We start from the raw sequence: 144,179 nt of genomic DNA, 5'->3' as shown, positions 1-144,179 counted from the left end.
CAATAATATAAGCGGTTACATTTGATTTACTGTTGGTTTTATCATAATATAGGGTGTGATCAAGCACGGATTTCAGCTGTGTGTGTGACAGGAACTCTGCATGCCCATAAAAGGCAACGGCCAGACTGTGAGAAGTATGCACCGAGAGAGAGAGAGTAAAATCTAGTCAGATGAAGTGAATTAGGATGTTTTTAGAAAAGAAATAGTAAGTGAAGGTTTTTAGAAAAGAAATAGTAAGTGAATGTTTTCAGAAAAGAAATACTAAGTAAATGTTTTAGTGTGTTAATACAGGTGGATTTCTCCCAACCTGGAAACCTGAGTACAGCGGCAAAAGCATAAACAGAATTGGGACGACAGACAGGCCAAGCTTTGGCTCAAAAGTTTACAGCTTGACCTCACTCTGTCCCCACCCGGAAAAGAAACTTAAAGGACATCTTCTCCTCCAGTTATCGGTTACCATCACTGGAAATTTGCAGGCAAGTTTTTGACTGAATTGTTATTGGCACCATGTGTCCCTTAATCTCACAAGCAAGCTCTAACTCCTGGCTGTAGACATGGAATGCTGTTATTTAAGGTGGGAAATCAAAATTTGGGAAACAAAATAAAAACACACACACAACCAGAGAAATGTATGAGAAAGGCACGTATTCGAGAAATGCCTCGTTTGAGAAAAAAGTTAAATTAACCCACCTACAGACGCACACACACGCAATGAAAAAACAGCTTACATTCATGAACACGTGACGATTTTTCAGCAAGGTTAAAGCAGCTAAATTTAACATACACCTGTTGCTGAATGATAAAGTTTGTCCACTACTAACAAATAAACTCTCTGGGTTGCAGGACAACAACTTAACTTCAAAGAGAGACACTGGTCTGACCAACCAGTGACGACACGACAAATTTAGTGGTTAAAAGATTCAAATTGTGACATGTTTCCCGCTGATTGATTAATACAAGTGATTACTGAATGAAAGAAAATTCCTTTTTGGGCTTTTAAACATGATTTTAAGAATTTTAACATGTACCTGTGTTGTCCTGTCAGCTTGGTGGGTTATGAGTTGATTATATAGTGAGAAAAAACAAAAAAAAGGGGGAGAGAAGGCTGACACAGGGCCTGGTCCCGTTGTTTCTCCCCTCTCTGAATAACACAGCCAACACAACATCATTTTCCTGTTCGTCTGTTTTTGTTTTGTTTTTGTTTTGTTTTTGTTTTTTCTCTTTATGCTTGATTACAGGCTGCTTTGCCGAGGCTGACCTGGACTCCTGCTCTCCCCTCTACCATCTTTGCTCACTCCTCTACCATCTTTGATGTGACCCTGACCAAATGCTACAGCAGCTGGACCCACAACAACAACCTGCAAATGTCAACAGTGCTGCAGGAAAACGATCTCATGCAGTGGAGACGGAGAGCGTTAAATCCAAGGCCCGTTTCACTACACGGGGGAGATTTCCAGACAGCTTCAGCTGACAGAGCTGTGACGAGACGCCCATTAAGCCCGGATGAAAAGTGAGGGCGAGCAAAAGAATGCTGACCTTAACAACTCTGCATTAAAACTGTGCAGGACAGTGACGGACCAACACGGATGATCGGGCAGCAAAAAGGGCGTGCCAGAGACAGCAGGAGTAACTGAGGTCAGGAGGCACCTCAGAATGGACAAAAGCACAAGAAGAAAAGCTGAAGGCACAGGTGTCGGGGCTCGGCCAGGAGCTGACCTCTGAGAAGAGCCGGACAGCAGAGCTGCAGAAGGCCGTGGAGCAAAGCAAGGAAAACATCAATGGACTTTAATCTGACGTGTACGGAAAAGACTCTGAGGTTTCTGCCCTCAGTAAGAGCTCAAGGCATCAGAGCAAAAACTGAGCATGGCTCAGGAGGAGCTGGCTGATAATCGAACCCATCAGTCAGGCTTAGAGTCCCAGACACAGGACTTGAAATCAGGCTGGAGCTTGCTGGAGCAGGAGGTCGCCAAACCTGACAAGAAGCTCCTACAGCAGGAGCAAGCCCTGAAGGAGCTACAGAAGCAAAAGGGTCAAGTTAAGGAGGAGCTGGACAAGGAGAAGATGCAAGACACTGGAGAAAAGGACTGCCTCAATTGGGGCCAGAACCAGTATGGACAGAACTTTGAGCAGCAGCATCAATGGATGCAAACAGACTGAAATGGAGGAGGGCAGGACCCCAGGGCACGCCTCAGGCTGTGGTTTACCCAGAACACCAGAACAGGAAAGTGATGAACACAAACACACACAAACACACACACATCTACATGCACTGACTCAGAATGAAGAGAAACACACATATGAACACATATGCACTCGTTGATTCACTGACACACACACACACACGTGCTGAGTCAATTGAGTGAGAAATGACACACACACACGCACACAAATCGAAATGCTGATTCAATTCACTGAGAAGTGATCCACACACACACACACACACACATGCACACGCTTGTGCAATGAAGAGTGATACACACACACACACGCTGCTGCAATGAAGAGTGATACACACACACACACGCTGCTGCAATGAAGAATGCTTTACTAACAAATGCTTATGCTGACACGCAAAATGCTGCACACAAACATCCAAATACAGAATCTGTTACAACAACAAGAAGCCATTGATTGTTTATTGGTTAAATGCATTTCATGTCACCCAGAGGGCGTTTGTGTAGATTTAGGGGACGGGGTCTAAGGCAGTTTGGTTATGAAAACAATGTCTGTGCGTGATGTCTGTCTATGGCTCAAGGCCTCGACTGAATTGTTTACTGTGCTTCACACAGCATGATAAGGAGCAGTGGTACAGAGTGAAAATGATGAATTAACGGTGTGAGTTTTATTTCAGAGCGCCACATTTTTTGTGAGTGAGATTTAATTGAAGGAGGAACACACTGAAAAAAAAAAAATAAAAAAAATCCAACAACTCAATTTGTTCTCATTGAGATGACACAATACAATCTAATAAGAGTGGTTAGTTGCTCAACTCACGGAATCCACAACACCGCATAAGATTTCAAACTGCAGGAAAATCACTGGAGTTATAAGAGGCAGACAGCGACATACACACCCCATGCATGCTATTGCTATTTATTGTGGATTAACCTGTGAAGGGCAAGAACAAAAGAATTCTGCATCAAATACCGGAAATCATAGCTTTCCTGTATTTCCTACATTGTTGGCATGCTGGTTAGTGCTGTTGCTCCACAGTAAGAAGGTCCTGGGTGCAGGTCCACAGTCTGGCTAGTTTGCAGTGGTTTCTCTCTGGGTATTCTGGTTTCCTGCCACAGTGAAAAGTCATGCAGCTATTAGAGCTAGGTTAATTGATGATTCTAAATTATCCATGAATGTGAGTGTGAATGGCTGTTTGTTTCTATCTGATAGACTGGTCAGCGGTCCGGGGTGTACCCTGCCCCGTAACCTATCACTTCAGGGTTATTTCCCAGCCCTGGTGCAACCAGGAGAAAGATAGGAGGATGGTAGTTGTTGTAGACCCATTCAATTTTTATGGTAACCAGGATCTAGACTTTGTTGAACCGCATGCAATATGAAGACAACATGTAGTATTTAAGTGACCAAGTAGAATCTGAATAAAGGTTATTGAATAGTGTTGAAATAAACTGACAGAGTTGTGAAGGATCAAAATATTCCAGGAGCTCAACTTACTCCATCTGAACATGTTTCAATCGTGTTTTATGAACACAAAATGCAGGTTTGCTGAATATGAAAAGGTTGTGTTGATTTAACTCAGTTGTTTAAGTTTCTGCCAAAGCAAAACATTTGTGTGCAACCAGTGTCCACTATTGAATCAAGTAAATCCAACACGTTTTTTGTCAGGGCAAAAAGGAGTTACGGTCCCTGTATTCCTACACAATATTGTCCCAGGAGGGAGAAAAACGTTCTGGTGAATTTTAGTTGATTTTTGGGTTTTGCTTAACACTAGGTTGATTTTATCAGTGAGGTTTGGATTGTTTTCTTTCTCTAAGAGAGAGAAAGATGGTTTTATGCTTGGACATGTTTGCAATGGGCCCCAGTATTTGTTATTATATGAGTATTTTATTGGTTACGTTTGTTTTTGCTTTTGTTACAGTGCACTGAAATAAGAACATCTGAGAGGTGTGATCCACCGGTGGTGATATTTTGGTATTTTGTGAGTTCCTGATTTAACAAATCAGCTCTTTAATCCAGGCCTGAGAGATTGAACTTTAAAGCGCTATAAAATATTCTTACTGAAGACAGTCGCAAAGTGTTTTTCTCCATGATTATAATGGGCTTGGGAGAAATTCACTTATATGGGACACTGATCACATGAGAAGTCCTGAGCCTAAAAGGATTGCAGCGAGTCAATCCAGTCAAAAAACAAGGAACCGTTTTCCTTTAAAATGATGACGTCATCTTGCTGGTGAGGGAGGCTCGAATAGGTTGCGCGTGAGACTCCATTATCAGCAACTTCTGGTATGAATGTGTGTGGATGTATGCATGTGGCTGGACTGTGATGGACTGACGACTAAAAGTTTTAACTGACTTGATACTGAGACAAAAACGATACCGACTTTAGGATTAGTAAATGTCCACAAACAATTCACCCAGCCTGTAAAAGAAGGGTGGATGTTTTGTCTTGCTTTGATTTGTTTTTACAAGAACAGAAGGATGACAGAGACTAAAGGGGGAGGCTGTATCTTCACATGAGCGTGAACTGCAGACTTAACCCTTTGGTGGCTAATTTTGAGTTACTGATGTTTGCATTAAGAAAATTGTGTTTTAGTAGCTGTGTTTCGAGTAATGTATCACATTATATCGGTGGGAAGGTTAAATGCTAAAGTGAAGAACAGGTTTGATTTCACTCATGACTGAACATGTTATTATTAACCATAGCAGGCCACTGTAAATAGTCAATTAACTTTTATAGAGAAAAAAAAGAAAAGAAAAATGCCAAAAACAAAACCACTCTATTTAGGTCTGTGAATAACAGGGGAATAATAGACTTGTCACACTCAAAATGGAGATATGTAATGATAAACACTGGTCCCCATCTTTTAGGTCCTTTCATTGAAATAGTCAATAATTCAGAAAAGTAGAGATATAACCGACAGGGGCATGTGCTGAGAGGTGGTGCTGCACAGGAACAAGAGCAAAATAAAGAAAATTTTTGTGTTTAGCTTTGAGAAATTCAAATTAAAAATGTACCATTACACTCAGAGGATCAATATGAAATCAAATATATGCTAATTTTGTATGTGAGTACATGAGTGGTGACTGTTCTGTCCTGAGCTTTTGTTTTTACAGCACCCACTTGACCACACCAACAGTTTCTCGCCACCAAAAGGGGGTACTTGCAAAGAATAGGGAGGAATATCATCAAAACTGGGAAAGGTAAGCCCCAAAAGGGGGTGATAACACCATAACTTTCACTTATGGTCAAATTCTCAAAATTTGATCCCCGGCTTGAAAAATTCTTCAAAACATTTAGAGACGGAGTGGACTTTTAGATAAATATGATGTGCCAAACCACATGCGGATGGAGAGTTGGAATCGATAAGATGGTGAAATAACACGCAGGAAAATATTGACCATGTTGATTATGTTTATTCAAGTGTGCAGAGATTGGCTAATCTGACAAGGAAATGTTATAAAATGAATTGTCGGAACAGTCAGCGTTAAAGTCACCTTTGACAGTCCAGAGCAAGGTTATTATCGTTAATAATTCGGTCTAAACTGCTGCAAGTGAATTGGAAACAAAATTTGAATGAATTTAGAACACTTCATACTTATAACACAAGTGATGGTAAGCCATAACTTGATTAGGTAAAGCTATTAAGATAATTATGAGCTGCCTTGACACAAAGAAAGTGAAGTCCTTCACCCTGAAAGGATGGAATGATGCTCTGCCTCTGTAGTCAAGTTCAGACATAGGCCTTAAGCAATCATGAGCCACTAATAAGCGTGACAGAATTAATAAGCTTAAATAAACCACATTGGGTGAGCGACCCTGACAAAAGAAAATCTATGAGCACGCAATAAAGTGGATTTGTTAGAGCCCGTTTAACATTTGCCTTTCAGAAAAATAAATAAATAAATAAATTGATTTGCATTAACAGACACACATTAAAAAAAATCCCATTTGACACTGATAAATCCCTGTTCAAATAGAGTACATGTAAACGAAATATCGAAAACTAGAAGTGAAAAGAAAAAAAACCATTTTCATTAACAGAAATAAAAATAAGAACAAAAAAGGAAAACTAACTAAAACTGTAATGAGCGTTCACAAAACTAACTAAAATTAACTGAAGTTATAGTAAAATGTGTTTAGTTTTCATTGAGGTGTGCGTGTCCTACAATAGTCATGGGTGAAAATGAGGTTTAGTTTCCAGATTTCTTCTTGCTGTGTTTCATTATGCCAGCAGGTGGCAGTACGTTAGTCGAGTCGTCTGTGTTGCTGCTCCGTCCACGTGCAGAATCATGTCAGGAAAAGTCGGGAGAAAGCGCCAGAGTCCAATTTGGGATTACTTTGAATATGACTGTGTTTTGGATAAAGCAAGTGTCTTGTAGTGGAAAGAGACAAATTATGAGGGACACTTCTAAGGGAAAAAATCCCACAGACCTTAAAATGCACTTGAGTAGCTCACACAAGAAGGCTAACCTAGCTTACCTTGAAAAGGTAAGGGGGAGCACACTCCCCCTCCTCAGAGAGCTCCCCCCACTCAACCCTCATCCCCAGAAAACAGAAGCTAACCCCATGCAAGGCAGAGTGATGCATCCCAAGACAACAGGACTGGGACATCTACATAACTGTGTGAGTCAATTGCCTACAAAAAGATTATCAATTCACTTGAACCAAAATTGCGAACACCTGGTGCTGCAAGAGTTAATAGTCTCAATACCCAAGGATAAGCATAAGAGCATGACTGATATGATGAAACTGGGATTTTGTTACACTTAATTATTGCAAACACAACTAAAACTATAACTGAAACTGATCAAAACTAAACTGAAACTAAGGATTTTCAAAAAAAAAAAAAAAAACTAGACTGAACTAGCAAACAATTGGTAAAAACTAATTACAACTGATATAAAATTGAAAATCTGAAGTCGAAACTAAATCATAGTCAAAACTAATGAAAATTGCAAATCTATTAGAACCCTGATCCAGACTAAGATGGCGTTGGACATCTTCAGGGCGGAAAAGGGTTGGTGTGACCAAGGTGTGGTTTGGCTTGTTGTATGTATATTTCGAGATGATATGGCTCTGGATGGACCAGTTACCAGGGCATGGAAGGAGGACTGACTTATTAAATGAGGAGAAGGAATTTTCTGGGATTGAAGATCCTCTGGGTGAGTGGTTGACTAAAAGCATGCATAAAATAAAAGCTATTTTTCATTATTGATTGGTAATAGATTGATAATTGGCCACATTTACAGCTGTATTGACTTGTTGTGGACGTAGTCTACTTCATGTTTAAGCACTCTAATTAACAGATTAAAAAAAGAGACATTAAAGGAAGAATATGCAGCGCCACCCTGTCAGACGCCAGTGACGATGGGGCTCAGTGATGAATCAGGTGAGCTGGATTCATGGCTGAATCAAAACATAGGTTCCCCTACTGTGGTCAGTGAGGGAAAAACAGGGGGACATAAAATTAAAAGAGGCATGGATAAACGTTTATTTGTGGGCAATCTTGGAAGAAAACCTCTTGGAGTCTGCAAAAGACTTGAGACTGGGGCAGAGGTTCACCTTCCAGCAGGACAACGACCCTAAACATAAAGCCAGGGCAACAATGAAATGGTTTAAAACAAAACACATCCATGTGTTAGAATGGCCCAGTCAAAGTCCAGATCTAAATCCAATCCAGAATCTGTGGCAAGATCTGAAAACTGCTGTTCACAAACGCTGTCCATCTAATCTGACTGAGCTGGAGCTGTTTTGCAGCTGTGGTGGTTCTACAAAGTATCGACTCAGGGGGCTGAATAATTACGCACACCCCACTTTGCAGTTATTTATTTGTAAAAAATGTTTGGAATCATGTATGATTTTCGTTCCACTTCTCACGTGTGCACCACTTTGTTGGTCTTTCACCTGGAATTCCAATAAAATTGATTCATGTTTGTGGCTGTAATGTGACAAAATGTGGAAAAGTTTAAGGGGGCTGAATACTTTTGCAAGCCACTGTAGATAAGAACCGGAAGGAGCATGTTTGGAGGCGTGGTCTCGCTCCTGAAATTCAGACACTTTTCTCCAAAAGCAGGCAAACACTAGCATCTGCTACCGTGGTAGACATATTTCTGGGCTTTAGGTCCACTGACGTGAGTGCATAGTGTAAACAGTTACTAAACAATTCCAGAGTCAAGGATTCTGATTTTGATACTCTATATTGTAAAATGTATTTGCTTGTCTGCCTTCACAGGCATATAAAATTCAGTGGCATCTCATTCTTAATACACAGGATTAAGTTTGATTTTGGTGAACCATTTGCAGCGATAACAGCTGCAAATCTTCTGGGAAGGCTTTAAGGGGCAGGTGTGATCATGGTATGGAAAATATACAGGTTGCTCGTTTTATGTTACAGGGAAGAGGAGTAGGCAGTGTTATTACAGGTGTTTCAGTACATAACCAAAGAACTGAAAGACTGTGGGCAGAACTCAACAGAGTTGTATCAAGACACTTTATAAATATCTTTAACTTTATGGAAGAACAGGGTATGTTGGATTCACTGAATGAGCTACATCTTTTTTGTCTGCATTATGTTTATTTGCCAAGGTTTGAAAGAGCATTAACAGAATTTGTCAATCAGTGGAACAACCATGGTCTCTCTACACAAGGAGGACAGACCCCTCTTCAGCTGTGGCATACAGGTGTCACAAACCATGGGGGAATCCAGTCGTTTACAGTGTTGGGTAAGTTACTTTAAATTAGTAACTTAGTTACATTACTAGTTACTTCTATCAAAAGTAACTCAGTTACTTCAAGTTACTCGTTACTTTCAGAGTAACTAGTTACTAGGGAAAGTAACTTTGGTTTTACTCAGAATTCTCTTGTTAATATGTTGCTTCCGTAACTGGATACCCAGCCAGACTGCCAGTCTTCTAGCTTGCTTACTTGCCACAAGTGCACTGTGCCACCTACCAATAGAAAGGAAAAAATAATGTGCACATTTCCACGAGAGAAATCCCGCGCCTGATTCTATCCTAGCCTGCTTTTTACATCCAACACAAAAACTGCAGTCGTGGTGCTTTGATTGTACTCAGAACTCGGAAATTCTGCCTTCTGAATAGGAAGATGTAGGGAACACCAGACTGCAGATGAGCTGCATACAGAGCTGGACTGGGACAAAAAATCGTCCCGGGCATTTTGACTAGAGACCGGCCCACCATTATAGGAAAAATCATAAAGCCTTTGAATGAAAATAAACACTGTTGTGACAGTGATGTACACTGTTCTGATGGTATATATGTATCAATCTATCAATTGTTTGTTGTAAGACTCAGATAATTCTTTTTTTAAAAGTGAGACATTTTAAATGAGAATAAGAAAGTATTTCCTTGTGCCCCCTTTTCCCTTTTAATGCCCTACATGGACCCCTGGCAACACTTTGCTAGACCCGCCCCTGCACAGTTACCAGCTGTCAGCTACTTAGAAAAGGATCCTGGTGTTATTTGTCTCTCAGAAACAGTTCATAACTTCCCTTCAACTCATTCATGTCACCTAAAAGGTAAACCTGTTTCTCCATCACCTGTTCAGCTCTGATGATTCAGTAAGGACATCTCCTGGTTTCATCTTCATGTTTCCCTCTCACCACATATCCAAACCGATATCATGACCAGCAGCTTTACAGCTGTGGCTCCAGCAAACATCAGCTGATACTAGAAATTAATATTAAATAAATTCTAACAACAGCTGATCAAGCTTAAAAGTGCTGCTGTTGTTTACCGCGACATCCGCTGGTTTCCTCTTTCTGGCGCAAAGTGGGTGATAAATAAACGAGAGAAAAGCCGACCAGCTGATCATTGATCAGTTTCATGATTGAAGTAGCAACAGGAGAGGGAGGGTGAGAGGATGAGAGAAGAAGAGGCATCTGTGCAGCGTAAACACAGAATAAATCCACCTTTGTGTCTTTTTCATTGTAGCTGAAGTCCGGGACAAACTGTTCCTTTTCACTTCAATACGAAACGCGTAATATTTTCTCTGAATACGAGACGAAACTCTAATAATTAACCTTATGAACAAAATAAAGTTCAACATCAGTAACATAGCACCCACCCAGCTGTATAGAAACTCCGTCATGCTAGCTAGCACGCAGTACGAAAAAGTCAGCATAACGAAAATAAACTCCACCTAAACTTGGTTTATATCTGACCCAGATGGACTGCAGGTTATAACTTCTTACCTGAAGTTCAGTTCACCTGACACTCTCGGACCAGCGGCCGCTTCGGGTCTCTCCTCTTGCCTCCCTTTTCCTTCATCCACCTGCTGGCTTCCACCACTTGCTAATGTTATTGAATCTGTGGAAGCTCCGCGATGCCACCACACGAAGTAACGAATAACGAGCCTATCTAAATCCCAGTAACGAGTAACGCGTTCCCGGTTTTGGCATAATAACTAGTTACCGTGCTCGTTACCACAATAATAACGTAGTTAGTCCCAACACTGGTTGTTTATAAATGACATTTTTCATGTTGATAACTATTATGGCATTGATGAAGAACATTACCAGAACTTGAAGATAAATGAGAGTGCAATGAACATAATTCAACAAGTGAGTCCATCAGAAAATGATGGAAATCATGGAATTGAGTGTTTTCTTCACTTTTACACCTTCTACATTGAATCAAAGATTTTGCAAAAAATAAAAAAAAATATAAAAAAAACATTTCAGAAAACATATCTGATCAAAACTAACATATTGAAACCATTTTCTTTAAAATGATAAAATGACAGCTCTGTTGTCAAACAGAAACTGACACAGGCAGAAGAATAAACAGACACAAAGACAACCAAATCAAAAACAGATGCACATACACATGAAATGAGTAAAGTGAGACAAATTTTGTATATTCAAACTCAACAATCTAAATAAACTTCTGAAGTGCTGTTAAACAATTGGTATCTACCTGTATGAATCCTGAAGAACAATCACTTCTTGTCAAATTGATGTCTTAAAACATCAATTTGACTGAGGCAGGTAAATTTGGAAATATTAAAACCTTAACAAATTAATACTCAATACTCACTTTGAATCAATAGAGAGACCAATACAAAAGAGAAACACGCAAACTCCTCCAGCATAATGTGTTCATACCCTGCCAAAGCCGTAAGTGTTACCTAATGCAAAATCAAACTTCTCCTTGAACAGCTGGTATGAAACATGCAGTGGCAGCCTAATGCAGTTAACACACGTGTTGGCAAGAGGGAAAATTGGTGTAGAAGAGAAATCGTCGTCTCCTCTATGAATGAACTCAATCGAGGGTGCTGGGGAAAAGCCAATAGGTGGCACCGCAGTTGCTCCAGTTGCAAAGGCCAATATCTTCTGTAATTTGGAAGGTCCTTCTTCTTCTGCATAAAACAGAGAAGGAAAAAGGTGTTAAAAGGTTATTTCATTTGGCCAACATAAATTGTCAGTGAGTATTAATCTAAAGCAAGAATCTTAATGACTGTTATTGCAATAACTATAGAGCATGCTTTTCATCTTTCAATAGTGTCAAAGAACTATGTAAAAATGTTACTACAACCAAGAGGGTAATGTGGTGTTATTGTTATATGAGTATGTTATTTAAAATAAAGATTTCAGAAATGCTAACCTATAAATCGTTACATCTATTTATTGTGCACTAAAGTGACAATTACCTTATCATCATCCACCTGGTCAGCAGTCAGCATATGTGGCTCATAGCAGAACAGAGGGCGAAAGCTGTCTGGATGCCTTCTCATTTTCTCGAGAACCCCAAGAGTTTTCAGATCTTCACAAAATCTGGATAAACAGCACAAAGAAATTTTATTCAATAATTCTGCAACTTCATGCTTCTAAGTTAATTGTATATTATCAATTTGGCACAATCAATTATACTAGGTTATTAACTGACCATTTTGATTAATAGGTAAGATTTTTATCACCATTTTAATTAATCTGAAAAACACAGAATACCCAAATACCTTTGAAAAGGACCTTGAACCCTGTGGATGACCTGAAACATGACAATGTCATGTACCAGCAGATCCCTGTCTCTTAGTGAATGTATAGGCCTCAGGCATCCTGCATTAGCCAAGTAATCAAGCAGAGGTTCTTTTGACTTCTCAAGGTCCTCAAGGGTTGTACTTTGAGATATCTAGCATCACAAAGGGCAGAGGAAGGGCTTGTTATGGAAGTTACTTAGTAGTCTTATAACCTATTAGAAGGAACCCAGCCACTAGTGGTCTACACAATCACAATATGCCCAAGCGTACATTGGAAGTCAAATGACTGCACATATTTTTTTAATATGTTTAGAATGTGCTTAAAAAAATAAGAAAATATACTCTTTCGTCTACCCTTATCTGCTGAGTCTTACTTTAATACAGCAGCAACATATAAAAACTTGGCATTCAGCAATGGCCAGACTGATCCGGATAAACATTCTGGAACACAAACTATTTCCAATTCACTATAAGATTTATAAAATAAACATATAGAGACCTTTTTGACTTTTTCGAAGAGTTCCAGGTCAGCTATGTCTTCCAGGGCTGGATTTGCTGAATTTCCAACCAGAAGAGAAAATACTGTTGGTGACAGAAAGTTAGGTGGTGGACCACCATGTACCAAGCTCACTGCAATGGCTCTGCCAGAGATGTAGTACCAGTCCCCTCTGAGAGCTGCAAAGCAACAGAATAAAAGGAAAAGCAAAATTGTCAGTAATGTTGCCTGTAAAAGTAAATATCAGTTAAACAGTTCCCACTATTAATCTTAGAAAAATAGGTAATTACCAGTACTGTCAAGAGCCAAGTTCTTGCAGTTTTCTTTCCCCTCAAACATGGCTGACCTGGCAATGGTGTCCATCAATAGTCTCAAGAATTCCCTCCTTGGCCCGCCTAAATCAACTCCTTCCTCATTTTTCCCCATATCATCTGAGAATTTCACACAGATCATCAAGTTGGGATCATAAGATAGCCTTTGAAAACCACGCAAGGCTCCCTCCCACACAGCAGGGTGATTTATATTAAATTTGCACTGCTGTTTTGTGCTAATTTTGCTTGATAGTTTCAGCAGTATCTCTTGAACAGGGACTTCTGCACTAAAAAAAGAAAATAAAACAGAAAATAAAATATATCAGCCACGTAGTCATGTTACAGAATTTGAGAATATGTGTCACACTGATCATAGAGATTTAAAGCTTAAAAGTTTTATATTGATTTGACAATTCTGGAAAGCTATAATCATGTCTCAAACTCAAATTCTGTATGTTTGTTACTCACATCTGATTCTCCAAGCTTGCAATTATAGCTTGATTTAAATCCTCTTCATCTGAAGAATCGCCAGAAAGCGATGCCACGAGAGTTAAATATGAAGAATAATCTTCATCATTAACACTCATGGCAGGGATGTCTTCACTTCTTGCATTGAAATCTCTGCTGTGACTGCTTGTGCTAGGTTTGTCATCACTTCTTGCCATGTAGCCTTCATCACAAATGCTGTTCCCATCACTTCCTTGCTTTGCTCGTTGCCTTTTACCAACACTCCTTCCATTACAGTTGCTCCCAGTATCATCTTCTTCATCACTGCTAGTGCCAGGGTTATCACCTTTAACATGACTTCTTAACCTTGTAGTGACTTGGCTGCTCATGTCTTGTTGGATTTTTGAACTATCAACTTCAAAACAATCATTGTCACTGTCCTTATCAGTTGCACAACTGCTTAATGCTGATTTGGAGCTGATGTGGGAAGGATCTTTGTCTTCATCTGATTCACTCTTCAACAGAGAAAGACCAAAAACATATATCAAAAGCAAGTAATTATAGCTTATCTTAAAAAGATTAAAATAAGAAATATCCATATTGACTGCTCCCAAACACTTGTTTTAAATAAATATATTCTATTTTGCTAGAAGCCCAATTGTTGACATGTTTTTTCCCAAATCATGATTACTTTTCATTCTTTTAGGAACTTACTAAAAGGGTCCTTGATGGCCTTACATAGAGGGCTTTGGTTTTAAAAACCTTTAGGATCAGCATCCTATTCAGCTTCTGACCATCTTGGAGCTTTGGAGACACCAGCTTATTGCCACAAGCCATTAGAAACTCGAGGCTACAAAAAATAAATAGGGACAACAGCAATTGCTAATTAGTTAAATATTTTAAATATTAGTTAAATATTTTATTATATACTGTTCTGTTTGTGTGTGTGTGTTTGTGTGTATGCTTTTATGACTTTTAAATTCTACTGGTATAGTCCATATGTTTTAATAATGATGAATAATATTTTAAACTTCTTTACTTTGGTATATTATCTTTAAGTACAAGTCATTACATGAATACACACAGTAACAATAAACAATAGTATTTTACCTGACATCCTCTGGAATGCGCTCACCAAAGCTTTCCTTGATGTGTTTCACGACAGTTTGGTTGTCCCAGGTCTTCTGGAATTCAAAAGCACTGAGGGTGTGCCCATGTTTGTGTAACCATAATTTTGAACCTTGTTTGCACACTACTCCCCATGATGGAGTTGGAAGAAGTATAACATCTTTGTTGAAATGGTCATGCTGCTGTGCCATAGCTCTGAAATATAAATATAACTATTAGATACCATAAACAACAGCAAGTGATAACTAATAATACTGAAATGCAGACAGCAGAACACTATCCAAACCCCTACACAGAATGCTTTCATAGACAAAATTGTTGTAGTTAGGCAAACATAAGGGTTAATTTTATATACTGTATTGTATTGTATTCTATATAATTATAGCATCTGCCTTGGTAGGGTGATAATGAGTAGCAGTCTGTTATTAAATTAAATTAATTAATTTATATTAATTAAATAAAATAAATGAAATTAAAATATTGGAAACTTTGCCATTATAGGAATATGTTACACTAAGGTATTGCAGTACATAGGAGCCAGACTTACAAGTGCTTTGTGACAGCGCGTAAAAAAAAAAAGAACGAAATAAAATACTGTTGGTCAGACTGCATAAACAGGCACTCAGTCAGAGGCTAAGCTCTCCGTTTCACTGCAGGGTCCCTTCATTCTTCACATATCCGTGTCGAGCCGAGTGAAAATCCCGAGGCTGAACGGCCTTAGTACAAGCACACACGCTTCTTAGTAGGGCGAAGCTATGAGCTAAAAAATCCAGGCAGACAGCCTGTGTCTGTCCAACCAATCAGAGAGCTCCTTACATCCCACGGTGTGGCTAATTTGAATAGCAGCAGGATTTTTAAAATGAAGTTGTTAATCCAACAGCTAATCCAACTGCTAATCCAAAAGTTAATCCCTGAGCGAACAGGAAAGGGAAATGGATTTTGAAATGCAGTTTATTAAATTGGAATTCAAAAATGTTTTTTGAAATTAAGTTTTTAAAAAGCATTTTAAAAAACAGTTTATTAAATTGGAATTCAAAAATGAATTTACAAATGGAGAATTTATTCTACAATTCATTATTTCAGCACAGAATTCTTTATTTCAATGTGCGTGGCTCTTGTGGTCCTCCATACATATCATGTGCATTTGCAACCCTTTTGAGACAAATTTTTCTCCGTAGCTTATGGACTCGAATACACTTGACTGAATGTCAGTTGTAAGTAGGTCCTGAGTATCAGCTGATGAATCTGGATATCCGCTTGGTCAGATTGTCTGGTTGTTGGTCATATTCAATGTTCCCTGTAAGCCGCGCGCGTGCGCAATTGCGCACTGCTGGCACGGTCTGTAAAATTAAAACTTTAACAATCCTGTTTTGCAGTGTTAGTCAGTAAGTGACTGGCTGCTCCCGTATGGGGTTAGAACGATGCCACCTTATCCCATAGTCCAGCCAATGATGCGATTCACATTCGTATATACGCAGCTAATCAACGTCTTTGACAGGCTATGACAGCGTCCTTATGTGCCGACACCGGTGTTTTAGCGAGCAAAGCAGCTGATGTGGAGTGAAGCCACGTTAATGACAACGTGTACAACCATTGGAGATGTGAGCAGGACAGACGGAACAACTGACGGAAACAGTGTGAACTTTATACCAGTTTCTAAATTGTGTTGATCGGCCACGTAAAACCAGAGTTATGATAAAAATATCTGCAATGTTTGGTTTTCTCCCTGAATACTATCGTTGTTTATATTTACTGCAGGAAGAAACGGTACAAACGGCGCCTTATAAGGAAAACGCTCGAAAGCACTCTCCGTCTGTGAGCAAGAACCAAAACCAAAAAAAAAAACCCTTTCCTATTGGTCGAAAAATGTACCATGTGGACCAATCAAAAAATGATATGGCAACATGGCATTTAGTTGTTTAGGAAGGGGAAAGTTTTAGGAGTGACGGCGGTGTTTTGAGATGTGAGAGGTTTGCGACGTTTAGCACAAATCTTGTGTAGTTAGTGTGTAGTTAGTGTGTAGTTTAGTCAATAGTTTTGTTGTGTGTGTCAGAACAATGAGGCAACTGCTGAATGTTACAGGTGTTACAGCAGTGATACATCTGCTGCTGTCAGGCCTGCAGGTATCAGGCTGTTGTTCTCCGTCATCTCATACTGGACAGAAATTCTTTTTTGGAGTGGCACAAATAATTTGTGTGGCATCAGATTTGATGCAGAACAGCTGATTGTTCTGTAAATAGTTTGAAATGTTTATTTAAAAAAAGGCCTTGGCTGCATTTTTAGGTAAACAGCTGCAAAAAACTTTGTTGTTTGCAAAACTCAGTTACTTTTTTGAAGAAGTAACTATATAGTTAATTGCCCAACATTGGTCTTTATATGCTGTATTTTGCAGACAGAGAGTTACAGGACTCATAGCTTTATTAAAAAAAAAAAAAGAATTGTTTTCAAAATTGGAGTTCAAGTTATTTTTACTTCCAATAGTGTTAACATGCTACACAGGTCATGAACAAGATTGTTTTTAATTTTCATTGTAAGTGGGCTAAAGCAGTTAATTAAAAGTCGTCTAACATAAATGTAAATGCTGTAATTTGATTATTTTAATAAACATGTAACTTGGATGGATTCGATGCTGGCGTGACCACAGTGCACAGGTCTGATGTCGCTCACAGTGGTCCAAGGGACCGCTCAGGGAGTTTGTGTTCGCTCAGACACATGAAACATTGGTCATATTCCTCGATGACACACTCCTCAAAGTCTCTGTTAATGAAGTCTTCGAATTCCTCAGCTCTTAATGATGATATCATTTGTTGCTAATCTGGCAGCAGGTGCATCTTGCACTGGGAATGTGATTTCACAGCATCTCACCTGGACCAGTGGTTTGGTGGTTAACACTGTTTCTTCACAGGTCCTGGATTTGAATCCAGCCCAGGGCATTTCTGTGTTGAGTCTTAATGTTGTCCCTGTGTGGTTTCTCTTTGGTTCCTGGGGTAGGTTAATTGGGGACACTAAATTGCCTGTAGGTCTGAATCTAAGTGTGAATGGTTGTCTGTCTCTGCGTGGGCCCTGCAACAGATTGGCCATCTGTCCAGGGTGTACCAGCAACACTAGTCTTTGAATTTAAAGTCATTCTTTAAGCACGTCTTATGATGCCTCTAGCACTTGTTTGTATGAGGATTTTAAAGCATTATCCTTAATTAGTTTTTATGTAAATAGTCACCATAAATGTGAAACACACATCCTAGGGATGGATCCACTGCCCTTCCAATTCGCTGGTATCCAACTGATTCAACCTCCTGAACCACAGTCATTCTTCTTACCAAAAAAAAAAACAAAACTCAATGGAGTACAACCTATGTTTTTTGAAAGACATCACTTTTTTTTCCATTTCTTTGAAATTAGTTATGAAAATCATTTCTTCACCTTCACCATGATTATAAGAAATTAATAAACCAGTAAGTAAAGCATTTTCTTTCTCAGAACTGTGTATGCCATGACTGAGCTACATAGCACAACTGTGCACTTGGTAGAAAACACAAATATGGTTTACGTGTCAGAAAGTGAGAGAAACAGGGAGGCAGGGGTGAAGCTGAGGGGCCCAGTGGAAATCTAAGTGATGAAATTGCTCACAATCAATTGTCTGCCCATCTTTTCACCTGACACCAGTCTGTATTGACTGAACCTGTGGAGCTTCTCTGTGTCAGGCATTAAAATGAGTCAGCACACATGTTTGTTTGGCAGGGATAGCTCAGTAGGTAGAGTGGTCGCCCCATGATCGGAAGGTTGAGGATTCACATCCACTGAACGGCTGCCCTGAGGTACCCCTGAGCAAGGTACGTCCCTACACACTGCTCACTGCGCCCTGCTCCCTCGCCTGCTTAGTGGCTGCCCACTGCTTCACTGAGTGAATGGGTCAAATGCAGAGAGAATAATTTCCCCACGGGGATCAGTAAAGTATTCATTATTATTATGTTTGACACCTGTGTGCTTTTAAAACATGATACATCAAGCTTTCACGGAGATGGTCATATAAAAGGCAGAGTACACTGTAGCAATTTGATTTGATTTGCAGCCTACTGATTTCCAGTACATGACAGTCATCAGCAACAGGTAACATAAGAAGGGCAGAAAAGTTTAATTTAATTTAATTTAATTTAATTTAAGCACCTGTTTAATTTACATACAGGTGCTTGGTCAGGATCCATTGGTGTTACATTTTAAGGCTCCTCCAGTCATAGTGAAAGAGTGTGACAGAAAGTAATTATAAAACTTCTATAATATCAGAAACATTCTGTCTCAGAGTGACACTGAAAAACTAGTTCATGCATTTATTACTTCCAGGCTGGACGACTGTAATTCATTATTATCAGGAAGTCCAAAAAACTCCCTGAAAAGCCTTCAGTTAATCCAAAATGCTGCAGCAATCCTGTTAAATCCAGAATTCAAAATCCTGCTCCTCACATACAAGGTCTTAAATAATCAGGCCCCATCTTATCTTAATGACCTTGTAGTACCATATCACCCTATTAGAGCACTTCGCTCTCGCTCTGCAGGCCTACTTGTTGTTCCTAGAGTATTTAAAAGTAGAATGGGAGGCAGAGCCTTCAGTTTTCAGGCCCCTCTTCTGTGGAACCAGATTCCAGTTTGGATTCAGGAGACAGACACTATCTCTACTTTCAAGATTAGGCTTCAAACTCTCCTTTTTGCTAAACCATATAGTTAGGGCTGTACCAGGTGACCCTGAATCCTCCCTTAATTGCACCCTCTTTTCTCTCCCCTGTGCTCTGAGCTGGTCGCAACACACTGCTCTTGCTCTTGACGAAGGCGGTCGCACTTTTCTCCTCTCCTCCTCCTCTCCCTTAGCTTCCCTGCTTAGCCTCTTATGTCCTCGTCTAGTCCCGTGTTTTTTATTACTTTTCCCTGGAACACTCTCTCACAGTCTGTTCTCTAAAACCTAAAAGAGGAATTATGGATTTGATCAACTGGTCCCTAAATGCAATTGACACCCCTTTCTCAACGAGAAGTTTGGGCTCGTGTGAGCCTGATTGCTGAAGATATCTACCTATTCGGAACCATGGTAACAGGGTTCTGGCTGATCGGAGCTGGCTTGGCCCTGACTTATCAAAGAATTAAGAAAGCGGAACCGGCTGTTCAAACCCCCACAAGGCTGCCCGCTGGGATTGGAACGATGGGAGAGGCGTGAGTTTCTCAAAATGGGCTCATTGAGCGCAGCACGGATAAGATCTTGGAGAGGCTATGGCTGCTGTGAATACTCAGAATAAGATCTCTGACTGCAGACTGGATACATCTCGGAAGGGCTAGCCCGGAATAACATCTCTGAGCGCAAATTGGATGACATCTCGGGGAGGCACACTGCTGTGAGTTCTCAGAATCGGCTCCTTGAGCACAAGAATGACAACATCACAGAACGCAAGTATGGCGAAGCTCGCGGCTCTCCAACGGGAGATTGAGAGACCAGTGTTGGACTGTTGAACTGCTTTGAAATTCATATGAGCTGTTCGTACTAAAGTAAAAATACCATCACTTCATGCGGAGACCCTCTCGGCGCCAGCTGTGGTCTCAAGGCTGGAGCTGAACAAAACACCCTGATAACGACTGTGTTTAGTCTGTTCCCCCCATTCCATGCAAGGCCACCTGGGTTGGCTGGAAGAATGTTTACTTAGCCTGGCAGGGCGAAGGACACTGTCTCAGCTGAACTCTGGACACGCACACGCACACACACACATACACTTACACTGATATGCACACACTCATCCCCCCTCCCTTTCCAAACGCCTTCGACGCTTATTCCCCTCCGATGCTGACGGTGGATCAAGGAGACCAGCGCACAGGCTGCAGGCCCAGATGTCCTGTCTAACTCGGCTGTCTCTCACCCTTTACACACCCCTGTTGCTTGTCATGTGTTTCTTTGGTGTATTAAGAGTGTTTTCATGTGCAGAGGTGTTTTTTTCTGTTCTCAAACTGATCTCCCTGTTGGAGCTCAGTCTGGGGGGAGTTATTTTTTTCTCCTAATCTTTCCTCATGTGGTGCATTTTCCATTGTTATACCTCTCTGACCTGTCTTCCCCATGTGATGTTTGTGTAATGTATGTATGGTCAGAGGGTAAGATGGCGCCACCATTGCGTGCAGTAGGTCGGCAGCCTTATGAAATTTCCCCTTGTGGGACTAATAAAGGTATATCAATGCAATCAATTCAAAACCTCCGTGGGCCTATTGGAGGTCTTTGCCTGTAAAAAAGGATTTCTTCCTCTCCGCTTTTTCCAGGTGTTAATATCGTTACCTGGAGTACATCATGTACCTGACACAGCCACATGTCATATTCCTGGATTCAGCAGTTTCACCCTTCCATTAAAACCTCTCATCCTGACATGTAGAGGAACCCCATCCCACTGTCCCATAATGCACCTTGGTGCCAGGTGTTCACCAGCTGGTCATTGATGCTCTGTGTGTTCTGGCACCAGCCATCTGAGCTACAGCAGCTCATCTGACTTGACTTGTATAGCACTTTTGCACTTTAGTTTACCATTTCCTTTTCATAGTGTATGAGATCATCCTCTGCTCAGCTCATTGACACAGACCACATCAACATGGTAACCAAGAAAATGACACAAAAGGCAACAGCAAATAGAAGAAGTCATTCTGAAAGGGTGTATTATGACCAATTGCATTATCTTTTCATAAGTCTCATTGATGTAGTTCAAACCTCAGTAAATTAAAGCAAAAAAAAAAAAAAGCAAAAATAAACCCCCCAAAACAGTATTCCCATAGGGACTACTGTCTTCTGAGTATAGTTTTATGATACTACCCAGAGCACGTCCCGATCAAAGTATCTGTGAAAAGTTGCCACTTTCAGTCTGATTATAAGATTATTTATGCAACCTATGCAATTATTAAATTGATTACACCCACTCACAAATATAATCCAGTATATAAAGATTACCACACACAGGCCTCTTCATTTCGGAGACTTATTCTTGGATGTCTGCCTTCGTGCCGCTGGGAGGTTCCTTGTTTCTGCTTTTAGAACCAACAGTCATGGCATTTGGTGTGTAATATCTTTTTCCACAGATGTTCCTCCAATATTGCTCACTTGTTTGTTCTGGGTGAGCAGTATTGGAGGAACACCTGCCCGTTTAATGTCCCTTTTCATGTATGTCATGACCAGGGCATGGCTAGCTGTCTCAGCTAGTCATGACCAGGGCATGGCTAGCTGTCTCAGCTAAATCCATTTCCAGTTTGAGAAGTGGTCAAAAAGTTTAAGGCAACAATATCATCAAAAGCATTGTCTTTCTTGAGTGCTTCTTTCTCCCTTGATACTGTGTCATACTTTATTTTGGGACAACATAGGCCACACTAGGAGACTTTGAGGCAATGGTGGACATCTCAGGAGGGTGAAGCACCTTCCTGCTTGTTTACATGAATATGGAATGCCCCAGACCTCTACTGAGGATGTTGTTGAGTGCTGGAAGAAGTACTTCAAGGATCTTATCAATCCCACTGACAAGATTTCTGTAGAGGAAGGTCTGATGATGAGAGGGATTGCTGCCCCATCACTTGGGGTAGGTTCACAGGGCAGTTACAAATAAAAGGAAAAAAAACCTCAATTGGCCAGGTGGAGGAGGTGGGGTGGAGGAGTTTTGTCTGAAGACTCTGGAAATTGTGGGGGTAACCTGGTTGACACACTACAGTAGCACTGTGAGGAAGTCAGGGACATTGCTTCTGGATTAGCAGACTGGGACCGTGGTTCATAAACCCTCAGGTGATATACTCCAAAAAGATCAACATAGCCTTCGAAACTCAAAAGTGAAACAAGTGGTGACATGCTTCAATCCTACAGTTTAATCAGGTGTCTGGTTTTACAGATGTCCTCATTCTTTTTATCTCAATAAATATTTTCCTGATCCAAGTAGATCACTCTGACAACTGGAAAAAGAAAAAAAATAAATGTCTGCCACCCTGCTTAGTGATTAGGGCTAAATTTGCAACATGTAATGGGGAAAAACCAGATCACAAAACTAATTTTTATAAATAAACCTCGGCAGGCTAATTACAGCTATGAGCTAATACAGAACAGGTGCAGTTTCCTCCACTTTACTCCACTTTCATACCTGATTAATTAAGACCATTTATGGAAATGAGGTTCTGTGACGCACAGTGGCATACTGCATCATTCCACTTAAAACACCATGAAGACAGTTTTTCTTCAAGTAACCAGAGAAACTGAGAATGAAAGTAACACATGGTTGTTTTGTGTGTGTTTCTACAGACTGGCTAATCAGTGTCGTCTCTTTCAGTATATTATGTTCTTACTTGACATTTACGTGGCTCCTTGTTGTAATCAGATACTTTATGTCTTACTTGCTGGCAAAATGTGACATGAAATGTGACACTTATTTAAGGTTGCCAACTTCAGTGTTTTGCAGAAGTCATGTCACATATTTCAGCTGGCAAGTCATGCCTTTGTGCACTATGTTAAGTTTAAAACAACATTTTCCAATGTGTTATTCTTGGCAATTGCTTGACTGACGGTATATGATGTGAATAGTATCACTTGATGTAGCAGACAGACAGAGTCCAACTAAAGAACCAGCTATTTGTCTCAGCAGTTGGTCCAAAAACAAAACTCAGTCGATTTCAGTCTTTAAACATGGCCTATAATGATATGATGATATAACACAGTGCAAACACTACAAGTTAGAAGACTTCATTTCAGTATCAGAACCATGCTTCATTTGTGCATCATGGTTGTGGTAGTGCTAGAAGCAAAGTGTTCATATGAGGAAATCTACACAATCGTTGATTTCATGCTCAGAGCATGAAGTGCAACACTGTCAGTTACTTTGTTTAATCTGATGTCTGCTTAAGACTGTAGCCTGAAAACAAAGAGTGGTAAAGACTGTGAAGTAGGATGCAGAAGACCGTCGTGTCTTCTGCATCCTAATTCATTTTAGGTTTGACAAGAGTAACCCTGAAAGGACAGATGTGCTTCTGGCATGCCACTATTGGGAGCTACTACCATAACCAACATCATAATCATTGTACTCTTTGTAGAACAGAAACAAAATGAAGAAACTGCTTTTTATTTTGCTGAGTGATGGCGTTCTTTGTTCATTTTTCTTTTTTTGTTTTTTAATTTTGTTGGTCCTTCTAATGTTTAATATGTTGTTCCTGTGGCATTTTCTCGGCACTCTGGCTCAATTTGTTTACATTTAGGAGAGACCATCAACAAAGGAAGGAAGAAAGTGCAAAGATACACAGTGTAAAAAGATACAATAAGCTGCCAGGAGGAACAGAGTGAAATGGCTAAACTTCATCACCAACTTCAACATTTGTGGAGAATAAATAGCACATCGATGAATTCAGTTTGTTTTTATTTGGTATTCCTCTTTTTTGTTGTGCACTTCTTGACACATTTAACCAAGTACCATCTACAGTTAGCTTCATAATATTAATTATACAGTGAGCTCCACAATACAGTGAGGGGGGTAACAAAAGTATTAACTGTTTAGGAATTGCAATCATTTATTACAGTCATTTTTTTCTTAGGCCTCCATTTTCAAAGGCTCAAATGCAGTTGTTCCCTATAAGCAAAACAAATAAGCAGATAAAAACTCTAGAGTTGATTCCAAGTGCTGAACTTAGTATCTTTACATTGGAACTATGAGAAATATGAAATATAAAAATATGCAATCTAAAACCTATCAGAGAGAGAGAGAGCAAAACCTTTAGGAAAAACCAAATGTACTTAAAAAAAAAGGAAAAAATGCACTGAATACCTCAGCAACACCAAAAAGCCTGAAAAACCACAGAAGACAACTAAAGCTTTCTTCCTTGGTTAAGAAACACCCTTCACAACATCTTAGCCAACTTAAGAACATTTGAGGAGGTGATTATATCAAAATCAACACCTTCATGAATGTAAAAACAGTGGGTCCGCAACAAGGTGCAGGTCCCAGGTTATTCTCAAGAACAGGAAAGCTACAGAAAAGACATAAAAAGTCCCGTCCAGGTTTGAAGAGAAGGAAAAAGGAAAGTATGAAGAAGGAAAGTGATAGCACAGGAGCCAAACCATACCACATCATCAAAGACTGAAGTCAGCTGGACAGAAAGACCTCATAAAGAGCACAATTATAGAAACAAACCAAGAATCAAACAAAATAAAAGAAACATTTATTTATTAAGGTTTCTTTCACTATCTCAACAACAGAGATAATGACATCATCAAAATGCATCGGCTACACATGATTATTTTTTGTCTGACATTTGTGTTTAGATCTCTAATTTATTGTATACTATATTGTTTTAGACTAGAAACAAAGACATGAAAATAACCTCATAGAAACTGAATCAATACATTCTTCAAAAATGGACTGGTACAATAAGCACCTCAATGAATGCACTTCAGTGGCATCAAACATCAGATTGTGGCACCACAACAGTTTCCATGCAGAGATTCCGTTTGACATTTGCATGTGAGCAGATTTCTCCACAAGAAGTAAATTCCCGCAAGTAAAGCAAATGCCAAGAAAATACACTTCTGTCTTTTGATTGCCAGCTTGAAGCCAAACCACCGTGCACTTTGAAATGTCAAAAGTAAATCGGGGCTCACCTGAGAAAAATCAATGACTCTGTCTCTCCGGAGCATTGGCATCATCCTGTGCGGTGTCCTGTTTATGGAGAGGCTTCAATATGGATGAAGAACACTTTGATGTGTAAATAAATGAGCCTGAAATTCTATTGAACTGCCTGAATGATTGATATGATGAAATTATGCTACTTTCTATGTAAAATTGGTCTCACCTGGCTGGCACAATGGAAAGCACTGAATTGAAACAAGCATGCACACATACACCTAAACACACACACGTGCAGTATGGGTGCTGAAGTGGGAGACGGTGGCAATTTAAACAGCTTCTGTTCCTGGGGATATTTACTAGCTTCTTGCTAAAAGATGCTGACATTCAGCTTACTGTCAGGTGCCAGCAATGTGTGTGTGTGCGCGTCTATGTGTGTCCAAGTATAATGAGTTTTTCTTAAAGTAATGGGTATGTTCACACACAATTAGCAGCTTTGTTATGTGCCTCTCTGCATCAGGCTGCATTATAAAGGTCCTGCTGTCACTTGGACTGCACTGTGCTTTACATACAGTTCCTATTTTAGCCACATGGGGGCACTTAAACACCAGAAATAAGAAGCATTGCACACACAGGGCGTAAGTCTGGCTTCACATTCACAGACTCATGGCTGTTGTGAAGGACACCATTTTTCATTAAATGTATGTGTGCGCAGTAGTGTTTGGATTGGTTTTTATAGACCACCTTTCTACTCAGCTGACCACTAGGAGCGCTTTCTGCTGCAAGGTTCATTCACCCAACCACACACACACACACTCACACAATGCTTTTATCTGTGCCTGAGCACTCTGTAACAGTCACACATATCAGGAGCAACATGGGCTTTAGCATTGTGCCCAAGCATACTACAGCGACTGCTCTAACACATGAGCTACAGCCGCACCCACAAATAATTTCCAATAAAACTGCAGTAACACAGGAGGTGCAGCTGAATGGGAAAGACTTCAAGTAAAACATCATATTGTGATTTGTGATGCACAAACTCACATATTTGTAGTCTGACAGCGTCCTGCTGGTGGATTTTCCAGGAGAACTGACTTAACCTCTGCCTGTCTGTTGTCACTCAATAGACACCAGGATGGGGCTCCATCACTCACTCATGCTGCATCAGTGTCTGAAACACATGCACACAGGTTCAGTATCCATGTCTTCAAAGGACACCAAACTGACCCCATTTAGCATTGAGATCTTACTTCTTAACTATAACCATTGTTTGCCTTACTCTAACCTTAACTTAGCCCAAACAAACACAAATCAGCTAATAATGTAGCTCTCTCCTCTCAGTACAACTGATACCTGCTGAATTCACACACACTTGCTGGCATGCATTCAGTGGTGTGTGTAACCAGCAGAGTTCACATGACCACTGGGAGTTTTACGAAAATGAACAACAGTTCCAGACACCCTTTATGCCACTGACTTCACCCGAAATGTTCGCACTCACCTCATGGAAACGCTTGCATCAAGCATGTCGCAACAAATTTTTTAAGTGATCAACAATAACAGCAGAGCTCCCCATCACTGAGTTCATGTTTGGAACTTTGGTTTCTGTTTTGTTTTTTTGGAGGTGTGGTCCTAAACGTTTGATCAGCTGTAAAACAGCCTGTTTCAGTTTAAGCGTTGTTTTCAATTAATTGCATGCTCAAAAAATGACCTTATCTTCATTTCTTCTTGTTGCATGTTGAAGCTCTACTTGGAACCTTGTTAAGATCCGACCATGCAAAGTAGGGATTTTTTCAAGTGGTCTTAAACTTTTGATGGGGACTGTATTTGTCTACATTGTTAGGCATTTGCTGAAACAATAATAATAGTATGATTAGTAGTGACATGTAAATTCCAAACACTGGCATACTTCCATTAAAGCATAATCTTTAATTTGTCAGATTAGGGCTAGGTGCATGTACACATCTACCTCTTCATATGGAATTTCTATTTAGTCACATTCCTGAATGAAAGTCTCACCACACAGGAACTGTGAGTCCAAAATTCGTTTAAGAGACTTGATTTGTAAACTAACATTTGCTAGCTTCAGAAACAATGAAATGATGCTTTTTTAGAATGTGGCTAAAGAGCCATCTGATAATGTGGCTTGATTTTACAAGTGATACACACAACATGAGCAATGGTAAGCTTTCCAGATGTGGTGCACATAAAGTTTAATGATGTCCTTCGGATCCAACATACACATGTCCAAACGGATGCTGTAAAATCAGATTTGTTTATGAAATCCCATTTCAAAAACCTACGATCCTTATTTCTTGGATAAGGAAAAAAAGCTGAGCAGAGAAAGTCATCTGTTTCCAGGATAGACAGATCTAACATCAGAGAACAGCTTCAAAGAAACTTTCAGGCAATACTTCACAAGGAATCCGGATGTATCTGTGCTCCTATATCTGTACTCCATGGTGAGACTATCCAGTGTTTGATAGTGGACTCAACCACAGCTTTGCTTTACGGACACTGCCAGATGGTAAATATGATTATAGGACACAATGCAGCATGACTATACCTCCAAAATAAGAATATGGATTGCTTCATCCTCATGTCTGCACATACCTTAAAGGTGAACAACGCTGTGTGTTGCAAACTAAAATCTAAGCTGACAAGTTCTTATTGATTTGTGTGTAAAAGGCTGCTGAGGGATAAGAGTTGTGATACTTGTGGCATAAACAAATAAAAAGCCCCTCTCAGCTAGTGGAACGCACCGAGAACTGAGATGCAGAGTAAAGATCAACGCTTTTAACCAGCCAGCAGCTGGACTAAAATCAATACCCTCTCACTGTGATGAGCAAATCCACACGACAATAACACACATTGCACTCGCACACATTTTTTGTGGGCGGATCAGTTCAGCTCCCCACCAGTCAACAGTGATCCTGAGTGTAAGAGATGCATTTGAGGTGCTAGCAGTGTGCCAGAGTCTCCACAGAGCCCCGAGCTGAGACGTGTGTGTTTGTATTTTTGTATTCACAAGCACAGAGTGATTCCATGTACTAAGGATCCACTCACAAACTAAACATCACAGAGGCTTTCTGGAACCAACTTACATTGAAGGCAGCATCTACAGTATCGGTTACATGCATATTTTCACTATATACAAGCCTCTTGACATCCTCACAGTTTGTAGGGTTTGAACATGGTATAGATTTTTGAGAGTATGATTCGCACAAACTGCTGGCCCATCAGTCCTCAACATGTTTTAGGTGTGATGAGAAAAAGGAGACAAAAGTTTAGCCACAGTGGCCCCCACACTGTGGGATTCTCTCCCACTGAGCTCTGTTGATTCAGTGATGTTTTCAAAACAGCTAAAAGCTCTGCTTAACTTGCTTTCAGGTAACCTTTTGTTTTCATGTTCTACTACTTTGTGACACTGAAAGCAAAAAACCCCAAAACTTTAATTTTTACTTTTTGTTTTAACTTTGAAGAGTATCCATAAAGATACCCACTGTGGAGTTGTTACTGGGGAGAATTATGTATTCTTTTAAATGGTGCTTGTGCATAAGGGATCTTCTGATTGTTGGGGGTTTCTCTGTATTATTGTAGGGTCTTTGCCTTACAACCTTACACCTGTTGTGTGACAGTTGTGACTTGGTGCTATATAAATAACATTGAATAGAACTGAATGCTCATCACTGATGGGGACGACAAGGAGTACAGAAAACTGACCCACGATTTGTGGACTGGTGCCAGCAGAACTACCTCCAGATCAACACTAGTAAAACCAAGGAGCTGGTGGTAGACTTCCACAGGCACAAACATCCTCCATTGCAACCACTGAACATCCAATTTACCAACATTGAGGCTGTGGACAGCTACAGGTACCTTAGTGTTCATCTGAACAATTAACTGGACTGGACTTCAGACGCCCTCTACAGGAAAGGGCAGAGCAGGCTGTACCTGCTGTGGAGACTCAGGTCTTCAGGAGTGAAGGGCCCACTCCTGAAGACCTTCTATGACTCTGTGGTGGCCTCATCTATCTTTTACGGTGTGGTCTGCTGGGGCAGCAGCATCTCTGCTGGGGACAGGAAGAGATTGCACAAGCTGATCAGAAAGGCCAGCTCTGTTCTAGGATGCCCTCTGGACCCAGTGGAGGTGGTGAGTGACAGGAGAATGGTGGCTAAGCTGTCATCCCTGTTGGACAACATCTCCCACCCCATGCAGGAGATTCTGACAGCACTGCCAGTGAGAAGCTCCTTCAGTGGCTGCGGCACCCACGGTGTGGGACGGAGAGATTTCACAGGTCTTTTCTCCCCACTGCTGTCAGACTCCACAACAAAGACTTCAACGCCGTTCCTTCGCTTGACCCCAGTTGCTCTCATCTGCTCCCCCATAACACTGCTCTTTTATTAAGGTTACATGAATATGCATAGGTGCTTTAACATACGACGTATACATACGCACAAAGAGTACCTTGCCTGTGCGTTGTGTAAGTGTGTGTGTGTGTGTGTGTGTGTGTGTGTGTGTGTGGGGGGGGGGGGGGGGGGGTGTCAGAGTGTGACCCCATAAACAACTTCCCTAACCCTGCTGGTTTGGAAGTCCAACAGTTCATCTAAACAAAAGGCACTTAGACTAAAACAGATATAGCTACGTTTATCCTACCATAAAACAATAAGAGAAGGTATGCCCTCTCCCACGCTCCCAGAATGTGGGCGTGAATGCCAGAGCACTCTGGAATGCACACAAAGTCTCTGCAGACTACTAAGGATCAAACCTCTATCAATCTACAACTAATTATAAAACTCTAAGAATATATAAGTAGATATTTCTAAGCATAAATGATAATCAACAATACAAATCCAACAATGTGCAGGTTGGATACTTGGATATATACATGACTAGAGGGCTGACTGGATTATTTGTATAAGACTACAACTGCATGAAAAAGCTCAACAGCTTCAGGTGTCCTAATTAACTCCCCACCAATGACCATTGCAACTAGTAAAAAAAAAAAGCAGAGAAGAATGAAAAACAGAGCAGACAGCACATAAGAGAATGATAAGTGAGTGTGGTTGATCCGCCACTTATGAGAAACACAGAAAATGAGATTTGCTGTTTCCCTCTGAATGCAGCTGAGGAGTGGGGCTGGATAAATGACCTTGGTGTTAATGGAAATGTGATTCTCTTCTGCTCCCTCACATTCTTACAGTCTTCTCTCTTATTTAAATTTCTCATTATCTTGATATTTTCTGAGAGCCTCATCTTGGCTTATTAAAATCCTTTGCTTCAGTGACTCATTGAGTTACTTTTCAATGTGAGAAAAATTCTTCCACATGGAGGTAAAAATGCTCTAAAACACACAGTAATTATTGCATTTCCCCAAAAAGTATTCAGTCTTTCTAATGGCACACACAGAGGTGTCCTCAGTCAGGACTGAACTGGACAGGTACATTTAAAGTGCTGTTCTGCTCGACCTGAGCACCCAAAGAGTTTCTTACTACAAGCATCGTTCATACAGACATGCACACATTTCAAAAAGCACTTATATTTAGGTATAATTCTTATAATCATAGTCTGTCAGTCATCCATCTCAACACAAATTTGTTGAATTATAAAATACTAAAATATTGTAAAATAAATAAAGCTGTAAAGTACTGGTAGCTGTTTTTGCCAGAACATCGCTGTACTTTTTACAGGTAGTGAGTAAACACATTTATAAGACATTATGGCAGCTTTTTTGTCAACTGTAATTCGGTTTAGATTCCCCTCACCAGCTTTCCACACCTGGAGCTGGTTTGGAGGCAATCAGGCGTGGGAGACTTAAGACTTACCTGGAAATCCCCTCGGCTCATCACTCTGGCTCTAGTCCACCTTCCAGACTCCTGGATAATTCACTGTCTCGTTTGGAAATCTCTCAGTGCTTCATCTGCCTGCCCTCCTGCCACCACCACTCCTCGAACCTTTGGAACTCAGGTCAGCCCTATTGTACCATTCTGCTAACCTGGATTCACATCACCTCTTCTCAGAGCTCTCTCTCCACCTGCAAGTAAGCAGTCAGTTTAGTTATATTCCATACTTCCATTCATCCATCTTCTTCCACTTACCCGGTGCCGGGCCGCGGCAGCAGCAGCCCAAGCAGAGAAGCTCAGACCTGCCTCTCCCTGGTCACCTCCTCTAGCTTGTCCAGGGGAACACCAAGGCGTTCCCAGGCCAGCCAAGAGATATAATCTCTTCAGCGTGTCTCCTCCCGGTGGGACAAGCCCGGAGCACCTCGTCCAGGAGGCGCCCAGGAGGTATCCTTGTCAGAACCCCGAACCACCTCAACTGGCTCCTTTCGATGTGGAGCAGCAGCGGCTCTACTCTGAGCCCCTTTCGAATGGCCAAACTTCTCACCCTATCTCTAAGGGAGAGGCCAGCCACCCTTCGGAGGAAGCTCATTTCTGCTGCTTGTATCCACAATCTCATTCTTTCGGTCACTACCCACAGTTTGTGACCATAGGTGAGGGGCGTAGATCAACCGGTAAATTGAGAGCTTTGCTTTTACACTCAGCTCTCTCTTCACCACGACGGACTGGTACAGCATCCGCATCACTGCAGCTGCAGCAGCAGCACCAATACTCCTGTCGATCTCCCGCTCCCTTCTCCTGTTACCTGTGAACAAGACCAAGAGAAACTTAAACTCTTCCACTTCGGGCAGGAACTCGTCCCTGACCCAGATTCTGAGGCCACCCAAGTGAAATATGGTGTTATTTTTGTGCCTCTATTCTCAGCACACGTAAAAAGAATTTGCAAGCACAAATGTTGCATTTTGAGAAGAAAATTATTTGGATTGAAGAAAAGTTTAATTTGAGTGAACAAAATTCATTTCTGCTTGCAAGAAATGAATTTCAGTGTTTGCTATTATCCATACACACACACAATAACAGTGCCTCTTGCTCAGTTGTTGGCATTTGCTCTCGCTCAGGTCTCTGCTCTGTGTGCTCACAGACATCTGTGGACCTGCTCTCAGTATGTCGCTCGCACTCACAACATCTCTGCTACGTGTGCGCTCAACTCTCTGTACACTGTTATTAGTGTGCCACAAAACCAACCAATCACAGACTTGGATGCAAATATTCTGATTCGCTGTTACAGTCTCCAATCAGCTCGTCAGCTACTACATTCCGGAAACACGGTCCAGAATGTAACTAAATCCAGTGGATTGGTTTGGATTAAAACCACCAATGGTCTTAAAAAATATATATTTTAAAATAAAATAATGAAACAGTAACTTGACCAACAGTGGTTATGACTTATGATCAAGGGCGTCGATTTGGCATGGACGGATGGGACATGTCCCCACCAATATTCAGCGATTATTGAATTGTCCTCACCAATAATTTGATCTCTTCCAGTAAAGAAAAACAAACCCGATAGAAAGAAAAAACAATCTGTCAACGTCTTATTCACCCAGCGGTGCAGAAAGAGTTAAATTACGTTTTCTACTGGAGTCCTTCCTCATGTGACAAATATGGCCAATGTGATTGGCTGAGCCTTTCAGGGAGCTCTGTTTAATTTTAGCAGTGGCAAGCCTGCGCTGCGAGGAGGAGAGGAGGACGGCAGCAAAGAGGAAGAACCTGGATATAAGAAAGTATTTTTCAAAGAAACCTGTAAGTCACTTAAAGTCAAGTTCACTCATAAAATGTGTCCGTCATAATAACGTTACAGGCTATGCTAGGACATACATGCCAACCCTCCCAATTTTTCCAGGAGAATCCCGAATTTCAGTGCCCCTCCCGAAAATCTCCTGGAGCCACCATTCTCCCCAATTTCTCCCGATTTCCCACCCTGTACCGGACAACAAAACTGAAAAACCATGTCCCAGATTGGCCCAGCCAATTCCAGTTTCCAACAATGGCTGCTACTACTGCAGCTACTTAGTTTTAATATTACTCGTATTAATCTTTCTGGGTTGCGAAATAAACTTTTAACATATTTTCAGGCGAGAATGTAGCTGTGTAAACGTCAAATAACTTAAACATGTTATTGTTTGGCCTTTTTCAGTGCATTATTTGTGTTTTATTTGTTGGTGAGTAAATCGGTTAGGCTGAGATGAAAGTTATTAGATTAAATAAAACTTTATTAATCCCTCGAGAGGATTCCTCCGGGGCTTTCACACAGCTGAATAAACTGCTGTGTGAAAACAGCAGTTTATTCGACCAATCAGACGTGTGAGATGGTCGAGAATCTACGCCAGCGTCCGGTTATATTTTAGACAGCAAGGAGCAGACGGCAGAGGTGACGTAATTCTGAAGGCTAGACTGTCCAATTTCAAAGTCGCTCATTTCCGGTCTACCCGGCTTTCGGAGGACCCGGCCCACTTAGACCGCGAAGGCCGGGTGCTCAGGTGGACGCAACCTCTGAATTTGGACACCCCCAGCCTGTTTCCGGCCGGACAATAATAACGGTGACATTTAACTTCTTTTATCCGATAAATAAACATGGTAAAATTTTTCTTGTATATGTATGTATATATATGTATATATATGTTAAGTCCTTAAAGTCATATTCTTTTATTGTCATGACTGTATTTGAAGCTATTTTTATTTTTGTATGATACCTGATTTATATGGAATATGGCTGAAGTAAACTAAAGTCTAAAATACTTAGTCATTTGTTTAATAGTAATTTAACGTTATATAATTCACATATAAAACTATGAATTTTAATTTTAAACGGTTTAAAAGCATGTAGAATAGCATATTTAGGCAAATGTATTTCTCCTTTTTTTTTTTTATCAAGAAGCAAAGAGAAAAAGGAAAAAAATAAGAAACAGGCCAGGGTTTGGTGGTTGAAAAATCCGTCCCCACCAATGCCAAAACCAAATCTACGCCCTTGCTTATGATTATGACTCACTCAGACTTATGTAAAATTTCCAATCTCTTTCTTTATTGAATAAACTCTGGCCAAGAGAGCCAGTGAGACAAAATCCACTGAATACTGTCTTTACTTATTAATATTTGAAGTGATGAAGGCCCTTAAAAAGTAACACAAAATTAGCTGCCTTCCCAGAAAAACAAAAACCTTAAAGAAGTACTTAAGGGTTTTGTAAGGGCACAAAACGCTGCTTACTCTTTCCCTCCCAGGCTTCGAGACTTCTGATTGGCCAACATTTCTACACAGTTAGGATCTGGCAGGTTCTTGATAGCGTTTGGCTTCGTTTTTTGCGTTTACATGTGGATGGAGATATTTTTCAAAACTGCACGTGTGGAAGGTTTGTTTGTTTGTTTTTTAATGAAAATGGAAAATCTCAGTTTTCAAAAATACCCATGTACATGTGGATGTAGCTTTAGAATCACTAGTAAAATGAACCCCACTTAATGCATACCTTTGGACTGTGGGAGGAAGAAAAACAATGCAAAAGATTCACTAAACACCATTGGCCAGGTGCTGGAGTTGAATGCACCACCATGCTGCTATGGTCTTATCTAAATAGCACAAAAAAACTAATGAAGAAGGGATGGTTTCACGTGTGTAGTCTTGTAAGTTCAAGTTGCTGTGTTCACATGGTGTGACTTGATGATGCTACGATAAACAATGAAGGTAAATATGTTCTCTCCTCCATATCTCTCTGATCTGGTTCAGATTAATGATGGGATTTCCGGCTCTTTTTAGAGAACCGGCTCTTTCGGCTCCGAACCGGCTATTCAGGTTGTTTTGTTGCTTTAATTAATTTATTATTAACAACAATATAAAATTATGCACAAAAAGAATGACTAATGTAAAAAAAAAAAGTGGTTTTATTTATATATGTTTATATATAAATACATACAGTGGCCCCTAGAGACAAAGCACGTACAAACTCCAAAACACATTTCTAGCGTTAACTGAACTTCCAAAACAGAGCTACCTAGATCACTTAAATTACACAATTGAAAGCATATGTGTATTGTTTGTGTATTTATACACAAGCACTCATATATATTCAAATAATTCAAAAAAATGTTCATTTACCTGTTACTACCACACACCAAATCTGGTCGTTGGTACTTCCTGGCTTGTGTAGCCTCTAGGTAACAAAAGCTCAACACTGCGCCCTAGCATCCTGGAGCACTGCTGTTGTGTTTTGTGCGTGCTTCTGAGTTTTTACGTTTTTTGGAGTTTGTACGTGTTTTGGAGTTTGTATGTGCTTCGTGGTTTGTACGTGCTTTGTCTGTAGGGGCCACCGTAAATATACTTTTATTTATTCACTCCTCATAAAATTTAATAAATAAATCATATAATACAAAAACCAACTATTCACATTTCAACTTTTAACTATTTAAATTTTCAGCTTTTCCCTTTCAAACAAATTTAAAGTGAAACAACACAAAACACTGCAAACCACAACACAATTAAATATAAATTATAATATGAAAACAAAAAGAAGATGCACATTCTCTGTCATATGGACCTGCATGAATAAACTTTCTGAATCCTTTATCATCCGCAACTGAAAATATTTGTGGATGATTACTATACCTTTCTAATGTTTCGTTGTTGTCCCTGGCTCTTTTTCTCTGTCTCTCCCTCCCGCTCTGTTCCTGTGCTACTACGAGTGTAACTACCGCCCCTCTGCTCAGCGCAAAGCACAAGGCTCACGTGCGGAGTGAAGCGGAAAAAAAGTGCGAGAGAGAGGGTGAAAGAAAAAACAAAACAACCCACGGCTCCCAATAAGGAGCCGGCTCCCGTCGTTCACTTCAAAGATCCAGCTCTAAGAGCCATTTCGTTCGCGACCGACACATCACTAGTTCAGATTGATGTTTTTAACGAACACCTTTTATTGCATGTAATGCACAGACACACCAACAGAGGGCAGTAATATCCCTTCAACATACATTGTAAAATTACTATTACAACACTCCCACTTAATTTTACCATGGAGTTCACTTACTTGACTGCCATTGCTTATTTCTTTCAAAAAAAAAAAACAACATTATGCACTTATATCACAGTGTTACTAGAAAATAAACATTTTCTCTTTTGTTTTGAACTCACACAAAAAATGTACTGTGTCCATCTTAGACAAAACTATTATTCTTCATTACAGTTAAATGCTCGCCATCTTAACATAAGCATAGTATAGGCATGTTAAGCATATGATAACCCTTTTAAACTGAACACAGTCCAATCTTCCCTCTGAGATACTCAAACTTTTGTCTAGGCAGTGGTTTGGTTAACATATCAGCCTTCATGTTTTCTGTACAGCAGTACTTCAGCTGGATTTGTCCATTTTGCACGCATTCACGAATGTAGTGGTAACGAATGTCTATGTGCTTTGTTCTTGCATGATCGACTGGATTTTTTGCGATTGCAATTGCTCCTTGATTGTCCTCCAGGATCACTGTTGCTGTGGTCTCCATTCCAAGCTCAGTTAGTAGTCGTCTTAACCAAACTCCTTCTTGTGCAGCTTGGCTCAAAGCAATATACTCAGCCTCTGCAGTTGAAAGTGCAACTGTTGCTTGTTTCTTGCTATGCCAACTGACTGCACCTCCTGCAAGTAGAAAGATGTTTCCAGTTGTAGAACGTCGATCGTTCTGATCACCTGCCCAATCAGCATCTGAATACCCAACCAAGGTTCCTGTTTCTGTCCTTTGATATTTGAGCCCCAGGTTTAGAGTTCCTTTCAAATATCTCAGGATTCTTTTCACAGCTGTCAGGTGTGTAGTGTTTGGGTTTGCATTGAACCTTGACACCACACTCACTGCTTGTGCAATATCTGGTCGTGTGGCCATGGCAGCATACAATAAACTTCCAACCATTGACTGATCAACCCGTTCTCACTCCCGACGTGTAAAACAATGACGATTTGTCACGTCCCTTAACTTCTCATGCTGACGCTAAAGGTACCCTTCCACATTTTTATGCGACGCTGTGGGTTGTCAATTCATTCCAATATGAACCCGCTCGCGGCGATCAGAGACGCTTCGAGCAGAGGCTCCAGCCATCCATTTACTCCAATAATAACCCCGTCACAGCGAAACATGACGCCGTGAAGCACAATCTAACTGGAGAACCGGGGACCCTCTCCGCGAACGGGTTTTTCTCCCTAATTTAATGCTTTCTTTTAATGACATCGTTAACATTTCTCAACAAAAACACATGAAAGTATCACTGATAATTCACCAATAAAATCGCTTCATGTTGTGGTCATCACACAGTGTTTTCCAAACTGATTCACGAGCTGAAAGTGCTCAGATTTAACGTACATAATCCTTTGTTAGGTTTATTATTTTCATTTCACACGTAAAACACATTTATAGAGTCATTCACCACTCCTGTTAGTTTTGGATGCGCTCGGCTCCAACCAATCAGACCAATTTACGCAGACGCACTAATCCCGTAACTGCACACTACCCATAATCCTCAACCGCCGTTGCTATGGAAATGAAGATAACAACAGCTTGGTGCTACCCGTTATTCCTTTATTTACTCTAAAATAATAACCAGCGATAATACGAAAATAAACTGGCCCAGTGTTTAATTATGTAATTAAAAATTGCAAATTTTATTATTTTATTTTATTTTTTACAAATTGCAATATTTATCTACAGCGCGCCTTTAGCGACACGTCAACAGATCTTAAGCAAGGCGATTGGATGGTTTTTACTGCAATGCATCTTGGGAGTCGTAGTAAATGTATCTTTCAACTCACGGTCCTGCAGCGAATTTTTCGACTCGACACGAGGCAGATCCTAGCTAAGTAAGTTGTGATCAACTGTGGGTAATTTGCATGTTCACTGAAATATTAATTTCAGTGATATTAAACTGATATTAAACTTGAAATGTTTTCACAGAGCAGTCTGTGTACCAAGAGAACTACTTCTGCAAAAGTTTATTTAATTTTTTTTTGTGATGTATTCTCATGTGTAAGACACTTGCTTGGCCACCCAGCTAATGTTAGTACTGCTCTATTTTAGCAATGTATCTTTTCTGTAATCAATTCAGTTTTTTTAACCCTATTCACGTAATTAACTCAATATTAACGACTTTAATCTCGTAATTGATTTTTTTCTAAATTGGTGTAATACTGCCTCGTAATATAAGTTATTTCTTTGGTCATAAATTATTTTTGTAATCATTTAACCAAAACAGACCTGAAATAATCCCTACATGTTCCATTTTCATTTGCAGAAATGACAAAGCCAAAAACCAAACCATGCCCTTCCTGTCAGGCTCCAAACACCTGCAACAGGAAGACATGCAGTGGATGCCTGGGCAGCCTGAACGTAAAGGAGGGATTGAAAAAAAACAAGAACAGTTTAAAAACAGTAACTGGGCTGCCTCTGTTAAAAACAACAGAAATGCGAGCAGGGTGGTTAATTCAGCCCAGTTGTCAGTAAGTTTAAAAGTTCTGATCTAATAAGCGGTTGGTCTGCTAGACAATTCCTTATTAATCACAGTTGTCAATGTTTTCTTGTATATCATGAAGTAAGAAACTAACAAGACATGTATATACACATAAAATATTAATGTATAAAAGAGCATAAATAAAAAAGTTATTCACATCAGAATAACATCATCACACTAAAGACATCAAACTAGAAAAAACTTGTTAAAAACTATTTTAATTTAAGCTACTTCTGATTTTTAATTTAATCGGCTATTAACTGAGAGACAAAACAGTTCAAGATGGATTTTATCATACATTTACAGGTTTGGTCACCATAAATACTTTTTAACTATCTACAACAATAAAACAACAAAGATGTGAAACTTAAAGGTTTGTTATACATCAATTTGCTTACATGAAAGACTGGCTGCATGTTTTTCTTTGTTGTTCTTGCAGGTTTCAAAACTACATGCCCTGGGCTACCAACCAATTCTGTTTCTTGGACAGTTTGACCGTAAGGGCCGTATAGTAGGGGACGTGATCACTCAGATCGAACCAGCGGAAGGTGCTGCACGTCACATCCTCATGAAGATGAGGAAGCTTTATGAACACCTTCTGAGAAGTAAGATATGCTTTGTCCATTATCTGTAACCAGGTGTCCTTATCAGGTAGCCTATCCTAGCTGTCTTTGGGTGATACTCATGGTACACCCTAGATAAGAAGGCAGATCACCACGGGGTACACAGAGACAAACAAGATGGTGAGGATGAGGATAGTTAACAGTCACCAGCTATTCTATTCTATTCTACTCTACTCTATTCTGTTCTGTTCTATTCTATTCTATTATTCAGCCAAGGTTCAGACCAGTAACCTTCTTGCTGTGAGGTGACAGCTGCCCTACATGTCCTGTTGCTAACATAAAATAGTGTTATATATGCCTTATTACCTCCCCATGTGGCGTTCACATCACCAAAGCTAGCCATACTGAACCTCTGGTGTTACCCACCTGAACAATTTTGTATGTGTGTGTGTGTATAGTATGGTCTTTCACACTCATGTATATACAAATGTAATTTTAAAAATCTTCACGAAAACCAGACCTGATAATTCTCTTCGAGACTTTCTAGTATAACAAATGTTATAATGTTACCAATATGAACACCAAGATTCTTAAATAACTTATATACTTCTTAAGAGGTTACCTGATTACCTCCCTGAGGTAGTTAGCATCACCATTGTACAAAACTCCTAAGTCACAGTACTAGCTTGAAGTGTCAAATGTTATGCACTACAAAGTCAGGAAAGTAGTGTCATCAGAGGAAAAAAGTCATTAGCTATCTGGATTTATAGTCACACTCATTAATTTATTAATGTACAATGTAGAAAAGCACTACAGATGTCACACTACCCTAGAGGGCACTTGTACTGAATGATTTGGGTCAGTGAGTGTGTGAGATGACTTATTTGATGCCAATATTTACAAGTTGTAACTTTAGTAAAAACTTAACTGAAAACATGCAAATCACTACTTATTATGTGTTTATGTGTACTGTACATTTTTTCAACCCATTTTAATGAATATTTAATATTTAAAATTTTGCAGAATTACAAGCTTCACCTCCTGCTAAAAGTTCTACACCAGCAGCTGGACCATCCTCTGCTGACAGTGTCGATGCTGGACCAGTCCCAGACCCAGAGGCTCTAAACGAGGAATTTATTCTTCATTTAGAGCCTGTACCAACATCTTCCCTCTGTCAGCCTCCTGCATCCTCCTCTTCATCTCTGCTTCCTCCTGCATCCTCCTCTCCGTCTCTGCTTCCTCCTGCATCCTCCTCTCCGTCTCTGCTTCCTCCTGCATCCTCCTCTTCGTCTCTGCTTCCTCCTGCATCCTCCTCTTCATCTCTGCTTCCTCCTGCATCCTCCTCTCCGTCTCTGCTTTCTCCTGCATCCTCCTCTTCGTCTCTGCTTTCTCCTGCATCCTCCTCTTCGTCTCTGCTTCCTCTTGCATCCTCCTCTCCATCTCTGCTTCCTCCTGCATCCTCCTCTTCATCTCTGCTTTCTCCTGCATCCTCCTCTCCGTCTCTGCTTCCTCCTGCATCCTCCTCTCCGTCTCTGCTTCCTCCTGCATCCTCCTCTCCGTCTCTGCTTTCTCCTGCATCCTCCTCTCCATCTCTGCTTTCTCCTGCATCCTCCTCTTCGTCTCTGCTTCCTCCTGCATCCTCCTCTCCGTCTCTGCTTCCTCCTGCATCCTCCTCTTCGTCTCTGCTTCCTCCTGCATCCTCCTCTTCGTCTCTGCTTCCTCCTGCATCCTCCTCTTCGTCTCTGCTTCCTCCTGCATCCTCCTCTCCGTCTCTGCTTTCTCCTGCATCCTCCTCTTCGTCTCTGCTTTCTCCTGCATCCTCCTCTCCGTCTCTGCTTCCTCCTGCATCCTCCTCTTCATCTCTGCTTTCTCCTGCATCCTCCTCTTCGTCTCTGCTTCCTCCTGCATCCTCCTCTCCATCTCTGCTTCCTCCTGCATCCTCCTCTCCATCTCTGCTTCCTCCTGCATCCTCCTCTTCGTCTCTGCTTCCTCCTGCATCCTCCTCTCCGTCTCTGCTTCCTCCTGCATCCTCCTCTCCATCTCCACATCCTGCATCTCCCTCAATTTCTACGGTGTACACCTCGGATGTCCCAAACAAAAAAAGGACAAGGAAAGGTTAGATGTTATGGTACTGTAAATGTACGAAACACATGACAGGTTCGTTAAGTTTGTTAAGATTTCTTTTTCTTAATTTTTGCATTTTCTCCAGTTTTACAGACCTCATGTAAATATTTCATTTGTTATTTTTCAGAATGCCGAAAACACCGTACACAGAAGATTTTCAAATATGAAGAGATAGTAGACAGGAGAGTTGTAAATGTAAGTAATTTAGCCTGCTGTTGTGCAGATTTGTTTGCGTCTTTGGACTTCCCGGATTTGAACTGTGCCTGACTGACTATCCATAAGCTTTTGTATTTGATGAATCTACACTAATTCAGCCACTGAGTCTGTATTTCACTCCAAATAGGACATTAAATAAGAACATAGCACCTGATATGACCTGGTCGTGCTGCCTTCCTGATGTTTACGTTCTTTAAAGTCCTCCTGACATCATGCTCAGAAGGAGTGATTGATGTGGAGGTGCTCCTTCCCATTCAGTAATATCTGCTTCAGTTAGTTTTTCTTGTGAGCCACAATGTAAGCAGTGTTGCTTTGCTGACATGCACTCGATGCTGGCAGTACAAGCATTGTAGTGGTTCTTATGTTTTTGTAAACTAATTGTATAATATATTGAGCCATTCAATAGTACACAAATGTTTATAAGCTCCTTTTTGTATGCAACTTGCATGTCTTTCTTAATTAATTGTTTGTTTATATCATGTTTTTCAGGAAAAAGAAGAAGTTAAAGTCAAGTGGAAGCCTTGCTCAACATGGTATGTAGTAACAACTTTGTTGGACGGGAACAGACATTCATATTGTTGATAAATAGTTATCACCTCAATTTGAATTCATGTATTTGGACTAAAGTAAATTGGGAGCTTTTAGCTATCGAGCTCCTCTTCTGTGAGGAGCTTGATAGCTGTCCACCTCCAAAGTCCATTATGAGTTTTGGAGGTGGACATGGTCAACACTTTTAAGAGTAGGCATAAGACTTTACTTCTTTATAGAGCTTATAGTTAGGGCTGGTTCAGGTCAGCCCTTAGTTATGCTGTAACAGGACCAGACTGCTGGGGGTTAGTGTCCCCCCCCCCCCTCCCCTCCCCTCTCTGTCTGTCTCTTTCAGGGTTATGCAGGCTCAGTATTGGTTGAAGATGCAGTCACGTCTCCTTTTACTGAAAACTCTCCCCCTCTCCCTCACCATCTGTAAACATACATGTCTCAGTAATGCAGTTCATGCATGTTACTAACTAAACTTCTTCCCTGGAGTTTCTGTGCTCTCTCATCCAGCAGGTTCCGATGGATCGTGGCTGCTGCTGTGGTCCTGCTTGACATATACTACATATATTATTACTCTCTGACTTGATTTATATTACAATGAAGGTATATAAAGCATGACATGAATATAGAAGATATTTCATCCTAAAAAATTGTCATATGTCACAACCTAAATTATCCTATTTTGTGTGTGGTTGTCGTTGTTGTTTGTTATGTTTTTCTCCTGACAGTGGCAAAGTGTGGGATGACACATGGGAACCTGCGCAGTTTTACACACAGTAAACCAGGCACCACAGGTCGCAGAGATCGCACAGTTCACAGTTTGTAGTTCAGCATAAAAGTTCAAAATAAAATATTTACTATACATTTCAACCAGTGTCAGTCTCTGTTTCACTCTCTAATTGCGGCTTAAGTACCTAACACATTCATGAATCTGATCGATCAATAATATCTTCCCTGCACTCGATATCTCATAGTTTTACATATCAGCCAACATTATTGTCTACATCCTCATAAATATAGAAGTGACTTGCGTATTATAACATATTACAAGTTAAAGTAATACTGCACTGCACGTATAGTAAGTAACACCTACTGTGTATGGGAGCCTAAAGCAAAGTTAACTGCACCAGTACCAGCTTCAGAACATATTGTATATTATATGTTTCTACCTTTTTGTAATATGTCATGTTTAGATGCAGTGACAATTGCACATTTGGAGTTGTGGTCATATGTGGTTTATATATATATATATATATATATATATATATATATATATATATATATATATATATATATATATATACAGGGTATTAGAAAAAAATTGACATTTTTTGCTATTTTTCTTGTTTGTTTGCACATTATTATTGTGTACATATTACATATGTAACATTATTGTTAATATTATTATTAGATATCAAAGATACAATTTGATTAAGGGTTTTCCTGTCATAATTTCAATACAAATGCAATTACACACGTAAACAATAGGATCAAAATAAACTTTTAAAAAGTCTGTTGATCAAATGCTGATTTTCAAAACATTCTAGAGGAAAACAGAGATAAAATAATCTGAACAGTAACAGTGATCTTGGATGATGATGGAGGCTTCAATGGATTATTCTGTTTCAATCAATAGGTTCGTATCTATGACAATAATTTGATAAGTTTAACAGGTTGGTTTAGGCCTGGCAATACTGGAAATATTCACAAACTTTTGTTTTTGAAGAATGTTTATCTTTTTTGGGATGAAGCTATCTGGCAAAATGACACAGCCCTTTAACCTCATCTGTATGTCTATCATGTAGCTATGATACTGGATTTTGGTTTGATGCATATGCAGGTTACAGCTGGGGAATGGCAGTATGTTGTGGATTGATTTGGCATGTTCAACCACTGTTACACCAAACTCTCTCACTTATAACATGATAAAGGCCTCTTACTCAGTGTCATGGATTTTCTGTAGTTTTGGGGACACAGGGCCAAAGTCTGAGGCAATAAGTCAGATCAAAGAAGGCAATGATTCTAAAATGGGAGTTTACTTATGTCATTATATATATCCAGGAATATGTGCCTGAGGATAGTTGTCATGAAATCAATATTAAATCAAAGTATTCCTTAATTACCACAGCTGACACGAGTTCTCCATAGCTGCCTGCTGTCTCAGGATCTGTCTCCAAAAAGGACCAGGGAGCGCTAACATGTTATGTTCTAAACTGATGAAGAAAATGCACATTAAACATAACATAAACTTACTGAGTGAAGTAATGTCAAGAGGATTCCTTTAGCTCCTATTGGGTTGGTTCCTTGATCAATGTAATACAGAATCATTAATCTGGTTTTATGTAATGTCCTTAAAACATGTCAAAATGAGGCTCACTAGTCTGTGTGGCCTCCACATGCCTGTATGACCTCCCTACAACACCTGGGCATGCTCCTGATGAAGTGGCAGATGCTCTCCTGATGGATCTCCTCCCAGACTCCAGGACTAAAGCATCTGCCCACTCCTGGACATTTTGTGGTGCAGTTGGTGGATGGAGCGAGACATGATGTCCCAGATGTCCTCAATTGGATTCCGGTCTGGGGAATGGGCGGGCCAGTCCACAGCATCAGTGCCTTCGTCTTGCAGGAACTGCTGACACACTCCAGCCACATGAGGTCTAGGATTGTCGTGCATTAGGAGGAACCCGGGGCCAACCGCACCAGCATATGGTCTCACAAGGGGTCTGAGGATCTCATCTCAGTACCTAATGGCAGTCAGGCTACCTCTGCCGAACACATGGAGGGCTGTGCAGCTCCCCAAAGAAATGCCACCCCACACCAAAACTGACCCACTGCCAAACTCATGCTGGAGGATGTTGCAGGCAGCAGAAGGTTCTCCACGGCGTCTCCAGACTCTGTCACAAGTGCTCAGTGTGAACCTGCCTTCATCTGTGAGGAGCAAAGTTGCCAATCTTTGTGTTCTCTGGCAAATGCCAAACATCCGGCATGGTGTTGGGCTGTAAGCACAACCCCCACCTGTGGACGTCGGGCCCTCATAACACCCTCATGGAGTCAGTTTCTGACCGTTTGAGCAGACGTGCACATTTGTGGCCTGCTGGAGGTCATTTTGCACAGCTCTGGCCTTTCTTTCCTACCCCACAGTACCTTCCCTTACCATTCGTTTCCTACCCTTTTACTTCTTCTTTGATGACGGTTGCCTTTCTAGATAAGCAATTTCATTTGCTCTGGGGCGAGTCACTGGCTCGGGTGCATTCTGGGACTGTCAGTTCACCAGTGTGCTGGCATGCTTCTTAACAAACACACCACTACAGCAAACATCTCAATTGTACTTGTTGATTTCTTCGACAAAACACTGAACAAAAAATGTACTTGTGAGTGTGCTGCCTGGTGCTTTTAAATTGTGTGATAATTTGAGCAGCCCAGAAAGCATCCCATAAATTAAATTATGTTATCGTATCTGAACATGTACACTAGAATAGAATAGAATAGAATTCAACTTTATTGTCATTGCACATGCACAGGTACAGGGCAACGAAATGCAGTTTGCATCCATCCAGAAGTGCTTTAGTGATATAGATATATTACAATATATATTAGCAATAATATAGATATGTAAGTATATTACAGAAATGGGTCTATTATGGTATGTTATAATGTACACGGTGTGAAGTATGTTGTGAATATTCTATAACTATAGGTATGTACAGGCTGTAGTGAGTACAAGCTATGTACAGGCTATGAACAGGATATAAATATGAAAAACTATACAGAATATGAAATAAATAACTTTACAGAAATCTGAGATATACAGTTATACAGAAATGGGAACTATGCAAGTTGTAAACAGTTGTAGGGTTAAAAATTATCGTATGTACAGAATGATTATTTACAGAGCTATACAGTAGTGCAGTTAAGATAAATTAGATATGTGGATCATTTCTACAGTATCTATATAAAGTGCTAGTGGTTGTGAGTGGTGGTTCAGTCCATGTTATTATTGTGTGTTTGAGGGTACAGTTGTCCATTGTGGGTGTGTGTATGTTCAGTCCATGTGTTAACGTGGGTCAGATGTCAGGAGGCAGAGTTCAGGAGTCTGACAGCTGTGGGGAAGAAGCTGTTCCGGTACCTGGTGGTCTTAGTCCGGAGGCTCCTGTAGCGCCTCCCAGAGGGCAGGAGGGTGAAGAGTCCATGTGATGGTTGACTGGGGTCTCTGATGATTTTCCCAGCCCTTTTCAGACACCGCTTCCTGTAGATGTCTTTTATGGCAGGAAGTGGTGCTCCGGCGATGCGCTGGGCAGTTTTCACGACCCTCTGCAACGCCTTCCGGTCCGAGGCAGAGCAGTTCCCGTGCCAGACTGTTATACAGTTGGTCAGGATGCTCTCGATGGTGCAACGATAGAAGTTCACCAGGATGTCTGAGGACAGGTGGTTCTTCCTCAGAGTCCTCAAGAAGAAGAGGCGCTGGTGAGCCTTCTTGACCAGCTTGGAGCAGTTGGTCGTCCAGGTGAGATCCTCGGAGATGTGGACTCCCAGGAACTTGAAGCTGCTCACACGCTCCTCAGCCGTCCCCTTAATGTGGATGGGTGGATGTGGGTCAGCATTCCTCCTGTAGTCCACGATGAGCTCCTTGGTCTTCTCGGTGTTAAGCAGCAGGTTGTTTGTGTCGCACCACTCAGCCAGACGGTCCACCTCCTCCCTGTAGGCGGCCTCATCGTTGTCACTGATGAGGCCAATCACCGTGGTGTCATCTGCAAACTTAATGATGGTGTTGGAACCATCAGCAGGTCTGCAGTCGTGGGTGAAGAGGGAGTAGAGGAAGGGGCTCATCACACAGCCTTGTGGTACACCGGTGTTCATTGTGATGGTAGATGAGCAGTGGTTATCCAGCCGGACATGTTGGGGGCGGTTGGTCAGGAAGTCCAGTAACCATTTGCAGATGAGGGAACTGTTGCCCAGGTCTGTCAGTTTCCTGATGAGTTGTGAGGGGTGGATTAGTCATTAAATTAGATGGGAAAGAATGATTCAGGGTAAACAACTGCACCAAGGGAATTACATTTTTCTTCTCAAAATGTAAAATGTCTGTTGAAAAATCACATTAAACAGAGATGTGATTAACTTTTTATTTTACCAAACATAACATCAATGATGACACAATCAGTCTTCATCAGAAGTGCTCAAATCACTCTCAGTGGCATCGTCTGGAATGTCCTCCTCCTCCTCCGAGTCCATTTCCAGGAGTGGTTGGTGGCTGAGGATTCTCTTGTACACGTCCTTTACTTTGAGCATTTCAGCTTTCAGTTCACTTTGTTTTTTAAAACCAGGCTACAGAGTCCCTTCTGTGCATCCTCCGACATGCCAACAAAGGAGGCTGTAAAAAGAACAAAACAAATAAATATGAGTAAAGTAAAAAAAACAAACAAACAAAAAAAACTCACCTCATAAACACAAGAAATTAGGATCCTGTAATTAAACATTTTTTTTAAAGGGAGAAGGCAGTGTTAGCTAGCAATCTAGATATAGGTAAAAGATCCAGTAAGACTTTAGCATCTGCTCTTATTTTCAATCGATTCATCAAAAAATTAATAAATAAAAGATGTGCTTACAGTCTGAGGAGATTGTCCCCAACACCACAGATCACATTCGCAACACTGTCCAGTGATGCCGCATCTCCCTGCAAAGGATCATCTCCTCCTCTCTCAGGCGCCTCACAGCCATCACCTTCTCAAAGACCTTTCTCTTTGTCCGGAGGTCAGCAGCAGCTACAGTTTAACAACATCAGATGGGAAAACATAGTAGCATATTATGATTCAAGAACAAAACATTCAACTACTGCTCAGATACTGGGAGTTTGTTTAAAAGGGATATTTAGAAATCAAGAGCTTACGTTCACTTGTGCTCTGCCAGGGCCAAATGTCGGTCAGCATGAGGGCATCACTGGATACGATTTGCTTTGTTGGTTCAGCGAGCTTGTTGTAGTCGTCAACAGCAGCCGCCAAGCTTTTCTTCTCAACTAAGATGACCTTGCGAATTCTGTGTCGCCTCTTGTTGCCATCTGTAAATAATCATAAAAAAATTCACACCTTCACATAATGTATATAGTTACATTTTAATCTACACTCATCAATTTGTTTGCTAGAACAAATCACATCCAGCTTAAACAAACCTGGATCTGATTTTATTCTGTTTACAAAGTAGCTGTACAAGCTGTACAAACTAAGTATCAAACGGTCCATTTCAAAGAAACTGGGACGTACCATTTTGTCTGTAAAGACTTTGTGTTCGCACTCTGATGATGACGACAAGCTCCTCTGTTCGTGCCTGCAACGCTCCAAGGCTGCCATCAGTTTGATCACTTTCTAAGTGAGAGGAATATTAATCAGAATACAGGATGAGTAACAGTCACCAAACTACAGTGGACTCTGTAATCACTGACTTGATGACATTCATTATAAGACATCTGTAGCCTTCATGTGCTGCATTATCATTAGATAACAAGTATGTTGGTGTTCAGGTTTATAAAACCAACTAGTACGACATCATTTCAACCCAGGTTCTATCCAATTTGATGAAACGCAACAACTCTGCCATAAATTCTGCTTTTACAAGGCTTATTTTTCATTGTTTGTTGACACTGTCAGAAAGATCTTAATTCTACCTTAAGTTCTTTAATGAGGCCATGGTGGGTCCTATTGTTATACACGAGTGCATTATATTGAGACTCACCTTCAGCCCATTTCTACACATCGGCCACCCATTGCTGCAGTGTGTCGTCATCCACACCCAGCTCATTTTTGGTCGCATTCAGGCTCTCCACTTGTTCTCTAAGGATCCTTATGATCTAAGAATACATTAATAAATGTCATTCATATTGACATTAAAAGAGTACTGGTGTTTTTCCCCCATTACCACACACATTAAAATGGTTTTTGAAAAAAAAAAAATCACCTTTAGATATCTCTGGCTCAAAGTGCAGCCCAGTTGTTCCACTTTCCTTTTGTTCCAGCCCAAAGCCAGGAGGGTCAGCATGTCTGTTCGCCCTGCATTTCAGTTAGTATACAAATAAGAATTAATGAGCAGGAGACTGAGTGGAATCTCAGACACGGACACATACCTGCTTTAGACATGTACTTTGTTGTGATGGCCGCCCTAGACAGGAAACTGTTTACTTGTTACACCTCTTCTCCAACTGTTGAACCGGCCCCATCCTGAAACGCACCTCCTCATTTGATCTATAGAAAGGAGGTCACAATACATGACTGCTGAATTCATTCAACCTTATAACAAAATGTCTCAAACTAATCCAAAACTACAAGCTGCAGTATACCTCGCATTTCCAAGTGTGAGCCTTTGCATGCATGACGGAGAGAAAAGGAAGCATTGACAAGAGGTTCCTCAGCTCAGGGCACTGCTGAGCCACCTTGGTTAAATAGGGGAAATATTTACAGGCCACATCGGAGCAAAGGAACGTAATATGTCCTGGGACGCTAGCTGATTTCCCCTCTAAACATGTTCAATGCAGCTAAGAGGACTCCGTGGCGACAAGCAGCTATTTCCATGCCCTCTTCATCCAACTTCCCAGTGGACTTTTTGGACAACTCCTTTGCTGCAGTCCAAGATGAAGATCCGCACAACCCATTCCCCGGGACCTATACACTCAAAGATTTTAACATAAAAGACATGGCATGATTAAGCCCTATCAGGGACAGACTTTTTAAAACAAATGCATAACAATTAGCTGAATTAGCCTTGAGTCACACAAGACCTCATATCTCCCCAGGACAGCACTGATAACACAAAATAAAAATCATGTTGTTGTTTTTTTTAAATACACATGGTGACAAAATTAAGTACACATTAAGATAAAGTAAAGTAAATAGTATTACGACAACACCAAGAGAAAAATAAAATAAATATCCACCCATCCATATATGTATACACACACACACACACACACACGTATGTGTATATGGTTATGGCATTAACGTCATTTTAACAAGATTAACGCTAACAGCACTAATATATATGTGTATCTTACATGATTTGTGTGTCTCTGGATGTATTTCAAAAACTCACCAACTTCCTCATCTTTTTCAATGAAGACACCTTCAAAGTTCCCCTGCTCTGAAGTGCTGAACGAACAATTCAATTCAATTCAATTCAATTTTATTTATATAGCGCCAAATCACAACAAAAGTCGCCTCAAGGCGCTTCATAGATACAGAGAAAAACCCAACAATCATATGACCCCCTATGAGCAAGCACTTTGGCGACAGTGGGAAGGAAAAACTCCCTTTTAACAGGAAGAAACCTCCGGCAGAACCAGGCTCAGGGAGGGGCGGGGCCATCTGCTGCGACCGGTTGGGGTGAGAGAAGGAAGACAGGATAAAAGACATGCTGTGGAAGAGAGACAGAGGTTAATAACAGATATGATTCAATGCAGAGAGGTCTATTAATACATAGTGAGTGAGAAAGGTGACTGGAAAGGAAAAACTCAATGCATCTTGGGAATCCCCCGGCAGCCTACGTCTATTGCAGCATAACTAAGGGAGGATTCAGGGTCACCTGGTCCAGCCCTAACTATATGCTTTAGCAAAAAGGAAAGTTTTAAGCCTAATCTTAAAAGTAGAGATAGTGTCTGTCTCCCGAATCCAAACTGGAAGCTGGTTCCACAGAAGAGAGGCCTGAAAACTGAAGGCTCTGCCTCCCATTCTACTTTTAAATACTCTAGGTACAACAAGTAGGCCTGCAGAGCGAGAGCGAAGTGCTCTAATAGAGTGATATGGTACTACAAGGTCATTAAGATAAGATGGGGCCTGATTATTTAAGACCTTGTATGTGAGGAGCAGGATTTTGAATTCAATTCTGGATTTAACAGGAAGCCAATGAAGGGAAGCCAAAACAGGAGAAATATGCTCTCTCTTTCTAGTCCCTGTCAGGACTCTTGCTGCAGCATTTTGGATTAGCTGAAGGCTTTTCAGTGAGTTTTTTGGACATCCTAATAATAATGAATTACAGTAGTCCAGCCTGGAAGTAATAAATGCATGAACTAGTTTTTCAGCGTCACTCTGAGACAGGATATTTCTAATTTTAGAGATGTTGCGCAAATGGAAGAAAGCAGTCTTACATATTTGTTTAATATGTGCGTTGAAGGACATGTCCTGGTCAAAAATGACTCCAAGGTTCCTCACAGCGTTACTGGAGGCCAAGGTAATGCCATCCAGAGTAAGAATCTGGTTAGATACCATATTTCTAAGATTTTCAGGGCCAAGTACACTAACCTCAGTTTTATCTGAATTAAGAAGCAGAAAGTTAGCGGCCATCCAGGTCTTTATGTCTTTAAGACATTCCTGCAGTTTAACTCATTGGTGTGTGTTATCTGGCTTCATGGACAGATAGAGCTGGGTGTCATCTGCATAGCAGTGAAAATGTATGCTATGTCTTCTAATGATGCTGCCTAAGGGAAGCATGTATAATGTAAACAGAATTGGTCCTAGCACTGAACCCTGTGGAACTCCATAATTAACCTCAGTGTGTGAAGAGGACTCTCCATTTACATGCACAAATTGGAGTCTATTAGATAGATATGATACAAACCACTGCAGCACAGTACCTGTAATACCTACAGCATGTTCTAATCGCTCTAATAGGATATTATGGTCGACAGTATCGAACGCTGCACTGAGGTCTAGCAGGACAAGCACAGAGATGAGTCCACTGTCAGAGGCCATAAGAAGATCATTTGTAACCTTCACTAAAGCTGTTTCTGTGCTGTGATGAGCTCTGAAACCTGACTGAAACTCTTCAAATAAACCATTCCTCTGCAGATGATCTGTTAGCTGTTTGACAACTACTCTTTCAAGGATTTTTGATATGAAAGGAAGGTTGGAGATTGGCCTATAATTAGCTAAGACTGCTGGGTCTAGAGATGCTTTTTGAGTAAAGGTTTAACCACAGCCAGCTTGAAGGCCTGTGGTACATAGCCGACCATTAGAGATAGGTTGATCATATTTAAGATCGAAGAATTAATCAATGGCAGGACTTCTTTGAGCAGTTTTGTAGGAATGGGGTCTAAAAGACACGTTGATGGTTTGGAGGAAGTAATTATTGAAGTTAACTCAGAAAGATCAATTGGAGAAAAAGAGTCTAACTTAACATCAATGGTACTAAGAGTAGCTGTAGATAATATTACATCTGTGGGATGATTACTGGTAATTTTTTCTCTAATGATAAGAATTTTATTTGTGAAGAAGTTCATGAAGTCATTACTAGTTAACGTTAAAGGGATGGTTGGCTCAACAGAGCTCTGACTGTTTGTCAGCCTGGCTACAGAGCTGAAGAGAAACCTGGGGTTGTTCTTATTTTCTTCAATCAGTGATGAATAGTAAGATGTTCTGGCTTTGCGGAGGGCTTTCTTATAAAGCAGCAAACTATTTCTCCAGGCTAAATGATGATCCTCTAAATTTGTGACACGCCATTTCCTCTCCAGATTACGAGTCATCTGCTTTAGGGTACGTGTTTGAGAATTATACCACGGAGTCAGGTACTTCTGATTAGAGACCTTAGTTTTCACTGGAGCTACAGTATCCAGAGTCGTACGTAGTGAGGAGGTGAAATTATTAACAAGATAATCGACCTCTGTTGGGGTAGCGTTCAGATAGCTGCTCTGCTCTGTGTTGGTACAGGGCATTGAAGATGATAACAGTGGGTGGATTATATTCTTAAACTTAGTTACAGCGCTTTCAGAAAGACATCTACTTTGATAAAATCTACTCTCCACCGCTGTGTAATCAATTATTGTAAATGTAAATGTTATCAGGAAATGATCAGACAGGAGAGGGTTTTCAGGAAACACTGTTAAATGTTCAGTTTCTATGCCATATGTTAAAACAAGATCTAGAGTGTGATTAAAGTGGTGGGTGGGTTCTTTTACATTTTGAGAGAAGCCAATTGAGTCTAATAACAGACTAAATGCCATGTTGAGGCTGTCATTTTTAGCATCTACATGGATGTTAAAATCATCCACAATAATTATTTTATTTGAGCTCAGAACTAAATTAGATATAAAGTCTGAGAAATCAGACAGAAACTCTGTGTAAGGCCCAGGTGGACGATAGATGGTAACAAGTAAGACTGGTTTCTGAGTTTCACAGCTGGGGTGGACAATGTTAAGCATCAGGCTTTCAAATGAATTAAAAGTCTGTCTTGGTCTTTCATTAATTAATAGCCTGGTGTGAAAAATTGCTGCCACACCGCCCCCTCGGCCTGTGCTTCGAGGTTTCTGGTAGTTAGAATGACTCGGGGGTGTTGATTCATTTAAACTAACATAATCATCCTGCTGCAACCAGGTTTCTGTAAGGCAGAGTAAATCAATTTGTTGATCAATTATTAAGTCATGTACTAACAGAGACTTGGAGGAGAGAGACCTAATATTTAATAATCCACATTTCACTGTTTTACTCTTTGGTTCAGATGTGGATACTGTACTGTTCTTTCTTTTTGATTGTGATTGAGTGACAGTTGTTTGAAAAGAAACATTAAAATACATTTTTCTACAAATCCATATTTGATTTATGTACACAATGCATAACGTACCTTGCATTAGACTGAAAGCGATAAAGCTTGCGGTTTCCATCAACTGAGACGGCAAGCATGTCTGGAGTGCAGGCAGGGCAGCTAAAGCATGGCTCCTTGCACATCCTGTCCACCTCAAACTTTACAGCACTCCACTCCAAGAAACTTTTACTGAAGGCATCAGCTGATATTCGGCCAGTCTTTTACATAGAGGACATACAACAGAATATTCAAGGACAGTCATCATAAACATTGATTTGCACAATTTCCTTAAACTTGGCAAATTTAGAAACTCACCCTTCCAAAATGGGCTGTTCGTTCATCCAGCACTTGGACAAATGCCTTAAGTGACATCCCTGGTGCAGCCTTCTTAATGTCATAGAAAGACTGAAAGACATCCATTGAAAACAGGGTGCAGAAATTTAAGGTGCCAGGCCAATATCCACTACCCAGGATGTCCTTAACTGAGGGGGACCACATTAGGCCACAGCTGGTGCAGCTCACCACTGGCAGTGCAAGGTTATAACGGCCTTTAGAAAGGATAAGGATAAATTCAGTCATGGCTCAAAGCATTCATTTTTTTCATGTTGTGAAGATTTCATGTTGTTTTCAAATCGGTCTGGTAAATCCAAATGACCTTTGACAGGTGCCCACATATACTGCGGGCCGAGGGTAATTAAAAACAAGATAGCAATGCGCAATTTGCAATAAAACCTCCAAACACATCTATTGTGTATGTAGTGTGTGACAAAAGGGCAACTTACCATTTATGGTTACAAGAGCCACAATTGCGCCGGGTGAAACCTCAACGTTACCTGCTGGGCAGTCACACACATGGTCTGGCCTTTGCACAGGCAACAGCCGAACTAACATTAAAACACACAATATATATAAAAAGAATTAGAAATTAACTGATACACAATAAATATACAATAACAGCACCCACTCAAACTCGTAATAGCAAGAAATGCATAAGACTTAAAAACCGTACCTATTGGCTTGTGAAATTCTGATGAAGGCTGCAAAAACCCTCCTGTTACTGCCTCTCTGTTGTGCAGGACAAAGCGTGTGTGAACTGCAATATCACAGTCAGCACAAAGGAATGGAAGAGGCAGGCAGTCCAGACACCTCACAACTACTTGTTTGCCACACTGACACACACGGTGTGACTGTGGATCCAGAGTAGCTAACATATTGTCTATAAGACAAGGCCTGGCCTCTTTCCACTTTTGCGAGGACACCATATTTCTGATCGCCCAGTGTGTAGCAGCTGATTCAGATGACGTCTCACAAGCCATGGCTGCGTCCTCTTCCCCATCCTCCAACATCTGAAGGAGCTCCTGACGAAGCACCTCAGTCCACACACTAACAGAAAAAAAAATAAAGAAAGGAAGAAACTCTTCCACAAAGTGAAAAACACTCTAGGCAGTATGTTTCTTAGGACTGCACAAAAGCCCTGCCTAACTCAACTATAACAACAAATATAAAAGTAAACAGAAATCACAATATATACAAGAAGGTAAAGTACCTTTTGTTGGGTTGACACTGGCAACATAACTAGGTTCTTCACGTGGACATTGATGCTGATCTCTGGATACTGGGAGGAAAAAAAGAGATTGAAGAATATTTACTTACTGAAATTCTTTGGTGAAAACAAGTTGTGAGATAAAATCAATGGTTGTGTGAACACTGACCACGTGGCATGCAACTAGTACTTCGACTGGTTGATGGTCTTTGAGGAATAAAATCTCCCTGTCTGTCACGTGTTTTCCAGCGCACTGGTCTTGGCTGAGGTTCACTCTGTGCATCATTCTATGCAATTAACAAGGAAAAAAGGGAACACCTAAAATACAGTCCATGATTAAAGCAAAGATTATCAAACATCTTAAGTTAACCAACTTAATTTGACATAAACTTTAAAAAAAAATTCAAATAATATAACGTTTACTCCGTACAAAATATTAGACAAGCGTGTTCCCTCTTTAACAACTGTTTCCACTAAAAATGTTACCTGCATATCTTGAAGGAGTTCGTCAGCAGCCTGAAGCTCTTCCTCCAGCTCGGGATCCTCTGAATCACTCATTTTCAAGCTAAAGAGGAAAGAGATTTTTGCAGAACTCAGTGACATAAACATATAACTAACGCAATTCAAATGATTTTCAGTCTTGGCGCTCCAGTTAACGTTAGCAATTAACGTTAGCATCATCAGTTTATAAAGAGCTAGCAGAACTCTTAGCGCAAAAACTGCTTTACGCACCATGTGAGGGTATTTTGCAACACACAAGTCCTTTAACGTTTGTAATAGATTTAATCCATCATCGTTGGATTAAATGGCTAATGCTGCAGTAGCCACGTGTAGTCGTTACCTAGCAAGCATGCTGACGGTAGCTGTAGCCATTTTTAAATGCATTAAACCGTTTCCGAGATCAGTCACCTCTGTTTGTTTGAAGCTTTTATGAAAAACAAACTTTGAAACACACATCAAGGTATTACTTTAAATATATGTATTTTTTACATACCTGCATTAGAATCAATCAGTTCCGCCTCATTTTCTTATTCTTATAAATGGGTCTCTCCGTTCTCCCATCATCCTTTGCTTACACAGGTTGCGTCTGATTGGTTGGAGCCGAGCACATCCAAAACTAACAGGAGTGGTGAATGACTCTATAAATGTGTTTTACGTGTGAAATGAAAATAATAAACCTAACAAAGGATTATGTACGTTAAATCTGAGCACTTTCAGCTCGTGAATCACTTTGGAAAACACTGTGTGATGACCACAACATGAAGCGATTTTATTGTTGAATTATCAGTGATACTTTCATGTGTTTTTGTTGAGAAATGTTAACGATGTCATTAAAAGAAAGCATTAAATTAGGGAGAAAAACCCGTTCGCGGAGAGGGTCCCCGGTTCTCCAGTTAGATTGAGATTCACAGCGTCATGTTTCGCTGTGACGGGGTTATTATTGGAGTAAATGGATGGCTGGAGCCTCTGCTCGAAGCGTCTCTGATTGCCGCGAGCGGGTTCATATTGGAATGAATTGACAACCCACAGCGTCGCATAAAAACGTGGAAGGGTACCTTTAGCGTCAGCATGAGAAGTTAAGGGACGTGACAAATCGTCAGTATTTTACGTGTCGGGAGTGAGAACGGGTTGGACTGATACATGCTTGGGTTTACAGGTTGACTGACATCATCACTCTTTCTTAATTTTACATTTGTGTCAGCTGGAGTTGGTACTGGATTGGCACTGTCCATTCAAGAATGCAGTCACAACATCCATTTGATGCACATTTAGATTGTTTTGCACAGCAAATGACAACAATGTACGAATTGAACCAAATCGTACAACTGGAGAGAAGGTTTCATCATAGTCTGCACCATAAATCTGTGAATAGCCTTTGGCAACAAGTCTGCACTTGTATCTTTCCACTTGTCCATCACTGTGATGCTTAACTTTAAAGACCCACTTTGATCCAACTGCTTTGCGATCCTTTGGTAGATCCACTAAATCCCATGTGCCATTTTCTAGCAGTGACTCATATTCCAAATCAGCTGCTTCTTTCCACTCCTTTGCATTTGGACTTGACATAGCCTCTTCCAGTGTATTTGGTTCTGTGACACAACAGATGTTTGCATAATGATCAACTGTAGCTGCATCAGCAAACTCCTCAAATCCATATCTCTTTGGAGGTCTTCTGATCCGCTGATCTCCTTTTGCAGCCTCACTGGCGACAGTCTCCTCAGTACTTGTTTGTCTTTCACCCGTGTGTAGTGTCACCTCATTCCCCAAACCGAGATCTTTTTCACTTTGTTTGCATTTAAACTCTGTTTCATTGAAGACCACATCTCGTCGAATCAGTATTTTTCCTTTTTCCTCATCCCATAGTCGGTAGCCTTTTGCATTGGTTGCATATCCCAGGAAACGAACTTTCACTGCCTTTTTGTCCAGCTTCTTTCTCTCTGTGTCTGGAACATGAGCATAAGCAACACAACCAAATACTTTCATATGGCTAATGTCTGGTTTTTTTTCATACCATCTCTGATCGGGTGTTTCGTTCTTTAAAGCAGATGTTGGGAGCCTATTCTGTATGTAAGATGCAGTAGCAACAGCTTCTGCCCAGAATGTGTTTGGCAACTTTGCATGTGACAGCATGCTTCTAGCTGATTCCACTAGAGTTCTGTTTTTTCTCTCTGCAACACCATTTTGCTGTGGTGTGTGTGGTACAGTCATTTCATGGTGGATGCCTTGAGCTTTCAAATATTCTTGAAACTCTTTAGATGTGTATTCCCCACCATTGTCAGTTCTGAGTCTTATTACTTCCTGTCCACATTCATTTGAGAAGGTTCTTTCAAACTCTTTCAACTTGCTCAGGACTTCCGTTTTTTCTCTTATGAAATACACTTTACAACATCTGGAATAGTCATCAATGAAAGTTACAAAGTACTTTTTTCCTCCTAGTGACTCAGTTTGAAAAGGACCACAAACGTCACTATGCACTAATTGCAACTTGCGTTTTGTTCGTATTTCTCCCACTGATTTGTAAGGTTTTCTTGATAATTTGCCCTCAACACAAGCTTCACAAAAAATGTCCTCCTCTTCATTTGTAAAGCTAACTCCTTTTACCAAGTTTTTGACTTTTTTCAGATTTGTAGTGTGACCTAGGCGCTGATGCCACATACTTGCTGGAACTGAAGCAGTTGACGCTCCATGACAGGTTGTGCAGTTTCCCTCAATATCCAGCTGATACAATCCGTCAGATCTTTGTGTTCCCATTCCATGGAGAGCTCCATTCTTTCCTCTTATGTAGCAATGAGTCCTTTTGAACTTCACTGTGTTTCCCTTCTTGGCAGCAGCTCCCACTGAGAAAAGGTTCATTGATAATTTGGGAACATACAGCACATCATACATTGTGACATCTTTTCCATTACTAACTCTGAATGACATTTTCATTGTTATGTTGCCCAGACCTAAAGCCTCAACTACTCTGCCATCACCGAGTTTTACTGTTTGTGGTTCTGAAAACTCTTGGTAGTTCTGTAGATCTTCTTTATTCCATGTCATGTGTTTTGACACTCCTGAATATATTAACCATTCTTCTTGTTGTGCATCACTTTTAAATGACTCATTTACAACAAAAGCTCCCTCATATGAGTCCTCTTTGTCCTTATACAGCACACTTTTAGCCTTGTGGGCCTTGTATTTCTTTTTAATGCTTGGACAATCACGCTTAATACGTCCTTCCTTCCCACATTTGTAACATCTCCATGAGTCGGAGCTATTTGCTCCCACTGTTTTTGATCCACTCTGTTCATTTCTATGCATCTGAGATGACATCGCTGATACACTACTGGACACAGTGGTGTTGTCAGTAAGCACTCGCTTTTGTTCCTCATTTATCAAGGCTTGTTGAACAAACTGTAATGTCAGACTGTCCATCTTTGTCTCCAAAGCAGTAACAACAGTTGCATAGCTGGGTGGCAAACTACCTAGAAGGGTGACAATTTGATCTTCCTCTTCAATTACAGAACCTATTGCCCCTAGCTGATCAGTAAGTTCCTTCATCCTCTTTAAATGATCATTGAGATGTTCTCCTTCCTTCATTTCACACCGGAAGTACTTCTTCTTCAGAAATAGCTTGTTAGCAACAGTATCTCTTTCAAACTTTGCTTTTAGCATCTCCCATGCTTCTTTGGGGGTCTTACAGTTTGTTATCAAGTACAATTGGGGTGTACTTACATTCAGTACCAGCACTGAAAATGCCTTTTCTTTCTTCCATTCAAATTCAGCTCGTGCTTGGGCATTAGCATCCGCAGCTAACTGCTCCGTCTCCTGTACCATACCCCACAGTCCTTTTGCCTTCAACAGGTGCTCCAGTTGAAATTTCCACGTTGCCCAATTCTCCGGTCCGCTCAGCTTGTCAATAAACAGTCTATCTTCCATTGTGAATCCCACAATTCTGTTTATGACTCCCAAAAGAAAACATGTTAGCAGCTTCCCTTGGCGACCTCTGGGCCCATAACCTGATGTTTTTAACGAACACCTTTTATTGCATGTAATGCACAGACACACCAACAGAGGGCAGTAATATCCCTTCAACATACATTGTAAAATTACTATTACAACACAGATCACCCTCCCATCTCGGTGTCTCCGATCTTCTTCTCTTTCTCTCTCTGTCCCCTCTCCCCATCTTGCCACCATGGGGAGCAGGGCATTCAGCTGCTCTGCCCGACCTCCTGATATAAGAAATATCACTTCATTCTCTCTTTAAGTCCACACTCAAATCTCACTTGTTCAAAATAGCTTATCCCACATAACCTCTCCATGTCTGCTATTTTAAATTATTTATGTCTTATACTTTTATGATCTGTGTAAACTGCTTGCTTTTATGTTGCTTTTATTATTCTGCTGTGTACAGTGTCCTTGAGTGTTCTGAAAGGCGCTTTCAAATAAAATTGATTATTATTATTATTATTAATCAGTGTGCTAATACAAAAACAAGCCTATTATCTAATAACTAATAACTACTATATTATTATTAGTTAAGTTATTTATTCTCCAGGATATAGTTATATATATTACTTCGTTAGAGTTATTTGATACTATGTCTTGCACTATCCTACTGGATATTACTGTATACTACTATTCTTATTGTATATATTGTATATCTTATTCATCTGTTCCTCTGTCTCTCCTGCTGCTTTGAGCATGTACATGACAAAAGAATTTCCCTCGGGATAAATAAAGTTATTCTTATTATTCTTATTATTATTCAAGAAGAGCTGAAAGCAATAAAAGCCCCTCTAGCTAGATATGTAATCACCATGTTGTCTTTTGCTATTTTGTTAAGGAAATTTATGGTAAAAGGCACTTGGTGGGAGTCTAGATCAGGGTCCCCGATCCCAGTCCACAAGGGCCGGTGTCCCTGCAGGTTTTAGATCTCACCCTGGGTCAACACACCTGAATCACACGATTAGTTCATTCCCAGGCCTCTGGAGAACTTCAAGACATGTTGAGGAGGTAATTTATCCATTTAAATCAGCTGTGATGGATCAAGGACACATCTAAAACCTGCAGGGACACCGGCCCTCGTGGACTGGGATTGGGGACCCCTGGTCTAGATGAACTATTGTCAAATCGAATAGGTGCATGGAGCCATTGTAGTTTGACTCCAAGAACACAGTTTAAAGATTTATTTTATCATAACCCTTCAAATCTTGGGAGACTCATCAGATTTTCGGCTGCAGTGTTGATTTGACTGTGTTTCTTGGTTCCCTGAACTACAAAGAAGTGTCTTTTCTTGTAGAACTGTGATTCTAAAAGATGTTGATGATTCCTTTCAGTTCATTGAGGTGATTTTTAAAACAGTCTCTTGTTAGATCATATGTATTAATCCGGTGTCTGCAGAGACAGCTGTCAGGAGCATGGTTGTTGTTTCTTTAATATTCCAGGGATGCACAGCATGTATTTGTGTCACACAGTACTTACTTATTTTGCACCTGCTTGTGCAGAATACTTAGAGAAAACATTCTGTACAAACAACTTGAACAGCATCATCATCATATTTCCTACACCACGGACTCTGCAAATGTCTGCGTTGCTCAACCAGTCCCTGAGTGTGACTCCACAGGGCATATGTGTAAATGTGTGATAATAATAAATCCTGGTGAACACAATGCGTTTTCTTGTCTTTCTGAACTCAAAGTGAGAAATCCTTCTGCTGTTCTGCCATGCAAAAAATTGTGAGTGGTCAATGTGAAAGCATGCAAAGAACACAACCTTCAACCGACCTTTCTGTGTGTCCATAGCATGTGTCCATTTGTTTTGGCAGCTGGTATTTGTGTGGAATGCAGCATATAGCAATGAAAACAATGTCATTACTAGTTAGTAAGATCTACCATACACCGACTCCACACACACACACGTTTCCCCTCTCTTAGTCTGTAAAGACATGTTTATGTGAAACATTATATAAAGTTAGCCAGTAGCTGTACACATGAGTCAATCTCTACATTCATACAGCACAGAATTCTTTCACATTTGAAATGTACACTTATATATATATGTTACAAGTATTCAGATCTTCTTTAATTGGCTTGTTTCTCCCATGCACATAGAAGGTGGGCCTCGATATCCCTCTCAACATTTCTGTGCTTTATCTTTTTGATTTTTTTGGGAGAGTGGAATGCCAAGTTATTTGGTAGGGCTAGCAGGCTTGGTTAGCAAACTGCATTCATATACTGTATGGATCCTTCGTAACAGACTAATAAATTACTGAAAAAACCAAGTACACACTTCTTAAATGGGGTGTACAACACAGCAGACCATATTGCTTGTCATGAATTTCCTTTAAAATGTTTCTAAAAGGCAGCAACACACAGTCAGAGTTAAGAGTTTCTATCTACTCATCATGGGTGAATGTCATTGGGCTTTTTCTTTGAACTGTTCTGTTTACATGATGGAATGATCGTACAACACACACATTTTTATTTTAATTAGCTGCAGAAGTTTGATACCATTTTATGCCACTGGAAAGTGTCTCTCTCACTGGCAGAGCAATTCTTCTTATCATAGGATTCATTTAGATGAGATTCTGCAACCAGTGGCAATTCCATATCTCCACAATCTGCAACCGAACTCTGTCCTCCAAGATGACAATGCTAGCCCCCGCAGAGCTAGCATAATGAAAAACTACCTCCAGCATTTGGGAGTAGAAAGGATGGAATGACCTGCCTACAGTGCTGACCTCAATCCCATTCACCTCCTGTGAGATCGGCTTGGGCATTACCAACACAACCACAATGGCAGACTTGTGACAAATGCTGGTTGAAGGGATGCCCTCCAACAGCCATGTGTGACCAATCTAGTGACCACTATAAGGACCCCCATGGGTGGCTGTAGCTTAGGAGGTAGATCATAAATATATATGTATATTTTTGCTAATAAATATACATATATATTTATATATATGATATATTTCACCTGCTAATTGGAAAGCATGAAGGTACGAAGGTGTCTATGTTAGAAATCACTTACATATCTTTACATTGATTGCCAAGAAGCACTGTAAGAACAAAGAAATAGTTGAACAAACACAAATGTCCTTAATTTCTGTGCGAAGTACAGAGAAGTACAAAGCCCACAAATCATCTTGACCATCATAAGTTGGTGGAAATTTCCACCATGCTGTTCATCCATTCATGAATTAATCCATCCATCCATTCAGTGTGTGGTCTGTGAAAGCTCACAGCCTTCATGGAGTCGGTGTCTTCAGCAGCTTCTGAAACTGGTTAAAGTTTTGTCAGACAGCGACAGAGAGCATGATTCTGTGATTTTTATTTAGAAATCTCAGTTGCAAGAATAAAACAATACTGGTGTGAGCAGCTTCTTAACTGAAACTGTAAAGAACAATGTCCAGTATACATCTGTCCCAAGCCTCATAAATCATGTCTGTAAAAATGTCTAAATGCTTTGTCCCCTCCAACTTTTGGGAAATCGATCTCACCATTTTCACTGATGGTTGAAAAATTTGCAAATACTCCCGCTTGCCTCCACCCCAGAGAGAAGGGTTACATCTCCTGGGTCTAGGTGTGGCTTGCCCCTCTGGGGGCGGGGGTACCTGGACCTGGGATATAGAGTATGTTTGGGGAGTGTGACTGTCTGTGCAGTGTCTATTTGTGTCTGTCTACACGTTGGGTGAGTGCCGAGTATTTGGTTGTGTATATGGGGGTGGGAATGCACGTTTGTGTCCGCGTGCGCCTGTTCGTCTGTGTCTATATGTCAGGTTGGGTCTTAGACTCAACCTCTCTGAGTACATCTCAGGCCCTCCAAAGTACGGAGGCCTATCTCCCCTCACCACACTCCCTGCCAGTGGCTGATGCCCTCAGACGTTGGTGTGTTGGTGGTTCTTGTCGACTGGGGCTGGGCGCTCATGTATGTACCAGCTCACTCCTGGTGGCCGATTGGCGGGGCCTGGCGCCTGTGGCCTGGCTGGGCCCCTTCCGGGGGGTGGGGTGCCCTCAGGCCTGTGGCCTCTGGGCCTGAAGCTCGGTCCTCTCTGGCACAGCTGGCTGCCGGCAGAGCCTGCGGGCACGCCACTGCAACCCCCTCTGGCCTCTGCTCCATAGCTGCTGGGTGACCTCTCGTTTGGGGCTCTACTCAGCTCTTCCCAGGAGGGTGGCACGGTTCCCCCCCTTTTGGTGGTCCTCCTCGGGTCCTCGTACTCTGGGGCCTCTGGATGTCTGGGGCCTGGATCTCCTCCATACCTGCTTCATGCCCTGGGGGACGGGGCTATGGCTCCCCACACTCCCTAGCAGACTGTTACATGGAGAAACCTTTGGAATACAAGCATGCTGATCCACACAGGTGTGCACACAGGTGTACACACGGGTGTTCACAGACACACACTACACCTTTCTTGGCTGCTGCCTCAAAGCACATTGTGTGCTGTCTATCTTGCGTGCTGCACAATAGCGTTTAATATTTAGTATCTACTGTTATCTACTGTTAGCTAGTTTATTGTGATGGTGCTGTTTTTTATTATGTTGCTCTTTGTTGTTTGTTTTCTCTTCTGTTTTTTTTTTTCTCCATACAGGTGATCCAGGTGTTTTGTTTGTTTTTCTTTCTTTCTTCCAGCGTTCATTTGCAATGGTTTGTATTACACCAGTTTATCTGATCCACAATATGGGCCTTTACATTTTTTATATTGTTTACAGTACAATGCATTATATTATCTTTGTCAGTGAGAGATAAATCTGCTGTGCCACGGTGTGCCCACACCCAGCCTTTTTGCATGGAGACGCACTCATGAATGAAGCTTAGTCATGGTGACAAGTATGTTCAAAAGTTATGTGACTGCCGACTCACTGATCCTGAGGGATGACTTACAATGTTAGAGCTGTTTCATTTGGCTATTTTGTACATATGTTGCTACAGAGAGGTGACAAATGAAAGAAAAATAGGATTAGATATGTTCTATGTGCTGCTAGAACAGTGAGAGTAAAACGTGATTTTTCCTCAGTTAATGTTTTGCTCTGAGAACAGAAATGTTTGATAAGAGGATAAAGAGCATTTTTGTGCTTTTGTACAGCAGACCCAAACCGTGTCAGCACAAGAGGCCCACTAGGTTGTCGCCTCTTTTTCTTAACTTTGTGTACTTCTGTGAATTCATCAGTAATATCTGGTCTCAGAATGTTTTTTTTTTTTTTTTGCCAAAATGTGTCATAGAAAAACAACCCCAAAATGCCCGAGTATAATCATTTGAAAAAGGCTTCTCTTGGTGCTTTGCGACATACTGCTGACAAAGGCTTTCAGGCAAAACCACAGGAGACACACCCCTGCCCCAAAAAACAAAATCCTACATTGTGTCATCTAATGATGACACTTCCTCAAATGACAGCCAGTAAATAGCTAAACGAGGGCTTTCCAGTGATGGCAAGGTCAGTATGGTTGACAGGCGCTGCTATTGACCATACAGACGACTTGAAATAAAGGCTGTGACAATATAATGAATGACAATAAGTGAAGGACTTTTTCTTGAGGTTCTCTGGTGACTTAGTGGCAGGTTAAATTTTGGTAGACTGTCATGTTTGGACTTGTCCACAGCTGACTGAACCTTTTCTTTCTGGCATCAGTTTGAGAACCACTGAACTAACACAACAAATCCTCTGCACTGTAAAAAATATCCCCAACAAAAGCTTTGTTTCTTTCTGTTTACATGAAAGCTAAAGCTGGGAAAGTGGCACTGGCAGTAGTGCAGAAGTAGATGTTATGTTTTACATCATTTAAATCTCACTTAACTACAGGTCAATGTACTGATGCTAAAATAATTTTAAAAAAGTACAACGTATGCTTAGCGTATTAGTTAACATTGTGTTCATGAATAATGCATTTCAAACCGCAGACATTCAGTTGAAAAGGATGGAGATGCAGCTGTGTTATGTCTTAAATTAGATCTCTCATTAATGACTAATAATATGTTTTGGAATGTTCAATCAATAAATTGTTCATTATAATTACAGTTACAGTTATAGTTGCAATTATAATTAGATTACAACTTGGTTTATGACAATAAATCGGTGAAATGACAGATTTAAGGAGCAGCCAGTGTGTCCATCTGCATCCCCGACTCCTTTACGGGAAGTGTGGATTCGGCTCTCTGATAAGAACTTCCTAACCTCCGATCCTATCAGTCTTACCCAGGAGGCAATGCAGGGCTGGGTGAGGGGACTCTCCCACTACTCGTCCAGGTGTCTCCCCTGCTCACTCTGATCAGATAAGCAAACACCTGAGTCGCCTTGCAGGTGAAATCCTATTAGTCCCACGTGTTAACGGTAGCTCCTCCAATGATTGTGACACTTCTAATGCCTGGGCTTAACTCTAGTGGCCTGGAAAATAGGCCCCAAGGGAAGGTCATAATTACAGCGCTAGAGTAACCTGTAAGAGCTTTTTGCACTCACAGGTTAGAGAAAGGATGAGCACAACCAGACCTGAGGATGCATTTATGCTGCGTTCCAAGTTGATGATAATCACCCAGTGGAAGTATGATGTATCCTGAATTAACCATCTAACACAGCTAAACTGGAAAGTCAAAAATATACAACCAGTTTGCAGGTTCATAGGTTCTGGTGTCACTTTCAGCTCTGGATGTCTTAGATCCTTATCTTGCAGAAGAACCCTTTCTGTCCCCTCTCTTATTGGACGTCACTTTATTAATGTCTACTCACCTAATGTCCATCCAGTCTCTGTCTATCAGACTGACATGATTTAACACAAAGTTTAAACTTTAAAATCACTTTATTTTCTTTGTCAATCTTAACACAGAAAATCCGTCACATTCAAACATTGGGTCATACATATATAGAATTCACTTCATGTTTCATTCAGTTTATTTAACTGTACTTTGACACATTCATTGTAACATAATCCCTTTTTTTAACAGATGAATTCTTTCTTTTACTTTTTAAAACTGTGTTTTTGTCAATCACAGTTTATTTAATGCAATTTCTTTTTATTAAATTACACGCTTTACAAGTCAGACATTCAGAGACTGGTGTGTGTCTTCCAGCCCCATCCTGCACCGCAGACACACACCAATGTCAGACTCTGTACAGGCTCTCAGTGACTCCTCTTATCAGAATCCCTTCAAAATTTTTATTATCTTATTTATTGGATGTGGTAAAATTCCCATTCATTAAAAAACACTGTGTGATTTTCTGATCAACGTTAAGCATAATTTAGTAAAATTCACATGTGAATTTCTTTCATATAAAATCAGGTATGATGGTCGTCTGGTGACAGAGTTCTTATCTTCTCACATTCCTACTGTCACCACTAATCTACCAAGGCTGAAGCCCGATCATGTACGCGCACAAAATTCAGACATGCAAGCCGTCATTGTTACTACTTGAACACATTTCTCTTTTATGTATTGATCAAACTCATATTTTGATTTATCTTTGATTAAGAATAAAAATGCTTTATTATTAGAAAGGGGACAAACTGTGTTTTAGTTCTCTGATCATCTTTAATCACCTGCAGCTTTTACCCCTCTCAGCTCCTGACCTCACAGCACCTGATGGGCGATAACTTTATGAAACCAGATATCAGAAAGAAGAACCATGCAGCCAATACAATTTTCAAGCTTGGCAGAGAAAACAACATTTTGGTTTTGACCATTTTCTTGGAAACAGAGAAGCAGGATTGTTTCACAAGGCAGCAGAAGGAGAAGAGAAAGACGCAGAAAGCCTTTTTATTCCTGTGCCTTTGTTTTCTTACCAGATAATTTGATTAGCAGTGAAAACAATGATAGGCATGTTCAGTAGCTAACTTTGATTTTACAAAAAACAGAGCAGTGTTTCACCAGCCCTTACAGGGTTTCTAATACTTCCTTATTTTCTCTTCCCTTGAGTACCATGGTCACCTCGAAGTAAAGCAGTTTGTATAGCTCTTTGAAGTTGCTGCTGTCCCAGGAAAGCTGGTTTTACCTGCTCGCCTCGATTGAAATCATCCCAGGGCAGGTTACAGACCTGTGTCATCATGTTAATAAAAAGAGGAGGAAGTTGAATTACAAGAGGAAATTAGACAAAAGAGAAATTGGATAAGGAGTGGAGATGAGGAAACTGGTGAGTCTGTGTTGAAAAACAGGTTGCTGTGTCATGATTACCCAACAGAGCAACACCTCACTGACGTGAGCCAGGATTTACACAAGAGGGGCTGCAGGAAGGCAAACTCAGGATGAGACAGCAGTGCAGAGAAGAACGAAAGGAGAGAAAAGTTTGGTGATGTCAAAGGGTAGACAGCCGGGCAGGAAAGTGAGACGTAAGTGAGAGAGATAAGAGAGAGGGAGGGCAGAGTGAAGGTTGGTGGGTGGGAGGAGAGAGAGATAGAGAGAGCGGCCTGCCTGGCCTTTAGTCTTAACTCAGAGTTTTGTAACTTTCAGTCACAAAGACTGAGAGACCTAACCTCAGCCACACGGGGTGTCTGCAGTCACAGACAGAGCATTCATAAAGAGAAGAAGCGTGGTAGGCACTGTGTACAGAGATGACTGGAAGCTCTGCATCTGCTCACAGAGAAACTGCAGCAAATGGACACAAAGTTTCCTCAAACGGGACAGAACTCAAGCGTGAGGACAGGAAGGTAGAACTGGGGAAGAAGGTGACCCTGCTCCGAGGCATCTCCATCATCATCGGGACCATCATCGGAGCCGGGATCTTCATCTCGCCAAAGGGAATCCTGAAGCACTCCGGCAGTGTGGGAGTGTCCCTGCTGGTGTGGATTGCCTGTGGCGTGCTGTCCCTCTTTGGTGAGTTGGAATATGAGCAGAGGAGTTCTGCTCTTGTAATATACTGGTGGAGCTTCAGAAAACTGTTTGTGGCTGTAGAGATTTAACAACAGTCAGAAAAGTAACAAACAGAAGTCCATCATTTGTTTTCTGTATAAAGTAAGATTAAAAAAGAAGAGATGTAACCATCACTGCCAAAAACACTGTCAGTATTGAAACCGTCGAGTAAGCTTCTTCTGTGCTAAAGCTGCTATTTTACAGTTCACTAATGCAAATATCAGAAGTGTAGTGATGATTTTAATATAAAGGCTCATCTCACAGCCACAGAAATCTGCTTCAAACCATTAGCTGAATGTTTCAGAGTAAAGTTTTATGGCAGCCATCATGGCTGAACTCAAGTCTCAGTCAAACTTCAGTCTGCTTCACACCATCGCTGTAAACATGGCTACACATACACAGTGACCTGATAACTCACTGTTGGAGACTTATAAGTGTTGATGCTGTGTGACTTTTACAAACTTATTCCTGCATGATTGCTGTGATGCTGCGACTCATTCTGAATATTCTCACACTTTGTGTCTCGCTCCAACAAATATGGACCTAACTATGCGTATTTGTAGCTTTGTGTTCAGCACCACAGTGGATTTCAAATCAAACAGTCAGGATGTGATTGAAATACAGAGTTTCAGTTTAATTGAAGGGTTTAACAAAAACATTGCACTGACTGTTTAGAAGTTACAGACATATTTATGCACAGTTTCTAGAAATGTAAATGGACAAACTCATTTTACACATGAACATAACTCATTTGCTGTCAATGATGATCTCAAGTATTGAAACCCAAGGACCTTTACAGCAGCACTTTCGCCTGTTATCTGCATGTTCAGCCATGCATGTCCATGCCAAAATGTGGCCTCTGTCATGTTACACAGAGGATGTGCTATGCCTACAGGCTGTTTAGTCAGGTCAGAATCTGCAGTCTAATCCTGAATTCAGTTCTGACTGGTCAGAGTCTTATTGGGAACAAAAAGACTAAAAAAAAAACACTGGAGAAGAGCAGAATCTGTTGTTGAATATCCACAGCAGTGCAAGTCCAACAAAGGAGAGCTGAAGCTCCACTGCGGTCTTTGCCTAAACCACATGCAGCCCAGAGGTCAACAGAGATGGACATGGGTGAACACAGACAAAACCTCTGCCCGGGGGCTCTCCTGGCTCCACCTTCAACAGTTGGGCAATCCTTCACTTCCTGGTTTTAATTGTGTTCAGCTTTAATTCTGTGCACTAATGATTTCTCAATTCATTTTCAAATCTTTGAAAAAAAATGACAGATGTGCTCATGGGTTTGTTACCATGTGCAATATGTGAATATACATAATTGCTTGGTTTCTTTGAGAAAGATAACACTTGAGTTATGTAATTTTTCAGACTCTCAGTGAACTTAAAAACCACCAGAACTTACGAGATGTATCAATTCTGATTTGATCATTAACCACAGGACATATTAGCCAATCATCCTGACATGTAATAATGAACACCACAACTATTGCATGACCTCCTTTGAGCGAGCAGGAAGTAAAAACGTCTTTTTAACATGAAGAAAGCTCCGGCAGAACTGGAGGGGGCAGGGGGTTGGGGGGGGTACGTCTGGTTGGGGTTGAGGGGAGGAACACAGGACAAATACATGCTGTGTGAGAGAGTCAGAGATTAATCCAGTCCCAATAAAGTTTAAAACCACCTGAGAACTGGCTAACAAAGTTCCAAGTAGAGCTTCAACATGCTACAGGAAGAAATGGGAGTGAGACAAAACCTTTTTTTGAACATCAGTGATTCTTGAGATAAGGGACAAAACATGTCCGGCAGATAAAACCCAATTTTGTGGTTTAAAAATATGCATACAAGTGTTAACCCAACTGCCTAAAAGACAAACCAAGGCAATGTTTATACAACAAAACTATGATTTTGCATTTTTTATAAATATATATTTATTTTAAATGGTACAATACATTACCAGTACCTTAAAAATCCATTGTCCAGAAGCAGGTGTGATAATATTAAAATACAGAAAAAAATTAAAAGTAATGTACAATTAAACATCATGGCTCTCGTCACTAAGTATTTAAGTCAATACCTTATATAATATCAAAATATGACATTGAAAATTTATTTTTAAATATTTTTTAAGTGATTAAAATCGTGTCTAGAGTTTTTGTCAACACCGTCAGATTTTTTTAAAAAGTACAAAAAAATCAGGAATTATTGTGGGCAGCTTACACCCTGAGGACCCCTTTACCACTTCCTGTTTGATACACATGCAATGAGGTCACTGGTCTGATAATTTGTTTGTTTTTATTTCATTTATTGCACACCTTTCTGATAAAACTCTGTGTCACAACCATAGTGCGTCAACACCAAAGTCGATGCAATGCAAGATTGAATTATTTTTTTTTGTAAAAACAGCCTCATTTAGGTAGATTGTAGAGGCCATAAGCAGCTGATGAAAAACAAGATGGCTTCTGTCAGATAAACATGTGTTATGAGAGAAAGTCGGTGATGTCAACACCATCAGATGTCAACACCATCAGGATTTTGGTCTGACGGTGTTGACCCTTTTTCTAATGGTGTTGACGAACGCCACAAAAGCGTGCTATTCATCAATTATATTAAGTTATTTTTTACTAATATTTCAGATATATTACCTCCTGTGTATTTTACTGATATTTCTGCTTCACAGATGTGTCAAATATTATCAAATTTGTCTTATCTTGAATCTCATTGTTTATGTATACATTATTAATCCTGTAGGAAAATGCTTAGTCCTCTGCATTTAACCCACTCACTCAGTGATGCAGTGGGCAGCTACCAATCCAGGATAGCCGCTATTCATTGGATTTGAATGCCCAACCTTCCGATCATGTGGCATCTACTGAGTTAGCTGTGCCCCAAGAGCTGGTCTTTAATTGATGATGTATGAATCCTGCTTCCGGGCCCAAACTACTCTGTGTTTATTAAGGCTGTTAAAATGTTTTAATGCTTTTTATCTTGTTCTATTACATCTGAACAAGCCCCTAAAAACAGCCAGTGATCACTGTTAGCCTAACCATCGGGAACCCTCACGTTAACTTTTATCAAGTGGAAAAAAGTTAGCGTTCATCCTCCAGCTTCACTGTGTTTATATTATGCTAACATAGCTGTGTCGCTAGCAATCACGTAGCACATCACTATATACCAGCTAGGCCACCTTCAGTAACCTGACAATAGTCACTGCTGTTTAGTTTTCTGTATTCCTCTATTTATGTTGGAAGTGATAGCAGAGCTGGTGTATCATGTTCAGGTGGAAACAAGCAATCTAACTTTAACTCTGTTAAATTTCATATATTCTGTCTTCATGGATGCCTGGATGTTACACCTGGTAGAGCCACACTGATCATTTTATTAAAGATGAAAGAATTTAGACAGTTTGTATCTCTCAGTGATGCCGCAGAGTTCCTTTGACTTTGGGATGTGCAGCGGAGTTTGGACCTGGAAACAGCTAATGACATCAAACTTAAAGACCGGATAGCATTTCTATTGCTTAATGCATAATTGTGTTGTGAATAAAAGCACAAGGTTCAGAAAAATTATAGTAATTACAAAATGGTACATTTCAGGCTAAAATAGCAAAGGGGAAGCTGTCAGTAGAGGAACGAAAGAGAAGGAACAGGGATGATCAAAAAAGGAGAGAAAAAATTAACAGCCAGCCTGAGTTGAAGAAAGAGTTTCTCATAAAGGGAAAGATGGACAAATAGAGTGAACGAGGGAAAAATAAACAACACCAGTGATCTGAAAGGAAGAGAAAAAAGTCAGAAGAGAAGGTTTTGGAAACAAGCACAGAGGGGCCACCGTAAATATACTTTTATTTATTCACTCCACATAGCAATGTTTGGTTTCTTCCTGAATACTATCGTTGTTTATATTTACTGCGGGAAGAAACGGTAAAAACGGTGTTTTATAAGGAAAATGCTCAAAAACGCTCTCCGCCTGTGAGCAAAAACAAAACCTAAAGAAACCCCAGCCTTTCCTGTTGGTGGAAAAATGTACCATGTCGACCAATCAAAAATTGATATGGCAACATGGCATTTAGTTGTTTAGGGAGGGGGAAGTTTTAGGAGTGATGGTTGTTTTGAGATGTGAGAGGTTTGAGACGTTTAGCACAACTCTTGTGTAGTTAGTGTGTAGTGTAGTCAGTAGTTTTGTTGTGTGTGTCAGAACAATGAGGCGACTGCTGAATGTTACAGGTGTTACAGCAGTGATACATCTGCTGCTGTCAGGCCTGCAGGTATCAGGCTGTTGTTCTCCGTCATCTCATAGTGGACAGAAATTATTTTTGGAGTGGCACAAATAATTTGTGTGGCATCAGATTTGATGCAGAACAGCTGATTGTTCTGTAAATAGTTTGAAATGTTTATTTAAAAAACGCCTTGACTGCATTTTTAGGTAAACAGCTGCAAAAAACTTTGTTGTTTGCATAACTCAGTTACCTTTTTGAAGAAGTAACTATATAATTAATTGCCCAACATTGGTCATTATTTACTGTATTATGCAGACAGAGTTACAGACTCTCTCCCAGACCACAGACTCATAATACAAGTCAGAGCTTTATATAAAAAAAAAGAAAGTTGTGTTTTCAAAATTGGAGTTCAAGTTATTTTTACTTCCAATAGTGTTAACATACTACACAGGTCAGGAACAAGATTTTTTAAAATTTTCATTGTAAGTGGGCTAAAGCAGTTAATTAAAAGTAGTCTAACATAAATGCTGTAATTTGATTACTTTAATAAACCATGTAACTTGGATGGATTCGATGCTGGCGTGACCACAGTGCACACGTCTGCTGTTGCTCACAGTGGTCCAAGGGACCGCTCAGGGAGTTTGTGTGTTCGCTCAGACACATGAAAAATTAGAGGGAACATTGGCTGTAACTAAGTTTAAGAATATAATCCACCCACTGTTATCATCTTCAATGGCCTGTACCAACATAGAGCAGAGCAGCTATCTGAACACTACTCCAACAGAGGTCGATCATCTTGTTAATAATTTCACCTCCTCACTACGTACGACTCTGGATACTGTAGCTCCTGTGAAAACTAAGGTCTCTAATCAGAAGTACCTGACTCCGTGGTATAATTCTCAAACACGTACCCTAAAGCAGATGACTCGTAAGCTGGAGAGGAAATGGCGTGTCACAAATTTAGAGGATCATCATTTAGCCTGGATAAATAGTTTGCTGCTTTATAAGAAAGCCCTCCGCAAAGCCAGAACATCTTACTATTCATCACTGATTGAAGAAAATAAGAACAACCCCAGGTTTCTCTTCAGCTCTGTAGCCAGGCTGACAAACAGTCAGAGCTCTGTTGAGCCAACCATCCCTTTAACGTTAACTAGTAATGACTTCATGAACTTCTTCACAAATAAAATTCTTATCATTAGAGAAAAAATTACCAATAATCATCCCACAGATGTAATTTTATCTACAGCTACTCTTAGTACCACTGATGTTAAGTTAGACTCTTTTTCTCCAATTGATCTTTCTGAGTTAACTTCAATAATTACTTCCTCCAAACCATCAACGTGTCTTTTAGACCCCATTCCTACAAAACTGCTCAAAGAAGTCCTGCCATTAATTAATGCTTCAATCTTAAATATGATCAACCTATCTCTAATAATCAGCTATGTACCACAGGCCTTCAAGCTGGCTGTAGTTAAACCTTTACTTAAAAAGCATCTCTAGACCCAGCAGTCGTAGCTAATTATAGGCCAATCTCCAACCTTCCTTTCATATCAAACATCCTTGAAAGAGTAGTTGTCAAACAGCTAACAGATCATCTGCAGAGGCTTATTTGAAGAGTTTCAGTCAGGTTTCAGAGCTCATCACAGCACAGAAACAGCTTTAGTGAAGGTTACAAATGATCTTCTTATGGCCTCTGACAGTGGACTCATCTCTGTGCTTGTCCTGCTAGACCTCAGTGCAGCGTTCGATACTGTCGACCATAATATCCTATTAGAGCGATTAGAACATGCTGTAGGTATTACAGGTACTGCGCTGCAGTGGTTTGGATCATATCTATCTAATAGACTCCAGTTTGTGCATGTAAATGGAGAGTCCTCTTCACACACTGAGGTTAATTATGGAGTTCCACAGGGTTCAGTGCTAGGACCAATTCTGTTTACATTATACATGCTTCCCTTAGGCAGCATCATTAGAAGACATAGCATACATTTAAACTGCTATGCAGATGACACCCAGCTCTATCTGTCCATGAAGCCAGATTACACACACCAATTAGTTAAACTGCAGGAATGTCTTAAAGACATAAAGACCTGGATGGCCGCTAACTTTCTGCTTCTTAATTCAGATCAAACTGAGGTTATTGTACTCGGCCCTGAAAATCTTAGAAATATGGTATCTAAGCAGATTCTTACTCTGGATGGCATTACCTTGGCCTCCAGTAACGCTGTGAGGAACCTTGGAGTCATTTTTGACCAGGACATGTCCTTCAACGCACATATTAAACAAATATGTAAGACTGCTTTCTTCCATTTGTGCAACATCTCTAAAGTTAGAAATATCCTGTCTCAGAGTGATGCTGAATAGTGATGGGATTTCCGGCTCTTTTTAGAGAACTGGCTCTCACATATGCTTTCAATTGTGTAATTTAAGTGATCTAGGTAGCTCTGTTTTGGAAGTTCAGTTAACGCTAGAAATGTGCTTTGGAGTTCGTACGTGTTTTGTCTCTAGGGGCCACCGCATATATTTATATATAAACATATATAAATAAAACCTTTTTTTTTTTACATTAGTAATTCCTTTTGTGCATAATTTTATATTGTTGTTAATAAAAATTAATTAAAGCAACAAAACAACCTGAAGAGCCGGTTGGTTCTCTAAAAAGAGCTGGAAATCCCATCACTAGTGCTCAGTCGCCTAGTGCCTGAGCTCGGATCACACCAAAATTAGGGGGAATTTACGACGGTACGCTCTGTGCTTCGTGTGTTGTTTTTGTTTTATACAGGCAGGCATCTAACTAACAAATTACACTCTGAAAAAATGACCCGGGCTTAAGCCCGGTAAGCCACCACCCCCGCTCCGCTGATGGTTGACTCCAAATCTCCTGAACACTATGTCGATTTGAGAACGCATGAGACCGGTCTCGAGACATCCAACTCTACAAAAGAATGCCACATTGCTCGATGGAAATGAGAATTATCAGCCTACACCAGGCTGAAGTCAAAGACAGCCCGAAAGGATCTGAGGTCTGAGTTGCAGTCTGAGGTGCAACCCGATGGTGTCAGATGGACCGAAACATAACTTTCCAGAGGTGTTCTATGGATTTTTATTTCAGGCAAGCATGGGTCAGTCACGTCAGTGGTATCAATTCCCTTATTCTCCAGGAATTGCCTGCATGAGGCCGGGTACTGTCATGCACCAGAAGGAACCCAGGACCCACTGCACCTAATGGCTGTTGCCAAGCTGTGCTGAAATGGATAAATGTGATGCTTTTTTCCACTCAAAAATGTTGCTACAGAACTGAGGCAGCTTGCGCAATAATACATTGCTCTAATCATGGACACAAAGGGGAGAGAGTACACCTCTGAGACAGTTTAACAGTCCTGGGACTGGTATGTACCTAGCCTCTTGTTTCTGAGCTAGGATTAATTTGTCACCTCTGTCACTGCAGGAGCCCTGTCCTATGCTGAGCTGGGAACATGCATTAAGAAGTCTGGTGGGCATTACACATACATAATGGAAGCGTTTGGACCTCAGATGGCTTTTATAAGATTATGGGCTGATCTCATTGCTATAAGGTAATGCTTTTTGCCTTAAATTATGTCTGAATCTTTAGCTTTACAAATCATTGTTTTTTGTCACAAAGTATAATATAAAGGATGTTGCTTGTGGTGGCAAGAGTCACTGGTTCCAGCAGTAAGCAGCTATTTCCTGTAACAGTGTAAAGCCTTAATACAATGCTAACTCGGCAGCAAACAGAGAGACAGATTCAGTCAGTGACAGGTCAGTAGTTGGTGGAGACCAAAAACAAAGCTAAACAAGAGCAAATATTGGACTTAAGTGAGTATTAACATGATTCAAAAAGGAAGCTGATGTTACTCATCAAACCTGATGGGACCTTTGCCATAACATCTTTATAAGTGTTATCTTTCAGTTTGATTTACAGATCTGTTGCTCATTAGTGACCACATAGTATAAATAAAACTGAATTGAATTGAAAGTTTAGACTCGGGGTGTCACATGTAACCACGTGTTGACGATAAATCTGATTATATAAATTGTCTAATTGTATGTGTTTGTACAGTTACAGGGACTTATTCAACACAAAATACAACAAGTTGTATGGAGGTGATGAAAAAGTTTAAGAAGAAAAGACAAGGAGCTATAGATGAATTTAAATGACAGTATTATTTCTATTCTATTATATATATTATTGCATTTGGGTGCTCTAGTTTAGATTATACCACATCAGCACAAAAATAATTTCTCTCAATCTCATGCTTTTACATCATCACCATCACACAAGTCATCGCCGCTGTAATTGGTGGAGGAGCAGAAAACAACTCGTACGCCTCTAGTCACCTAATGTGTTGCAAATATTGTGTAGTCTCTATTTTACAAAACAATGTTGTATACATAATCTCTCAGACTGTGTTTGGTGGGGAGCAAAGGCTGAATGGCTGCATGTGACACTAAGTTTACTTTGTACCACAGAGTTGAAAAAATGCTCTATGGAAGTGGATGTGTACACAGACAAGGTGAAGCAGTACAAACCAGTCTACTGGCTATTTGGAGCTGCACAATCTTATGCTACCCTCAGGCTACAAGGACTGAATGGAAACCATGGGAAATGAACAGAGAGGGAGGCAGAGAATGAAAACAAGAATGAGGGGGACAAAGAGCGATTTCCCCGGCTGCAGTGACTGCTGTGGGAAATGAAGAGGGAAATACAGATGAGCCAGAAGCTGAGCCTTTGGGACTAGCCAGTATTGTTTCATTCATATTGAAACCAAGCCCACTACTGTGCACACATGAGGATGTGATTATGGAAATGTTATGTCTAGGAAGTTGCCCATCTGATATTACAAACAAACTCCCATCTTTATACCTGCTACAGCGGGACTTACAGCGGGATGTGAAAGCCGGCTTGGAAATCACCACGATCGTATTTATTTGAGAAAGCTTTTAAATAGACCAGAGTCTGTGAAATGTGCTGTATAAGTAAACGTTGTTTTTTTTAAACTTATTTATGATCTAACACATGTACCATCACCAAGTAATTTTTTTCTAAGAAGTCATGTCACATATTTCATAACTTTCTATGAGGTCATGTTGGATCTTTCAGCATCAGCTATATTATGGTGGGTTAAAAACTCATCAAACTGAGATCCTTTGATTTCATTTTTGTGACTTTTGTGTTTCACTTGCTTTTAAAAATGTATATCGCAAAAACAAATATAACAATATAACAAATATGCTGCCATCTAACAGATGCTTGTTTTCCCATATCCACTACTGCATTTCTTTGTTTCATGTCCGGCTGCAATGAATCAAAGTCATGTATTTGCTTTGTATTAGCTTTGACTTTGGTCACCACCTTCAGTGCTAGCTCTAGAACCATGTCTTTTTTGCTGTACTGACTTGATGAGACTGCCAAAGGTGAAGATGCAGAAAATGAAACAAAGCTGTAGTTGAAGGTGACTAAAAAACTCTACAAGGCTGGAAACACAAGTGATAATCTTTTATGGACGTATGAATGTTACCTAAGGTTATATAAATTAATGTTAATATAAAAACTGACATATTTGGTTGCATCTTGCAGGCCTGCAGGCATGGCGGTCATTTCTCTGGCCTTTGGTCAGTACATCCTGGAACCTCTGTTCATGCCATGTGGTATCCCCCCCCTGGCTGTCAAACTGGCCACAGCCATTGGCCTAAGTATATACCTTTGCTACTGTAATAAGGAGTGTTATAATATGCCCAGATGTTATCTTAGTGAATTGTTGTGAAGTGTGTTGTAAATAGCTCGGGTAAATAGCAGAAGACAGAAGTGTGCATGAGAAGGAAGAGGGGTTTGACAAAAAGACCCAGGACTATCCTCAGCTTATCAACCTTCTAAACACAATCATAGGGCACAACATACTAATACAATCTCTAGTATAGCAAATTCACATGAATGAGCATTTCAGAGCATTTTAAACTGGGCCACTGATTATACACACTGATAGTTGCTCAGTTTCTCATATTCAGCCAAACTTTCCCACGTTCAGCACTGTAAATAACTGAGTTTGAATTCTGTCAAAAGTAGGACATTTTGTTTATGGAATAAATAATCGCATCATGGTTTTCCAACTAAAGGATTAGCTGAGTGAATTAGTTGATCCTTTTCATCTACCTGAGGGAACATCAGGGCTTTGTCAGTCTAGTCGAGAGATGTAATGTCTCTAGCATGTCCTGGGTCTATCTTGCCAGTCAGGAAGGGTGCTAGGCAGATGGTCGAGCCACCTCAACTGGTTCCTGTCATTGCGGAGGGGTATTGGCTCTGTTTCTGATGAAGCCAGCAGAACTACTTTACCCGCTAAAAGCAGAGATGAGGCCACCAAAGTTGAAGCCTTCCATAATTTGGCTCCAACTAGAATTTCTGTCCATAGAAATTCTGAACATAATCGGTGACACAGAAATGCCTTAGTGCCGTCCAGCACCCAGTGCAAATTAGTCCCACTTATTTCCAACAAAGCGACCTTCCGACCTTCCGAGCTCTCGCTGTAGTTGTACAATGGCTTGGAACAGTGGGTCAGGTACCCCATACTCCTGTAGCACCTGCCACAGGATACCTTGACGGATGCAGTCAGATACCTTCTCCAAACGTACAAAACATTTGTAGAATGGTTAGAAAAAATGCTGACGCACATTAAATATCCTTGAAAGGGGATATTTCTTAAAGATGGTAATTGTAACCACAGTTTGCCAATACAGAGACTCCAACTCAGTTCTCCACTCAACGCAAGAGAGTCCAAAAACATAGAGGAACTCAGTGTGAATCTCATCCAGTCCAGAGCTTCTGCCACCAAGTAGTAATTTAACTACCTCAGGGACCCTGGTCCTCCAACTCTGCTTTCTCTTCTGAAGGCCTGTCAGTGGGATACAAGGCTGAGGCTGTAACCCAGTACAGGGTGAGCTGGAGTGAAGTGGAAGACTGAAAAGACACCACTTGATATATTCATATATTATATAATTATCATAATATAATATAATATAAACATGTTTTGACAAAAACAAATGCCCCCCACGCCCAAATGTAGCTAAAGGCATCTGTGTATCAAAAAGCTTACAAAATGTTTCCTTCAATTCTGAACTGGTTTCTTGTAAGGCACAGGTTGTGACTGACGTTAGCACAGAAAACAACATTCGGGGACATCTGATCTTTAGTCACTACATAGAAAGTAATCCCACTTACTAAATGTAATAATGTGATATGACTAGCTTAGACTTTTCTGTTGATGGTGAGCCTTCAATATGGTCACAAACACTGTATGACTGCTTGACATGGTTCCCTCTCTCTGCAGCGTCTGTTATGTACCTGAACAGTATGAGCGTAACGTGGACAGCCAGGATTCAGATCTTCCTCACTCTCAGCAAGCTGCTGGCCATTGCCATCATAATAGTGCCAGGCATGTACCAGCTCTTTAAAGGTATCATCAGTGACACCTCTCTAGCACTGCACACGTACCACCACCAAAATTCTGAGTGTTCTGGGTTGCACACAGTGTTCAGCTGCACGTGGTTCAACATGAATCCTGCGTGTCATACACACCTGCTCACAGCATGCTACAGGTCGAGCATTTATTGGTGTCCGCACAGCAGGATTTTAGAGGTGGAGTTTCTGTCTTCCTCTAAACTGCAGACTTTGCTGTACTTTAAAATGTTATTAATCTAAAATGTTTCTCTGAAGCAATACTGTATGTGTCAGTGAGCGCTCTTTGCATTCATTCCTTAAAACAGTAAAGTTATATAGTACATATTATGTATATAATGTTCTTCCAAGACCTGGACTGCACACGATCTGTTGTATTTATTCAGTTGATCTCAGTTTTATTGATATGTCTCCAAATGATAACATAAGTCACCTTAAATATAAAAAAGATAACAACTGAATATATTATGAAGAGAAATCCAAAACTGTCCCTTGAGCAAGCACACAAGCACAACAAGTGTTGCACACAAAGATGTTAGCAGCAGAGGATCTGTGCTGCCTCCATCCATCTTTTTCACTCTGTCCACATTTCTGTAATGTAAGCCCAGATTGTAACTCATATATGCATATTTAATAAATTAAATAAATCTTCTTCATGAATTTGACCTTTAAATTAATTATACTTTTAATAACTTGATTATACTTTTGGGCTGTTTAACTCAGCATTTTCCTAATGTGAACAAATTATTAATTCAAAGAAATTTCTTAATTAACTTCAGAAAACGGATTACTCATTGACACGCAAAAGGTAATTACTGATTTTTCTTTGTGTGCCCGGCTGAGTCATTTGTGCACAGAGATAATGAAGCACCGTACTCCTGAAGCCTCTGCAGAAGGCAACCTCCAGCTTTAACGATGTAAAAAATAAATCTACATTTGCACAGCTGATGGTGAATTATTGCAATTAATGTAATAACTCAACCATGGAGTTCATGTAGAGAGGCCAGTGTCTCCAGTAGCCCTCAGGTATACAGGGAGCTTTGTGATCATTTCTGTGATTGCAATTGTTAAAGATATTAAACTGATTTAAGAATTCAACATAGAAAATACAGAAATAACCCATCAATGCACCTAAATGTACAGTATTGGGTTTTGAGCAAGCCCTCATTTCTTAATATTTTGCCAGGAAAATTTGAAATAGTGCTTTGTAATGGTGTTTTTATGCTTGAAGGACTCATAGGTCAGTGTTAAACAAAATATAACGAAATGAGGGGTGGTTCAAGGATCTTGCACAATATTTTTTTTTTCCCAAAAGTTGATTCTGTTCATCTGGACGTAGCGTTTTGTGGGAGAAACGTTTCGTCACTCATCCAGGTGACTTCTTCAGTCTCAGCTGACTGCAGGTTTCCAATCTTATAAACATTATGCAAATGTACTGTTTATAAGATTGGGGAAAGCTGCAGTCAGCTGAGACTGAAGAAGTCACCTGGATGATGACGAAACGTTTCTCCCACAAAACGCTACGTCCAGATGAACAGAATCAACTTTTGGAAATTTACTTTCCTGGATGATTGAGAATGCATCAAGACACAATACGGCAAATGTGGCAGTTGATGTGTGTGCATGCTTGCAGGAGAGACCAGACACTTTGAGAATGCCTTTGACCTGAGTAATGTGCAGCTCTCTGGTATGCCACTGGCTTTCTACTCTGGGATGTACGCGTATGCTGGATGGTAAGTGTGCGCACGGTTTACACATATACACACACGTCTGGTTTGCTATCCTCCTGGTGACATCCCACTGGCATAATGCTTTCCTGAGCCCTTTACCCTAACTCTAACCATCAAAAATGAATGCCTAATCCTAACCCTAACCAAAACTACTTTAAAGAAGATTATTTTTTCAGGGAGCCCCTCATCCTTCCCTTGGTCTGGGAACCTGAGTGGTATACATTGTATGATACCATCCAGGACTTGATGCGCTATCAGAGAATTACAAAATAACAGACAGATAGTAATCAAGCCGGCAGACAAAGGGTCCAAAATAGTTCTAATGGACAAGCAGCAGTATAGGCTGGAAGCGAATAGACAATTGGAAGATGAAAAATACTATAAAAATATTCCTAGCTCTATCCAACCTGTGGTACAGCTTCAAATAAGACAAGTCGTCAGACAGCTTTTCCATAAAAAGTATATCTCAGCTAAACAGCGGGACTATTTATTAGGATCCGACGATCCAAGGTCGAGACAATTCTATCTGTTGCCTAAGATACACAAGCGACCTGATACATGGACGAGACCAATAGTTTCGGATTGCAATAATCACAATACATTGATCTCTCTCCAACAGGCATCCAAGTTATTTAAAAGATACATACCACTTCTTGCAGGTAATCCATCCCATGGTTGTGCCTAACCAAGCGTTTTTATTTACAATTGACATACACAGTCTTTAAACAAGGATCAACACACAGATGGGACTGACGGGGTGGAAAACTTCTTCCTGCGTTATCCAGACACCAAGCGCCCGGATAACGCAAAAATTCTCCATCTGTTGGAACTATACCTTACCAACAATGACTTTGAATCTCAGGCTCTCCGAGGTATGGGGGCCTATCTCCCCTCACCACACTCCCTGCCAGTGGCTGATGCCCTCAGACGTTGGTGTGTTGGTGGTTCTTGTCGACTGGGGCTGGGCGCTCATGTATGTACCGACTCACTCCTGGTGGCTGATTGGCGGGGCCTGGCGCCTGTGGCCCGGCTGGGCCCCTTCCGGGGGGTGGGGTACCCTCAGGCCTCTGGCCTCTGGGCCTGGTCCTCTCTGGCACAGCTGGCTGCTGGCAGAGCCCGCGGGCACGCCACTGCAACCCCCTCTGGCCTCTGCTCCGTAGCTGCTGGGTGACCTCTCGTTTGGGGCTCTACTCAGCTCTTCCCAGGAGGGTGGCACGGTTCCCCCCCTTTGGTGGTCCTCCTCGGGTCCTCATACTCTGGGGCCTCTGGATGTCTGGAGCCTGGATCTCCTCCATACCTGCTTCATGCCCTGGGGGACGGGGCTATGGCTCCCCACACTCCCTAGCAGATCATTACATGGAGAAACCTTTTGAATACAATCGTGCTGATCCACAAAGGTGTGCACACGGGTGTTCACAGACACAAACTACACCTTTCTTGGCTGCTGCCTCAAAGCACATTGTGTGCTGTCGATCTTGCGTGCTGCACAATAGCGTTTAATATTTAGTATCTACTGTTATCTACTGTTAGCTAGTTTATTGTGATGGCGCTGTGTTTATTATGTTGCTCTTTTTTGTTTGTTTTCTGTTCTGTTTTTTTTTCTCCATACAGGTGATCCAGGTGTTTTGTTTGTTTTTCTTTTTTTTCTTCCCCCCTTTCTCACCATCTCTTCTCCCCTTTGGTTTTCTTTCTCTTCCTCTCTTTCTTTCATTCTTTCTCCCTGTCCTATCCCCCAGTCATGTCTGTCCCGTCTGTAACAACCGAAAATCAAATCAAATAAATACATAATTATAATAAAGGTCAATCAAATGGACCAATATGGCAAGGCCATGATGATCCACTTGGCATCTTTCTTGGCCTTCAGACAACAATTCTGATGGCTAAAGATCCAAACGGGACAGGCAGAAAAAAACAAAACAAAAAAACAATGACTTTGAATTTGACAATAAATGCTACTTACAGTTGGAGGGCACGGCCATGGGACAGAGATACGCACCGTATCGTAGGGAAATATTTACATGAGCGAGTGGGAAAGGGGGGCGTTGGCCAAGTGTGCAGTACAACCCATGTTTTATCTCCACTTCTTAGAAGATATTATAGGCGCGTGGGCACGTGGAGAAGAGAGTTTTAAACAGTTCGTGCAGATTTTAAATACACATCACCAGTCGAATAAACTGAAATATGAGACCAGCGACTCTGAAGAACACCATGGTATCTAAAAAATTAATTTCAAAGTAGTAGAAGTTCAGAAAAAGATGTGGACCAAGGTGTATTTTAAATCTATGGACATGCATGCGCTTATCATCTGCCCCACACGTTTCACACCATAGTTACAGATTTTACGTTTCCATCGTATATGCTGCAGGGAAATAGACAGGGGTATGTATACCTGTTGGCATATAATATATTTTGAATAGTTTGTTCTTTTTGGACCACTCTCCTCTGGTTGCTCTAATGAGTAAGGGCCTCACAGCCCATTAGTATTTGGACACGTTAGTCAGATGGTGAATGTCTGCAGTGAAATTCCAGGACGACCTACGGGGCGACGGAGAAGAGGAGCAGAACAGCTAAGCAGGAGAATCAAGGGAGGCCGAGGATGTTCCAGGACCGTGCACTAAAGTTTCAGTGGAAAGCAAACTGAGTTAAACTGTCTCCATACCTAACCATAGCCCAATTGTAACCCTGACACTAAAACCACATTTTGAGTGTGAAAAATGCCTTCAACCCTGTGGGGACTGGGATTTTGGTCCCCATTAGGGTCTGTTGGTTCCCACCAGTGTAGCAAGTTTCAGATTTTTTGTCTCCACCACGATAGTAAGAGCCCCCCCCCCCCCCCCCCCCCCACACACACACACACACACACTCACTCACACACTGCTGGTAAGTGGAGGTAATAAACTAACTCTTTCCTTACTCAGGTTCTATCTGAACTTTGTGACAGAGGAGGTGGACAACCCTGCAAGGTAAGTTTAATCCATGTGCTTACTCTTCTGGTTGTGTAAAGTTATTTATAAATAATAGAATTTAAAATCTAAGGAATCATATTTCTTCATCTGTTAGACAAAAGTGGCTAATTTCACTGTGATCAGTGTTTCTAATAAACAGCATTGGATCACGTGACTACTTTGAAGTGAAATGACTGTGTCTACTGTACCTGAGCCTTACACAGCATCTTGGTGTGTTACCAGTTACTATGATTACTCATGTTAGAACAGGAAGGGTCCATCAACAAACTGCTGACTGACTGAACCCACTGTGTGACGTTACATGCTCTACCACTTCATGGCTGAGTTACTGTTGTTCCACTTGGTCACTCTGTATTATTGTAGACTCTTTACAACATAAGTGCTTTGAGGCAACCTTTGTTGTGATTTCATTCCTACAATATTCAGTATATACTGAACTGAATTGAGCTGATTTGAATTGAATTGAAGTGAATTCATCCTGTTGGCATATCTGGCACATGTGAACATTATTAGATACTGTTTCCTCTGCGTTCACTGTTTTTAACAAAACAAATGCAGAGTACTCTTATTGTTTTGTGCTGCCTACCGAAGAATGAGCACAAAAAGCAAAACTTTGGAGCTGTTGTAGCTAACAGAATTGACCAGCCTGACAGTAGGTGGTACATTCTGTTTACGTCTCTTAGAAAGCTGTACAGATGGAGCATGTATGGAAGTAAAACAGACATAGATATTCAAGGGAAAGAAGGATGAGTAAGTCTTGCAAGTGCCTAACAGTGTGCTTCCTCCGGCCCTCAGGACTGTTCCACTCGCCATCTGTATCTCCATGGCAATTGTGACTTCTTGCTATGTGCTCACCAATGTGGCATACTACACTGTAATGTCAGCTGAGGAGCTCCTGGCCTCATCAGCTGTTGCTGTGGTAAGTACTTAGAAAAACAGTGTAAGTACTGAACCTTTAAAAGTAACTGTCACTTATCCGTCTGCTTTAAATATTGTATTAGGATTAAAATAAAAAAGCAAAAACCAACAACAGTAAAACAGCAACACAACTTTATAAATGTACGTTTCCCCCCATGAGTCCTCAATCAAGGCCATACACACTCAAAGTGGGACCCCTCACCCATGTCTCTTATTCACAAAATATCTGTATCAGCTTAGTGTATAATTATAGTGTAACTAAATACATCTGTAGTGAAAATGATTCTACCTTAAAGCAATAGTTAGATTTTTTTAATGATATGTGTTTGGGAAAGAATCAATAGATTTTGTGACAGTGCATTTATTATAGCACAGTCATTCATTTATAGACCCATATTATTGTTTCTGTCCTGAGCTCTGCATGTACCGTAACATGCCTGTGCACAGATAGGGATGTTATGGGTAAGAATGATTGACATAGAGCAGACAATGCAAACATGCCCTCATCTAAAACAATATATTCTGTAGAGCTTTGTAAAGCATCCCGATTGGCTAATAATCTGACTGGCTAATCAGTAATAAATAAGCAATGCTATTAACTTTGTTGACAATTTGGTCATAAAGCAAAATATTCAGCAGAAAAAAATAACTTAGAGAAATATGTAAACGAGAGACAAGAGACATCTATGCCTGAACAAAATGTAACAATTCACACATAAAAACGTAGATCAAAAGCTCACGATTCACTAGAATCATCAAAGAACTACATTTTGGGGCATTACTTTGTGTAAACACAAATAACTAACAGTCACAAAAATTCAGAGCTGCTTAAACAAGTGTTGTAAAACGGCAATCAGCATCAAGGTGGTAGAAATAGGGTGTGTTCCCAAGTCAGAATTTCCAAGTTCCCAGTTGAAATGTGAATCTGGAATAACTCAACTTCCCACTCGTAAAGTCAGAGTAGCCACAATCCACGATGGCAGAACTGAACGTAAACAGCGGCAAAACTGTAACATTTCCACTGGTGGATATTTGTGACTCATTAAATAAGCCATTTCCAGACTGCAAGGTATCTGCAAAGCAGGAAGACGCCATCAGGGTAATTCCCTGCTGGGCAACTATTGTATGAACTAGAAACTTTTGGGGGCTATTTTGTGTCTGAATCCTCACCACTATTGGGAACGCTATGTAGCTCTATTTCTGAGCATTCAGTTGGCCACACAGTGGAAGATCCCATGACTGCAGCTTTGTGTTTGTTGTCATTTTATAAGGACAGTGGATTTGGAAGCTAAGTTGTTCTAATAAATTAATCTTTTATGGTAACCCTATCTCTCTAAAAATCAGAAAAACTACTTTGAAGGCTTTTTGCAGTTACTGTTAAATTAATCAGGAAATGTGAAGCCAACCTATATGGGCTATAACAAAAACTTGTCACAGACAGGCAGTGTGCAGGAACAGGGAAAGTTCAATAAAGCAACGAGAAAAGCAAAACTTTGTTATGTTATATGTGATATCAGTAGCTTATATTAAGCTGAAATTATGGCAGTGGCTCCTTATTTGATAGTGAAATATATCTCACAGTGTTTTTCACTGTAAGGGCTGACCTTGGCTCTCTGCAGTAAAACGTTGTGCATGCTACTTGAAAGCATTTAGTTGAGGTCTCACCTCCGTGGTGTTTACTTCTGGCTTGAGCAGTGTGGTTGCCTTCCTGCACTTAGCATGTCATTATCAGCAAAGTGTCTCTGACAGCTTGGCTTCCCAGCAGCTGTTAATGTGATTGTTCCATCCCAGCCCTGTTAATGTTAATCACATCACAGACATTCCCCAATAATAACCACTGTTGCTTATTAGACTGAGGATAGCGATCAGAGATCGCTGGTCTTTTGTAATGCAGTTAGTTTTATTGCCCTGTGCACAGAGAGTGATAAAAGCACCTTAAGACAGGTGTTAAGAGCATTTATCTGTTCTTAGAAGGCTGTGATAGGATAAAAGCATTAAACTATGTTCTTCCTCTCTCATAGACAGCGGGCAGAAGTTTACATCTCAAACTTGATTACAGAGTTTAACTGGTGTCTAGAAATTATCTCGAAGAAGCTTGGCTCGAGGCACGATTATTCATTTTAGGCTTTTTGAATTAGAGGTGTGTTCACATAATGGAAGAGTGATGAATGGAATAGGCTGAAGTCATATATAAAGATCCTTTTTATTTAGCATTTACCTCAATACACTACCACAAAAGATTGTGGTGTAGAGAACAAAAAAACTTGGACATTTTCAAACGTACACCCAGGGCTCCTAAAACTTTGGACAAAGGTATAAGTGCAGCAAATGTTTAGAAATGAAACTGTACTAATGTGGACCTTGTGTCCTTCAAAAACGTGTCCTACATGTATTTAAACAGAACCTTTAAAAATAAATGTTCCTCTTTCATTTAGTTCCTCTGACTAAAGATAATCCCTCTGCTTTTTAAACAAAGCTCTTGCACACCAAACAACTAATAGTGTCTGTTAGTTCTTCAAAGCTCTGGTCATGCTACTGTATGAATCCTGTATGAAGGGTGCAGCTTATCTCTGAAGGGTGGAGTGCTGCTCCTGCTTGGTCAGTGTTTAGTTGATTGGCTGCAAGTGTAACCTTACATCCAATGGTGTTTTCAGTTACAGTCTGCCTGACTATGCTTCGGATGCAACTGATCCATCTTCCATGAAGTGTTTTAAAGAAAGGCCGTCATTCAGCTCTGGTGTTTTCACATCGTTTCGTTGGCCTGTTTCCTTCTACCACAGTGCTGCTTCGTCACCAACATTGTACTGAAAATATTAGAAAACTTTAGTCAACACTTCCTGCAAGTTGATTTATTCGAGCCAGCCTCAAATGCACCTGTCACCTGAACACTGCTTTCCATGTGACATTTAATACAAACAAATGACCAACAAACGCTCATCTGTCTCCCTTTATGTCCTCTTTGTGAAATCCACAGACATTTGCAGAGAGGCTTCTGGGGAACTTCTCTATCGCCGTCCCAGTATTTGTAGCCTTGTCCTGCTACGGCTCCATGAACGGCTGCGTCTTTGCCCTGTCGAGGTAAGGTCCCTGTCACTGCTAAAACACCTGGAGTATGTATGCCTATGTGCTCATACAGAATCCTGTAGCAGTTAAACAAAAGTCACCAGGTGTTTCTAACTTTGCAATAATTTGTGGTATTAAGTATACTTAAGTATACTTATACTGTGTGTGTGTGTGTGTGTGTCATGTGTAGGGTGTCAAATACATCAGTTTTGTCAAAGTTGCTGGTGGTGCACACACGGTGTCCTTAAGCATCTGTGCTACGGTGCAACAAAAGTGACAATGATTTAATGAATTTAAACTTTTCCTAAACCTAATCAGTGTCACATTAACCAGCAAGTAAAATCTGAACTACTCAGAGAGGGAAACAAAGGATACCTCTATCTTTTTCTTTTTTTGTAAACTAGCATTTATTGTAAAATATGCAGGCACAGTTAGTCAAGCAGGTTGTTTTTTCAAATCTTTGAACCTACACACTTGAGGCATCGTTAATGGGAATGAGAAAACTGCCCATGGGAATATGTTTCATGTTGAAAAAGAGCTGATTGTAATCATACAATGTGACTGTGTTGATTATCAAGTGAATGTCATGGTCTCTCTCCTCATTTTGTCTGTCATGTGTGTGTTCACCAGAATGTTCTACGTAGCTTCACGTGAAGGCCAGCTCCCTGAGGTTTTGTCTATGATCCATGTCCGCAGACACACTCCACTTGCAGCTGTCCTCATAATGGTCAGTTTACTAACATAAGCATTTCATTTCAGACAATATACTAAAGGTCACAAAAACTAATCTTTGAAACGGACGACAACACGAGCTGATAGATGTCATGAGTCCTGAAAACAATTCTGTCTGAGCTTTCTGCACTTTTTTGGACAAAAATTGTAGGAAGGTTAGAGATTCAATTCAATTCAGTTTCACTGATATAGAACAAATCCTAACAACAGTTGCCTCAAGGTGTTTTATATTATAAGGTAAGACGCTACACAAATACAGAGAAAATCCTGATACTCAAACAACCCCTTATGAACAACAGTGGGAAGGGAAAACTCCCTTTTACCAGGAAGAAACCTCCAACAGAATCATGGTCACGGAGGGGCGGGGCCATCTGCAACAACTAGTTGGGGTGAGAGAAGGAAGACAGGATAAAGACATGCTGTGGAAGAGAGACAGGGATTAATAACAGGTATGATTCAATGCAGAGAGGTCTGTTAACACATAGTGAGTGAGAAAGGTGACTGGAAAGGAAAAACTCAATGCATCATGGGTAGGGATGGGTACCGGTATCCGGTGCCATGATGGCACGGGTTCTGACATAAACGGTAGTAACCAGACCGAAAAGCAGCGCACATTTCGGTGCTTTATTTCAGTGCTTTTTTTTCCTGAGCTGTGATACACTTTAGATTCTAGCCAATCATTTTACGTTTCCGAGGATAGTAGGCGGGTCCAGGTACGTACGTTCTTTTAGAGCAGAGCTACAGATTAAAAATGTCCAAGGCAAAGCGGTCAAAAGTCTGGCTGTACTTCACAGCAAAAGATGCAAACTCAGCAGCCTGCAACAAGTGCTTTAAGCTGATACTGTGATACTGTCAAAGGAGGTAACACCTCAAATCTGATGAAACACCTGGCGACGCATAGCGTTTTTTTTTTTAAAGCCGAGAAATGCACCGTATTTGATAGCTTACTGCGAGACCTCACACCGTGCACATCTACTGCGGGTGTAGCCGTAGCCCTGCCAGTGTAGCAGAAATGATGAGGATGATGATGGCAGCAGCAGCCGTTCTTCTCTGCGTGAGTAGCTTAATGTTGTTCGTGTGTAATTTACGTTGAGTAGGCTAACCACGTTATTACATTAATGCATGTAAGGTGAACTAGCAAACATCATCATAGCTACATGCGGCTGTCTTCTTGTTTGATGGCAGATACTCCCTTCACCCTGGACAAAAAGGCTAAAATGACCAAAGAAAAAGTGGAAAACAGCTAAACATGAGAGGTTTTTGGACAAAGTTTGTGTTTTTTCCATTGATTAAGCACTGCTTCCAGCCAAGAGTGATATCATATATGCCCCATAGCTGCAGAAAAGGCTAACATTGTTATCTTTTTACAAAAAACAGCTGAACATGAGAGGTTTTTGGACCAATTTTGTGTTCTCCATTCTTTAAGCATCGGTTTGAGCACCGTTTAAGCACCGGCACCGTTTCAAAAGTACCGGTTTGGCACCGGTATCGGATAAAACCTAAACGATACCCATCCCTAATCATGGGAATCCCCGGCAGCCTACGTCTATTGCAGCATAACTAAGGGAGGATTCAGGGTCACCTGGTCCAGCCCTAACTATATGCTTTAGCAAAAAGGAAAGTTTGAAGCTTAATCTTGAAAGTAGAGATAGTGTCTGTCTCCTGAATCCAAACTGGAAGCTGGTTCCACAGAAGAGGGGCCTGAAAACTGAAGGCTCTGCCTCCCATTCTACTTTAAATACTCTAGGAACAACAAGTAGGCCTGCAGTGTGAGAGCGAAGTGCTCTAATAGGGTGATATGGTACTACAAGGTCATTAAGATAAGATGGGGCCTGATTATTTAAGACCTTGTATGTGAGGAGCAGGATTTTGAATTCTGGATTTAACAGGAAGCCAATGAAGGGAAGCCAAAACAGGAGAAATCTGCTCTCTCTTTCTAGTCCCTGTCAGGACTCTTGCTGCAGCATTTTGGATTAACTGAAGGCTTTTCAGGGAGTTTTTAGGACTTCCTGATAATAATGAATTACTGTCGTCCAGCCTGGAAGTAATAAATGCATGAACTACTTTTTCAGCGTCACTCTGAGACAGGATATTTCTAATTTTAGAGATGTTGTGGAAATGGAAGAAAGCAGTTCTGCTTATTTGTTACCCACCACAAGTAAATTAGCAACCAGCAGCGTCTTTAAGATAAAGATAAAATGATAAGATGGGGCCTGATTTATTTTCTAGAATTTGATTCTCATATTAAAATATCTATATTTTAGTAATTTGGGGTAAATTTGTAGTTTATCATGGAGCAGGAACATAGTGGAAAGTAACTAAACTACCGGTCAAAAGTTTTAGAACACCCCAATTTTTCCAGTTTTTGTCTGACTGAACGGATTCAGGGAAAAAGTTTAATGAAGGTTTATTTACAAACATCAAGTGAGCAATATACAAATCAGAATCAGAATCAGAATCAGAATACTTTATTGATCCCTGGGGGAAATTATTTTTCGTTACAGTGCTCCATTATAAACAAACATTAACAAAGACAGATAATACACTAACTAAGAATAGCACAATATACACATTAAAGTCACTTATTAATAAATAGCTGAAAAAGAACATGTGCAAGAAGGGTGTAGCTGTTGCAGTAAACAGTGTGTTAAGTGGATGCGTTGTACAGGGAGCCACAGGCAGGAATGATTTCCTGTGTCGTTCAGTGGTGCTTTTCGGTAATCTCAGTCTCTCACTGAACGAGCTCCTGTGACTGACCAGCATGTCATGGAGTGGGTGGGAGGTGTTATCCAACATTGTCTTTATCTTGGACAACATCCGCCTCTCCGACACCACCTTGAGGGAGTCCAGCTCCATCCCCACAACATTACTGGCCTTACGGATCCGTTTATCGAGTCTGTTGGCATCTGCGACCCTCAGCCTGCTCCCCCAGCATGCAACAGCATAGAGGATCGCACTGGCCACAACAGACTCGTAGAAAATCCTGAGCATTTTCTGGCAGATGTTGAAGGACCTCAGTCGCCTCAAAAAATAGAGACGACTCTGGCCCTTTCTGTAAAGTGCTGTGGTGTTTTTAGCCCAGTCCAGTTTATTGTCGATGTATACTCCAAGGTATTTATAGTCCTCCACAATGTCAACACTGACCCCCTGGATTGAAACAGGGGTCAAGTGTTTCCTGGTCTTCCTGAAGTCCACGATCAGTTCCTTGGTCTTTGCCACGTTGAGCTGCGGATGATTCTGCTCACACCACGTGACAAAGGAGTCGACCACAGCCCGGTACTCTGTCTCATCATCCCTGCTGATGCATCCAACCACCACGCAGTCATCAGGAAACTTCTGAAGATGGAGGTCTCTGTGCAGTGGCTGAAGTCTGTGGTGTAGAGGGTGAAGAGGAAGGGGGAGAGGACAGTCCCCTGTGGTGCCCCTGTGTTGCTGATTACCTTGTCAGACACACACTGTGGGAGACGTACATATTGTGGTCTTCCTGTCAGGTAATCAACAATCCAGGACACGTGGCGTCTTTGGTACAGGGACGAGGCATGATGTCTTCCACATCACTGGTACCCTCTGCAGACTCAGACTCAGCATAAACAGTTCATGAAAGACTCCACACAGCTGGGGGGCACAGGCCTTGAGGACGAGGGGACTCACTCCGTCTGGTCCAGCAGACTTGCCTGAGTGGAGTCTCCTCATTTGCATCTCAACCTGGTATTGAGTGAAGGTGATGGGTGGGGGAGGGGTGTCAGGAATCTCACAGGAGGCAACAGCGCCATGTGAAGAGAGAGGCTGGCACAGTGGTATGGCTCTGGATTCCAGGCTGACTACAGGTGAGGTTGTGGGGGTGTGAACAGACACTGTGGTGTCGAATCTATTGAAAAACAGATTCAACTCGTTAGCTCCATTCTCACCTCCCTCAGCTCCCCTGCTGTTGGTTGGCCTGAATCCAGTGATGGTCTTCATGCCCCTCCACACCTCTCTCATGCTGTTCTGCTGGCGTTTCCAGCTTCCTCCTGTAATTGTCCTTAGCCTCTCTAATCTTGTCCTTTAGTAACACCTGGACCTTCCTCACCTCCTCTTTATTGCCCCCTCTGAAAGCCCTCTTCTTGTTGTTGAGGAGGGCTTTGATGTCCTTAGTCACCCACGGCTTGTTATTTGGGTAACAATGAACAGTCTGAGCTGGAACAATGGAGTCGGTGCAGAAAGTTATGTAGTCTGTGATACACTCAGTAAGCCCATTGATGTCCTCGACGTGAGGCTCACAGAGTGTTTCCCAGTCGGTCACCTCGAAACAGCCCTGTAATTCTGCTAAGGCCTCCTCTGACCACCTCCTAACAGTCCTGGTGGTCACAGGTTCCCTCCTCACAATTGGCACATAGCGGGGGGTGAGGTGAATCAGGTTATGATCTGACCTACCAAGTGGGGGGAGGGAGGAGGAGCTGTATGCATCCTTTGCATTAGCATACAGTAGGTCTAGAATTTTTTCTCCCCTGGTGGGACAGTCCACATATTGTCTGAATGTTGGTAGTGTATTGTCCAGTGATACATGGTTGAAGTCACCCGAGATCACAATGAAGGCACTCGGGTGCTGTGTCTGTAACCGGGCTATGGCAGAGTGGATAGTGTCACATGCAGCTGTGGGGTTAGCAGAGGGAGGAACATAAACAGCCACCAAGATGACGTGAGAGAATTCCCTGGGTAAATAATACGGCCTGAGTCCAACAGCACACAGTTCAATGTCCGGGCAACAAATCCTTTCTTTGATTGTTATGTTGGCAGGGTTACACCACCGGTTGTTAACTAAAACAGCAAGCCCACCTCCTTTCTGCTTACCGCTAGCGATGCAGTCCCTGTCCGCCCGAACAGTGTGGAAGCCTTTCATCATCATCATCATCATTGTTTATTTATATAGCACTTTAAAAACACAGAAGGCTGACCAAAGTGCTGAACAATAGAAACATAATAGATACCATAAGAATAATAAATACGATAAAATAATAAACATAACAACAACGCCAACAACGCCTTCCACGGAAGCATTCCCGTCGGGAATGTCTTGGTGCATCCATGATTCAGTGAAACACATCAGGCTACACTCTCGGTATTATTATTATCTCGGTATCGATTTTATTCGATAACGATCGCACATTTCCCATTACGATAGACGGCAGACACGGTTAATACCTCCTCCTCGCTTCAGCTGGTACTTCTGCGGGTCTGGCCAGCGAGCCGGCCGGCATCAGGGCGATCAGCTGATCTCTGGAGTAAACAGTCCGTGCATGTAGGAGATGTGCCGCGGTCCCGTTCCTTGATAAAAGTAACAGTTCCACGGCCACCAGAAGAACAAAAACTCTCTCAATCCACATGATTGAGTGAAAGATAATAAACGGATGAAAATACAAGTCAGAAAAAAAAGAATACGTAAAAAACAGAGCTAAACTAAGAGAAAAAGCAGGAGCGACTGCAACAGGCTGCACGCTGGTTGGCGCATGCGCACTAAACACTAAAATGCGGGGGAATCAGGGGTTCCAGGGCTCCACGGGAAGGAGGGGAGAGGGACACCCCACTCAACCGTTGACCCACACACCTCGCTCCACTTTGGCCACACCACAAGCTCCGCTCTAGCAAACACTACACGCTCCTCTTCTGACACGCCACGTCACTCTGCCAAACACTCCCGCTCAGGAATCCAGGGCAGGGAAACAAGGACGGGTCCAGGGAATATATATATATATATACAATAAACAGATGATGAGATCAAAATCAGGAAATCACAAACAAACACGAGAGAAGGTTAAAGCTGGGACTACACTAATGTGAGTTGTACAGCGTTCCAGTGACCAGAAGCACTGAGCCACTGCCTTAAACAGTGGCCATGAGTAGCAGGATAATGAACCGCAGGTGAGTAACTGCTTGCAGGTGTGTGGCTTCTTCCTATATCTGTAGCAGAAGTTCCCATGAATGTGGACCTTGTAGGTTGCTTTGCTTTCACTCTTCTGTCCAGTTCAAACCAGCTCGATGGGGTTTAAGTCTGGAGACTGTGCTGGACCTCCATGTTTCCAAGCTCACCATCTTGTTCTTTGTTCCTGAGGTGGTTCTGCCACAGCTTGGACTGTTTGGGGTCTTTATCCTGCTGTAGGATGAATCCCTGACCAACTAGGTCCATACCAGAGGTGGCATGATACCACTTTTTTTATGTCCAATACCGATATCATAAATTTAGATATACCGATATGAATCCGATATAGTCTATTTTATAATCAATAACTGTGTTTTAATATCTTCCTGCACTTTGTAAAAGTTCATGCTCAAATTTTAATTAAATTTTAATTTAAACAAAATGCTAAAGCTATTCTATTATACTTGTATTTAAAAAATACGCTCCACCCAAAATATTTCACAGTTCAGCAATGCTGATCTTTTTATTTAAATTTTTAGCAGAACTGCAGATTTCAAAAAGTTTTTGGTTCTGAAAAAAATGCAATATCAGCGCAAAATAATGTTAATATTCAACAACAAAAAAACAGGTTGTATAATGGACCCTTTTATAAATAAAGCTGAACATAAATAGACATCCAGAGTGGAAAGCAGCGCAAATAAATGCAAACACGGCTTTGTGACACTCATCTTTTATCGAGATAGATGTCAGTGTAAGCTGTTTCTATCACATTTAACCTCAGACTGAATTTTGTGTAAAATTTAACAGAAGTATGGAAAAAAAGTGTTTTTCATTGTTTTGTTTTGTTTTTGAACCATGAAACTTGACCAGCAACACAGTTTTTTCAAAGTAAAACTTGAGTCTATCCATTGTACGGTCAGACTTAGCAATGACAGTGCACAGACGTCCGAGCTCCATATATCAGTTGTTAAGCTTAATGTAGGAATGCTTCACCAACATTCAGAGATGAATTTACAGACTTGCTTTACTTCTCTGGGATAGCTTTCTAGGCTCCAAATGCTCAACCAGACCGCCGACAGGTCTCGCACGCCACAGCTGCTCTATCACGTGACGCATACTGCTTCGACGTGTTAAGGTTATGAGCTGGGTTACACTATGTCGCAAGTTTTGTGAGGTGCTTTTGTAATATTTAATGGATCGGATTACATTTTTTATTTCTCTACGATATCCGATCCAGTAATTTAGGTCAGTATCAGACCGATACTGATACGTAATATCAGATCGGTCCATCTCTAGTCCATACCAGAGGGTATTGCATGGCAATCCAGAATGCTGCGACAGCCACTTTGTTTCAAGGCTCCTATCACTGACCCTGGATCCAGTAAAACAGCCTGTGAAGAAGGAACCAAAGATTTCAAGTTTTGATTCATCAGTCCATAAAACCTACTGTAAATCCACACTGTAAATACACAGTCTTGACTGATGGAAATACAACTGTCTTGTATGTGTGTGTGTATTTGGATGTGTATATGAATGTACAGTACCCTATGACCATGCTCCAGCTGTTAGTTGGAGACATCTACAGTCTGTTGAACTTCATGAGCTTCCTGCGATGGCTGTTCATCGGTGTGGTGGTGTTGGGTTTGATCTACCTCCGATACACAAAGCCGGACCTCCCCCGCCCTTTTAAAGTCAGTATTTCCACACCACTATGCAGCTATATCTGAACTTAGACATTGCAGTATTAACAGTTATATATGCAATTAACCTTTCATGCATCCAGATACAGTGCCGTGTAAAAGTATTTGCCCCGTTTCTGATTTCTTAGTGTTTTCTACATTTGTCACCCTTATGTTTCAGATCATCAAACAAATTGCATTTTATATTTAAAAAGTAATTGTCCCCTAAACCTAATCACTGGTTGTGACACCCTTCACAGCAAGAACTACCACCAAGTGTTTGTGTTGTCATGCTAAAGCTTCGCAGTTTTCTCAGTCCTGACTTTGACAAGGCTGCTCCAAAGCCTTCATTTATTAATTTATTTTTGAGCCATTCGGGGGTGGACTTGCTGGTGTGTTTTGGATCATTGACCCACTGCATCATTCAAGTGTGACTGCTGAACATTCTCCTTCAGGATTTTCTGGTAGAGAGCAGAATTCACCGTTTGATCAATCATGGCAAGTTGTTCAGCTCTTAAAGCTGCCCCAGACCACCACACTACCACTATCATGTTTGACTGTTAGTATGATGCTCTTTGTATGCAATGGTGTTACACCAGATGTAACCAGGACTCAAACCTTCCAAAAAGGTTCAGCTTTCGTCTTGTCAGGCAACAGAATCTTTTCCCCAAAATCTTGGGAAAAGACTCCCGTCAGGTTTGAGATGAGCTTTTGTGTTTTGTTTGGTCAGCAGCTTGGAACTCTCCAATGGATAGCATTTTCCCTGGTCTCTTTCTTATGTTTGATTCGTGAATTGAGGCCTACAGTCCTTTAGATCAGCGGTCTCCAACCTTTTTTGCGCCACGGACCGGTTTATGCCTGACAATATTTTCATGGACCGGCCTTTAAGGTGTCGCGGATAAATACAACAAAATAAAACTAGTACCAGTACCGAAAAAAAGAAAATTTATTCATAACACACGTGAAAAGACCCAGGAAAACCGAGTAAACAATAAAAACGATAACAAAATAACGCTGAAACTCGATAAAAACCCTGAAAACTATACATTTCACACCTGAGCCTCAACTCCGCGGCCCGGTACCAAACGACTCACGGACCGGTACCGGTCCGAGGCCCGGGGGTTGGGGACCGCTGCTTTAGATGTTGGGGTGATGCTGGATGAGTCTTCAATGCACTCTTGAAAATTTTGGTAGACCAGCTACTCCTGGAAGGTTCACCACTGATCCAGGTTTTCTTCATTTGTCCATAATGGCTCTCTCTGGGGTTCACTGTTTTCTCAAAGCCTAAGAAATAACTTTAGCCTTTTTTCCACTAGTACCTACTTGACTTGACTCTACTGCGTTTCATTCATTTTCCATCACAACTGAGAACCACCTAATGTACATGGATTCACTATAGCAACTGTGTTTTCATTTATATGAAACATAAACCACCACAACAATAGAGGATGTCAAGGCGATTGCATATCTGCTGCTCGATCTGTGGCTTTTTGTCAGACTCGGGGACCACTTCCTAGTTTTAAAATTTTTTGTGAAGGAGTTGCTCTCATGACTCATTGAGTGATGCCATAGATTGGCCAACAGCTGTCATGAAGTCTGCTGAAGTCACAGTTTCGGATTGACTGGAACAAGCAGGTACTAAGAAAGTACCCAATGGAAACCCCTAAATGTTGAATCAAGCTGAGCCGAGCTGAGTTGGTACTAGTGGAAAACCATTTCCCAGACTGATAAGTGTCACTGAGTTTGTTCCTTAGCTCTGATGTGCTGGCCTTCACATCTATTAGCCTACTTTACTTTGTCAGACAGGTTCTAATTACGTGATTTCTTGATTCAGCGGGTTTGACAATAATCAGGACTGGGTCTAGCAATGAAAATTCACTTAGATTTAATTGTGGTTAATTACAGTTAATTCATGATTTACCAAAGAGTGCAATGACTTTTTCACAAAGGGTCAAATAGGTTTTGCCCTGAATAAATAAAATCATTGTTTAAGAGCTGCATTTTGTATTTACTCAGAATATCTTAGTCTAATATTAAAGTTTGTGTCATGATTTAAAACATGAAATTGTGACATAAATACTAAGGAACTGTGAAGGGGACAAATACTTTTTTCACAGCACTGTAGCTCTTACATTTTCCTCTGAAATTTTAAACACAAATCATTCAATCAGTTCTGCAAAATCCTGACTTGTCACCATCTTTGTGTGTACAGTATATAATTTCACTGTTGATTTGTCCGCAGGTTCCACTGTTTTTTCCAGTGGTGTTCTGCATCACATGTTTCTTCATGGTCTTCCTGTCTCTGTACTCGGACCCTGTTAACACAGGAATTGGATTTGCCATTTCCCTCACTGGCATCCCTGCATACTACATCTTTATTTACTTCAACCACAGACCGAAGTGGCTTCAGAGGACTTTAGGTAACACATCATTAACAGTTACTCATGGGTCACTTGATTTAGCTGCAAACATGAAATTAATAAAGCACTATTTGTCAATTATTTATTTAATAATGGAAGTGATCTGTAGTGTAGTAGTTAATTCACCTGAGATGGAAAAGATCCCCAGTTTGGTGGGGAGGAAGCACAAATTCCTAGGAGTGTTATCATCCACTGTAAAAATCTGTCAGATAAAACATGTGCATTCATCCACAGTGCCACCCCCCTGTGAAAAATATCGACCACCCAAAAGAAGTTTTTCTTTTTCCTCATTTAATACTGAAGTAATTCATCAAGGTGTCAAATACATATTTCATGGTTCAGATTGAAGTGAATGTAATTTTTGCATTTCATTTTTAAAATCAAGGTTCCTGAGTCTGGCGAGATATTGGAGAAGCACAAAATCAAACTCGAGTGTGAAAGTTTGGACAGTCTTTCATTACTTTTTGGGGTGCCGTGTCATCTAGTGATGGGATTTCCGGCTCTTTTTAGAGAGCCGGCTCTTTCGGCTCCGAACCGGCTCTTCAGGTTGTTTTGTTGCTTTAATTCATTTATTATTAACAACAATATAAAATTATGCACAAAAGGAATTACTAATGTAAAAAAATTTGATTTATATATGCTTATATATAAATACATACGGTGGCCCCTAGAGACAAAGCACTTGCAAACTCCAAAGCACATTTCTAGCGTTAACTGAACTTCCAAAACAGAGCTACCCAGATCACTTAAATTACACAATTGAAAGCATATGTGTATTGTTTGTGTATTTATACGCAAGCACTCATATATATTCAAATAATTTAAAAAAAATGTTCATTTACCTGTTACTACCACACATCAAATCCAGTCGTTGGTACTTCCTGGCTTGTGTAGCCACCAGGTAACAAAAGCTCAACACTGCGCCCTAGCATCCTGGAGCACTGCTGTTGTGTTTTGTGCGTGCTTCTGAGTTTTTACGTGTTTTGGAGTTTGTATGTGCTTTGTCTCTCGTGGCCACCGTAAATATACTTTTATTTATTCACTCCACATAAAATGTAATAAATAAATCATATAATACAAAAACCAACTATTCACATTTCAACTTTTAACTATTTAAATTTTCAGCTTTTTCCTTTTAAACAAATTTAAAGTGAAACAACATAAAACACTGCAAACCACAACACAATTAAATATAAATTAAAATATGAAAACAAAAAGAAACATGAACATTCTCTGTCATATGGGCCTGCATGAATAAACTTTCTGAATCCTTTATCATCTGCAACTGAAAATAGTTGTGGATGATTACTATACCTTTCTAATGTGACGTTGTTGTCCCTGGATCTCTTTCTCTCTCTCTCCCTCCCGATCTGTTCCTGTGCTACTGACTGTAACTACCGCCCCTCCTCCCTCATCCCAGCGCAAAGCACAAGGCTCACGTGCGGAGTGAAGCGATAAGGAGCCGGCTCGTGTTGTTCCCGTCAAAGATCCGGCTCTAAGAGCCATTTCGTTCGCGACCGACACATCACTAATGTCCTCTGCTGGGGTTGGTCTTTGTTGGTTGGTTGAGTTTTATCAAGTCCATTGATCTACTGAAAAAGTTGGTTATTAAAAAGGACGACCGGTTATTTACAAGAACTGTTATTGAACTGGATTCAGTGTTACTCTCCTGGTGTGATGCTTCTGTCTTGAGCTGAAAGCTTTTCTTCAACGGGAAGAGACCTCCAGCACTACAGACTCAGGAAATAAAAACTGTAAGGAAGCGCAAAACTCAAGGTCAAGGAAGACACAGTAAAGGATAAACTACAAATAAATATGCACAATGTGTGTTACCAAGTTCCGTATCTGTAAGAAAAACAAACATACATATCAGAATCAGAATACTTTATTAATCCCTAAGGAAATGATGTGGGTTACAGTGTCTCCAGTACAGTAACAGAAACAGACTAGACTATTTAACAATACAATATGTTACAGATTTAAGAAAAAGCACAATATATACAAATCACTCAATAATTATATAATAATAAATATCAAGGATTGACAGAGGTGATTATAAATAAATATCAATAATATTGACAGCAACATTACTGAGTTGCAAAGAGCATGTGCAAAAGGATGTTACTATTGCAGTGTTTACAAGTGTGTTAGATGGAGGAATTGTACAGGGAGCCAAAGGCAGGAATGATTTGTGTCGTTCAGCTGTGCTTTTTGGTAATCTCAGTCTCTCACTGAGCGTGCTCCTGTGGCTAGCCAGCACGTCATGGAGTGGGTGGGAGGTATTGTCCAACATTGTCTTTAACTTGGACAACATACGCCTCTCTGACACCACCTTAACAGAGTCCAGCTCCATCCCCACAACATTACTGGCCTTGCAGATCAGTTTATTGAGTCTGTTGGCATCTGTGACCCTCAACCTGCTGCCCCAGCATGCAACAGCATAGAGGACAGCACTGGTAACAGCAGACTCATAAAAAATCATGATCATTGGCAGATGTTGAAGGACCTCATCCGCCTCAGAAAATAGAGATGACTCTGGCCTTTCCTGTAGAGTGCAGTGGTGTTTTTAATCCAGTCCAGTTTATTGTCTATGCATACTCCAAGGTATTTATAGTCCTCCACAATGTCCATGTTGACCCCCTGGTTGAAACAGGGGTCAAGTGTTTCCTGGTCTTCCTGAAGTCCACGATCAGTTCCTTGGTCTTTGCCACGTTGAGCTGCAGATGATTCTGCAGCTCAACGTGGCAAAGGAGTCGCCCACAGCCCGGTACTCTGTCTCATCACCCCTGCTGCAAAGTCATCAGAAAACTTCTGAAGATGGAGGTCTCTGTGCAGTGGCTGAAGTCTGTGGTGTAGAGGGTGAAGAGGAAGGGGGAGAGGACAGTCCCTTGTGGTGCCCCTGTGTTGCTGATTACCTTGTCAGACACACAATGTGGAAGATGCACATATTGTGGTCTTACTGTTTGATAATAAACAATCCAGGACAACAGAGAAGCATCCACCTGCATCACTGTTTGCTTATCACCCAGGAGGGTCAGTCTGATGGTGTTGAAAGCACTGGAAAAGTCAAAAAACAAGACCCTCACAGTGCTCGTTGGCTGGTCCAGATGGGTGTAGACACGATCGAGCAGGTAGATGATGGCATCCTCAGTTCCGAGGCGGGGCTGGTAAGCAAACTGAAGGGGATCCAGATGTGGTCTGACTATGGGTTGAAGCTAGTCCAGGATGAGTCATTCCAGGGTCTTCATGACCATGCAAAACATATAAAACCTGGAACACAATAATTGGAAAATGCACAGGTACATTAATCAACAAGCTTCTTGTGGTGTGTGTGTGAGTGTGAGACAGAAAAAGAGAAAGAGTGTCAAGTGTGAGTATGTACGTGTGTGTCTTTGTCATGAAATGTAGTTAAAAATGAGGGGGGGAGCCACAATAACACCCCCCAGGAACCAGAGGCGAGATGGATCTGGGAGAACCGTCCCATCCACAGCCCCCAGGATTATTAAAGACCCAAGACTATGCCTGTGCACCCATCCCAGCAAGAGCAGGAAGGCCCTAAATGTGGTGCCCATGGCCAAGGGGTGAGAGTCGAGGAGAGAACCAGAGGAGACAGGTAGCTGACCCCTCTAGAGACAGGCTACCCCGGTGCAAGCCAAGATCAGGGTTCTACGGCTCCAGGTGCTCAAGAACTGACTGGTACCCAGCAGAGTCCGAAGAAGAGATCTAAGACCACCAAGGGAGTGGGTCAACAACCACACGAGAACCAACAAGTACTACATCCCAGTAGGGGGTAGCTGTCCCAGGTGGGGAGCGGTGGGGAGGGTGAACCCTCCATCATTTGTCTGGACTCTCATACCATGAGAAGAAAAGTTCTCTAGAAGAAAGTTGGAATACTTGGCCTGAATGCCAAGCCGCATGTCTGAAGGAAACCAGGAACTGTTCATGACCTGGGCAGTACTATCCCTGAAGTTAAACATGGTGGTGGCAGCATCATGTTGTGGGAACGTTTTTCAGCAACAGGAACTGGGAGACTTGTAAGGGTTGAGGGAACGATTAATACAATGTGCAAACACATCCTTGATGATAACCTGCTAAAGAAAGCTCTTGCCAATGAACTGGCGGCGCGGCAGTAGCACGCAGCTGCCACTCCAGATTAAATGGTGCCGGCTTTTGTTTCTTTCTTATTGCCTTTCACTGTGACTTCTGACCCACATGGACACCAGAACGAGCAATTTCACGCACGGAAGCGGAAGCGCAGCAAACGTGCTAAAAGCAAATGCAAGCTGGCTGGCCCTCCCATCAATCTTGCTCTCAAACATTTCCTCACTGGACAATAAACTTGACTGCATCCGACTTCAGTGGACTACACAATTTAGGGACTGCTGCATCTTTGTTTTCACAGAAACATTGCTCAGTGACAGTGTTGGCTTGTGTGTCTACATCAACATGCAAGAACTCTGTGCTAGTTTCTAATTACTGCTCGCTGGTAGAGTTTGTGACTGTCAGATGCACACCTTTTTACATACCTCACTACTGTGCTCATTACAGCAGTGCACATTCCAGCCAGTGCTAATACTAAAGAGGTGCTCTGCAAGCTGTACAGGGCGAATTCAAATCCCGATGGACTGTTTGTTATCGCCGGAGATTTCAAACACACAAGTCTCAGTGCTCCTGAAATCAACATGTGGACTGGATCTTAATTACACAATCATTCCCAGCATGCACCAAGTGAAGCCCCGCCCCCACCTGAGATATTCAGAAGAGGGGGCTGTCCAAATTCAAAGGCTGCATCCTCCTGAGGCCGCATTTGTAGGCCGATTACATCACAGCGTTGTGACGAAGGCTGTCCAAATTCGTAGACTCCTACGAATGCAGCCGACAAATGCGTCCTCCTTTTCCCCGAATTTGAAGGATGGGTCGGTGTATCCTTCGTGGCCCACCATATCCCAGAATTCATAGCGCGGCCCAGCCAATTCCAGTTTCCAACAATGGCGGCAGCTTCTTAGTTTTAGTATTACTCTTATTACTCTTTCTGGGTCACAAAATAAAGTTTTAACATATTTTCAGGCGAGAATGTAGCTGTGTAAACTTCAAATATCTGCTCGGTCTATCAAGATATCGCATATTTGCAAAAGTGCTCCGACGTTTTCGGAGACGTCTGTTACCCACCAGCTTGATAGCTAGCCGGGGCAATAACAGCGTAGTCCCTGCACACCGTTTTCAAACCCCCCGTGGTCTTTCACAACTCAGGTTAAACATTATGTATAAGTCACTTAGATAGCTTAAAAATGTTATTGTTTGGCTTTTTTCAGTGTTTTAATTTTTCGTGAGTAAATTGGTTTGGCTGAGATTAAAGATTTAGTTTTCACATAGCTGAATAAACGTCAAACAGAAAACTGATTAAACAGAAGTGTGAGACGGTCGAGAATTTACTCCAGTGTCCTGTTATATTTTAGATAGAAAGGAGCAGACGGCCGAGTTTATTAAACTCCACCGAGACAGCTGGTGACGCAAAACTGAAGGCTAGACCGTCCAATTTCACAGCCTCGCAATTCCGGCCTACCCGGCCTTTGGAGGACTCGGCCCACGTAGACCGCAAAGGCCGGGTCCTCAGGAGTATTCAGCCTATGTATTTGGAAACCCCTGACGCGTCTGTTAAGCTAATCCCGTCAGACAGACCGCTCGTCAGATGCTGCAAAGCGGTTCAGAGACAGCAGTGCTCTCTGCTCTTCAGGACTCTTTTGAGTACAAATTCACCTTCCAACAGGACAATGACCCTAAGAACACGCCTAAGAAAACAAAGCAGTGGCTTTGGGACCACCCTGTGAGTGTCTTTGAGTGGCCCGGCCAGACCTGAACCCCGACTGAACATCTCAGGAGAGATCTGTCAATGGATGAAACTAAACATCTAAACTCTGTAATAGGAGGACTTTTTGACATTTTCTGTCTTTTTTCTTATGTTGCAAATCATATTTAACATCATTAATCAAGTTTTGGCCTACTGCAGCATATTTTCAAATGGGTTATATACTAGACATAAAAAAATAGACTACGAAAAAATTATTTCATATTTTTCTCTGTTCCATCCTCAGTTTTTTGACATAGCATGTATCTGCTGTGATACTTACACCTCACAAGTCTCACATGAGTTAGCTTTAGTTTGGGTGGTGGTGGTTTACAGAAGCCCCTGGGAGTTAAAAGGTATTTCAAGGGGCTGAAGCCAACTCCTGACAAACAACTCAACTTCAGCTCCCCCCCCCCCCAAACAGTTGTCCATCCAGTTGCCAGATGGAGAACTGTAATTTATCACTCCAGAGAACACATCTTCATTGCTTTAGAGAGCTAATTGTATCTGCTTTGTATAATGTGCTGATTTCCAATTGTTGCACTGTTATCAGTGATTTTTGTGAAACAATCACCTTTCATTTGTGTTTTAACTGCAATCTTGTTAGGCTGTTATCTTGATGGAGCTTTACACGATTTTGTTTGTGTCATCAGATTCCTTCAACCGAACCTTGCAGATCATCCTGGAGGTTGTTCCAGCTGACCAATGACAGCACACAAGCATTACAGCACCAGCACAATCGGATAAATGCAGATGTTTTTAAACTGAAATTCAAAGTTATTTTATTTTTACTTATTTGTCACTGATCTTTGGGAACATTGTGATTATTCATGTAAAAGGAGAAGAAATGTTGCCTTTTGCTTTGTACAACCTATACATTATACATAAATGATACTATTGTGTGTTTAATATGTTTCAAAGCATTTAACGATTTGCCTTGAATGCTCATATTATCAACATTTCAGTAAATAGGAACATTTGCAGACATAGAACACATTGAACATGTAAGCCCCACCCACCTGCCCAACCAGACGTGTTGTTTACAAGGACAGCCAATCAGAAGGTGGAGAAAGAGAGTAACATATTTGCTTCTGTGACTGCTTAGAGTTTAAAGGGGATTTACAGTATTATGCTTATTTCTTGCTCTCTAAGCTTATTTAGGTACCATGGGACAATAGTCTGTAATGAGTGATGTTATTATAGATGTGTTATAGTTATTTAAGATAAGAGTTTTTGATCAGTAGGTTTTTTTCATTGTTTGACCTTTTACATAACGCAGTTGTCTGGTCATCAGTATTGTTACCTCTTAGAAAAATATTAATGTAACACAGCAGACTGAATGATTTTTTTCAAATATATGCTTTCAGCTCATGAAGCAGAAAAATCATCTCCCCAACTTTTTGATGTGGATGCTGACAGCATGTTCACTGCTAATAACTCTGGGCCTGTTGCACCATAATAAAATGAATGCACAGTTCTCATTCTTCTCACCACCTGACATGGACCCCTCAGCTTGTTACACCAATGGCAGACTCTCAACTCCAGCTGAAGCTCAGAAACGAACTTATTACAGCTGAATTTAAATCATTCAGCTACAAATTCAAACCACGGACTAATGGGGAGGATAAAATTGATTATCTCCCTACAGTGCAGGGCTTTGTAGGAAACCTGGGGTCTCTGCATTTATTGGCTGTTACTTTGACACAAACCACCAAACCAAAATGTTATTGGGAACCTTGCAGGCCATTCATGGAAGTATGGATGGACCATTTGATCCATCCATAACAAACACAACTAGAGGATCGTGGATGTCCAGTGACAAAATAAAGTTCTGGGCATATTCAATATTAGGTGGGTTTTAACGTTGTAGCTGATTGGGTTCAGCCTTAACATCTGGACCTTTGCCATTTGACTCCATGATTTCATTACTTCTCTGACTTTATGTATATCTCTGCTCCCCCGGCACTCCATTCACATTTCACATTTCCCATTCAGACTGCATCAGCACCGAGCACTTCCCTCTGCCTGCATCAGGAATGAAGGGGCTTGGCTCTGTGTGTCCTGGTGTTATAATCTTATTTCAAGAGGTGACTGTGTGTGTGCATGTGTGCGTGTTTGTGTGTGTGTGTGTGTAGACTGCAGATGTGGCTGCTCTGAGTCCCCTGGGTGGGATTTGCAGGTAATCTGTCTGTGTAACTGCTACCCTGTGGCACCCTGCATCCCCTTTCAGCTCTGTGTCCTGTAAATGGAGGGCTTTTACTGCTGATGAGAGGAGGGCAGCATAGAGACAAAATGCCCGGGAGCTTTCACTTTAGCTGTGAAACATTAAAAAAATCTGGCTTAAACTAAGCTAACACCAGCCTTTGTGTTGGCTAGGAGCAGCTAGATGTGACTACAGTGCAGGCATTTGGACAATCACAGAAATGCTAATGCTCCAGGAGCTACCTGTGCTCCAGCTGGAGTGTTAGTTTAACAATTAAATGGGTTTAAGATTCAGATGTAATGAACACCATGTAGGTAACCCAGTCTCATAATACCTGTGACATACTATGAGAGAGGGTTACCTCTGCACCACCACGGGCTGCTGTTATACAGAGATACAAAAAAGGAAAATATGATTTTACGCTCATGAGAACAAATGTTATAGTAATGAACTTTTCTTACAGTATTATAGTGTGCTCAATATTATACATGTTACATATTGGGTGATAGTGTTTTGCTAAATCCTTCCAGGACTTAAATAGATTTTAAGTTACCTAATAAATAAAGTTCTTTTCAACACAGTATGGCTTTGCTCAGATGTACTTACATCTGTGTATTGCATTTGATTACTGTGGTTTCAAAGGAAGCCTAACTTTGGCCTTCAGTTTTTTGCAGGGCGTGATCCATAAGTAAAGATAGTTCCCCAGCATAGTTCTTCACAGAGAACTATGCTGGTTTTACATGTCATGGTGTGTTTGCAGGGATATAATAAAAGCAGTATAAGAGGTCAGAAAAAAAATAAGTTATAGAGAAGTGAGCTGATCTGACCTCTGCAGAAAATTGGAGGAGAACCATGATCTAATCTCCATAAGACAGTTTGAGAAGGAGGTAGGTGGGAGGGATGAATTGGGTTTAGAAGAAATGTAGAGCTGGATGTCGTCGGCATAACAGTGAAAATGTATATTATATTGTTATATATATATAATAATTTCAGAACCAGGTTGAATCTGTGCCACAAAGAATTTAGACAGTCCTGAAGGCAAGACAGGGTCCAACACAGTCCTAGCAATGAAGTAGCTGGACTGTGTTTGTCTGTATTTAGAGCAAGGTGGAAAAGTTAGCATTAAAACCCTACTCAGCTGAAATTTGAAAGAAACATCCCAGGCCTTAAGGGCACTCGGATATTATCATTGCATAAAGGCATATGTGTTTTTAAATGAGGCATAGCAACAAAGCGCTATTACAGAATGTGTCAGCTGCGGGAACAGTCATGATGTTGGACAGCACATACACACATATACTGTGTCAATTCCTGGTATTTTCTTTGCATCACAGGCTTTGCGTCACACACAGACACACACACAGACACACACACTGAGGCACCAGGTTCCTGCCTGTGGCTTAGAGAAGAGCAGGAAAACGAAAAAACGGAAAAAAAGAGCAGGACTATGTTGTGAGGAGCCCTATGATGAAACTATCCTGCATTCTGAGCGTAAACTGTCCAACCTAAACTGTGTCAAGCTGCCACAGCACACACACACAGTTGCCCTGCATTAAGATCCAGCTCCACATTCCTCCAGCTAAAGGACACGGACGGCCTGAACTCTTAGTATGGAGGTACAGAGGAAGGCGATGACCCTTTCCCTGGACTATTCGACCAGCCTGCATAGAAAGTTGTCCCTCCCTTGGTCCTGCCAGAGGTTGGTATGGAGGACTGTGGAGTATTCTCTTTATTACTGTCAGATCTTTATCTTATATCATAAAGCACCTTGAAATGACTGCTGTTGTAAATTTAAGCTCCATATAATTAAAACTGAACTGGCTTCAATTTAAGCATGAAGCCTTATTAGTGGTTATCTTAAGGATGTGAAATTGAAGGCAACCAAACTCCCTTTGGTTTGTGAAAATGTTTCATTCTCATCCAAGAGGATTCTTCACCCCTCCATGAATCGCTACCTTATCATGGTGGAGGGGTTTGTGTGTCCCAGGCTGCTCAGGGTCTAAGTTGTCGGGGGGGGGGGGGGGGGGGGGGGGGGTTGCTCCCTGGTAGCCATGGCAAACTGGTCCTGGGTGAGGGACCAGACAAAGAGTGATTCAGAATTTAGTGGGCCTTAGTCCATAGGGCCCAGCCAGGCACAGCTCGAAAAAGTGACATGGACCTAACCTCCTGAAGGTCCACCGCCTGCTGGAGGTGGCCGTAGGGGTTGGGTGCAATGTTGTCAGGCGGCGGTAGGGAAGGAGCCTGAGTTAGCGCATGAGGTTGAGAGAGACTAGATATAGTTGGACTCACCTCATCTCACGGCTTGGGCTCTGCTGGATAGGGGCTGGAATATCCAGCTGTTAAAAAAAAACTGTAGAATTTACGGTGAATTACTGGCAGTTGTGGTTGCCAGAATTTCACCGTGAAAAATAAATTGTAAATGTAGAACACAAAATGGTATCCTATTTTGGTAACCATAAATTTCACAGTAAATAATAATTATTTTTACAGTAAATGACTATGAATTTAAACCTAAATTGTAAAATTGTTTATGGGTAATTCATGTGAAAACCACAGACACCTGATTACCGTCTTACTTCGTTAAATATATAAGAACGTAAGTGAAACTATATAAAATAATACGGTATCATACTAAAAAGTTGAATATTACGGTAAATTACTGGCAGCTGTGGTTGCCAGAATTTCCCAGTGGAAAATATAGTGATAATGTAGAATATATAACGGTATACTATGTTGAATTCACAATAAAGAATCATTAACCTGTTCATGGTAACTCATGTAAAAACAACAAACACTCCATTAATCTGATTACAGCTCTGCATTGTTAAATACAGTGAAACTGTATAAAATAAATATTAAAAAGTTCACTATTACGGTAAAATACTGGCAGCTATGGTTGCCAGAATTTCACCGTGGAAAATATAGTGAGAATGCAGAATACATAACGGTATACTTTGTTGAGAAATGTAAAATTCACAGTGAACTTTGGTTTTTGCACAGTAATTACATTGAAATAAAAAAATATATATATATATAATGTAAACCTGTTAAAATACATTTTAATAAGCTTGATTACCGATTATGATTCAGCAGAAACAAAAAACAAGGAGCACAAGAGTCCAGAACAAACCAAAAACAGGTCAACACAAAACAAGACTATTCATGAGTCCACAGTAAAGTCTGGGGGTCGACCCGGAGGTCGACAACACAAGAGCCAAAACAGTTCAGGGGGCCAACCGTGCACACAGCAACGGCGGCGACGGGCAAACAGCTCCGGGGGCCGACCGTGCACACGGCAACGACGGCGACGGGCAAACAGTTCCGGGGACCGACCGTGCACACGGCAACGGCGGCGACGGGCAAACAGTTCCGGGGGCCGACCGTGCACACGGCAACGGTGGCGACGGGCAAACAGTTCAGGAGGCCGACCGTGCACACGGCAACGGCGGCGGCGCAGGCAAAACCAATCAGGAGGCCGACCACTTGGAAGGCAGTGGCGGCCACTGAGCAGGTCCGGAGGTCGGCCGCGATGCCAGCGGCGGCGACGAACTCTTTCCGGAGGCCGTCCCCGAAGGCCATGATGCCAACTTAGAGGCCTGGAAAACGGCTGGCAGAGGCGAAGCGGAACAGGTCGAGCTGGCTCTGACGGCGGTGTGGCAACCGCAGGACCAGACGAGGCAGGACCAGATGAGGCAGGACCAGACGAAGACGAGGCAGGACCAGACGAAGACGAAGATGAGGCAGGACCAGACGAAGACGAAGGCGGAGCTGGACCAGACGAAGACGAAAGCGGAGCTGGACCAGACGAAGACGAAGGCGGAGCTGGACCAGACGAAGATGAAGGCACGGAGGCTGGACCAGGCGTGGATGAAGGCACGGAGGCTGGACCAGACGGCAGCGGGACGGCTGCGGAACCTGACAGTGGTGATGCTGCAGGCGGTGATGCTGCAGGAGGTGATGTGGATGCAGGCAACGGTGTAGAAATCACAGGGGATGATTCAGCAGGTGGTGGCTGAACAAACTTCCCCGGACCGTCAGCAGACGTGAGGATGTGCTTGCTGGGTCCTCCAGGACCCCCAGCAGACGAGGCGTGGTGCTGGGTGGGCTCCTCGGACCCACCAGCTGACTTGGCTTGAAGCTGGACGGGCGACTCGGGCCCACCAGCAGACGACACTTGAGGCTGGACGGGCGACTCGGGCCCTCCAGCAGACGACACTTGAGGCTGGCTGGGTTCTCCCGAACCCCCAGCAGACGACACTTGAGGCTGGCTGGGTTCTCCCGAACCCCCAGCAGACGACACTTGAGGCTGGCTGGGTTCTCCCGAACCCCCAGCTGATGACACTTGGGGCTGGCTGGGTTCTCCCGAACCCCCAGCTGATGACACTTGAGGCAGGATGGGCTCCTCAGGCCCTCCAGCTGACGAGGCAGGACGCTGGCTGGGTTCACCTGAACCCCAGGAAACAGACACTGAAGCAGCAGGTACGGAGACCTCTGCCAGTGTGGACACTGGCTGGGACTGAGCAGCACAGTGGCTAGACTCAGGCAGCAACAGTGGGATGCAGTCCTCAGAGGGCTGAAAGTGTTCCCCAATACACTCAGCAGAGGACGGAGGCGGACGGGTGAACTCACTTGAACTCTCAGGGGGTGCTGAGAGCTGAGACTATTCTGGTGAGTTCTCCGGTGAGGCTGCTGGCGCTGGCGTCTTGACCTCTAGGGGTCCAGAGTTGGCTGGTGACTGACACCCAGCCTCTGGGGAGGCCCTAGAGGGAGCAACTGTCTCTGACATGGCCAGCTTAAGAGAACCAGCAGATATCGTGGTGAAGTGTGTTCCCTGCTTTGAATGAGACAGTGAGGATGGTGGCTGAGTAAATGAGCGGGCAGACAGCTGAACTGGTGGCGACAGAGCATTAAGCAGCGAAGCGGCTACAGACTGACCTACAGGTAGCGGAGACGATTGTAGTGTAGTCGTAATAAGTGGTGGAGTGGCTGACTGAACTGAGGGCAGCGCGGCTGCTGACTGAACTGAGGGCAGCGCGGCTGCTGACTGAACTGAGGGCAGCGCGGCTGCTGACTGAACTGAGGGCAGCGCGGCTGCTGACTGAACTGAGGGCAGCGTTACAGGCCTGGCATTTGACTGGGATGGAAGTGAGGATGGGACAATGGAGCGGACACGGTCATAAACATGGAACGAGGGTTCAGAACAGGCAGTCTTAGAAGCTATGGCCATGGGTGAGAAATCATTGTTATTCTCAGTAGAAACACAAAAAATTGCCCCAGAAACAACAGTCACAGAAGCAACAGAGTCAACAAAAGTGTCCCTTTCACTCACCACCGGCTGCTCTGACATTCTGAACTCCGGCTGTGGGGTGCCGCGCCGGTGGCACGAACGTCGCTTCCTCTGTGGAGACGGCTCCGACGGGCCGGGTAACTCCTCATCCGGCGGTACGGACGGCACGTCCTCCGTTGAAGCGAGTGGGCGAGCAGTAGCGGCGGGGGGGTGGAGGTGTAGTTCGTGGAGAATGAAGTTTTGCACGAGCGGGTGCAGTGAGTCCAATAGCCAGGGATAATCAGAAATAAGCTGTTGTAGCCTGACTTCCAGAACGTAGAGATGCTTCTCCCTCATGCTCAAGCCACAGGTTGATTAGTTTTGACACTGAGTCCGTTATGAGCTCTCGAAGCTCCGTGGGTGGGGTGAATGCCGCTGGATCCATACCTGGCTGGTCCGTACTGTCACGGCGAGTGAGATGAGCCGTATAAAAATAATAAATGAGGATCCAATCGCAGGCAGTAGTGGAGGAGTGAAGGTGGTTTATTGAATAAACGGCAAAGGGAAAATGGCAAATGAAAACAAACTAAACTATACTGGAAAACAACTAAACTACAGAATACGAACCGGAACTCAAACATGAAGCAAGGTGGACGACGGTACAAGATGGTGACGGCAGGGAACACATGCATGAAACATGGTGAATACACAGACGGACCAGCAACTACAATGACAGAGGACACGACTTAAATACACACAGAGAAACACAGGGGAATTACACACAGGTGGTGGACACAGCTGGGAATAATCAACAAGACGAGACAGAGGTAAAACTGAACACACTCACATGAGATGCAGACCTTCACAATAAAACAGGAACAAGAAACCATCACACTAAGACGCAGACTCGACAGAGAAACAGACAGGAAATGACACATGGAACTAGACAAATACTAAGCAGACACAACCGAAGAACAAATCCTAAACACAAACAGAAACATGAAACTCTAATAATAAACATCATAATCATCAACACAACAAGAGAACAAGAAAACAATCCCTGATGCAAACTTAAACCAAAACATAATAAACTCAAAACACTGGGTAGAAACTGACCCAGAACCGTGATAGATACTTGCAGTGGTTGATAAAGTTTCCTTTTATCCAGACTTGATAGTAGAGGGCTTTCAAAGCAGTCTCTGATGGTGTCTGAGGGACTGGAACAGGTTTTGGATCCGATGTGTTTGAAGACTTGCATGTTGTTCTTCTGATGCTCGGTGTAGTTTAGAATTCTTTCCTAATCTAGCAAATACAAAGCACAATAAAGCAAACTGCCCATTTAAAAAAATAGACATGTATCAAGAAAATATACAATCTTACATCTAATAGAGCTGACACAATTAATCGTATAATGATTTACAATTGTGATGTATTGCAATGCGGACATAAAGCATTTTTAATCCATTCAGAAGAAACTAATTGATTATTAAATACAGTCCTGATCAAAAGCATGTCTACAGATATTTGTCCCTCAAGTGTTTCCCACTTCTTTGTATGTTCCCTCATGTCCTTTCTAATGGTTTTGGCAGTCTCCCTCCAGGAATTTGCTGACATCTGTAAGTCATCATATTGTGACAAAGATTATTATTATTTAGCAGAAAAAGTATCCAGAAATGCATTTAAGGAACCTGAACTGAACAGAGCAGCTGAACAGTTTTGTGAAGCACCCTCTCCTACCTGTTTATCTTGTCTCATCTTTTTCATCCTCCTTGCTTTGCTTTCTCAGCTCCTCCCACCTATTGTTATTGTCATTATGCACATCCACCCCTTCAAGTGGATGACCTTTAATTGCATTATCCAACACACACACACACACACACACACACACACACACACACACACACACACACACACACACACACAGCAAAAAACAAAACAAAACAAAAACACATAGCTGCAGTTCTCTGGACAGACACATGGGGGTGCTGCAGTGCTTCATAACTATTAAACAATGTCAGTGACAGTTTGAAGCACAAGTCACCTGAAAACAGTGAGGCACATCCAAAAAACATTCAAATGATGACTTTGCACACACTGGAAGGAGATGTAAATGATATGAGAAGGAGGAAGAAGACTTGGGTGCAGCAAAAGGAGCAAAAACTATGGAGAGAAAATAAGAATCTTGACCTTTGCACACCAAAGCCTCACTATTAAACCTTCACTGGAATAAAAGCATACGTTTCCTCAGACTCAGTGCACTATAGCACTTTAGGAATATGTTTCAGACAGTTTGATTGTCTGACTGAGTAAAGCTGCCTGCAGTGCAAAGGCCATGTTATAGACGCAGTGTGCAGGCTTTTCAACTTCAATGATACCAATACTTTCTGCAAGCCAAGGTTACTAAATGTTTGAGAAAGTGAATCTTTAAAAAGACAGAAAGCTTTTCCTCTGTTTTGTCATTTTAACAGCAGCAGTTTTTGTAATATCATCATCATCATCGTTTATTTGTATAGCACTTTAAGAACACACCAGGCAGACCAAAGTGCTGAACAACACAGATCAAAACAACTACCAAATTAAAAATACCATAAAATCATTACATACAATAAAATAAATAAGAAGGTGTCAGTTTCCTACAGAGTTAAAAGCCAGGGAATAAAAATAGGTTTTCAATCTGGACTTAAAGACCTGCACTGATGACGCTTGTCTAATTTGGAGGGGAAGGTTATTCCAGAGCATCGGAGCCGCAATTGAAAAGGCACGGTCTCCTCTGCATTTCAGCCGCGACTTAGGGACCGACAGCAGCAGCTGCTCAGCTGAACGGAGCGAGCGAGGAGGAACATGTGGCTTCAGCAAATCAGATAAGTAGACAGGAGCCAGACCATTTAAAGATTTAAAAACCAATAAAAGGACTTTAAAACGAACCCTAAATTCAATGGGAAGCCAATGCAAGGAAGCCAGAACCGGAGTGATGTGATCGAATTTCCTACTACCGGTTAAAAATCGCGCCGCCGCATTTTGCACTAACTGCAGGCGTGACAAGGTGCCCGACCCGACCCCTATTAAAAGGGAATTACAATAGTCCAGACGTGAGGTGATAAAAGCATGAATAAGAGTTTCCAAATTGGGTTTGGAAAGGAAAGGCTTAACCTTCGACAGGCGTCTGAGGTGATAAAAAGCTGATTTTACCACCCCATTTACATGACCTTCAAAAGTAAGCGCAGAATCAAGTTTAACACCAAGATTAGTGATTGAACTTTTCAGATGAGAGGTCAAATCACCAAAATCAACATCTGGGGTATCAGTAGAACGATGCGGACCATATAAAATTACTTCCGTTTTGCGACCATTAAAATTCAAAAAATTATTTGCCATCCATAATTTAATATCGCTAAGACAGTCAAGCAGTGGTTGACATGGGGAGGTATCCAAATGACTAAAAGGTAAGTAAAGCTGACAGTCATCGGCATACAAATGAAATGACACTCCGTGTTTACGAAAAATCGCACCAAGGGGGAGTAAATACAGTGAGAAAAATAATGGCCCAAGGATAGATCCCTGGGGCACTGTAATTAAAATACAGTCGAGTTTGGATACACTCTTTTACCCAGTTTATCTAGTCACTGATTTACATTAATCTTTTTTAATGATATGTTTGTTTTTTGTTTTTATTGATTATATTTATATAATAAATATATATTTATATGATATTTATTATATTTTATTATTTCATTTGCTGCCTTGTTAGAAACACACAGTGTTTATCTGCTCTATATGCTGTTGGTTAGTTTCATTTGTAACAAAGCATCAATGGTTCACAACCCTGTGACATATGACACAGAAACTGAACAATTTAACAGTGTTTCCTAAATTTCATGTTTTGCAATATTTTACAATAATGGATTACAGAGCACTGGACAATAAATTTCATTACAGTCGATAAGCTTCTGGAAGTGCTGTGAGTGAGTTTAAGGATTGGATAAAGCTTACAGTGAGGGCTGGATCAGGGGAGACCGATCCATGATGCCCTGAGCATTTCTCATTCACTCACTTATTTTCATTCTGTTTTTGCACAACTTTGCATTTAATTATTATTTATTATTAATCTCTGTCTCTCTCCCCTCACCCCCGAAGAACTGCGACAGATGGCCCCGCCCCTCCCTGAGCCTGGTTCTGCCGGAGGTTTCATCCTGTTAAAAGGGAGTTTTTCTTCCCACAGTTGCCAAGTGCTTGCTTAGAGGGGGTCATCTGATTTTTGGGGTTTTGTTCTAATATTGAAGGGTCTTTACCATATGATATAAAATGTCTTGAGGTGACTGTTGTTGCGAATTGGTACTACCGAAATATAACTGAATTGTATTTTACATTTAAAATCTCAATCTGAATCTTAATGTAAATCCTTGCTCAGTTTACAAAGTAGATGTTCAAATGGAAGATGTGGCAGATTTAAAAACACTCTACAGCAGATTAACAGAAGTTGTGTCCTTAAGAAACAGGGAAACATCCTTTTTCTTAAGGACACAGGACACACAGAAACAGTAAAGCCCTGACACAGAACCTGTGAGACGTCCTTCAGTTAATCCAGCTACTGTTCACCAAAGCTGCATCAGAAGTGGTCTCAGTGAAGGCCGGCTGTCAACAAGCCAGTTTCTAAGGGAGAAAAAGCTGTAGTATGTCAAATTATTCAAAATTATTTCCCATTTTTACAGTAAAGTATAAAGAAATGAGGGTGGCTCAAGCATTTACAGAATATTTAATAGGAATATAGTTTATTTTTATTTAAATATAAAAAAAAAAAAAAGAAAAAATCCAGGAGATAAAATCTAAACACCTAAATGGGTGTTCTGGAAATTTTCTGTTCCCAGCCCCAAAAGAAGATGTAATGGATCAAAACTGCTTTTCAACATTGTAGAAGTATTTACACAAGAGTGCAGCAGTCAGCCAGGTCAGCATGTGTGTGCTTGTAGCTCTTTTGACCTCCTAGCACTTACTCTTAAACACACAAAGGACAAAACTTCTAGCCTGATGCCAAGAATGAGAACTTCTTTGGTAGAGACTGAGACTGAGGTCAAAGGTTGCAGTCAAAGGTTAGTAAGGCAAATATATTTATATATTTTATATATTTATATACGTTTTCATGAGCGTGTTTATGTTTATCAGTTCTCTGTACTGTCTCTGACTTGTCTAAGTACTCTGGGTTTCCTCAGGCAAATGGTGACTAATTGGTCATGTAAGCATATATGTGTGTGTGTGTGTGTGTGTGTGTGTGTGTTGGAGCATAAAGTTGTAAGGTCATCACCATTACCAGAACACTCCCCCCCTCCCTCAGGTAACAAGTGTGTACCCGTGGGGTTACTCACGGCCCAAGTGGAAATGACAAGACAGTGAGTGTGTGAGTTTATGTGTGTGTGCGTGAATCTGTGTGTGTGTTATCTTCTTCTAAAAAGTGACCGATGAACGAATGCACATTGATGCTGTTTGTTTTTGCATGTAAATGTAAAGCAGAGGAGGCTGAGTGGCCCCAGGCAGCTGTCAGAGATGCTGACTGACAGACGTACACGTAAACACACACTGACACAAAGCTGACAGTATGTGTGTGTGACTCAGGTCTACAGAGCCATACTTGACATAGTAGTTAGGTACCAAGGATGGCTGAACATACAAAGCTACTAAATCAAACTGACCAGTCAAACTGGAGATGCTGCTCATTATTACTGCTCAGTGAACACACACACACACACACACTGCTGTGTGTCTGGATCTTAGTGAGACTGAGGAAACCTTTGAAGTATTCTTCCCATTCATGAACAACCGTATGCTTCTGTATATGCACTCACCACACACTGTATCATGTACACTAGAGTTGCCCTAATTCTTTGTAGAATCAACAAGGTGCTGCAAACATTTTGTTCTAAATTGATATTGTTGCATCACGAAGTTGCTGCACATTTGTCAGCTGCTCATCCATGTTGTGAATCTCACGTTTCACCGCATCCATATGGCGCTCCGCTGGATTGAGACCTGGTGACTGGGGAGGTACGGTGAACACATTTTCCTGTTCCACAAACCAATTTGAGATGATTGATGTAGTCAGACTCTATTGAACCCAGTTCTTTTTATTCTTCTACTGGACAGAGAAGACGCAGACTCAGAGTGGTCAAAGTATTTATAATCATTTTATTCAATCATCTTCCAGAAGAGAGATGTGCACAGCGCTAAGCCACTTGCAGATCTGAAGCATTAGAAGCCTATAACCTATATGATAATCAGGTCCCTCCTGTGTTATTTTGGTACTCACGTCATACACAGTTTCGATCAAAACAACTTCTGCGCTACACTCTGCCCTTACTTGATGTGTGTGTGTGTTGCTGGTGGAGTGATTACGTGTGTTACCCTCTGCCCTGGTTCGCTTTTTCTCTCTGCATCTGTTTCCTGTTCTTAATATACTGTTATTAAAATACATAAACAAAATAATCAGAAAATAAGCACTAAGAAAATAAAAAATATATATATATATATATTCCTCAACAACTCTTATTCTATTTACCCTTTTCCTCACCACACTTACCTTGTTTCCTCTTTTACTTTCTCATCACTGATTGGCTCTCCCATAGTTGAACTCACCTGGCCCACATTATATAAGGACTGCACCCACTTTGACTCACTCTTTTCACTCCCATTTGGGGTGGCAGCTGAGCTGAGTTTGATTTGTGACTCTGAGTTTAATCCTTTGAGTTAATGACATAAAATCCAACCTTGTTTATTCTTTCAGAGTTTAGCAGTCCATGTGTGTCTTCCTTCAACCAACTGGGGTCCGGAGTATACTTGATAACTGTTAAGACAACGCCACTAAATCAACAGTAGTCTGAACCATGATACAAGACAAGGTAAATCTATGCTTTCTTGATGTTTACTCCAAATTCTGACCCTATGAACAGAATGTGTCAGAGTCATCAAACCAGGTAACATTTTTCCAATCTTCCACTGTCCAGTTCTGGTGACCCTGTGTAAAATGTACCCTTAGCTTCCTGTTCTTAGCTGCCATAAGTTAACCTGGTGTGCTCCTCTGCTGCTGTTGGCCATTTGTTTCAAGGTCCAATGTTTTATGTATTTCTAGATTACTGTTACTTTGCTACCAGCACAGCAGTCTAGCCACTCTCTTCAATCACTCAGTCAATGGATATTTTTTGTGGATCATTCTGCGAACCTACAGATTGTTAGGTTAGTAGATTCTGAAGTACTTAGAAACCCATCTTTCAGAGTCTTTTAATTAACTTGTCTTTCCCATTCAGATTTTCAGTTTTTACTTGAGCAGGTAAGTAGTTGAGCATATGTACCCAATGAAATTTCCAGTGGCATTTGTTATAGACAAACTGTGCATAGAAGTCCAGTAAAAGAACACACTCCAGTTCAGACTGGGCAGCTGGTTCGGCTGAATCGGTGCCCATCGAGTGCTGAAGTCCCCAACCTGCCACTTCTCACTGAAGGCCACTCTAGAATGGTGAAGAGTCCCACACTTTCCAGAAGACTGGTTACAGAACCTGAACACATTGGTTGTGAACTAGGGCTGGGCGATATGAGGAAATCTAATATTGTGATATGTTTTGGCTATATTGCGATATACAATACTGGTCAAGCTTCAGAACAGCCCAATTTATTCAGTTATTTATTACAATTCAAGTGGTTCAAGTCCAATGAATAACTTGAAATGGCACAAAGGTAAGTGGTGAACTGCCAGAGGTTAAAAGAAAACAAAGATAAGGTTACCACAAACTGAAAAATACATTTCAGTTATACAAAAAGGCAATATCTCATCTCTGCTTTTCGCAGATGATGTGGTCCTGTTGGCTTCGTCAGGTGATGGGCTCCAGCTCGCCTTGGAACGGTAATGGGATTTTCTCCCTGTCAGTTACCGTTCAGCAGGAAGCCGCTTGGCATGTTGGATCTAATTAAAGAAAACTGTGGAAGGTCCGAGGCGGGCTAAAAATTAAATTCTATGTTTTCTGGACTTGAGAGGAAAGCTGCACACATTGGGGAGGTTATCATGACATTTGCCCTATGCCCAGGAACATCAGTAGTGCCTGTACAATACAGGGGCCTGACTCGGGGATGGACTCAGATAAGGTGCTTGTGTTACTCCCTTCCTCTAGTTCAAAGATTACCCACAAGTAGCAAGGACCCTTCATGGTCACATGGAGGATGTCAGCTAGGAAGTAGTACAGTCAGACAGGGAAGGAGCCACACAAGCCTGAAACGGCTTCTCTGGTGAGCCTGGTGAAAGACAGCTGAGTTTGGACCGGAGGTACCAAATTCCACCATTACCAACTTTCTCCATTGTAATAACCATCTCACACAGGCCTTTTGAGATCAGATGTTGCTACATTACTACAGCAGTTTGCAGATGTGTCCTCTTCCCTGGCTGTAACACTCTCATAGAGCGCCATTTTGAAACACGCGCCGGTGTACTGGTGCGTTTGCAGCTCTGTAGGTTACCTGAACATAACAAAAATTGTCCAAAAGGAATCTGCTGACAGGCTGAAGATGGGAGTTACTGAAGAGTCACACAGCACGTGGTGCAATTGTTGTGGTGAAAAAAGTGGATCAATACAAAATACAAAATACAAAATAACAAACTATTTTTCAAGGATAAATGAAGATCTTGTAAATTTGTGAGAAATCATTTCCTCTCCAGCCAACAAGTTATCTGCTTCACGGTGCACATTTGCCAGTTATACCAGGGGGTCAAGTACTTCTGATCTGAGGCTTTAGTTTTTTATAGGAGACATAGTAACCAGAGCCACACATACTGAAGCTGTAATACTAAGAAGATAATGGACCTCTGTGGGAGTAGTGTTCAGGTAGCTGCTCTGTCCTGTTTTAGCACACAGCATTGAAGAAGATAATGGTGCAGGAATTTTATCCTTAAACCTTGTTACAGCCCTTTCAGAAAGACATCTGCTTGTATTGCTGTATAATCCATTATTGTAAATTCAAATGTTAATCCTGATGTATCAGGATATGATTTGACAAGAGGGTTTTCAGGGAACACTGTTAAATGTTCAGTGATCAAGAGTCAAGATCAAGAGTGTGATAAAAGTGGTGTGTGGGTTTGTTTACATTTTGAGAGAAACTTATTGAGTCTAATAATGTATATTTTTTTTCTTTACATCACGTTGCTAGCTGGGTGCATAACTTACCAAGGGAATGCCTCACACCTGGATGAACTATGAGAAGAAGGCAAGGAAGCAAAAGTAGTGTGTTGCTTTTGGAATGCTCTGCTGGGAAACCTTGGCTCCTCCCATACACATGGAGTCTGATCCATCCAGCCCCTACCTCGCAATTTACTAGACTTAACGAATCTGCTGCCAACATCTTGGTTCCAGATACCACAGCACACCATTGGGGATCTAATGGAGTCAATGTCTCAATGGGTCTGGCTGCTGCATTCGTAAAGCCACTAGCATCATGGCTGACCTGCATCACCCCTCCCACCAACTGTTTACTCCCTTTCCATCCAGAAGATGACTCTGGAGCATCAGGAGCAGGTTGGTGAGATTGTTCAATAGTTTTTTTGTTGTTGTTGTTGTTGTTTTTTCTCCCCCCAACCAGTCCGGCTCCTCAACACCACCACACTGGACCCCCTTTCTCCACACACTTGTACTGCATAACACTCTTCTCCCACTTCCAGTACTTGCATTATTCTGTTTTGCTCTGTTCTACTCTGCGTACTATTGCATTTATTTATTCTCATTCTTTTCGATTTCTTACTCTATTTCTATTCAAGTACAATACTGTTGTACTCATTCTTAGTTTCTTATTTCTGTGTAGCTGTATATTTGAATTTTTATTTTTACAGATTGCACCCTCGATCCAGGAGGATGATATCTCGTCCCACTGTGTACTTGAGTGTATATTGTTGGGTTTACAGTAAAACTCGACAACTAGACAAAAGGACCAACACGAGATTAGGTAGTTACAATGTTATGCTTGGTGAGTGTATTTCTGTTAAGTGATTTATCAAATCTTTCATCTTGAGAAATGAAAAGGAAAGCAGGTCTGTACATGCAATGCACATTACTTACACTTACTAGTCAAGTTGAATTTGTTTTTAGCAGTGCATTGATCCAATTCAGCTAGTTTTACGGTTTCACAGCTTACAGAGGCCTAACCCAGCAGCAACATGAGAATGATCAGCAGACTGCAGGTTCTTCAGTCTGTCTCCTAAAGTGAGTCTACCCTGAGAGTCTCCCGTGTTAAAATGTTTAATTTCATACCATAAAGACACATTTATAGCCTGGACACTAGCATTTTATAGTTGGAAAGCAGTACACTGTGAATTGTGCTTTGGTGTATGTTATCATCACTGCCAGCCAGGGAATCATGTGATCTTTCTTTTGAGTAACTGCTCGAACTCCTTGTTGCCTGGCAAAAGTGATAGTATTTTTTTAATTATTATTTGATTTAATTTTTTTTACTAAGCAGGCTCTCTGACCAGCCTCTCTATTGGCTGCACGTATCCCACAATGAGACACACTGTTGCCATAGTGTTCCTTTGATACAGACAAGATGGGGTGAAAGTGACTGAGAGGAAAAGGGCCAGGTACAAAGATGGAGAAGCACCATCACCCATATGAAAGCGCATATATAATGCTCTCTTTATGATTATAAAATGATACAAGACAGGTAAAGGAAAACTAGAAACACATTAGTAAACAGAAAAAACAGTGACAAGTGACCAATATTGGGTTGTTACATTATTGTAATCACATTACACATTACATTACATACCTCACAGAACGTCCACAGTATGTGAGGACACAGGGCTGTGTCTCTGACACGCTGGTCTGCAGTACGGGGGCCCCACAGGGAACTGTGCTGGCACCGTTCCTCTTCACCCTCTACACTGCAGACGTCTCCATCCACTCCTCACGCTGCCACCTACAGAAGTTCTCTGACGACTCTGCCATAGTCGGCCTCATCACAGGTGAGGACGACTCAGAGTACAGACAGTGGACTCTGGACTTTGTAGACTGGTGCCAGCAGAACCACCTGCTGATCAACGCCGGGAAAACGAAGGAGTTGGTGGTGGTCTTCCGGAGACGCAGACCCACCACACTGACACCGGTGAACATCCAGGGAGTGGACATTGAGATAGTGGACTCTTATAGGTACCTGGGTGTTCACCTGAATAATAAACTGGACTGGAGCCACAACACTGATGCTGTTTACAGGAAGGGTCAGAGCAGACTCTACCTGCTGAGGCGGCTGAGGTCATTTGGAGTACAGGGAGTGTTTTTAAAGACCTTCTATGACTCTGTGGTGGCATCTGTCATTTTTTACAGTGTGGTATGTTGGAGCAGCAGTTTATCGGCAGCTGAGAGGAAGAGGTTGGATAAACTCATCAGGAAGGCCAGCTCTGTTCTGGGATGCACCCTGGACCCAGTGCAGGTGGTGGGAGACAGAAGGACTCTGGCCAAAATAACATCTCTGATGGACAGAGTCTCCCACCCCATGCATGTAGATGTTGCTGAACTGCAGAGCTGCTTCAGTGACAGACTGCTGCATCCTCGATGCATGAAGGAGCGTTTCTGCAGGTCCTTCCTCCCTGCAGCTGTCAGACTGCACAATCAGAACTGCTCCCAACAAACATAGATGTTTACATCAGTGCTGTAACTGCAATAAGTTAATCAACCGATTTGCACTACAACCTGGTTTGCCTCTTATCTGTAGTTAATTTTATTTAATTTAATAACTGTACAGTACTCTGTATATAGTAACCATTGTCCTTAATGTAAATATGTAAGAAAAATTGTGTATGTTTCTGTTCTGTGTCCTGTGTCCTGTTTGTTTGTATATGTGTATTTCTGGCTGCTGTTACAACCAAATTTCCCCTTGTGGGACAATTAAAGGGTTATTCTGTTCTATTCTATTTTTCATTAAATGACATTATAGTTATAATTATGTTGCCCAAAGGGTTCAATAGAGAATTAAATTCAATGTCAGAGTTTAAAATTGTAATGCATTTTCATCAAAATGACTGAAGGTGAGCAAGGGTCAAAGGTCTAAATGTTTTCTGACTCAACAATGTTTACTGTCAGCTTATTTTTCCTCTTCAGAATTTGAGTAAAGGGCAATCAGCCAGTCTATTAATAAAAATATATTAAGAAATCTGTCTTCTCTTGAAAAGGCCTACTTGTTGTTCCTAGAGTATTTAAAAGTAGAATGGGAGGCAGAGCCTTCAGTTTTCAGGCCCCTCTTCTGTGGAACCAGCTTCCAGTTTGGATTCAGGAGACAGAAACTTGCTGTGTCCGAATTCAGGGGAAGGATGCTCATAAGGACACTGCCTACCTACGTCACAAGGTAGTGTCCTTAGACGGACAGGTAGTCAGGAAGTGAGCGGCTGTGGACAGCCCCCTTTCTTCTCCATAGAAACTTTATTGAACAAACAATGAGTATACAACATAACAGATGGGCTGTGGACAGCCTTCTAGCCTTACTTGCGTGTTTTTCCAGTCGCTAGCGTGAAAACTTTAAAATGGACCCAGAAATGTCGCTCCGTTTTTTTGTACATTTGTAATTCTCGAGGAGCTAGAGGCACCAGGTAAAATAATTTCCTTTAATCTACACGCATTTAGGAATTACTCAGCTAATTACACGGAAAATTGAATCATTGCCGGTGTTGTGCCAAAAAGTGTTCGCCTGCCAAATACTGATTTCCAATGTTTTCGTGTGTAATATGTGTAATATCTTTATGTATGTTGGTAAATAGACTTCGGTGAACAGGGTTTACTAAGGGGTTATATAATTTAAAAATCACCTGTTTTTGAAGTGTCTTTATAACTCTATGTTTACAGAACTGTTGATATATTTGTTGCGCTGTCTGCTGTCCTCGTGGCCAGATTACTCGTAAAAAATACATTTTCAATGTCAACAACATTTGTTTTTTTGAACTGGATAAATAAAGGATATTTAAAAGTCACTGCCAAAAACTATTGCAGCTTCTACCTTGTTACAGGAATGTTGTTTGTGGCTCAAGGTGACTTGATATTATTCACGAGGGATACATTTGACATATGTTTCACATATTATAGACCAACAAGTTATTCATAGCAGTTTAAATATGAGCAATCAGTTTTCGGCTGACAATCATTTTTTGGCACAACACCAGTCATTCATACACATGTACTGTATCATATAAAATATATAAACCAGCGGTCTTTGAAACTTATAGAATCTAATCTTTTGCTTTCTTTTACATAGCACTTTATCAAACTGTTGTCTGCTACAGAGTTACAAGTATTATACTACAGGGTGGGCCATTTATATGGATACAGCGTAATAACATGGGAATGGTTGGTGATACTAAAGTCCTGTTTGTGGCACATTAGTATATGTGAGGGGGCAAACTCCTCAAGATGGGTGGTGACCATGGTGGCTATTTAGAAGTCGGCCATCTTGGATACAACTTTTGTTTTTGCAATAGGAAGAGGGCCATGTGACACATCAAACTTATTGGTAAAAAGGAATATGTATGAAGACAGCTTTACAGAGGTCATGTTTGAAAGGCGACATTGATTGTTACATCTAACATTTCTATTGCGCTGTCTTTGTTTTGCAATTTTTGCACATTGCTCTTCATGTGGTCCTGTGTTGATTGTCTGTCATATGTAGCACTATGGTCACAGAGGGACGTTGTCTCGTTTCACTGTGTACTGTACCACTGCACATGGTTGGATTGACAATAAAGCCACTTGACCTGACTAACAGTGGTCCTGTTTCTGGACAAGAATAAAGAGAGAAATAAAACAGCAAAGATAATGTTTAACATCTAAAAGCCAAAGTGGAGAAACTCAACAAATCATCTTCTCATAAAAGTACATTTGTATCACCATGGCAACTGCAGGTGGAAATGAGGGTCCATCATTTGAGTAAGTGGGGCAGAGTAAGGCCCACACAGTGTTAGATTGAGCAGTGGTTTTCTCAGCCGGTGTCACTTTGACTGTGTGGCTGCTGCTGGCACAAACACTGCTAATAAATAATGCAAATATACACACCATTGGCCAATCCACTGCTGTCAAAATATCAAACAAGTGGGATGGAGTTTCAATGTGATCCACTGATTTCAATACTTGCTCAGTGACTCTTGTTGCCTCTCTCCCCTGAATGCTGCTTGGCAAAAGCTCGCACTTGTCTCAGTTTAATTGGTTCAAAAATCAAAGCAGAGAATGAAGCGAGCTGAAGGCTGAAAAAAGAAGCTTGGAGGAAAGCTCTGCCTCTGATCCTGAGCTTGTAATTATTTCAGACTTTTTGGCGGATAAATCGGAGGCTCTTTCAGTGATGTTTTTCGGGGGAAATCAGCGAGGGCGGCTTATACGATTCTTTGGCATCTTTCACTTCCCTTTCCTTTGTTAATTCATTCGAGGTCCTCAGGCTGAATCTCTTTGTTTTAGGATCTGAATGCTTCTCTGCCCACTGTTCATTAGGTCTGCCAGCACACAGTGGCATTAATCTGCTCCCTGTGAATAACGATGGCCTCCATAATGTTCTCACTGTACATTACAGCCATCTGTTATTCTAACAAATGACTTGGAGCTCACAGCATGGGTCATGACTTACAGTAGTGATCACACAAACAACACACATCACTAACTCAGACAGCACAACGCCAACATGATAATGATGAGTGTTGTTTGGACACCAGTTCCCAGAAGGCAATGGGAGAGTTGATGAGGCTGAACTACAAAAAGATAATAGATCAGATAATACAACTGCAGAGTCACACTCTGTGTTATCAGAAAGAGTGTGTGCCTACTGCAGGCTAAGAGGAGACGTCCTGCTGTCCGCACAGCATCAGAACATCACCCAATCACACAGTAATGCTCAGTTTTTGTTTCCTTTTTTCTTCTTAATGAAGTGCAAGATGGATGAGTGAAAACTCTCAAGAGCAATGTATGATGATGCACTGATTTACAAGTCAAACCGTGGCTGGATGTAGCTGAAAGTGTCAGAGCAGCAGAAGTACGTCTGTTAGTAGTAGTAGCTAGTACAGTGGTTCCCAAACTTTTTTTTGCAAGGCCCCCCTTTGTTTTACAAGAAAAATGCCCCCCCGCACACGCACAGACACACCCTCCAACCACACACGCCCATATTTTGCTCCATTGCGGTTTATTTCACACCTCAAACATTTAGTAAACAATTAAGCAAATACAAGTAATCTGCAATAAATTACAGGTAGTAAGAAAATAAACTACTAACTCTTTTATGCTACGTTCACACCTACACGGGTATTTTTGAAAACACAGCTGTTTTACACACAGTTACTGTCCCTCCATTTACAAAGGCAGAGGCGTCACGGTGTGATTATTTTACGTGTAGTTGTTTTTTCCTGTGTAATAATATTCAACATTGCTATCAATACATTTCTCTGTGCAAAATGGGTTTAAAAACATAAACAGCTGTGGGATCCTGTTTGTCCGTGATTTGAACCGGGGGAACAAATCGTGGCAGGATCAGCCTGATGTTATTTGTATCCCGCTGTAACTTTACTGTATAAAGAGCTCACATCTCCAACATGTCAGGAGTAGTTAGTCATTACAACAAGTGTTTGTGAACTAAAGATCAAGAATGTGGGATCCTGTTTGTCTGTGATTTGAAGAGCCCAGCGCTGCTCCCGACGCAGGGAAAACCAATCCTGCAGGGAGACCTACCTCGGCACTTGTGCAGGTGAAGCCAAAGGGCAGATTTGCTTCACCATATTTTCTAGTCTTTGGCTTAGAATGAAGTTGGTTTGGAAACATATTCAGCGATGCTTCATCTCCTGCTTTGCGTTTCTGTGGGCATCCTGTGCTAGCAGTGTCCAAGTTTTGTTTTTTGGGTTTTTTTTTTCCCTTTTCATACCGCGCCCCCCCCCTGCAATGGCTCTGCGCCCACCCTAGCTGTGTGTTTTGCATGCTGAAGCTTAGCTGCCCACTGAGTCTTTCATGTGTCATTTCTGGATGTTGGATTTGGTTGTTTTGTAACACCGGGCAACATATTTTTGTCAACTTCTACAGAATGAGCAGATAGTCCAGTTCAAACACACACGTTTTCCGTTCGAGTGTCTCTCAGTCCTGCTGTCGGTCATGCTTCCTCTCATAATCATGAGCTCGTCACAATAAAACAGGATACTTGTAAAAATGAACCATGTATGATGAAAATGCTCTTTTAAACTAACACATTGCACTTTTCACAGTACTTTAACCATTAATATTTAAACAGTTTAACATGGATTTGAACGTTTTCAGCATTTCAACACATTTTAATAAATGGCCGTTTTAACCTGTTACAAACAAATAAGTTAATTATTTAAAATAAACCATTTACAAAAAAAACAGGAAAATGTAAAATAACAAAAAACACCCACATGTACAAATAAATTTAATAGTCTAACACAGTCACATCACAGTCATCTTTTAAATAATCTGTATTTATATGTATCATTTTGATGAAAACAATTTGGTATATGTAAAAAAATATTATATTTATTAGTCATATAAATTCCCTGCACCTGACGTAGACATCTGAAAAATGACCCAGTCCAAAGTTGAAATGTTAAATGTCATTTAGTCGGGTCGTGGTTGGACGTCCAAACTAGTTCCACAGTTTGGACGTCGTATAGATACGACTGGCCCAATATAGACACGATCTTCACGTCTATCCGACATCCAGTGTTTGGTGGGTGGGAGAAATTTCAAGTGTTGATTGAGACCACTGACTGAAATCTTCATTCTATATCTACCTTCAACAAATTAGATGCCTCATGTGAAAGCTGATACATTATGAGAATAAAGTGCTGTCTGCTTTGGAAAGGGTTAGGGGAAGGGGACTGAGCCTGCCACCTCTGTGAGGCAGGAAATGCACGGGCCATCCCTCCCGAAGGAAACCCACCCTGCTGGTTGTCACGATTACCCTAACAGCTATGAATGAGACCATGTGATCAGCTTTACAGACAGTGTGACTGTGCAGTCAGTGACTGCAGTGCAGTGCTGACCCCAGGAGCACAGCTTTGAACTGATCCACAGAGGACCATCTACCCTCAAGCAAGGTGAAGACAGGCCACCCAGGCCTAACCCAGTGCTCACGTACACGTGCATGTGTTTATTAAAGAAACGTTAAAGGCAGAAATGATATCCTCAGGGCTTCTGTTTTTATGTTGAATTGATTAAAGGAAAAGCTAAAACCTGCGTGTTTGCTTAAAACTGTCAAAACATGTTACTGAGGTCGATGACCACAGATTGTAAGCCTGGTGAAGAGTGAGATGTTCACAGGGTTTACAGTAATGTCCTTAGGCGCCTGACCGAGAACGTTCAGCAGAACTGTGGGAATATAAGCATGCCGTCGTCTGTACTGTTGGCCACACCAATGCAGTCTTTGCTCACTTCACTTCTTCAAGCTGAAATCAAGTCTGAAGCATTAAATTCCATCATACACAAGAGGACATGACAGCCTATGAATTATGAATTCACAGCCCACTGTGAAATAAATATTTATTTAAGTATTAAATGATATATGTTACTGGGGTGCTTGCACACACACACACACACACACACACACACACACACACACACACACACACACACACACACACACACACACACACAGAGTTATGAGACCTTTTCTATTGGTCCAGTGTCCTCACGGTGTTCTGCTCTTAAACATGGTAGATGCATAAATCAATAGACAGATAACTGCACAATGGGAATGACGGCACACACACACACACACACACACACACAGAGTCCTGCAACTTTATTGGGACTGAGATGGAGCTACATTTAGTCAATGTTGTGGCGTAAATAATAGAGTGCTGTGGGTGTGTTGGTCCATTAAAACTCTTCAGCATCAGAGGGAAACCTTGTATCTTCCTGCTAGATTTCACACTTTCTAACTTGAAGCATAAAGGGTTCTTCCATGAGTTGAGAGCACTTTCTGCTGCTTGAGGCTCCTTGTGAAACTCTTTCAAAATTCATCAGAAAATCACCTTCCGTGCTTTAGCTGGAGGCCAGAGCATGGGCCCACAGATAGAAGGCTTCCACCTGCAAACAGCGAATGCTTTGCCTGGAGCAGGCAAAGCATTCGCTGTTTGTGTTCATAAAGTTCAAGAAGCGCAGTTTTATATTTTCTTGCTTCTGTTGTTTTTTTCAAAGGTGATATGGAAAATGTTTAGTGCTTTCTGATTTGGACTCAGCATTAAGATCAGAGCACATTCAGATGCGCTGACGCCTCAGTCCATTTCATCACTGTGTTCTCTGCTCATTCAGTCTTGCACGGTGTGTGATGTAGGAGGCTGATAGCTTGCAGGACAGCTGCTCAGGAAATGCTTTACAAACTTCTGGCAAACTTTTGATGGAGAAGAGCTTCAGATGTAGGTGTTAGGGCCGTTAGTCGAGAGAGAGAAAAGGGATGACAATGTAAAAGATCATTTTATGCTAATGTGTTGGTAATAAATGCTCACAGAGCTAAATGCTGGTACAAAAGAAAACAGACAGTTGGGCCCTGAATGTCTGCCACAGAAATTCTTAATTTAATTATTACATTATTTGAAAGTTTAAAAAAAGGTTTATATGTGCTTGTGTGTTTGAACTTTTTAAAATCATTTTGCAAGAATTTTTTTTTCAGTACTACAGCAAAGTTTCTACAACTTCACTGAGGTATGGATGATGATTTGGAAGGCCACAACGCTAACCCCATAGTTGACAGTGCATGTATAAAGCACGCCATGAAGTCCAGCAACTATCTGTAGACCTCTGACACAGGATTGAGGCACAGATCTGGGGAAGAGTACACAAACATTCCTGCAGTAGTGAAGCTCTAAATGAGCACAGTGACCTCCGTCACCCATAAATGGAAGCAGTTTGGATCCTCTGGGACTCTTTCTAGAGCTGGCCTGCTGACCAGGGACGAAAAAGGACCGCGCTCCCAAGAACACAGCCAAGATAACACAGGAGTGGGGGCCCACGCTGTCTTTGAGTGGGCCAGTCACAACCAAGACCTGATTCAACATTGATCTCAAAATGGCTGTAAGGTTTCTGTAACTATCAATAAAAAGCAGTATATTTTTATATCTTGATTGATTGATTGATTGATTGATTGGTAATTTATTTCAAACATGTAAACAATATACAGGTACATTTAGAAAAGAAAATAAGAGAGAGAAAAAATACTATACAAAAAAATTCAATACATTTCAATATAGCTGCCGTTCTGCTTAATTTACATGTTGAAAGGGAAGAAGTAAACATTATTTAATCCCACCCCTTTGCCATAAATTATCAGTTAATATTTAGTCAGCTTCCTTACTGATATCATTTGTAATAAAAATAGTGAACAGATTTCTGATATACTATATACGATAATATCACATCATGAATTTTTTTTTTTTTTTTTTTTTTAAATAGAGACATTCACTTAATTTAAATATTTTCCTTTTCTTTATAGTTCGAGAAGATCATATTTTTATAACTCTTTTTGAACAGTTTTATGTTTGGACGTTGCTTTAATTCCATATTCAGACTGTTCCACAGTTTCAGTCCATGAACAGAAACACAAAAGCCTTTTCTTGTAGTACGTACCTTCCCTGTTTTGAAGTTACAAAACCCCTAAATTATAACTTCCTTCTTTCAAAAAAAACATACTCTGACAGTTCTTTATTTTTTGCTTTGAATAGAATTTGTGCTGTTTGGAATTTCACTAGATCGACTGCAAAAATAGTGAGTTTGTATGTTCCTGTAACCTGCAGTGTGGATGATTCGAATTGCTTTTTTTTGAAGAGTAAAAAGTGAATGTAATGTGGTTTTATAGTTATTGCCCCAGACCTCTGCACAATAGCTTAAGTAAGGTGAAACCAGTGAACAGTAGAGAATATGAAGTGATGTTCTGTCGAATACCTGTTTTGCCTTGTTTAGTGTTGCAATGCTTTGTGATACTTTGGAATGAATATATCTTACGTGAGCTCTCCAGTTAAGTTTTTCCATCTATTATTACCCCCAGAAATATCAACACCATTTATTTGAATCTTTGCATTTGTATTTAAACTACTTTTTCCAAATAACATAAGTTTAGATTTATTCAAATTTAATGATAATTTGTTTTTATCAAGCCAGAACTTCACTTTACTTATTTCATTAGTCATATCCTCCAATAAATTCTGCAGATCATCACCAGAGCAAAAAGTGTTTGTATCGTCAGCAAAGAGAACCATTTTTAATACTTTGGACACTTTACAGATGTTGTCAATGTACAAGTTGAAGAATTTTGGACCCAAAACTGACCCTTGGGTACACCACAAGCACTGTCCATACATAAGGAGCAACCACCATTTAATTTCACAAACTGCTTCCTGTCACCTAAATAACTCCGGACCCAATCTAAAGCTACCCCTCTGACACCATAACGTTCCAGTCTTTATATGAGCTGCTATAGCTTTAGGACAAATTGATCTGTCATCATCAGAAATAATTGGCTCTGTTTTATTTTCACGTGGGCGTCAGTGACATGAGCCTGTCTTTGACCAGCGTTCAGTGTTATTTGTTGTGTGGAACAGAAAATTGTCTTAATTATCAGTGAGTCCACAGCACTGAAACCCATTCTTCACTGAAATGCTGGTAATGCTGTAGTTCAGTTTGTATTGAAAATTATGCAGTTTAATGTCTCACTGCACTCTGAAATGAAAGCACAGTACCAACAAGCAACTGGAATTAAAACAGAAATCACAGAATCAGTTTATAGACCAAATGAATTTTAAACTTTGACTCATCACAGTCGCCTCCTCTGGCAGAAAGAACAGCTGAACACACCCGTGAGTTCTTTCTACAAATCAAATGTTCTTCAGAGTTCTTCCATAACTGTTGCAGAAATAGGAATTAGTAGCACCAGCCTTCACGGCTTGATCAGCCTCAATTCCTGCAGAACATTGTTTAAATGATTTTTTTAAATTGTTAACCAATTTTGTGAAAACGGCCTTTTTGTAGAATTCTGACGTGTAATTTTTTTTTAGTTTTGGGTAACCATAGCTTCTTTTTAACCTCTCGCAGTTCACCACCTTCCTTTTTACCATTACAAGCTGTTCATTGGACTGGAACGACTTGAATTGCAATAAATAACTGGAAAAACTGGGTTGTTCTAAAACTTTTGACTGGTAGTGTAATGTTGAACACTCAAAGTTTTGGTGCTGAAGTAGTTTGAGACAAACATATAGAGTAAATTGCAGCTTCAGGAGAGATGTTTTGATCAGATCTGACTTCATTATGACAGACTGCCACAAAGCGTCTCCCCCTCATCTGCTGCTGACATCACTGAGATCTGAGACGATCACATGCCCACGCACACTCAAAAACTAGAAATGCATGCAAAAACATACTTATTTGCATACATATGTACACACCGACCTGTATATCTGTCTACAAACATTTACAAAACAGGATTACAGTTAATATATAAATTTTATTGACTTTCTAACATTAACACATGACAGCTGCTTAATGAGCAGTAAGACCTGGTGCATTTCTCTGTGGACATAGATGACAATGAGCTATCAAAGGTCAAGAAGCTTTTACATACTGCTCAAAAAATAAATACAAATGAAAGGAGCATGTTTTAATCAGAGCGTAGCATCAAGTCAGTTAAACTTCTTGGATATTGATCTGGTCGTTTAAGCAGCAGAGGAGGTTATCAATCAGATTCAGCTGCTTTAGTTTTAATGAAGTTAACATCACATGCACTAGAGGGGCAACAAAGAGACTGTCATGTTTCGGCTGTGTACAGGCAGGAGAAGGACCCAAACGCAAAACTCATGACAACAAAATTAAACTCAAAAAGCTGCTTTATTGCAGAATGGCATGGAAAACTAAACTAAACATGGATAACTAACACACAGGGAAACACAGCCATGAGGGAGACTACAACACTGACAACGAGAAACACAGGGCTTAAATACACAGAGGGATAACGAGGGAATGAGACACAGAAGGAGAGCACAGCTGGGAGTAATCAGGCTGGACGAGACAAGGGAAGCAAAACTAGAATCACTCACATGAGACATGGACCTTCAAAGTAAAACAGGAAACACACTGACTGAACTCTAGACATGCAAACTTAACAGCAACTGAGAAGACAGAACATAGGGACCTGAAACATGGGACAGAAAGGCACAGTAGACACAACGTGGACATAATGCCACAGGGAAAGAGTAAAACAAAACACAGAACCTCTTAGAAAATAAAATAGGAAACATAATGAAACGCAGACATGACTACATGAACTTGACAGCATAACAGACATGAAACACATGAAGGGCAAGGGAGACTTAACAGGGGTTGGAAGACACAAGGGGAATCTAATAACAAAGAACTAGAAAAACTCATGAGCTTAATCATATAAACATCCAAATAAACTAAACTCAATAGACAGAGACAACCCCCAGAACAGGAATGGTTTTACAGGTTTACTTGTTGACTGTTTTCTACTTTTTTTTGCATTTGGCTAGAATTCCTCTGAGAAATGTGTACCTGCTGGTAACATCAGACAATACCAGGACCATACAGAGGGTGCACAGCTAGTCCACCTCCTCCAGCAAGTCACATCATTATGTACCAGTGACAGAAGGTTTGCAAGTCTCACAGCACAGTCTCAAGAGTATGGAGACGTTTCCAGGAGACAGGCAGTTACTCTAGGAGAGCTGTACATAGAAGGTCCTTTATCCATCAGCAGGATTGGTGGACTAATTTGTCCAAGGAGAAACAGGATGACCACTCCCAGAGCTGCTATGTCTCTGGCCAGACAATCAGAACAGACTTCAACAGACGTCCTCTAGTGCTCACTGCCTAGCACCGTGGATCTGGATTGACAGTTGTCATAGAATACTAGAATTGGCAGGTCCACCACTGGTGCCCCAGTGAGATAAGGGTGAATTCACCCTGGTGTTTTCTTTGTAAATGGTTGTGGAGATACAGAAATTATTTTATTGCTGCCGTATAATCTGCATCATTATAACTGCATTAATAACATTCTTTACAGCATTATTCCATTTAATAATATTTCTCACAGTATTGATACTACATTACAGTTGTAGATTGAAGATGTCCATTTGAGGATCCTTCCATTATGTTAACTTTTATTACAAGTACGGTTGGAAGTATTTTATACACATTGCATATCTGTGCTTATTTTGAGTTGATGTTCGGTCCATTAAGGGTCTTAAGCTTCACTGGCGTGACTGTCCAGGTGATACATGCTGAGGGAAACTAGAACATAGAAGGATAACTGCAATGCATGCTTACAATACATATAATCTAAGAATGTGTCAGGCCTGAGGCCTTAACTCATTTGGAGTCTCACTATATTTTACTCTACTTGGCAACAGATGACCAGAGTCAATAATTAGCCCCAGAGACACTGAGGGCTTGAAGTTTATTGCCTTGTATGGAAGGTGTTATAGAAAAGAGAAGTTCTATGTCTGTTTATAGCTATTAAAGATGTACAAGATGTACCATTAACTGTGACTAATGTCTGGAACCTATTTTAATCTGTCATTGACGCCATTGGGGGGGGGGGGGGGGGGGTGTACCCCACTGCTTTATAAGTGTCCACAACATGTATTTTGGTCAGAAGACATATGTTGATGTTTTCTCCGGGCTGTTAATAAACTCATCGTTTGATTGCACTTTTCTGGGGCCTCCGTGGTTTGTGACACTGCTCTACATTGATCGATTTCGCGACATGGTCTACAGACCATTACCGCAGCTGAATAACTTTTACCGCTGGTGAGGGCAAAATTTACTTTTAAATACATTTTTATTAAAGCACAAATTAAGTTGGTTGTTGTGTACATCATCACCATAGAAAACCAGTTTTTAATCAGATTTTAGTGTTTAAATGCACAACCATAAAAGCTATAATAGACTGTAGCAGACATCAGTCATTGCCAGATTGTTGCGTCAGCCAGGTAACGTGCTCGGTTCAGTCTGTTCATCTTGTCCTGCATTAATCATTGTTGCTGTGCAGACCTCTATGCAAATCCAGAAACCAGTAAGCCTAAGAGACAGTGAGTGTGTTTGTTGTCAAGGACTGCTTGCAATACCTTACCATATATCACCGACAAACTTTAAACCTGTTTAACTTTTCCGGTTCTCAGCGTGTGGCTCCTGCACCCACAGGCTCTACAAGTATTCCTCTTCCTTTCTTTGGCGTGTGCTGTGTATTCTCTTTGTACAGTGGTACAGTATTTAGCACCCTCCTAAGTGCTGTAGTATTACAGTCCTCATTAACACTTGTGCTGTTCACCTAACATTTACACACTGACATTTTGGTGGATCCATCAGGTGTAACGTAAGAATCTTGCCCTGTATTATTGCAGAGTCTTTACCTTAAAATATACAGAGCCTTGAGGCAGCTGTTGTTGTCATTTGGTGCTAAACTGTATGAAACCTAACTATGACTGTATCTGACTGAAATCTTGACAGAGACTGGGTCTTAACGTTTTAAGACCCAGTCTCTGTCAAGATTTCAGTTCAAGGCGATCAGACTCTGATCACCTCTAAGATCAACTTAAGGACACAGACTCTGTTGTGGTTGTCTTCTGGGTCATGAAGGTCATTTAATGAGGTCCATAAGCTCAGCAGCATTTTTTCATAGCTGTGATCTTAAATAAAATGAATAGGAGTAAGTTATTATTACGCCACAGTACAGATGGTGGACATTGCCCCAGAGACTTACCTGAGCCAAACAAATCTGATTCAAATACCATTTGATAACTTAAGCCATCCACGGCAGTCTGTATTTACTGAATCCCTGACGGGTCAACTACATGACCACATAAGCGTATCAAACCAGCAGCATCACAGTATAGTAGCATCAGTTCTCATAAATCTGGTTGCCATGACTACAAAAGGTTTTCTGGCAAAGAGAGAAAGGGCAGAAAGATTTTAGCTTTCATCAAAACCAGGTCAAAATCATTTTGGGAAATTGTTTGTCTTTTGCTTTCAGCAAGGCATAGCTTGTGTCCCCTCCACTCGGTCTACCGCTGTCAGAGCAGCGAGTAGAGTCGTGTTACATTTACTAACTGTTAACAAAATAACATTGTCTATAGATAGTGTAACTGGTTTGTATTGTGCAAAAAGAAACAGGTGCTCTACAAATATATACATTTTGCATTATTATTTCCTTTAATAGAGACTTGTGCTGACCCTGTGGGGTAGCCCTTGTAACTGCATGACTGCAGGACTTACAGCTACGAACAACAAACTCTTCTAACAGATAAAGACTCATCTTCAAGAATAGTTGGTTTGCTGAAAGAGGCAGGTGTGAAGAATAAGAGTTTTTATCAGTCCACTGTTTCACAGACAGAAGGATATGGTTCATATTTCTGGAAGGCTGGTAGTTTGATTCTTTGTTTGATCTGCATCCTGACATGGCTTTGGCCAAGATAATGAACCTCTAATTGCTCATGGTGCATTAGTGTGTGTATAGTTGATCCCATATCTGCAGGTCATTAGATCAGCCCAGCTCCCTTGGTCTGTTGTTGCTGCACCAGAAGCTGCTGAGACAGGCAATGTGCTATCAAATTTGGCTCGTGGAACTCCAGAGACAGCTAACAGATACTGGTAGGCCAAGAGCCAGTAGTTGTGGTGAAAAGCTGAATGTGGGAGTAGCTGTTCCACTCAGTCTCTCCTTACCTGCAACAGTGGGGCGCCGACCTGGAAATATAAGCACATTTGATCCTTGCTACATATGATCATATAAATGGTAATGGGAAAACATAACTGCAGCTGATATTCAGGTAATCTCTAAAAATTGTTTGCCTTAATAGAGTGCATGGACCAGAAGGAGCTCAGTGTTAATAGTTAAATAGCAGATAATCTATGTCAGACATATGAATTTCTCTAAGGGATCAATAAAGTTATTCTTATTCTTCTGTCATGAAGCCATAATGTTCTCCCTGTGAGACTCATACCACTTTTTACATTTCAAACTTAATTAATTTAATTAATTAATTTCAAACTTAGGAAATCATAGAGGATGTTTTACATGACAGCAGGCCCTGAGCTGGCATCTCCTGCTGCTCAAATTTAAAGCAGAGCAAACCATCACCTAAGAGCCAACAGAGCCCTTAACAGGCCATGACCGCAACCCCAGGTTGAGCCCTCCAAGGAAGACGCTCCTGGGGAACCCCCCGACGCCCCAAGCCTGTCCCTACCCCCACACCAATCACAACAGCGAAGGTGGGACCACAACTATGACCCCCCACCCCCACTAGGTGATGGAGCTGATCAAAGGAGCCCAGAGCAATTGATCTGATGTGGTGGCAGAGGCTGTATCAAGACTAATGTAATCTAATAGATAATTTCTATATTGGTTAGAATTAAGATTATTTTTATTATTCCAGTTCATGAGGACTGTTTTCTTGGCTATGCATAGGGCAGTGAAAACCATATGGGCTATATTCTTTTCTGAAGTGACATTATCTAAGCTGCCCAACAAACACACTAAAGGGGAAGTTGGAATGTTACATTTCAGACACTTTGATAAGTCTTCACATATCTCGCACCAAAACTTCTGAACTGGTGGACAGAACCAAAGAGCGTGGATATAATTGTCCGGTGAATTGGTTTGGCAGTGTGAGCAGTTGTTGGTAGATGTAAAGCCCATCTTGAACATCCGATGACCTGTATAGTGCACTCTATGTAGTATTTTGTATTGAATTAATTGAAGACTGGGATTTCTAATTAAATTAAAGGTTTTCAAGCATATCTGATACCAGAAGTTTTGGTCTAAGTTAACTGATAAACTAAACTGCGCCCTAAACTAAACTCTCCCCGTTGTTCTCCAGGGTGTTGGAGATGATTTAGACAAATGTTGTTAGTTATAAGACAATTGATAAGTGTATTTGGTAAAATTTAAGCTTAAAGGAATTTGTTCAATTCTAAGCTACCATTCGCTTTAATTTTCCGCCAAAATCTCCGGCGACTGACGTCAGTTACAACATGAGTCGCTTACCTTGTCCGTCACTTCCGTCACTTACCTCTCACCCTCCGTCAGACAGCGGGGCTAGTGGAGGGTGTGTGCTGACGGACGTGGGTTAATGACCTGGTAGCCTGGCTGCCCCTGGGTGGTTCTGGGGCGGGCGTGGGGTTCTGGGGGTGCTCCGTCTCTGGGCTGGGGCCCTGGCTGGGCCTTGGGGGCTTGGGTCCTGGTTGGTGTGTCGCCGGGGTTGTGAGGGGGTGGGTGTATGGGGGCTCAGCCTTGGCACGGGGAGCCGCCAGTGCATCGAGCCACCTGAGGGGCTCTTCAACTGGTGGGGGAGGCTGTTACGTCTTGCAGGAGGTCTCCACTCTTCAGGTACTCACTCTGCAGGTGGGGAGAGATATAGGAGAGGTGGAGGAAAAACTCAGCCTGGGTGTCTATAGACTTGTGTAGTCTTGAACGTGATTGGATGACGGGGTGGGTGCAGTTTTCTCTGTGGTGGGGCCGGGTGGGCTGTCCCGGGCTCTGTGGGGCCGGGCGGCGCTGCTGAACTGGGTCCCGGTCCGGATGGGCCTGGGCCCCCTTGCGTCCAGGTGCGCACCGGCTTACTCCTGGTGGCTGCTTGTCGGGGCCTGGAGCCTGGGGCTCGCTCTGGCCCCTTCGGGGGTGGGGTGCCCTCGGCCTCTCGGCCTAGGGCTCGGTCACTCTGGCACAGCTGGCTGCCGGTGGAGCTCACGGGTACGTCACTGCAACCCCCCCTGGCTTCTGCTCCGCGGCTGCTCTCCTCAGCTCTTTCCGGGAGAGTGGCACGGTTGCCCCTCTGTTGGTCTCTTGTGTTCTGGGGGCCTCTGGATGTCTGGAGTTTTGATCTCCTCCATACCTGCTTCATGTCCAGGAGGACGGTCCTATGGCCCCCCCACACCCTCTAGCAGATCATTACATGAAGGAACCTTTTAAAAACAAGCGCGTTCATGCTCACAGGTGCTCACACACACAAACTACACCCTTTTTGGCTCCTACCTCAAAGCACACTGTGCGCTGTCGATCCTATGTGCTGCAAAATAATGTTTAATATTTAGTATTTACTGTGATATTCACATAGATCATCGCGATGATGTTGTTTATTATATTGCTCTTTCTTTTTCTGCTTGTTTTCTCTTTTTTCTTTCTCAACAGGTGATCCCGGTGATTGATATTTGTATTTTTTGTCTGTTTGTTTTGTTGGTTTTTGTTTGTTGCCCTTTATCCCCGTTCCTCTTCCCCGCTGTTTTTCTTTCCCTCTTTCTTTCTCCCTTTTCTTTCCCCCAGTCATGTCTGTCCCATGTGTAGCAAGTGAAAATAAAATAAAATAAACAATAAAAGCAAAGGTGAATCAAATAGACCAATACGTCAAGGCCAGGAGGGTCCATTTGGTAAAGTAAATCCGTTGGCCATCTTTCTTTGCCGTTAGACAATAATCTGATGGCAAAAGAACCAAACGGGACAGGTGAAAAAAAATAAAAAATTAACCTCTTAGGACCTGGCGTCCACATATGTGGATTATTTAGACCAAAATACTCCAAAATACTCCATTTTGCTCTCTACAGGGGCCTGATATCCACTTACGAGGACATTATACTGGTAGTGTTCTATCGAAATTTTAAACGAATATCTGTACACTGTAAATATCCATTCATATGTAGCTTTCATTTTTCTTAAAAACAAAAATGAGGTAAAAAAAATAAATCTGGTTATTCTTTGTTTTTACATTCATCAGGTCCCAATCAGCCGAAATATCAAAGAGAAATTAAAAATGCATGCCGTGGAAGAGTTCGGGTCTTGGGAGGTTAAAGCAGAGCGATGGGGAGGAGGGAATATGGGAAAGCTGCACATCAGGGGTAAGAGCTGAGGGTTTAGGTACATCCTCTAAATGTCCCTCCAGGTCATATATTTTGGACGTTTAAGTGCTGTTGTGTTATTTTCTGTTGGAAACATCCTGATTACTGCACAGGCCTGAAGGGATACATGATCTTTCCTGCAGCTTACATGCACATATATACACACAGGGCTCATTAGTAGGATTGACACAGTTGCCTGGAGGACAACAGTGAAGGGCTGGGGGAGCATCTCTTTTTGTTGTCTCTCACTCCCATACACAGCAAATGAAGCCGCATTTTATTCAGATAAACAAAAAAAGTAACAATGTCGAATCATTTTGTAATGAGAGAGCACCTGCTTTGCCCTGTGGTGTACATGCCCTGATCCATAGGTGCTGAACAAATGTGTCCTCAGAGACAGCAATCTGGCCTTCAAAGCAGAAAACACATAAAACAGTGATGGATGAAGGCAGTCTACCCCTGTGCTGGTTTCTATGCTACATTTCGACATGAATGCTGTCGCCAGTTACTAACATCTTGTCTAGTAAGTCTTTAATAGGGATGGGTATTGATAAGAGTTTCACAATTCCGATTCCATTTTTGATTCTGTTTCATGATTCGATTCTTTATCGATTCTGTTTACAAAAGGAGAACACTAAGGTTGATTAGCTTAGAACTTTGTTTTATATCTTCTCTTTGAACAAGATAGAAATTTAGGAGTAACATGGCCTTACAAACCCAACAGTGAGATCTTAAGAGATCCACAGCCTACGGCTCTTCAATGGGGTGTCACAGGGTCCCCAGGAAAGAAAATTGTAAATGTAAAATAATAAAATAAATATTCTTCTGTAGCAATAACAAAGTATAACATAAATTATTCTGTAGCAATTACACAAGAATATCCAGTAATGTCCCTGCCTACAATTAAACACATTCACTTACCGAAAATCATCTGCTGTGGCAAATAGGTGCAAGACCACAAACTTAGTCACTGCTCGGTGACATTCGTCTATCCTGGTCTGAAAGGAGACGCTACCGGTAGACTGCAGCGAGAACTGCCAGCGTCTGAGCCAGACTCTGTCTCTCTCATCATGGTCACCTAAATGCACAGTAATGGCAGGTTTTGTAAGAAGGCAGATCGCGCTAACATAATATGCACGGTTAATTTATTATTTACCTGCCGCATTAACGGGAGAGGACGTGCAAACGTTACCGCTGCTGCTGGGTTGAGATTCACGAGTCCGGAGCGGAATTAAAAACACGACATTCATTTAAGGTCATCGCGTGTTTTGTGAGCAAATGCTTTTGCATATTCGTAGTGTTTCCTCCCTTAAATGAAATATCTACTTTTCAAGTATTGCAAGTTGCCCTGTTGTCATCCATTCTCGTAAAGTATAACCAAACTTTTGAGCGTTTGAGCCGCCGTGTTTCCTGCCAGGTAAATGACGCTCCGCAACGTGGTGACGTCATTCGGGGCGACTGGAATCGATAAGGGAATCGTTTGCAAAAATGGCAAACAATTCCAAGGAATTGAAACAGTGGGAACCGGTTCTCAACAAGAACCGGTTTTCGATACCCATCCCTAGTCTTTAAGCTCACCAATCTGGTGCTTGTTTTGGACATTCTTTAGATTTCAATTCAATTTGATTTATACAGCGCCAAATCACAACAACAGCCGCCTCAAGGTGCTTTATATTGTAAGGTAGACCCTACAATAATACATACAGAGGAAACCCAACAGTCATATGAGCCCCTATGAGCAAGCACTTTGGCGACAGTGGGAAGGAAAAACTCCCTTTTAACAGGAAGAAACCTCCGGCAGAACCAGGCTCAGGGAGGGTTGGGGTGAGAGAAGGAAGACAGGATAAAGGCATGCTGTGGAAGAGAGACAGAGGTTAATAACAGGTATGATGCATAGAAACATAGATGCATCTGAACATGTGTAGAGAATGACTGTGCCCCCAAATTGCCAAATTGGTGTCTTAACATTGACTTTTTAAAGGAATCTCTGGTGATTTGTCACAGTAATCCAGTGAATGTTGAAATATCCCAGTTATGACCCAAGTAACCAAGCATCTTGGTGTAACTGTTGCTGTGATTTTGCACTATATAAATATAACAGAGTTGAAGTCGCACTCTGTAAACCCCTTTTGATTGAAAAGAAATTTTGAATGAATCAGATTACCTCTTGCTCCTCCATGTTTGCTCTGAGTGTTTCGAATCTGTTGTTTATACCACATTACAGTATATGATGCTGGATGTATAAAGCAATTTATGGTAGCACTGTATAATAATGTCACACAATTAAGCATTGTTAACGTATTAGTAAGGTATTAGCAAGTGCTTAATTCCTCATTTATATAGAATTACTCATCCTTAGCATAAATTCACATATATGATAATTACAATATATATATATATATATATATATATATTAAATGTTTCCATTTTAATCTGGTTGTGTAACATGTTTGTGTAGACTGCTGAAGGTGAAGTTGCTTTAGATACTGTTAAAGTCTTAAGTAGTTACGTTATAAGTTTACTTCACATGTTCTTTTGAAG

General features: G+C 41.3%; 2 protein-coding genes and 3 long non-coding RNA genes across 7 annotated transcripts; 1 reads left to right on the top strand and 4 right to left on the bottom strand.

The window, feature by feature from the left end:
• Window positions 1-11,237: 11,237 nt before the first annotated feature.
• LOC146393039 (G2/M phase-specific E3 ubiquitin-protein ligase-like) lies at window positions 11,238-14,263 on the bottom strand. Its single transcript, XM_084938579.1, has 8 exons — window positions 14,141-14,263; window positions 13,448-13,941; window positions 12,959-13,266; window positions 12,672-12,847; window positions 12,152-12,324; window positions 11,846-11,969; window positions 11,669-11,687; window positions 11,238-11,554 (listed from the first exon to the last, which is right to left on the bottom strand). The coding sequence occupies exons 1-8, from the start codon at window positions 14,261-14,263 to the stop codon at window positions 11,295-11,297; spliced, it is 1,677 nt and encodes a 558-aa protein (XP_084794705.1). The 3' UTR covers window positions 11,238-11,294.
• Window positions 14,264-47,057: 32,794 nt separating this feature from the next.
• On the bottom strand, window positions 47,058-49,080 carry LOC146393038 (uncharacterized). Of its 2 annotated transcripts, XR_014797243.1 has the most exons (6): window positions 48,897-49,080; window positions 48,675-48,789; window positions 48,206-48,307; window positions 47,836-48,003; window positions 47,555-47,710; window positions 47,058-47,319 (listed from the first exon to the last, which is right to left on the bottom strand). It is a non-coding gene; the product is annotated as an uncharacterized LOC146393038 (long non-coding RNA). The 2 variants fall into 2 exon arrangements; XR_014797242.1 differs by lacking the exons at window positions 47,836-48,003; window positions 48,206-48,307; window positions 48,675-48,789; window positions 48,897-49,080 and having other exon boundaries at window positions 47,555-47,822.
• Window positions 49,081-53,549: 4,469 nt separating this feature from the next.
• On the bottom strand, window positions 53,550-54,801 carry LOC146393037 (uncharacterized). 2 transcript variants are annotated; one of them, XR_014797238.1, is made up of 4 exons: window positions 54,514-54,801; window positions 54,287-54,366; window positions 53,820-54,052; window positions 53,550-53,722 (listed from the first exon to the last, which is right to left on the bottom strand). It is a non-coding gene; the product is annotated as an uncharacterized LOC146393037 (long non-coding RNA). The 2 variants fall into 2 exon arrangements; XR_014797236.1 differs by lacking the exon at window positions 54,514-54,801 and having other exon boundaries at window positions 54,287-54,456.
• Window positions 54,802-55,132: 331 nt separating this feature from the next.
• LOC146393036 (uncharacterized) lies at window positions 55,133-56,452 on the bottom strand. The gene is made up of 3 exons (XR_014797240.1): window positions 56,042-56,452; window positions 55,534-55,612; window positions 55,133-55,334 (listed from the first exon to the last, which is right to left on the bottom strand). It is a non-coding gene; the product is annotated as an uncharacterized LOC146393036 (long non-coding RNA).
• Window positions 56,453-67,839: 11,387 nt separating this feature from the next.
• Window positions 67,840-107,864, top strand: slc7a11 (solute carrier family 7 member 11). The gene is made up of 12 exons (XM_084908950.1): window positions 67,840-68,329; window positions 76,024-76,150; window positions 78,175-78,290; window positions 79,919-80,044; window positions 81,680-81,779; window positions 84,695-84,739; window positions 85,538-85,661; window positions 88,635-88,738; window positions 89,354-89,450; window positions 96,893-97,042; window positions 99,273-99,450; window positions 105,949-107,864. The coding sequence occupies exons 1-12, from the start codon at window positions 68,068-68,070 to the stop codon at window positions 106,002-106,004; spliced, it is 1,485 nt and encodes a 494-aa protein (XP_084765076.1). The 5' UTR covers window positions 67,840-68,067; the 3' UTR covers window positions 106,005-107,864.
• Window positions 107,865-144,179: the final 36,315 nt, after the last annotated feature.

The sequence above is a fragment of the Perissodus microlepis genome, chromosome 2 (genome assembly GCF_051167445.1).
Source record: "Perissodus microlepis isolate ML-2025 ecotype Zambia chromosome 2, ASM5116744v1, whole genome shotgun sequence".
NCBI classification, from domain to species: Eukaryota; Metazoa; Chordata; class Actinopteri; order Cichliformes; family Cichlidae; genus Perissodus; species Perissodus microlepis.
Note: the sequence above shows the minus strand (reverse complement) of the source record. Positions and strands in the feature narration are given on the sequence as shown.

Excerpts from the sequence above, each read along its gene's own strand:
- LOC146393039 (XM_084938579.1), bottom strand. The coding sequence starts at position 14,263 with ATGGCTTGTGGCAATAAGCTGGTGTCTCCAAAGCTCCAAGATGGTCAG. Across the intron at positions 13,267-13,447 it reads GCAAGCTTGGAGAATCAGAT|TGCAGAAGTCCCTGTTCAAG; the intron begins GTGAGTAACAAA and ends TTCTTTTTTTAG. Across the intron at positions 11,970-12,151 it reads GTTCAAGGTCCTTTTCAAAG|ATTTTGTGAAGATCTGAAAA; the intron begins GTATTTGGGTAT and ends CTGTTTATCCAG.
- slc7a11 (XM_084908950.1), top strand. The coding sequence starts at position 68,068 with ATGACTGGAAGCTCTGCATCTGCTCACAGAGAAACTGCAGCAAATGGA. Across the intron at positions 85,662-88,634 it reads CCTCATCAGCTGTTGCTGTG|ACATTTGCAGAGAGGCTTCT; the intron begins GTAAGTACTTAG and ends TGAAATCCACAG. Across the intron at positions 97,043-99,272 it reads ACCTCCCCCGCCCTTTTAAA|GTTCCACTGTTTTTTCCAGT; the intron begins GTCAGTATTTCC and ends ATTTGTCCGCAG.